Here is a 125,190-nt window from a genome sequence, read left to right as displayed (position 1 = left end):
ATTGCAGAACTAATGTGTCATGTTACTCGTAACAAAAAAGTAATCAGAGTACTCTAATGGATTACTTTGTAACAAGTTACCCCAACACTGCAGTTTAATGCCTAATGTTTGAGTAGCTTCACTTTTCTTGCTCTGTGCATTAGCGTGATATCCTCCTCTTCCATGTCTATTAAAAATCCATCTGCAGTCAAACCGAATCGGTTAATGCTGTCGTGAATCTCAACTGTGCGGTCACATCAGTGCAACAACATGAGATGTTTCCCAGTTCAGCTGTGATAAAGCAGATGATTGGCTTGTGGGGGGAAGGGGCCATCTCTGGCGTTACGGACGTTCCTATCAAAAATGCTTAAAGTGGATTGTCTCCTCTCTTATAACGTCTCTGGTACACCTACTTTGCATCAATAAATACGTTTTGTGGGAAATATAACACCGACTGAATTACAGTCCAGTACTTTCTATTTTCTCTCTCACTTCACTTTGAAATTCTTATTTTCTCCTCCTCTTATGGTGGTTATAGGAAAACAACACAATGGCACCTCCAGTACAACTGCAACCATCAGTGGATGAATTGATGGAACATTTCGACAAACATGGCCCATCACTCTGCTTGGTTCTGTCTCCTGCAATCATTTGCTTTGTGCTTCAGTATATCTGACCAAACAGTAGTTGTTGAAAATGATGATCCGTCTTTCTGTTTCTATTCTGTTAGAACCCTTTGCATACATGAACAGTCATCTCACAACAGAAACAGAGGATTGCAGCATGCAACACCTTATTTCTGAATAACTTCCTGTCATTATTACAGTAATACGCTTTTATCATGACAGTGAAAAGTTGACAGTCACACAACAGTGTTTCCAAAAAACTCAGTCTCCTCTGTTGGAAAACGCTGCCTTAGTGATGAGAATCCAAAACTGTGACTAAAAGATCCATTTTTAAATGTATCTGCATTAGTGTGGACATTTTGTACAGTAAGCTTGTCTTATTAGCATCTGTGTGAATAACGCTGGCAATGACGGAGGCAAGGAAGAAAAACAAGCCCACAGAATGTCAGAAAAATGTGACTGAAGAAGTGAAGACCTCATATTAAGGAAGAGAGAGAAGGAGAGAACGACTCGGCGAGGTCATGGGAGTGCACACGGTGAGGAGAAGATAAAAGGAGGCGCGGCTCTATGGGGACGGAGAGATAGAGAAAGAAAGAGAGGGACAAAGAGAGGAGGAGAGAGAATGAAAGAGAGGGAGCGAACGAGGTAGAGAGAGCTTGGCTGTGCATTGGGGGAGCTGATGTGCCATTTCTAATCCCTCCTGTTCGTGGCTTTGTGCCGTGGCCCAGCAGGAAGTGGGAGCTGGGCAGACAACAATTAACAAAAGAGCTGTGAAGAATACAATTAGCCATCAATGGCCAACCACAGGCCTTTGTGCCTGTCGCCATGGAGACGGCACAACACCAGTATACTGAGATTACAAAACCCTTTTCTATACTTCTCCTTTTTTTCCTCTCCATCTCCCCTTTTCTCTTCTTCCCTTTCCTTTTTTTCCACTTTTCTCTTTCTTCCGCTTTCAGACTAATGTCCCTTTTTTTCCCTTTAGTTCATCTTTTCAGTCTTTTTCTGTCTGACACACACAGACACACTTATATGTACTGCTATACATGCAAACACTTGGTACACACTCCTGTGAGGTTGCATTATGACTGAAAGCCTGGAGATTTAAGCCCTAAAGGAACCCCCCTGCACCCTCCATTAATATAAACTGACCCTTAACATCAGCAAGCGTTCCAGTTGATTTTCTTTAGACAGTCCTACACAGTGATCTTACATTAACTCGCAGTTAGGTAACACCTGTGGAGGTAAGTGCCTCTGCCACAGAAGTCCATAAAGACTGTTGGATGTCATTTTTATTCCAACCCTGCAGTTTATCCCCAGTGTTCACATCTACAGAAGGTGTTTTCTGACTTTCTGCTTTGTGTCAACAAGCTTATACAACTTATAGACTCACACTCAGTTACCCCCAGACTGTTTCCAGGTCATCAAATACTGGTGTTTTGTCACGCACCTCTGCATCTCATGCAGACACACAAGGTACTCTTCAGCTTTCGCATTTAGAGATGCACAGGGCTTTCAACCAGTGCATCATTACCTGTATCTGTTCAACAAACTGAATGATCTGTATGCATGCTCGCAATGGGTGGGCTATAAACAGGAAGTGAGTAGTGCTTAAACCGGATGTGGGCAGTAGCAACCAGAAACTGATATTTTAAAGGTGCACTCTGTAGTTTTGGGAATGAAATTTTAATCAGAAGAGAAAGATCACTGATTTTTCATGCCTAAACAAACAGACCTTAAAGGACAACACAACTTCATCCTGTTTTACTTTGTTTATATTTGCTGGACCCTGCCACCTTTCTAAGAGCAGCTTGTTTATTTAGCTATGGAAAAAAATATATATATTTTTGAGTTTGTATTATAACCTCATTAATATTGTAAATATTACAATTCTGAGTTTGAATTTCTTCTCAAAAACTACATAGCTCCCCTCTAAGCCTGAAATTGATATTGGTTGATCAGAAGTTGTTATATTTACTATTTATTCAAAACAGTAAAGCATTAACCCTTTTTACACTGGACAAAAAACCCACCAACACCCACTGCAGTATACAGTGATGGTATATCTGCTCCAGCTACAGTTGGCACTGGAGTTAAGGATGCTGGCTTGTTGATACTTTTTGTTCAGTCGGCGCTGAGTTTGACAGAAACTGAAGCAGAGGATATTTAAACATTACAGTGTCAGTGTCACTACATTGTCCTTGCCAGCTGCCTGATTGGCTTTGCATTTGTGTAACTCTCAACAGAGATGAGAAAGAAGCAAGATGTCTCACTCCTCAGCTTCTTCCCTTTTCAGCTCGAGAAAAACCATGTGTCTAACCCAGAATGTAAGTGATTAAGATATGATCTGCTGCTTTCTACTGTTCCCTGTTTCCATGTATATATATATATACATATATATATATATATATATATATATATATATATATATATATATATATATATATATATAGATAGATATATATATATACACATATGTATATGTAGGTCTTGTAGGTCATAAACATATTTCCAACCATACTGTGCAGTGTTTTTAACATTCTTCCCATAACAAATTTTGTGTGTGAATCTGTGACTGAAATGTTATCACAAGGCACTTTCATTGTGCTGATTGTGGCGACCCGAGTGAAACAAAAGATGATGATGGCGAAACAAAGTAAACTGATTTAGTGACGTATCACCAGACTGCAGAGCGACTTAATTCAGCTGTGAGACCTTCAGTTCATCTTCAGCTTCAGCATAAAAAAATTATTCTTACTTTATGACTTAATCAACCTGGTTAAGTCAGAATCTGACCCGGTAACACACATTATGAACGACTATAATAATTAAATAGAATAAATAGCCAATCTTCTTGCTGATGGTTATCTTATGTACAATATGTCATACAGAGTCATCAGTATTAAAACTGCTGTAAGTGTAAGTGCCCATTTTGCAGTCAGTGATCCCCTTCCTCCTGTCTACATCACCACACTTGCATGATTCCTTTCTTTTTGTTCATGCTAGCTCTATTTGCTCCTGTTCTTTGCGTGTTCACGAGCTCCCTCCCTTTATGGAGTTCTCTGTTCTGATTGGATAAAGTCGTCAGGCATACCAGAACATTTCTTTTCTCTTTTACTGCATGAGCAGGGGGAGGCATGGGTTTCAGTGATTACTGTTGAAATACAGAGCTATTTAACATTCATATGAAAGTAACGCTTGCAGCAGCTTTAAATTGAGTCTGACTTATAACCAGTTAGAAGTCCCTCGCAGTATGTTTAAGTTCCAGGATATAGCCAATCAGGACCATATGTAGTATATGGTCCTGAATCATGGCTACACAGTGTGACCTTCCATTAGTCTGTAAATGAAAATCTATGGTAGGATGTCAGTGATACACACGATAAAGAAAGGTAAACACACTTTCTAAAATGTTTTCTCTGAGTTTTGAAAATGCAGCATTTGTAGCAAGAATTTGCTGCTTTGCAAACTGAAACACTTCTTGTCTTGTTGTTCCTGTCACCTTTCCTCAAAACTGCGCTTTTTGTTTCCAACAAAGCATCCGAACAACAGAGACAAACTGTAGTATGTCAAAATATGGAAGAGGAGGGAGTAGGAGATGCAGCTGTGAGACATGGGGGACCACTGAAGGAGGCATTTCTATGCATATTCTCAACCGCTTACTGTATGATGTTCAACGTCAAGCTCAGCAGGTTCCCTCTGACTGTGAGCCAAGTGTCTTTACCTCTATGAACCGCCAAAAATATTTTTAAATGTCATTTTATTTCACTTCTTTCCGTTGTTTTCTGTTTCTGTTCTGGTCTTCAGTGAGGATTTTTTTGTTGTAGTTTCCACACACCATTATGCAATTTTGTTAATGGTATGAAGAGTTTCAGAACACAATAACATTTCAAGCAGGCATTTACTATTTTACAAACTGAACCACAGTCGTGTTGTTTGTGTCACCTATTCTAAAAAGCACACTCCATTGTTTCTGACAATGCATCTGAACAATAGAGAGAAACTGTATTTGCTGAATACTGAATGACTACCTTCAGCCCGCCAGCAGCGGCACAATGTTTTGATTATTATCTTTTATTATGTGTTTGAATCACATTGGCTTAAGTTCCATCTGCCAATTCTATAGAGCCGATGTTGTGCTCTGCTGTGCACTAGCTTGAGAGGCTTCCCTCTTGTTTAAAGGTCTTATGTGATGACATTTCATAGCAAAAATGAAATGTTTAGTTTAACTTAGACAAAATCTGCAGTCTTCATTCTGTGGCAAAAATGCATTGCTCATTTACAGGATTTAAGAGACTTTTAATACTTTTACTATATATATATATATATATATATATATATATATATATATATATATATATACATATATATATATATATATATATATATATATATATATATATATACATATATATATATATATATATGTATACTGACGATATAAACTTTTTCCGCTACACTGAAGTTAAATCTTTGTCATTTTTATGCCACAGCAATGTTTTCTGGTGCCGGATGGAAAAGGCCACACAACTGACTCCAGTCCACCAGATTCTGACATTTTAAGTCCATCACTGTTGGATTTGTATATCCTCTGTATTTTAATGGTAATTTGTGTTCTCTATGTGCATTAATATTACTGTGATGTTTGCGTTGTTCATATTAAAAATGTCTGAAATAGCTGAGCTGCTTTTATTAGAAAGGCACGTTAACTCTAGAAAAAATAAACAAAGGCAATAACAAAGTTGTACACGCCACACAATAGCATATTAATATTCACAGAACAACCAGTATTCATAAAAATGTGTCCATCCCACTGGTTTGCACATGCTGGTAGGTATGACAGCAGCATTTCATATAATGCTTTATGCACTCAGGATATGGCCTTTTGTGAAAGATAACAAAAGAAGATTTAGATCAAAAATCAAATCATCATACTCAAGAAAAACATCTTTTGGCACATGATACAGCCATGTGTTAGATAAACTGAAACCCTGTGGGCTCTGTGTCATGGCACCGTGCACCATGGTGCGACTTTGAGGCAGGAAAGTGACATTTTCATAACCGGGTTTATTATTCACTCGCGCCTGTTTGTTGTTTTGGTGACAGACAGTGGAGTAAACCGTGCCAGTGTGGGGGCAGAGGTGTAGTTCCAGCAACAATCAAGCTGTGAAGTGCAATTTTCGTGTCAGTTATTACCAGGATTTGCATTTGCTCACACTGCGTCGGAGCGCAGGGTGCAAAGCACAGGCAAACATGGATGAGGAGTTCCTATTCGAAGCTGAACTTGTGTTGGTCATCTGATGTCTCAAGCAAGAGAATAAAATGAGCAGCATTCTTCCTTTTAACTACACACACATGGCTGTGGTGTGAATGATCGTAATCCAAGAGCTGTCAGTTTTTGCACCATGATGCCGTGGGAACTGTGGAGGTGGACGCATCCATTAAAGATGTTTCCTACACTGGGAAAAGGATCTTGTAAGACTGGAGCAACACAGGAACCAATGTTTTTCAACACATTGTCACTCCCAACTTGTCAAATATGGCTGCTTGGTCAGTGACCTTAAGCTTTATGACTATGATGCTATATTGATATTTTTATATTTATATTATTTATATCTATATTTATATCTATGATGCTCTATCTACCCCTCTAGCATCAGTTTTGCATGTGAAGGGCTTGACTTAAAGAGATAGTTCGGATTTTTTGACATGAAGTTGTATGACATCCTCACCATCAGTGTCGTGCATCAGCAGTGACTTTTCCCCCACTGCGTCCTGTGAGCCGAGGTCTGTCCCGCTGTTGTTGCTGAAGAAAGTAGTTACGGCTAGTTTGCGGGGTCACGAAGATAAAGCGTTTTGCTTCAAAAAACAATATCCGTTCAAAGGAGTAAAACATTTGCATCACAAAATCGTTTACGACAAAAAAGTCAGACCTCACGATCACCTGGCACTACTTCCCCTCCCTTCGTATCACTGCGCGCTTCCGCCTGTTGACACACCGCACCGCTCCGTCAGCTGTTTCACGGTGTTTACATGCTCGGATGGTAAACGTAAATATGTCTGACTACGAAACGAGTGATGAAGACATTCCTTTTACCACAGAGCCAAAGGGATATCTTTATGAACCCGAATACACAGACACCGAGCTTCGTCAAATGGAGTTAGAACGGGCAGAGAGAGAGGAGAGAGACAGAGAAGCGGTCCAAGCTGAAGTTGGACCTGTACAGACAGTACATAGTTGCTGACAATAATAATAACAGTCATCATATAAAAAGGCACCATCTTTAGCTTGTAGATAGTTGTTCTTACCTGGGGTCTGGCACAGCAGCGCTCTTCAAAACATGTTTCTTCCTCTTTCCTGGGCGTGTAGGAACATAATCGTCCTTGCTGAAGTGTGCACTACACACACGAAGCTTTTTCACCCTTGGCAGTCTCGCTTCAATGTTCAAGCCTATGGCAAGAAGCCAAAGTTGCCTAATAGCAATGTCCGTGACAGGAAAGCGGTGAAATATATACGGCGACTTGGTGTGATCTTTGTTGTTGCAACCCGGATAATCGCAAATCTGCACCATTTTTATATATCCTCTTGTCTAATAATCTCGCTAGTACTCACGTTAGCTCTCACGTTAGCTCTCACGTTAGCTCTCTCGCACATCCGAGCATGTAAACACCGTGAAACAGCTGACGGAGCGGTGCCGTGTGTCAACAGGCGGAAGCGCGCAGTGATACGAAGGGAGGGGAAATAGTGCCAGGTGATCGTGAGGTCTGACTTTTTTGTCATAAACGATTTTGTGATGCAAATGTTTTACTCTTTTGAACGGATATTGTTTTTTGAAGCAAAACGCTTTATCTTCGTGGCCCCGCAAACTAGCCGTAACTACTTTCTTCAGCAACAACAGCGGGACAGACCTCGGCTCACAGGACGCAGTGGGGGAAAAGTCACTGCTGATGCACGACACTGATGGTGAGGATGTCATACAACTTCATGTCAAAAAATCCGAACTATCCCTTTAAGCATTAATAAATATGCAATGTATGGTTACCCTTTCAAAATAAAGCTTTTCAAGCAAACATTTCCCATATTTCGACATATCATTTTTACGTTGTCAGATGGCCACAGTTTGGTTAGGTTTAGGCACAAAACTACTTGGTTAGGTTCAAGAAATCATCCTGCTTTGTGTTATAAAATTACATTCTGAGTCATCACTTACATAACTACTAAAGTTAACTTACTTACGCAATATAACTTAAAAGCAAATAAATGTTGACTCCTGGACACACACAGGGCGCTTGCTCCTGGGAAGTCCTGCATATTGCCTACCCAACCACCCCACCTGGATTTTTCTCACTCTCTATACTGCACTGAAGGACGCTTCAAGAAATGACACTGGAGGGGTAACTGCAGCGTCAAACGCAGACATGCCAGGCTGCTGTATTTGATGTGTGGAGTGAGAACGGGACAGTTTATCCTTACAAGCAAACCAACTTTTAGTTCACGTATACGCTCGGTGGCCACTTTATCAGGAACACCTCTATAGTCTATTGTAATTCAATGCAACAGCTCTGCCATAAATTCCAACTATACAAAGTTTGTTCAAATGAAAATATGGAAAGTGTGCTATTGAAGTCATAGTTAAAAGTATATACTTCACTGCATTTTATTGAGAGGTGTTCCTAACTTTTTATCCTCTGTGTGCTTCATGAGGTCGGCAGAATATTAGAAACACTCACTCTAATGCAGTCTAATACAACCTCTAACTGTGACCTCAATCCTATAATTTAATGAACATCTCGATGAATGAGTAAAAAAACAACAGTTTTCTGGACTGCATTAGATTGTACAGGTGTACATAATAAAGTGTTTGCTGAGTGTATTTGCTCTCAGCGATTCTGCACCTACGACGTCAGTTTCCTCTCGGTTGGTTTTCTGTCAAGCTTGTTTTGGACTGTTCTCCCCCACATTGCAGCTATCAGGGCTCTATGGCACACAGGAATTTCATTAGTGGCAAATGACGCCAGACTTGCCACATCTACTGACAATGCATTCCTCCTCGTTGCCGGCTGCAGGTGTACTAAGTACCTCTGGCCTCAAAACCACCATAAGTCACTCACCTGTTTTCCAGCAGCACACAGAGCCTTACATGCTGTCATTTCTGCTGCTAGTGGAATGGCTTGGTCACGCTGCCATTTGTAACATCCAAATTTTGAACCAGAATAAATTCATTTTAATGAAACACACAGTTGTGGGTCTATCCAGCTCCGGAACCAATTTATTTTGTTCATTCATCAAATTCAACATATTAGTAATGAACTCAGCATAAAAAGCATAAAAGCATCATGTTGCTGATTAAAATTGGTGCCGATACTCTATTATGCACCATAACATGTAATACTTTGCTTTAAACTGGTGTTGCCATCATGGGGACTTTATAGCAATGTTTTTCTAAATGTCTTGTACTATATATGAAAAAACCTTTTGTCTTCTGCCTTGTCGCTCTTCCTGCCTTTTCCTTTTTCCAGTCGCCATTCCTCTCCCTCTTCCCTGTGATGTGGCGCTGCTATGAGGGCACTTTGCGGTCAAAAACCGTTTAGGCTCCTACAGTAACATTACAACAGCACTCAGCACACTCTTAAAGTAATCTCTAGCATGATTGTTTTGACCATGGATAACAGCTCTGGACTACCTCACAAATGAATTCACAGCATAACGGTAGCCAAAGTAGCTGTATGGGTAGTCGGTTCATCAAATGCCTAACGTTACGTGCAGCATTGGAGTAAAGTGACATAAAGTAAACAAACACGACTAAATGTAACATGAATAAAACTTTATAACATCGCCTTGTCCACGGATATGACTTTAGTGAAGCTGTGCGGCTGCAGCGCTGCATCATCTAGAGATTCAGCTTCTCGCCTTAGCAACAATACACAGTGAAAATGATTCATTCATAGTCATCATATGCAAGTGATTCACTACAGTTTCAGTGTCAATATCCGTAGAATATGTGACTAACACAAACCATGGCATCACTAAATATAAATCATTATCAAAGGCACGGTCAATGTGCGAGCGGCACGCAGGCTGTGTGTCCTGGACACTTTTATCTTCAGCATTAAAGTAATCCAGTGCAATAGCCTCCATCCATGGATACATTGCAAACAGGAACCACTAATAGCTCATTTGGCATATTTTTCATGGTGCCAAAAATTTAAACAAATCCAGGCTACAATGCAGGACTCATATTGCAGCTAACTAACTGACTCCTTAGCTGTTTACATCCCTCAAAACCTCAAAATGATGGCAACAGTGGTTCCAAAATCCAGAGCATGCTCATACCCTGCAAATGGAAGTAAGACAAAAGCGTTGTCAAAGCAAAAAGCAAAAGCTCCTAATGTTTCTGATCAAACCCAGTGATAATAGGGAACCTGATGACATTCATGAGGGAAACGGAGTTGGTTTCCTTTCTGATAAGTTAGAGGTGTACAGCCTGTAACCTGCAGCTCTGCATCGAGCAGCTCCTTCTTGTTCCATTACTCCAACAGACTGAATATCTTGTCAACAAATGCAGAAAATGACCATTGTTTTGCTCTGTGGACACATTTTTGATGAACAAGAGTGGTGCTAAACTTGCTGAACACATTGTATTTCCTGTGATTAGCCTACTTCAAAATAAAAAACAGCTTCAGCATTTAATGTTTGTATTGTGAAGCTGCAGCAGCAGGAAATGTTCATTAGCAGTAAATTAACACATTGCTCGACAAATAGTGAGCGTCTTTTCTTGAAAAAGCTGGTGTATCGTGTATTACTGGTATCGACACAGAGTTATTAGTCGGTAGGAAAATTACCAGTCACTTAAATAAGCCTAATGTTTTTCATCAAGATCCAGGCATTATTTCCTGAGAAGTTAATGTAAATGTTGCAAAACACCATACTTCAAAAGAAGTAAGTGAGAAAAATTCCTGGATCCACACCAACAGTTAATGAGGTCTATTCTTGGCAGAGACCCATCCTTCATCTAAATTTCCTGGAAATCCGTTCAGTAGCTAGTAGTGCCGACAAACCAACCAACAAACGAACACGTGAAAACATAAACTCCTTGGCAGAGGTCAGGAAGGCGTAACAACCAGTTGTGTCATTCAAGATCAAAAACAGATGATGGGAGCTCCGCTCCACATGTTCTTGCTCAAACTTGTCTGCACTGGAGGAACAACAACCAACGGTGCTTCTAGATGCCCAATGTGTAATTTTATTCATACAAAGCACACAGTTTTTGTTGAGTAGAAAGAATAGTGCCAGCTCTACAATCTCGTCGCTTTATTCTCCCTCCTGCTTTCAGGTCGTGTACCTTTGTCTGTGCTGATGAAGCCGGCCAAGCCTTGCTGAGCAGTGCCAGCCTGCTCTGTTTGTTCTGCCAGGCTGGGCTATGCTACAGCACCTTCAGCCACCATTAGCTGTAGGTTCTTGCGTAGCATTATATTACCATGCGCTGTGCTATACAGCCTCAACTTCTATTTGTACTCTTGCACACCAGAGTTTCCGTAGTAGTGTGCCAGGTTGTTTAGAAGATGAAACTTTAATGATTCCCGTGAGGATATTGAGCCATTGCAAATAATAGGATACAGAGAAAAGGAGAATATAAATAGGTACAGGGTAAACGACTATTGAACATACAGCAACCTACCAGCTTCATATGACCAGGTTTAGTAGACATGTAACAGTGAATCAGATGACTGTGTAATGTGACAAGTGTTGCTCCTTACATTGTTTCCAGCAGCTGCAGCAAACACGGTTTACACAGCCACACAACTTTTTTTTGGAATTGTATTAGAGTTTGTTACTGAAACAGAGCTGAATATTGGACTTATATGAGACTTACATTCAACAGGTTGCCAGAAACACGACTCCAAATGAAAGTTAATATTCCACAAGTGACTTCAGAAACAAGGTGCACAGAGCACTAATCAACAAAACAGGACTCACGTTTAAGGGAGGTTATTTCAGAGGCAGTGAGTCACTGCATCGCTTGATTCCAATGAAGACACACCTGGAGTCAAAACTATTAGTGTTAACATTGCCCTTCCTGTCATCACATGCTGTGTCATCTCTTCGCCAAAGTTTTAGTACTGTTTAAAGCTGCAGTGGCTGTCTTCAGTCCCAGTCCAGTGTCAGGCCATGTTCACTGGTGAGCGGCGAGCTTAGCCCCGCTTTCTGCGGTGACTCTACCTGTCATACGAGGTTGCTTTCCAGGCGGCTACCGTCAGCTAATAAGACCACTTAGCGCCACGGCTAACTGAGCTATTTTCTAATGGCAGCTAGTTGCTAAAGCCAAAGATAGCTACAGCAAACACAACTGAGCAGAGGTTAGCAGTTATGCTGCCTTTTGTAATGTTGGAGCTACCTTTGAATTCTGGCCATTTTTTTACATTACATTTTTTTCTTTAAGGATAAGATTGGTGTTAATTTACATATATTTCTCTTAATGTTGATAAAATCACCAGTTTGTGGGGATCTTTGTCGCCTAGCATGTCATTCTCCCTCTTTTCTGTCTGGTCTATACTGTTGTATCTGATAAAAATACATAAAATTCCCCCCAAAAATGATAATACACAAATAGCACAAACCAGCATAAGGAGCACATTTGTTTGATAGCATCTTTAGGGATGAATTAACACACAGTTGTTGGGAATGGCTCAAAATAAAGTACATTGTGTGTTCATTGTAATGGGGATCATGTCACTCAGGCCAACAGTGTACAACATATCACATAATACATGTTAGCTGGATCAGGTCACTGTCAGTTTGTGGTCTTTTCATGGGATTTGTTGACAAGAATAAAACATATATAACCAGGCTGAACCAGCAAAGGATTTATTTCCACTATTACTCATTAATACGACAAAAGTATTTCAGCTGGCAGGTTCTTGTTACGTGCATGAATCTGTGAGCAAAATGTTCCGTTCCCCTCAGGATATCCGTCAAATGTTAGATATGGAACAAATTACACATGATGCACCAACAAATTCAATTTGTCATCATCTGTTTCTCTTTAACATTGTTGCTCCTTCTGCTTAAAGTTTTATTCATGAAGCACCGATACAAATACTAAAAGTATAAATTGGTGACACATCCATCAGAAATTATACCTAGACACATGTAATGTTCTGATGTGAAAGGTAAGAGGTCATATGGAAACAACTAAACTTTACATGGTACAGCACTATCTAAAAAAAAACAACATTTTAAAGCAACAATATGTAGAAATTGACATTTTGCAAACAAAACTCATTACGTCATAACAATGCTATTTTTTTGAAAATGTATGTAACGCTGTGATCCTGTGCACAGATGAGTGCAGAAACAATGATAGGGGTGAAGAGTGGCTGAGACAGAGACACCATTCACCCTGTTACAAGACACTGTACCATCAAAATGACTTTGAAGCTGTTATTTTAAGGTAAAAAAGTTACATAATGTTGCCTTAACATGTGAAATGTGTAAAAACAGGTGTGCTTTCTTGAATGGAGAAACATAACCCGTGTATATGCTTTCAAGCAGGGCAACAGGACTCACTGAAGGTTTGATGAGTGCTAAAGTTATGTGAATCATACAGTACGGCCTTCACAGTCGCCAGATCTCTACCCAGTTGAACACCTATGGAAGATTTAGCTGTGAGACAGAGCCGTCCACCACCACCATCATTATAACAGCAAATGTATCTTTCAAAAGAACGCTGTTAATCGCTCTGGGTAAATCTATGACCAGGGACATTTAAGGTGAAATTTGTCTCCAATCTGTGTCTCAGTTGATTTAGAGATATGAATAGATATTTGCAATATATACAAATGGAAAAAAGTCACTAATGAGAGAATTTATGTACAGCAGGTTACACAAAATGGTTTCCATAATACATTACTGTAGAAAGGCATCTTAATACATAATTACACATGAGTAAAGTTAATGGCATCATTTTTCTTAACAACTCAGTTTAACTGTTTAATCATACAGTAAGTAACATTTATTATTATATTATAATCTGTTTGCAATGTCTCACAGTTGATCAGAAATGTCACTGTGGTATATGACAAATAACAGGAAATATGTTATGAGAGCAAATTATGAGTGGGTTTAAATATGCACACCAAAACAAGCCCCTGTGGCCATGTGGCAGTTGCTGGAGGCTTGTTGTAAATGAGCAGCCCAACGTAATCTACATGCAACATGTCATAACAACCCCGACCTCAACTGAAGTCAATTACCCACACTGTCTTCCTGTGTCCCACTTTGCCCCTCTTTTCTGGGGTTGTCAGATCCTGATGCTACAGATTGGAATCAGGTCACTCGACTGCTATCTCCACTCAGCCATTAGATAGATATCTGCTCTATCTGAGGGCTGCTGACTGCACAGCCTACCTGCCGCTTCAATCTGCTCCTCGCACACTCATGCACGCACGCTGAACGACTCAAACCAGGCATGTCCGGGATGATACCCCGCAGATATTTAAATATTAAATAGATGCTGAGACGACGGACTGCACCAACAATGAAGTTGAGACACCTGCAGTCGTACGTGGTTTCAGTCTGCATGACATTATGGAATCTGGGTTTGGGAGCTAGTTCAACATGTTGTGATGTTTGAATATAGAGTTTAAATGTACTTTGATCTCATCATTTAAGAAAAGGTCTCTCTCGTTTGGGCAGATGTGGATTTTTGCAACATCCCACATGAATGTTTTTTCATATTCATGTGTCCCCTCCACACAGACGGTTTTCAGCCATGTTTTCTGTCCATATTACCACTGCAGCAGCCCCTTTCACTGATTAACACTGATTAAACCAGAGTATTATTGTGTTATCCCCACAAAATGACCCTCATAAAGAGTTTGTTGTGTCACAGAACTGGTTCAGAGCACGGAAATAGATTATGAGGAACACTGGACGAGAGAGAGAGAAGTAGGCCTACAGCCACTGCTGTGGGAGGTTTTGGGTCAATGTTTCCAGCAGCAGTGGACACTCAAAATGGACTGGTACAGAACTTTTGTCAGATCAATATGTGATGAATTTACTCCAAAAATATACACCAGTTTGGAGCAGATGATAAGGGTTTGTGACAAAAAAAAGTGGTATGTTTGGGTTTGACCTTGTGCTTTTTGATGGTATTTTCCTTTGCTGCCTCCACACTGTGTTGATGATACAGGATAATCTGTATTTTTTGTAAAAGCAAAACATATTTATGTTGATGTTGTCCTTTTATATTTTTGTCCTATTATCCTAATTTACTGATTGTAGTTTTTCTTTTGTCAGCATTGTTTTTATTCTGCCTTTTCTTTTCTATTGTCCTGTGACCATGTCACGTAACTGTCAAGTGTCTGTCTGTGAAACAAAAAACATGGCAGATATTTCTTTAACTGTCAGTGGAAAATGTAATGTTTTAAGATTTCTTGCATTTAAATGCTGGTTGGACTCTCTATCACTGAAACAGCATAGCTGCATGTTTGAATCATTTGTTGTGTAGTTACCTGAGCTTTAATGTTATTTGTGTTATGTTACGTACCTGTTTGATTATTCTTTCATTCAAAAAAACAAGGGTTGGGGCTTAAATATATTGTTTTATTGTCTGTTATTATTGTACTTGATTTTATTGTAAAGTGTATTGAGACCATGTACCATGGTGATTTTGCACTTTAAATAAAAAATTGATTGATTGATTGATTAAATCAGCTGTAGGTTTAGTTTTTAGTCATTAACTAACAAACTAAAGATCATACACATTCACGGAATGAAGATAATGAAATTAAATGCACATTTCTTGCTAAACATATTATCAAAATGTGTTTTAAGGCACAAACTGCTGTAAGATATTGCATTGTCTACTGATAATTAAAGAAATGTCCACCATGTTTTTTTGTTCCACAGACCGAGACTTGACAGTCACGTAACATGGACGCAGGACAATAGAAAAGAATAGGCAGAATAAAAAGTAAGATTCTCATAATTTTAGGGCCATTATTCTGAAATTACTGCCTCTTGCACGGCAACCCAAGGTAGCTATTACACATTGTGATGCGAGACTGGGTTGGCAGTCAGCAATAGTTGGTAAATAACTAAATCAACACTTTTGGAGTTCAGCTTTATTGTATTTTAAGGACTAATTTAAAAGAAATGATAGGTATTGGTCTGTTCTTTTGTTTGTATTTATGCATAATTAATAGATTTTTCTAACATATTAGTTGCCTTTTCCACATTTTTGTATGTATTTAACTTTAACTGTCTTTTCTGTCATCTGAAAGACATAACATGCTGTCACTGTAAAATGTAGGATTTAAAAAACTGTTCCAAATTGTTTTCAAATAATAAATCAAAAACTGATTCAAGCTGAAGAGGATCAGTTCCAGAGAACTTTCGTTTCAAGATACGCATCAGACAAAGTCGTCACATGTTAAGTGTTTTCTCATAATGTTCCACAGCCTTTGTATCACTGAAGTTAAACAGAGTTTATCTGTCAGTGACTTATTTTGTGGTTTTTCAAAGAAAATACAAATCATCAACTCTCCATCACAATATGTGAAATGTAGAAACTTTTCCCAGACAGATTTCCCACCTGATTAACTCGCCTTCTGTTTTCACATGTAGTGATGGAGCGGTAATTATTTTCTTCTGGGAACTTCCCTTAAATGAGTGAGCACCATCACATGTAGTGAAAATGAGGATAATATGGTGGTAAGTCAGGTCACCAGGAGCAATTCTGATGCTGTGAATGCACAAATCAGAAGAAGCTAGTATAGTTTTTAAGTCCTATATTACAAACCAAACACCAGAATAACAATGAAGATAGATGATAAACAGTAACTTTGTACAGTTTCTGTGTTGAATACCATCAAATAATGTTAGATATAATAAAGTGTATAATTACAAGAATGGACGCATTGTTTCTCTCTAATGTGCAATAATTAAGACAAACAATTTGCAATAACCCATATTTCAACTGTAGCATTATTTATAACACTGTATATATGGATATATTCAAATAGAATGTACATTTCTCATATTTTTGTTCTGTTTTTGTTGTTCTTGCTTATATATAGTTTTTATTTTTCTGCATATTTCTGGGACTTTGAATGGGAGCAGCTGTAACGCAAGCAAATTCCCCTTTGGGATCAATAAAGTATTTCTGATTCTGATTCTGATTCTGAATGTTGCGTGAAATTGAAGTTACATATAACAAGAGCTCCATGAATGCATGAGCACTTACAGTGTGTACATATTTAGTCATCTTGCTTTAATGTTGAGATTCAGCCTTTAACCTCCAAGTTATTGTTGTAATTTAATAGCAGCCCTACCTGCAACAGCGTGACCCATGACATTCAGCCTACATACATAGTGTACCATGCACACCAGAGGGAGGGAGGGCCCCAGAAAGGCTGACAACCCTCTGAGATAAACACCAACAGTGGAAAAACCTCAAACGATTATTCTGCTTAGCTGACACATAATCCCAGCGATAGCACAGATCTGCTTAGCTGAGCATTTAGTTAGAACAAGGTGTCTTCACCAACATGCCAAAAAGGCAAAGTGACAAACAACACATATACACACATACGACACATAGCAAACCGCACTGCGGCGTCTGAATGAGGCTTGTCGAAACAAGCGTTTTTGTGAGCGTGTCAAAATGTTACAGATTCTCCCGTCCGATAAGCGAAGTTCGCATTATTTCTGAGAAGCAGGCACACCGCAACACCCTCTTTTCCGATGCCGCATCCGCTGAACGCAGCAAAACAACACAGCGGAAACATGTCAAGCTGGAGGCGAGAGTTTCTTTTTCGCAAATATTACCCTATAGAGATACAGAGACCACAATGACCTGATTGAGTCGATAGCGATGTTCACAATATTCTCCAGAAAGTCTCCGGAGGACCGATTCAGTGTCGGTCAGTGTCTGCAAACTCAAATGTGATCCTGAACATCACAGGTCAGCTGGACGGGGTCAGACACTCCTGCCAACCTACGCCGATCACCTTCAGCCTCCCGTTTATTCCCCTCGCCCTCCATCTTGCTGCAGCTCTGGCCCGGCTACACTTTGCCCTCTGCTGATGGAAAGCAAATAACAAGGCACATAAAAGGCCCGCTCCCTGTCCACGGACTCACACATACATGCACAAGTACACACAGGCGCACACAAGATAACAGGGCCTCTGCGGGGGCGAGGGTGCGAGGGGGGTGGATTCAGGGAGTTGAGGGTCGAGGAGGGGTGGGGGAGTATGGCACTGCCCCACACAAAGGCAGCCCTGAAATAGCCCCCTCGCACAATGAGACCTGCCACTCTGTCTATGAGATAATGTCTAATTGAAAACACTGCAGCCATTGTGCTCCTGTCACCGGCTCTATTGTCCAGATAGCCCTCTCCCCCCCACCTCTCTTTTTCCATTGACGCGGCGCGATTGTTCCTCGCCATTGTGGCAACCCTACTCTCTCTCTCTCTTTCTCTGTCTCTCTATCTCCCCCTCTCTCTGTATTGTTATAATTTCATTACTTATTTGTTTTTTGTTCCGCTTCTCCTTTCACTCCCCTGCAGACCTTTTGTTCACCATATTTAGGCACTTCATTGGGATCTGCTGCCAATGTGTGTGTGCGTCTGTGTGTGTGTGTGTGTGAGCAGGTGTCAGTTTCACGAGGAGATAAAAACAGGAAGCAAGATAAAATAGTTCTCTGAGATGAAATAAAGCCCTTGCAGGCATCACAGAGGGGGAGATGGGTTTTATCCATGTGCAGTTCTTGATTCTGGTAATATGAAACATGGCCCTCGTGTTTCGTCGTCCTCTGAGTCAAGCGGTTATGAGCACAACAGGCATTGTCCAGAGTGAATTACAGTGTGCAGGAACAACCTTTTGTTGACATTGTCACAGCCTGCCCGTGTCCAGAAACTATGGACAACCTATCACCTAATGACACAGATATCTGGCTGAGACAAGACGAACGTGGATCATGAATCATGGGACTGAGGGGAAGCAGAGCAATACACCAGAGACCTGCGGGACTGACTATGACAAAGCTGTCGCTGTATGTACTGTATCTCCTGCTAATCTTACTGCTACTTTGTATATGGTTCTTTTCAAAAGTAAATTTGTTCGCTTTAAGTATTCACAAAATATGCAAAAGCAATACAAAAGGTTGTTCACGTTAGTGTTACAATATACTGTATGTACAACAGCGCTGTTGCAATGGAAGGGGAGAGGGAGTGTCACATATAGTGGCTGAATGCAATCAGTAACACCTTTAAGAGTTAAGTCACATTGGAATGCTTTCAGAAGACAGTGATTAACTCAGTTTGTCTGAAGAACCACCCGCAGCAGTTCTAAGTGAATGTGTGTGAGCTACACGCTGGGCTACTTCTTCTGTTGTTTGGGCTGAATGAACAGACCCTTCCCTACTATTAAGAGGTATTGCTCTTAATACGGCCATTGTGTTCGGAAGCACACACGTCAGCTGTGGCAATTTGTCCAAACAGAGTGAGACATGTGAGGTTGACAGACAGAAGACAGATTGTTCCTGCAAGTATGGCAACTTATGTAGCCACTGTTGTGCACTAACAAGTCAGGCCACAGATGTCTCAGTGATTTAAAAACTTGCTCAGAACAATGATAATTATCTCCTGTACTGAACTTCTTTACTGTCAGCAAATCAACCAGCAGCCTTCAGAGTCACAGTGGATATGTGAGCCGGTCGAGTGACTAAAAGATGCTGGATCCTGACCATGACTGGATGTTGACAGACAGTATGAATAAAGCTGTAACAGTGGAATGAAGATTAACTGTAGACATGGCAGCACTTAACATGGCTCCTGATTTCTTTAATGGTTCACACTGTGTTTTTAAATGTGTCAGCAGTGGTAATTAAATGTGGGAATCTTTCCTGCTATTTGAACGGTTTTGTCTTTTAAGTTTCACATGAAGCTTTTTGAATAAGACTTTTGCTTGTTTGGTATTTAATAATTAAACATATTTGTTGAAACTGAATTATACAGGCTTGGAGGTTAATTATACACACTCTACTATAATACATAGTTAGGTGATGCTTTAGATTATAGACCACCAATCACTGTGTAATTATTTTGTGTCTACAGGATATGAATAAAATAGTTATTGGGTACCTAGAGCTTCATGTCAGTACAAGGGTAGAGAACAAAAGGTCAGGGAATAAGCGGTGGTAGGGAGTCACAACTTCTTTTTTAATTTCTCAGTACTTATTTGATAATTCGAGGGCACAGTAGTAGTATTAACACTTGGTATAGAACAATGGGGTAAAAGTATTTGTATTATAAAGATTAATACGTTAAATATGGAGTATTGTTATCATTAACATACTTTAGTTCAGGGTTAGTGTTGGAAGAAGGGTGTTCCTTCAAAAGTACAATTATAAAATACTTCATAGTTTTGTTGGTGATGTTAATGTTTTTTAAAATATTAAATGAATAATGGGTTCTAACATAAACGTACCACAACAATTACTGAGCCACGTGTTATGACACAGCTGTTGTCAAAGGACATAAGGCCAGGTCTGCTGGCACTCTGTTTACCTTGTTATTATTCAATATGTACTGGGTGATGATGTGCGAGCGGTTCATGTACGTCTTCACTTGTACTTACAGTTACCCAGTAAGTATTTCCTTTGTACCTCATATACAATGAAGTACCCCAAAGTCATATCTGATATCAAATATCATATATTAAAGTAAACAATAGTGTACTTACATATCAAAAGTAAAAGTAACAGTAAATTATACATTTTTACCTACTGTATAATACGGGTCAACCGTTTATCTGCCTGGCCGATGATCAGATCTGATATTCTGCATTTTTTTGATATATCAGAATTAGAATAAATCTCCAAGACAAGACAAGTTGCAGTATATTTGACTATTTGGTTTGTGACGATTTGATTTTGTTATCTGTGAATACAAACTTTAACACATTTGAAACAGAAATACATAAAAGAAGTTGACCCTTTCAGCTTCTCTTTGAGAGTGTACTCTACTGAATATGTGAATGGACAAAAAGACAGCAGTCTTGTCTGAGTGAATGTGACCATGCCTAAAACTTGAGATCTACTGTAGATATTCAGCAGATTGGCTGCTTCAACCTGTGAATGTGGCAAGTGGATTTTGTCTCCACTTTACATGAACACCAACCTGTTGTTGCATTGATGACTACTCTAACAGTAAGTTTAAAGGTGTCATTCATACACTCAAAATGAAGAATATTTTCTGTAACATAACTATATCTCCACAGCAGCTGCTTGACACAGGCACATATAGACCAGACATGTATCAGCAAATTGATACAGCTTGTGGACAGTCTATCAGTATATCTCTGACATTATCACCTCCACAGGCCGGAATCAGAAACATCTGGCAGATATGACAGCCTCACACATCATGCCATTATGCTTACATCGCAGGAACAGGAAGGGTTCTGATGTAAAGGTGAGAACTCTAGAACTAGGATAAAACACAAAATTGATACAGGTTGAGGTAAAGCAGGCATATGGTTAGACAACTCAACGAGAGTGTGATGAAAACATGTAGGAGAAATTACAACAAATAACGACTAATCAGAAGAGCTAAAGAACTGGAAATAAACACACTGTTCAATGAACTCTACATAATCTAGTTGTAAAGGTACAGCACATTTTCATCTTCTCACTGCTGACATAATGAAAGCACAATTGTGAACATGGAGAACTGCAGCAAATAAAAACCTTCAATAAAACAAAACTTAAGGTAAAGATAAGCTTTTATTGGAAATTTCGGGTGTAGCAACATAAAGACAGAAAAGAAAACACAGATTAGGGTTAGGGTTAGAAAAACGGATGGAAATAAATAAGTAAAATAACAAAAACAAGAGTGCAAATTATAGAGCTCAACAAAATGTCTGAATTTTAACCAGTCGCTCCTGAAGCTACACAGTGACATGCTGCAGTGATGACATCGTTCACAGTGAATAATAACATAGCAGCATGTTATGATGCCAGCCATGATGGTGATTTGACTATGATATGGAGACATGTTCACAACCGGAACCACTGTTTCCATAATATATCTCCAACTAATATCTTTCCTAAGAATTCTTTGTTCGGGTGGATTTTCCCTTTAACAGATGATGAGGCTGCTCTCTCATAATGCAAGGATGTACTTGAAGAGACGGAAAATGCAACAGAATAATGCAGTAGGAATAACGTTTCTTGTTGAAATTGCAATGAGTAATGTAATGGCTACAGGGTAATGACACTGTCAGTGTTCAGATTGGTTCCTCGCTTTCACTATGCTATTCTGTCTGCCACAAGGCATGAAATCTCCTGGAAAATGAAGGCTGACTGGACATCTGGTTGTCTGCCAACACTTTAACTGATCTTGCTTATTTTTTTAGAATTTTAGCCAAAATAAAAAAAAAAATTAAATATAAGGTATTTAATTACCTCTGCCAAGGACGTAATGTTTTCACCTGTGTCTATTTGTTGGTTGGTTTGTCAGTAGGATTACACAAAACTACTGAATGGATTTCAGTGAAACTCAGAATAGACCCCATTAACTTTAGGTATGGATCTGAATAAAGGGACAGATCCAGGAATTTTTCTCACTTTCTTTATGAAAAAATCACGCGTATTTAGGCGGCTGGTATCTATGAGTGAGTGAAATTTGATGCAGATCCTAATATTTTATTATTTTTCCACAACACAATGTAGATTAGGATTCCATCTACATTGTTTTGTTGTCTTTGTGTTGCTGTTTCAGCTCTGGTGACCTTTAATTATGAGTAAGCAGTTTGGAGTGGTTTGAAATTCAGAGTGATATATGGCTATTGAGTTTGATATTGGATTAGGCTTGACTAAATTAACGGGGACTGTTGGGCCTTGGTGGAGGTATGTGCTCTACTGAGTGCTGTTCTAGTTTACAATGGTATGACATTTAAAAAATCAAACAAATTATCATAGTTATGAAGCAGTAGCCTCTTAATGTTTGATATTTTTACTTAAAGCTATTCTTTTTTTTCCCTCTGCCATTATAGTCACTGTACTAGAAATCACATGGCATTCATTTGATGGCATGTTTGTGTCCTCCTGATGAGTTTAAGTCAAATATTATCTCTGTTTTGGTCTCCACCACATGCTAGATGCTGAATGCTCCACTATTTTCACTGTCACTGTCAGTGTGCCAAAAATGGCTTTTTGAGAACGTTATTGCAGAAAACTGCCACATGCTGCATCTTTAAGTCTGCATCCAAAACAGTGAAGTTACGTGACCGAAAAACCAAAACAAGGGACTTGGGGAAAAAAAAAATCCATAGAGTGAAGTTAAATGGCAGAATTGGTTGATAAATCTCCTTGAGTTTGTCACTGTGACTGACCACCTTTAGACGCCGCAGAGTCATTTCAGCCATTGTTTCTATCCACAATAAGTAGTCCAGCTCTAATAATTGACTAAAGTATTTAATTAATCATCAGAATTGCCATCTATTATCTCATAATGTATGCCGTTAGAAATGTTGTTAAATGAACAAAGAGTGGCTGTAAGGATCGTACTTTCATACACTGAACAATGTGTAAAAACTCGAGGAAGAGTCAAAATAATGTTTGGATTAGCATTTGATTAATATCTGAGAGCAGTGAGATGGTAGAGATATTGCTGGAGCTTTCCTCCTCCTCCTCCTCCTCCCCCCCTTCCTCCCCTCTCAGTGCCCCTGCTCAGTGACCCCTGCCACTTCTGGAGCAGTTTTGGCCAATGTGTTCGTCAGATCCCCAGTGTTACAGCCAAACAACCTCACAATGAAAAATGCCTCCACATTTCCTTGGTTTCACAAACACTGTTTGAAACAAAAAGCCCTTATCGGACCTGCGTATTATTCATCGTGTTAATTGGAGGGAAAATAAATGTATTGTGCATCTCAACGGTGCTGTTAAAACAAGATAAGAACCACATGAACAGGTCCGAGGCAGTGGCTATTGAATGAATTGTTTAGTAGAGAAAGTGTGAACAAGTTGGAAACTGTTTTTTTCCCCCTCTCTGCTGTGCTCAGGCCTGACATTGCTTACGTGACCAATCTGGTAATCCCCTGCTAGATGTCATTTATTGACTGTCACTTATTCTGGCATTACCCATTCAAGCAACAAAGGTTAGAGGCCAGACATGTTCAGACACATTGAAACTAAACACACACACAATCACCACTCAAAGCAAACTGGTTTGATAGCCCATTCACTAGACACATGGGATGTACATGTAAATTGGTATGGATTCTCTCTTAGGGCAAAAGCATTTGCATTTCCAAAATAACTCTGATCATTACAGTGAACTACTGCAGACATGGAGTGAAGTATACTGGTTAGATGAATCTGAATGAGGAGGAGGTTATATTTATTTTATTTACATAAAGAACTGTGTTACATTCTCACCAGCTATCAAGCTTTTCTCCACCCTAGGCCACAAAGGACCTCACCTCGCCATTCACTTTTGTTCCTGACAAGTACAGCCACCTTATATTTAGGAAGTGACAGCTTTGCATGAATTAAAGCTAGGATTGGTAAATTATTCTGAAGGCATTTTTGTTATATTAGTAGAAAATCTCCCTTAAAATCCCGAAAGCAATCAAATGTGCTGACAAATACAAGAAAGAAATCTTGTAACTGTGGCTGTTGCAGGCATCTAATGAGCTCATCCAATTGGCCGATCCAGCCTGTATGAAAAGATTGAATGGGCTTCCTGTCTTTCTACCTACGTACCTGCCTGCCTGTACGCACTCTGCACTTTGCACTCTGCACTCATCACGCATGATCGGAGTTTTCCACAAGGCTTGGCAGATGTATTGCTAAAGCAATTAGCACGCTAGTAGCACAAAAATGGCAGAGAAAGCCACAATTGTCCAATACTAATATACTAGCTTGACAGTGGTGAGTACCAACAATAGCCATGTTTGTTAAGTTCATTATGATAGTGTTAGGTGTTTTCTTACGTGTGAGTGAGACATGAGGTAGTTGAATATGGTTAGCAATTAGAACAATGTGCTATGCTCACAGTACACACCTGCTGAGCCTGGTATCCAGCAGCTAACTCAGTAGCACTAAGCACACAGCCCCTGAAAGAACAAGTGAGTGGCAGCAACAGTGACAGACTGTCATTCAACTGCTAACCAAGGAGCACAAAGCACACAGCCGTGACAGAAGCAACAGTCTTCTTAAGTGACCAACGTTAGCACAAAGCAAAAAGCCCCTGAGTCAAGTTAACCCAGTTAGCACAAGGCGCACATACGACAGCAGTAAGGACTAACTGTTATGCTGGGTAGCCTTTTTGCACTGAGATACATTTGTGACAGCTATATTGTTTTTGTTTTTATATGATTGTGGCATTTAACAGAGTTGTTTATTTATGTTTGTATTAGACTAAAAAAGCTAAGCTTAGCTAAGCTAAGCTTGTTGAATGTAACAAACTAGCTGCTAACACATCTCCCAGCTGGCCCATTCGGAGGAGTGGCTCTGAAGGGAGGCCTGAAGGGAGTAGGTGGGATTTTTTCAGTTGAATACTTTACTTTTTTAGCTTTTTCTTACTGGTTTCTACAATATTACCAACCCCAGCTTTAACCAAGTAGGAGTTTTACTTTTTGGCTTGATTTTCTGTGTTTCTTTCAGAAAGGTCCAATAAACCATATCAATTATAGCATTTTCATAAATAAAATACATTCTAACATGCATATCCACAAAATTGTGATTTCATGGTTAATAGATACATACTATGTGGAAATGTTTTGAGGGTAAACAGACTAAATACAGTACAAGCAAATATGGGCGTATGCTGTGAGGTGAGATGCCACAAACCATAACCTGGTTTTAAAGGATCCATCAACTGAAAAAAGGCAGTTAGTTGAAGTAGTACACTGAGAGATAATTATATCATGACTCACATTAGTAAAGTCCATATTTGGTGAAGTTCAGGCACATAAAATATAAACATGATTACACATGTTTTTATAATTGCTTTGCTTCCTACATCACAGAGCAATAACGACACTCCACCCTGTACTGAGGCGAGGTGATTGTCTACTTTAAGTATGCTTTTAGCTCATGATTGTCTGCTTTGAATGAAGGGATAAACATGTCAGTAATCATGCTTGTATTGTAAAGTCCTAACTGACTGCTATCACCTCCCTGAGTGATACCATCGACTGGAGGGAACAGCACCACAAATACTGACCTGTGTGTCACACTAAGCATGAATAGGTGCATGAGTTGGTAGAGGGTTCACATACAGGTTGAAACAACCTGCCTTCAAAATACTAACAAAACAACTTGCTCTAACTAAAAGTTGATTTAACAGTTTGTTCATATCATCCTATAGATATTTTATGGCAATATTCAATATCTTAACAAAGCCTGCACATGTACACACTTCATCATTAGCTGACCTGACCCAGAACGAGGCTGTCTTCCACATCACACCCTTGTTCACTCATTTACTCTTCCCTTCATGATATAAACTCAATAGTTTACTCTATAGGCTGGTGTTTCATCATTTGACACCTGTAGCACACAGCAAACATGCTGTACAGGCAGAAGAAGTTAAGTAGCTTTAGGGAGTGTTGGTCGCTGGATCTCAGCTAATGTAATAAAACTCTTTTTTTTGAAGAGTTGATGTGCTTTGAGGCTAAAAGGATGGTGACGTATCCTGATGAGTGACCTGTATCATTACCTTTTAGGGCTGCTGGTGTTCTTGTGGGATTAAAAATAAAATAAGGGATGCAGGAAATTTGACACGTCTGACACCAACAGTGTGCGTTGCCCTTCACGAATCATAATCATTTTGTGTCATCACTGGCAGGTACTGACTTGAATAACCCTAAATTACACATCTGACGTATGTAATTGTATGATTTAAAAGGGCATTCAGCAATTGTAACCCAGCACAATTTTTCTCCTCACCATCCACTAGCTGTATGTTATGCGTGTGATGGAAAAAAAGATCTGGGGTTCGTACACAGCCCTGGCTCTGTAAATGGAAACAAACAAAATGACTTGAACTGAGCCACACAACACTATTCCAGTCCAACAGCACCAGGGAAACCAGTTGCACTCCGACCTCTGACTCTTTCTCATTCTCTGCCGGCTGCTCTCCCTCTTCCACGTCCTCACCCACGAGGATGGAGCTACATCATGATAGTAATGTAATGTGAATAACATTGGAGATGTTAAAGGGGCACTATGTAATTTTGGAGAAGAAATTCAAACTCAGAATTTTAATATTTACAGTATTAATGAGGGAGTAATACAAACTCAGAAAAATATTTTTTTTCCATAACTGAATAAACTGAATTTTCTGGGGAAAATAAGGTCCCCAGAACACTGTCTGAAGCTAGGAAGGTGGCAGGGTCCGCCAAATATAAACAAAGTAAAACGGTATGAAACTGTGTTGTCCTTTAAGGTCAGTTTGTTTTTACAGTGGAAACGAGGAAAGTTTGGTTATTTTGTTTGTTTAGGCACAAAAAAATCTGTCAACAAAGATCTTTCGCTTCTGATTAAAATTTCTTCCTCAAAACTACATAGTGCACCTTTAATATTTGACAACTTGGTATAAACATATTTGACTTGCTATGACCAACCTGTCCTCATCATATAGGTTGATTGTGAAAGCACATTATTAAGAACAATAGCCTCTTAATGTTTCTTGTTAAGCGGCTGTAGTAATTATATTGGCAGTAAAGTAGAAGAGCAGGGGAAGTAGTATACAGAGTGAGAAAGGTAACACAGGGAGGAGGTCTGGGATGGACTGCTGTTCATGTCCAGTGCGAAACCAAAAAATATAAACGGTGAGTAATTTTAACTTACTAATGTAGTGAAGTTATGTCAGGTCCATAACATAACTGGAGTTATGTACATAAAGTAGGTACATTCATAACTGAAGTTACGTAGTTATTTTAACACAAATCATGATTTTAAATCAATAGTTTTAGTACCTAAACCTAACCAAGTAGATTTCTTGCCTAAACCTTACTGAACAGCAAGTGTACGATGGATGTAGCTGCAACAGTAGTGAAGCAGTAGTGAAGCAGCTACCAGCATACTGGCAGCTGCGACAGTAGTGATGTTCTTGGAACGGTGATCAGTGTCATTTTGGGAGTGACTGGCAATCGACCTATTCAGTCGTTTAGGTATGAGAATGTGCTGGCTACAGCAAACCTTTCATCCTTTCCCTTGGGATTAAATGTCTATGCCTGTGGAACGTTATTTATTGAGGCTAACATATTCCGTTTTGATCAGCTTGCCCAGTTGTTGGTGTTGTTGCCTCGGTACAGTGGTGTCGCACAAAATTCTGGATCCTATGCACAGATATTTTCTGTGGGATGCTCTCACCATCCACGGCTATTAATTTTAAGATCTTTCTGGGCCCTCCTCACATGTACACTCAGTTCCCCTATACCCCCAAGTGTTGTGCCTCTGGTTGGGAATGTGAGTCCATCAATTTGGGGTGCATAGCTTCTATCTGCAGGAGCACTGAAGGGAGGGGATTATTTGTTTGGCTGTTGAGTACAAATATCAATAATCTTTCTCCAGAATCCCTTACTCCAACTTTAAAGCAGAAATTAGTGTACATACTATCGCCACTGTCGGTGTGTCCAAAATCACTCCGTGTTTGCTGTATTTATTGTGAAATTGATGAGCTATATTGCTATATTGTCAAAAATGCTCACACTGCAATGAAAAAGCGGTGTCCATGAAATGTGCACTATTTTTTTTCACCAGCATTCACACATTGCAACTATATAGTATTATAATGCATAGATAAATAACAGTCATGCGACTCTACTGCTGTCACCAATGATGTAAGAAGTGTCTGAAATTTCAATGAACCAAGCAAGTGAGGAAGTAAAAAAGGATACAGCTGTCTTCTTTTATTCAATTACATTTAAAATCTGCTAAATAAAGTGACAAAACCAAAAATATCAAAAGTTTAAATTTGCTTGTGCTAAAACACAGTTTAACTGTAGCACATCCAGAGAGGAGTCACAAAGTGAACAAACTGACCTAATGTTGTACAGCAACATCCAGCCTAAGTTTTCTAACATCAGCAAACATCAGCTGCGGTCAAATACCATCGGACCATGCCAGCATTCAAAGCTGTGAACTGGAAATCAATTCATTTATTAAATGGAAATGCACAATTAGTGTGTTTGTTCTCGGAGGTACAGTAGCAAGCAATCACATTATCTAGGTTCCAGTACTTATTTTGTTTTTGAGCGTGTATTGTTAGCTGCAGGTGTGTCAAATGGACATGGCCAGAGTTGAGCTGAGTGTTGGCAACCGATATGAGCTGGAGAGTCATGACATCATCAGTAAATGTGAGAAAACAATGCAAACTGAGCAAAAATGTATCTGTCTGTGCTCTGAATGTGTGGGTAACAGTGACTCCCAGACAACACAGTGTTCCAGTTAAACTTGACAAAGTAACAACATTCATAGCCTTTAGCACATTGCAGCTTTAAATACAACCTTTCATCTACAGTAAGCATTATATATATATATATATATATATATATATATATATATATATATATATATATATATATATATATATATACATGTTCAAGTATACCGTTTCCCCAGAGACTTGTATTCCTGTATCTCATAAAAAGTTAAATGATAAATGTGTAATTAAACTGTAACTGTAAGAAAATCTTTTCGAAATAGGCCCATATGTGCTCAGACTTGCAGTCTAACTGGAACTGTGTTCCATGCACGCTATGAATATCCTGTCAGTCAGCAAGGCAGGAAACAGGCAGCCAGCGGGTTGTCTGGCTGGCTCTACCAGGCCTGCGGGGGTCAAGCCTGTCAGGTGGGGGTTAGGCAGGTGAGCTGTCAGTGAAACAAAGAGCCACTACCAGCAGCCCCTCCTCCTCTTTCCCCATCCCGTCTGCCTTCCCTTCCCTTTCAGAACAATAACCACCAACAGGAACAGGAAGTGATGTGGAGAGGAGGTTGATCTAACCAGGGCAATTCCTTTGGCCGGGTCAGATGAGGAAAGAGAAGGTAGGAAGGACAGGCGTGGAAACAAGAAGAGATAGAAAACACACTGCAAGTGGTGGCAGAGTATCCTGTTTGGGTGTGTGTCTGTGTGTGTGTGTGTGTGTATGTGTGTGTGTAACTTTCCTATTTATAGAATATTCCAATAGTGTCTCACAGTGTTGACTGTGGTGTTGAGTAGTGACTTAAAGTTAGAGGAAATAGTGTATTTAAACTTATATGATATAAGACCTGCACTATTCATCTATATTTACACAATATTCCTATTTTATCCTGCCAGGTTTTATCATTACGAACACGCTTCCCTGTCCTGGCAGAAATCAGAAGATGCCCATGTGACCTTGACTGTGAGTAAGGCCATGACAGCAGTGTGTGCATGTTAACACTAGCCTCCTCATTGTTATTTTGACTCCATGGCCTCCATGGAGGCCAGCTGGGGTGCAGCGTCTCCCTTCTCTCAGTCTTCCTTGAGAATGTGAGCAGGCGTGTGGCATTGAGAGTCAGCAGCCCATTCCTGCTCTCATAGCACAAAGACAAGCATGTGGCACTTGACAGCGATGCCCGATGAGCGACGCAGCCCTGCCTTTTAAGATGCAGCTGAGGGGTCCCTGCCCTGAAAGGTGACACCTCAGCCTGCGCCACCGAGGCTCCTTGCGTCTTTTCTTTCCCCCCACTTGCGGACTCCTGTCTGTCCTCGGCTGCTAATTTCCGTCACACTTTCTCTCCTGAGCCGGGGGGGCAAGCCTGTGTTGTATGTTATTAATACTATTGTTAACTGCACACTCAAGGCTGGCCTCCCAGACTCAACTCATCATGTTACAGGTATATTGTGCACAACAGAGAATTGGCCAATCCAGCTTTATATAATACCATCTATAAATATCAGAGGGAATGACTTGGCCAATTATGGTTAGATGCAAGCTGCCTTGATGGCAACAGACTTTAAGGATTTCTTCTTGGCCTAAAAGCAGGAGGTATGTTTTGACTGGGGTGTTATTTCTGAGATTTAAGATTAAGGGAGAGATTATTTTTGTAGAAGCTAAATCTAAAGATGAGCATATTATATGTAAGAGACAACTGTGGGATCAGGAGTCAATACAGATTTCCATTTGGTCCACAGAAACTGCAGTTCACTTTGCCAAGCAGTTCAGAAATTCTGTCAAAACTCTGGTTCAGTGACTGTTGTAAGGTTTGATGTGACACAGCACCCTCTAGAGGTGAATATCTGGGAATTGTTTTGGACCTGTAATTTACCACTGCAAACAGTGACATTTAAAAAATCCTTCATTCTTATTCCCACTTGCAAACTTATTAACTTATTAACTTAACGTATTATTACACTTATTTACTGGAGCTCCAGAGAATAAATCCTAAATGACTACAATTCAAACACACATGGATCATTCATTAGCTGGAGCTGATCTGCATCATTCAGAATATGGTAGATTTGACCTTTTTTGAATTTGATTTGAACATTTTATAATAATATAGCACCAATTTTGTTCCTTTTATTGCATTTATCGGTGGTGCAAACAACAAGAACTAAGATGGAATTGATTTTGTTTGTAAGCGACAGTTTAATTCATTGGTGGTACTAAAATCTCCCTCTGACTTCTCTGACGAATACATGCTGCTTAGTGTCTTCCTGCTTCAGTTGGTTTTTCTTTTTGTCTCCACTTCAGTCCATTTCTTATTATTTCACCCTCATTTATTCATCGATATTTATACTTTTTATTACGGTCATTTTACATGTTAGTGTAGATATAGGTTCCACACAAATAAAATTAAATATTCAATATCACATCACCGAGTGTAAGGTGTAAGGGTTTTTTTTTTTTTGAATGAACAGTGGGGCAGATGTAGGATAAATACATGATATTAACTATGTAATCACTTGAGAGCTATTCCTTGAGGTTTCTTCCACGTAAGTATGTAGCTTGGTAAAGGTTGGAATTGTTTGATATATACAAGCCCTAATTTCTTCAAACTCATGTGGGATATCAAGTCGTGATCATTGTTACAAATCATTGCCGTCCTGATGGGAGTCTTCGTAATATGTTTATGCTTATTTAGAGTCCGTGTTTTTTAAGTATATGGACAGCTGAACACTACACCGATAAGTGTCATCCACTTTTCGAGTTTCAAAAGTTTTCATTAGAGTTTCAATATTGGCTGCTCCCATTCAGCTATATAAACAAAACAACAACAACAACAACAAAACAGGTTCAAGTTTAAATGTGCTGTATTGGATTGGAGAAACCAGTGTTGTCCATGTACACAGATTATGTATAGCATGTTAAGCAGATTGGTGCCAGGCCATAAGAGCCCTGAAAGCCCAGTGGGTAAATGTCTTACTTATTCTATTTTATGTCCAGATGTAGATTATACCAAAACTTTAAAAGAACTCTAGGCCCAGAAAGAGTTGTATGGAGTGAACATTGCTGTTCATTGGTGGAGGCATCAGTGGGTGAGAGGGAGACCTTTTTTTCCCCCATGGGGCCCTCTGGTGGGTTGATCTGGCCATAGCCAAAACAATAAATTCAGGCAATTAAATGGGGGATAATGAACTCAATACATACAGTATATGTCATAACGGTAATAATAATATTTGATTGAATTTAAATTAACTGTTAACTTTTTTTAAATTCACTAATGTAAGGATGTCCCAGGGATAACACTGTTAAAACTAGTATTTATTGGAACCACCTCTCATGAGAATCCGGAAAGTTTACATAAATAGTGAATGTAACATTCTTTTGAATGATTTTGACAGTGCTAAGTCTCCCTCCACCAAACAAAGCATACAACTTAAAATGACTTTTTGCAATTAAAGGTGGACTGTGAAACAAAATTTCATTCCGTTCTTGCCACCTTTCTAGCGTCAAAAACTCGCCTGGACCTTATTTTCCTCTGAGAACAGCTGGTTTATTCATTTCATAGACAAATAGCCTAAATAATTCTGAGTTTGTATTATTACCTCATTAATGGCAGCAAAGAGAAATTGACATTTGCTATGTGTTTGATGTGTCAGCTGACAGTGAACAGCAGTTGGCACCCCCACACTGATTTTCAAAGATGATTTATGTTATTATCAGTGCACACTCGTGGACAGAACAGTTGTTTTACCTGTTTTTTAATGACATCTTGCCAAATTAAATGTGTACACTATGTTACATCTCAGGTACACACCTGTTCTGTTCTTTCCTGTGGAGCAACAAGTCACTGCAGTAACGGCCTCCTACCTGCGGCGGCGCTGTTTCACATCATCGGACCTCTTTATCACAACTGGTTCCGCACGCGGAAGGAAACCCGCCATTGAAGCAACCTCACAACGTGAGCGTTTCGTTAAAGTGCACTCTTGAAAAGGTGCTAATTTTTCTTCTTATACCTACCGCTGGTATTTTGTTGGAGCCATGGCGTACAGAGGACAAGGACAGAAGGTCCAGAAGGTTATGGTGCAGCCCATTGTATCCTTTTTAATGCAGTGAACGAAAGACGCGGTTTAATTGCTTGCTACATAACTTAGCGGCTAGGCTAACCTTTTCTAGTTAGCTCGCTAGTCATTCATTCTAACGAGTGTATGCGAGGTCAAACAGAGCTATTGTGTTACAATTACTTCTTACAAGCAGGGTGCTGTCTATTGATTTTAAATGTTTTTACAAACACTTCTGGTTCTATGAAGCGCGTGTGTAGACACAACTGCTGTAACGTTACCTGCGTGTAACGCGCTCAACCGCGTAACGTTACGACAAATCTGGTATTCTGTGTTACGGCTGCCTTTAGCGTTACATACAAGATTACACGTGCATTACTGGTTTTATTAGAGAAATGTCCAAATTAAAATGAGATTAGAGACTTTGTGTTATGTAATTAGAATTTTACATGGACATGTTCAGCGGAACGTTGCTTTTACAAACGCTTATTTCCTGTGTCAAAATGTCTGAAATGCCACCAGCCAACATGATCAGTCCATTACCCATTAATGTGCGGTAACCCTTTATGGGATATTTAGCTTGTATCGGTGTGTGTGTGTTTGCCTTTGAACACTAAATTTCCTTGACTCCATGTATCAGAACCTAATTTTCAGGTATCTACAGAATGTAAGTATTAAGTCAAATCTTTTTTTTTTTTTTTTTTTTTTACATTTTCTTGATTTGTTTTGTGTGATGTATGAATAAAGTGGAATAATCCCATGTCCTTCTCATCCCCAGCGCTCACGGATCCAGGTCTGGTTGTATGAACAGGTGAACATGCGGATAGAGGGCTGCATCATTGTAAGTTTTTGTTTGTTTGTTGTTTTGTTGTTGAAATGGAATAGAAAATGAGTAAAAGTTGTATTAATTTGATTTCATTTTATTTACATTTTTGCATAATTGACACTACAGGGCTATCATTGAATAATTGCAGTAAGTAGATTGGATCTGGAGTAGATTCTTAGACCATGTCCACACTAAAGCTGTTAAATGTGAGATTACTGGTTGCAACATGCACCTACAAAAAAGGGTTGGTTACTTCTTATGGTTTGACTCGAGTCCTAATTATTTTCAGTAATTACTACTGCGCTCTTATTCAATCACTGTTTTATAGTCTACACGTTTTTGGACTCCATAAATGTAAATGGAGATCAACGATGAGTAGTATTGTAATACCTGACCGATAAATTGGCTGGCAGATATTATCTACCGAATTTGTAAGAGATCTGTTCTTGGCATCTTGGATTCATCCACAAAGTAGGGCACTTCTGAAGTGCTCCATATTGGGACAGGGCTTATTTTTAGGAACGCTTGATAGCTAAATAAAATTTTTTTTTGACAAAACAATTAATTAATCTCTTTTTTGAAAATAAAATATGCTCTGTGTGTATGCAATGCAATGACAAGCTGATTTAATTAAAAGATAACTAAAGAATATTGACATATAGGATGCACATGGGACTTTAGAGGCTGCTAATTCTTGTAAGGAATTGCAGTTATTGTTGGGGTTTGATAGTATTTTATCCATTCTGAATCCACAAATCCACATACAAATTGTTGTGATGAATCGGCTCATTCAGTATAAATTCAGCCAAATCCCCCCCTTCATTTCTTCTTTTGAAGAAATGAAGGATATAAATAAAAACACCTCAAGAGATGCAGCTGAAATCTGTAGGATGAGAGGACAGACACAGGTTTGAGTGGCAGCATAATTAATGTTCACAATTTGTACCTACAACTTAAAAATGAGATAAGATTGAACATTTTAATGTTTAAAAGTAAAATGTTGATAGCAGGAGTAGGTAGACCCATTATCTGTCTGGCCGATTATCGGGGCCAATATTCAGCATGTTTCTGAGTATCTGTGTTTTTTGTGTCAGATTTCCTGCAGAATAAATACATTTAAAAATGCAGTACTTTGACTGTATTGCAGCAGTCCTCTCTCTGTAAGTGGTCCCCACTCTGCGCTCTGTGTCCACAACACTATCTGATGTCATGAGTCAATCAGCACTAAATCAGAATTTGCAAAGTAACTGGTAGCTAAAGTTATCAAGTAAATGTAGTGGAGTGAAAGTATTAAGTGGCAGTAAATTAAAATACTGAAGCAAAGAACCTCAAAATTGTACATGAGTACAGTACTTGAGTAAATTGGAGTTGGAAAATGGTGTCCTGATGCTTTTCAACTTTTAGATTCTACTAGTTCAGAATAGTCTTGCCCTGCTGAAAGCCTCAGTGGCTGAAATGGAGGCATGTCCTACTGTTAATTAATCAATAGATATTAAAGGCTTTCAACTCATCACTGTCTTAGGTGCCTCAGACTTCAATCTTGATTAAGTATATCTCTGGCACAATGAAATAATAATAGCCTTTTGACTTTTGCCTGCCTTATTTTTTTTTACAAGCAACTTTCTTAAAATACTAGAGTTTCTGATTCAGAAATATGGACCTGATGTGCTAAAAAAATATTTCTACAATACAAATCTATGAAGGTTTAACTGGAGGAGATGTTACTTAATAAAAGTGGCAACGGCTGAATGTCAGTATATGCAGGAAGAGGGAGCAGCATCATGTTAAGTGCACTAAATTGACACAATGCCCAGTGAATGACATGGCATGGTGTGCATGGCATTGTTCATGTGGGTGTGTGTGAGAATGATGTGACTCACACACATGTTCACATGCATCATCATGCACGTGGAGCCAGACTGGCTACCAAAACAAAGAACAGAGGAGCTCCGATTACAACACACAGTGTGTGTGTGTGTGTGATGTCATTCTGTTTCAGGACAACATTACTCCACTATATCTTTATACAGAAAATAGCTGTTTGCTATTTTAAGGCTCAAAATAAAATATTTACCTTTTTAAGTTGCATGTAAAGACAGTCGCCCTCAGGGTCATCGCAGTTCAGGGTAACATCCTCTGTTGTGGGTGACCTGTTCGCCTGTTCGGTAAAGACTCGTATAAGATCCATGGTTCAATTCTAGCTGGGGACCTTTGTTGCATGTCATACCTCTATCACTCTCCTTCTCTATGTCTCCTGTTGCTCTTTGCAAAATGCATAAGCCCCCGCATACAGTGTATCAGTACTAGAGGTGTGATGAGATCACGTACTACAAGATCTTGCGATATTAAAACATGACAATATTTCTCATGGAGGTGAAAAGCCTCAAAAATAGCATAGAAGATGCCCCCGCCACTTGTAAATCCTTTTCTGTGGCAGCATTTTTGGGTACTCAGTGGAAACAATAAACTGTGACAGACAAGACACAAACAGTATGTAAGCAATGTTAAAAAATAGTGCTGTACACCGCAGCTAACACGAGCACTATGCAAAGACACCTACAGAACCACCACAGCCCATATATGTTATGTTGTCTGTTGAAAGACCTGTGTAGACAGCAAATGGATTACCTGATTTAAAAACAAACAAAAAAGAGAATTGTGATCACAATTCTTAGGGAGAAAAATCATGATTTAAATTTTAACAGAAATCTTGGAGCCTGTGGTTGTGTGTGTGTGAGAGACATTTCTATAAATGAAACTTACAGCTCTGTTCCCTCTCTGTCTTAGGGTTTTGATGAGTACATGAACCTGGTTCTAGATGATGCTGAGGAGGTCCACATGAAGACCAAGAACAGAAAGCCGCTGGGTAAGAGCAAGATGCATTAGAACACCTGTTTTTTTGGGCCTTATCTCGGTTTTGCTTTGCTTAGCAGTGATTTGTACACATGCATGTCAGCACACTTGACACTTTCACTTGGACATTTACTGACCTATGATGCTGCACAAATCATTTCCAAAGCAGATACATCACATCTGAGCTGTGAGGGGTAACATGTTACTGATCCTTCACGTATCCTCTGTACCCAACTTGCTGGGTTCTCAATGCTTTGTCCAAAAGTGAACTGACACTATGTATCTCTTTCCATCTATCATCCTGCTATTCTGATCCACCTCCACTTGGGTTTCTCCCTCTTTCTTCTTCTGTCTCCCAGGGAGGATCATGTTGAAAGGAGACAACATTACCTTGCTGCAGAGTGTGTCCAACTAGGACATGAAGACACCTACACATTTTACCTTTCCTAGAAAGACACATTTTCCCCTCTTTTGTTTTTGTTAATGGTGTTGAGTATGTTTGTGTTTCTATAACATGAATATTGTTTCTTTCTATCACATGTTTTGAGAATAAAGTTTCTTTTCTTACAGTTGTCTGTATCTGAACTCTTACTAAATGTTTCTAACTAGTCGTTTGCATGAATATGTGGGTCATTGGGCTGAAGTGCCATCTAGTGGCAGACAACACTATTGCAATGCACGTATGTAGGTCAAACTTGCAGCTCCTAATACAGTTTACAGAAGCTGTAACCAGTCAAAGTACATCTACTTGAAAGATAAATACAATGAACCTGTTTGTGTATTTTCTACTGGAGTCATTTCCTATACTGTAAAATGTAGTGTTATATAACAGAAGGGGCATTGTACTTCTCAGCACAGTGTAATGCAAGTAAAAAGGTTAAAAAGATGATTACTGCATGAAACATGAAATCAGCTGAAATACAACAAAATGTGGATCACAATTGAAGCACATGTCCAGATTCTTCATTCTCTGTACAGGCTACCATGTGTTAAAAATATATATATATATGGGCAATTGTTTATATATACAATTGCCCAGTTTTGACAACTGATCCATTTTTGTGGATAATTATAGATAAATTATACATTTTAGAGTAATATTTCATCAAAGTGGATGGAACAAGTTTATTATTATGTTTAAATCAAATAGTGTAGTGTCTGTACTGCTGGAGGTGAGCTTCATTTTCAGAAGTTTAAATTCAGTTTTACATAGAGTACAATAAATCGTCTCTGTTGTCTAATATTGAAACCACAGACTAGCTTGTCTGTTTGGTTTTTGGTATTAGTTTGAGAAAAGTAGCCTGCTTGTAGTTGAATTGATTAACGTAATTACGTAGTTGTTCACTACGCACGCAACGTGTCCCTGTTCAGTTGACTGGGAAGCCCCTAGCGCGGAGCTGCCAACGCCCGGCGTAAAGACACAAACGGAGGATACGGTACGGAAAAAATCTGTTATTTTGTATTTTAGGGGTATAAGTAGTTGGTTAGAGTTTGAGTGTTATCAGTATCATTTATGCTGTACGCCTGTGGTACATGGGTTGTAATTTTCAAACTAGGTATCTCCTTCAGCAGCAGCATCCACTAAGGTTAGCTCACCCAGTTAGCTAACTAACTAGCAAGGGGAGGGTAGTATTTAGCAAAGCAAGCAGACAGGCAGTCTATAACATCGGACCGGCTTGTAAATAAACCACTTGGGGCCGTGTAGTAACCATATTCCACATCAAATATATTGTTGATTTCAGCGAAAATGTGATGTCTTTTCGTTTTCAAGCAAAGCCAGTCAATAGCAAAATACGTAACTTAACTAGTTACTAGCTAGCTGTTAGCTGTTTGACGGGCTGATTAAAGAGGCGTAACAAACGTCTGGTATGTTTTTATAATGTAAGAAGGGTCTCCGATTGCAGTTAAACTGTGAAGTGTTTGGGTGCGAGGATTGAGGTTCACATTGCTAGGTTGGGTCATAAAATGGACTGCTCAATTGGTACATTTGTCGTCAGTTTAAACAGCCGGCAGGAAATTAGGCCAGATTGAGGCCGGGGATGTGGCCGAAATAGCCAAGCAGCTAAGCTAACAGTAACGTTAGCTTTGAGTGGTAGCTATCTCTCAGGTATGATCTTGAAATGTATTTGATATGTAGGTTAGCTGTTATTACTCATACAGGCTCATAGTAACAAATTCGCTTACTGCTCGTGGCTGCATATTTAGACATGCCATACGTTGTAAGTACAGTAGTGCGATATAAAGTCATTGTTGGGACAACTCGTCACAGATTTTGTGTCGATGTCAAAAGAAAACGCTTGTGATTGATGTCTTTGACTGGAGGGCTGCCTGTGTCAAGTATCAAACGGCCAGATGTCCAAGGATTTTTCCTCACCATGTTTGTGCTTGACACATCAGTAAGACAGATGAACTTGAAGGGAAACTGTGACCAACCTTTAAAGATATGTTGCTAAATCCGATGTAATTTAAGTCGTGCAGCTGTGTGGATGCAGTGATGTTTGATTCTGTGGTTGGTTGATGTTTTCAATATAAGTGCTCACTTGCTCTGTGGTGACAAGAGTCTTGGTAGATATAGTGCCTAACATACTGTTATTTTTAAATTAGGTGCTTTATGTTTTGTGGAAATATCAAACTGAATTTTACCAGCTTTCACTACCAATCTTTAAGCTGGCCTGCCCTCAGAATGCTTGCTGGCCTACAAACACAAATGCGTGGATTAAGTCTGGCAGCATTATTGCAGCAGCAGCCACCCTCTGTTGCCCATGGTCATCAGCTTACTGCAGTGTTGAGCTTAGAGTTTGTCAAATATTTCAGAATTTCCCCCATTTCTTGGCCCTGCGGGGCATTATGCTACTTAAGTACATATGCTGTTGTGTGGATGTAATAGTGATCACCATGCAATGAAACTAACTGTCCGTTTACTGTCTAAAGTGCTGAAAGGATTCCTCCTGACAATGGCAGGGTTTTTCCTTGCTCAACAGTTGGGTTTGTTGGTGCCCAAGGCATAGCTTTCCTTCAATTTGAGTGTTGTTAAAGCACTCAAATGCTCAACCCAGTAATGGACTGTCTAAACTTGTGATCAAAACAATAATTAATGTGACTGCTTTAATGGTAGACATTTTGGGAAAACCCTGAATTATGAGAACAAATTACAAGCATGTTTCTAACACTTACGAAGTATACTCCATATGTGGAACACCAGGATATTAAACAGTCTATGTAAAAGAGTGACTACAGATAAGATGACACTGTGACGTGTAGGACAGCAACATTTAACCTGCAAACAGAACCCCACTAATGCAAAGGTGAAATAGAGCTGAGGCTTTCAATTTGTATTTTAAGCAACTAAAAGTCTGTTGATTGTTGAGATTAAATACTTATTTTGCCCATCACACATATGTTTAAGACGTCCTGTTAACAGACGCAACTAATCCAGTTTTGATTTTAATTTCTTAACAATATGCAACAGGAAAATGAAGATGAAGGTTTCTGTTGTATCACTGTTACTGTATTATGTAAGTGTTGGCTCATTTAAATGCCCCCTTTAGACACTACTTCTCTCTGTAAATCAGAGCGGGGTATCAGCACTGATGTTTCTGAATCAATATAATCCAATTTCCGATTCAATTCAATATCAATTCAGCTGGGGATATTTAAGTGACAGTATAAATTTTCCTTTGGTATGAAAGATTCTGAGAGAACTAATAAAGTACATTGTCTGACCTGGTGAATTATTTAAAAATATTAATGTTTACTTAGTTTAAATCTGCCTATGGAGAAATTAATTGGATATTGTTATGAATTAACCATCTAATGATTCAATTTCTTATTGTAAAAGACCAATGACAGATATAAACCTATGTATTTCAATAATGTAAAATAAGAACAAATAATGGGAACTGTCCCATTATTGTGGCCATTCGAGTATAGATTTTACGAGTTTATGAGGAGTACCAGTCCCCATGCTGATGTTTGTGAAGACAGAAACTTCATGCCTGTAAGTGACACCAAAATGCGGGAAAGCCAAAAGGAAAATCAACAAGTATTTGGAGGGTGTTTAAACCCTGACATCTGATGATCTCAGGATTCTATAAATCCGGTAGAATTATTTAAAAGACATACAGATTTTTTTTTTTAATCCAGCCCAACTGTAAAATTACTGGGAATTCACGTTCCTTGCCAAACCCCATTCATCAGATTTCCAGCCAAGTCACCCAAAATGTTCAACTTCCATTGATGGGAGTTACTCACATGATGCAGTCTGTGTAATTGCTTACTTCACCTGCCATTGAGAAGTTTATTGAGAGGTCCACATTATGCAACCCCTCTTCATTCAGGCACTGCAAAGGCCTCATTATCATCACACAGCAGCAATCACATCAGTCTGTCACTTTTGAACACAGTTGGTTATGGAAGTTGATCATAATGGCTTCATGTTTAGAAACAAAAAAGCCTTAAAAGATGTTTAATGAGCTTTAATGAGTTTATCATTTCTTTTAAACATGCAATGTAAAGGCCTGTCTAAAGTAATTGCAGCCTATTTTGCAAAGGGACTACTATGTTGAACAAATTGGTACCATTGTATTCCATGTGTATCGGCAGAACATCAACCTGTGTTCAGTTCATATTCACCATGTAACATTTGGTGCCTGCAGTTTTGTCCCTTCTGCCTCGCTCAATGACACCCCCACCCCCACACAGTGGTGCAGAGCTCTGCAGTGGCTCAGCGCATACTGTAACTTGTGGAGGAAAGACAGGGGAATACTGTGTTCCACATACTACACACAGTGTAGGGCTGTCAACGAAAATTCAAGTGTATAGTTGACATTTAATTGTGAAAGTTAATATTGGACTCAAATTCATTGATTGAAAATGAAATGTCAAGCTGAAATGAGCTAATAATCCAACAACAACAACAACAGTGTGGTAATGATGGCAGAGTTCACAATCGCACGCACCGATGCACGCACCAAAAGCTAACCCAGTTCCTGCCTGAACACCGCTGTCTGAGATCAGAGCTGCCACACAGTCAGAAATAAACCTTCTGATTGGCTGACAAGTCAGAAACACACCCTCCCTTCATCAACAGACTCAGTCCAAGGAATCATGGGAATGCCAGTGAACGACTAACAACCATGTTAACAATAACTGAATCCCACACGTAAAACTGGATAAATAATCACAGAAGACATTCAGTGCTGGATTTATCAGTTTGGATTCAAAAAGTCAGTCCAGTTCAAGGCTGGATTACAAAGCTGCCGAAAGGGATGCAATCTCACTGAAGCGCTCGTTTGTTAATAAAACAAAGCAGTTCTTTCAAATGCAGCTCTCCAGCAATATTTAATATTTGTAACATTATGTCATACTTCAACTGCAGAGTGAGCTTCTGGTGTTATAGTGTCCTGTATGTCAGATTTTTCTAATTAGTCCTTGTCAATGCTTGGTGGTGAGACGGACTCACACACGCAGCTCAGCTTTTAAAGCTCTGCTTAAGCAAGACAGCTAACATTTTTATTTTCAAATAATGTCACATTTGACATCACATTTATTTTTTATTTGTCCCATCATGAGGCATTTCTCATGCCTAAACACAGAGTGTGTTTATGTCAAGAAATAAATAGGCTATGCAAGGAGTGACGTCCCTTGTTGTTTTGGTTTTCCCTCTTATGTACATAAGGTGCAATAACTTTTTTTTTTAAAGAAATAATGGAGTGTCATTTTTGGGCAATCTTGTTAGCCTTAATACAGTTTGTTGTCTATAAATCCACAGTACATCAAGATGCACCACATTGCTACAGACATAGATTCAAGGTCAATGTTAATTGTTTCACTCAACATGTCACAGTAGAAAAAGCACAGGTATGAACATTACAATTAATGATTGTTTCAGGCTGCAACTAACTGAAAAATTGCTACAACCCAAGCTTGCATCTTAAGATTATCTGTTTCGTCCAACCAACAGTCCAGTTGCAGATTAATTATTTCCACTGAGTAATTGGAAAACAAGTGAACACATGCTGCCTTATTACACTGACATTGACTGCCCAGTATCTCTCACTGGCTAGCTAGTAGATGTGTTTTAGCAGCTAGTTCACTGCACTCAAAAAGCTTTCTTAGCTTCTTTTAGTCTAATTAATACATAAATGAACAACTCTGTTAAATGCCACAATCATATAAACAAATAGCAAAATAAATACTGCTCACTGCTGTGTGTACCTTGTGCTACTGAGTTAGCTGCTGAAGGACAGTCTGTCGCTGCTGCAATGCAGCGCCGGGCTGTGTACTGCGTACTAACCATATTCAACTACCTCATGTCTCACTCATGTGTAAGAAAACACCTAACAATATATTAATGATATATTAGGGGTGTCACGATTTCGATTTTGAATCTAAAATCGATTAAAATGAGCCTTCAATTTCGACAATCAAAATGCAGTATCCTGACCGAACTGCAAGTCATTTCTATTGATCAATAAATTGTAAGTGATGTTGACCACACAGTGAGGATATAGCTTGAGATCTTTTACAGTCCACAGATGCATGTGGTTTTAATGTGGCGTATTTTCCTGTCGTCGACATTGTGGCGATGTTAACTGCTAGAGAGAGTAGAGAGAGGGTGAGAATTTTCTGTCAGCTCCTAAAGTTGCAGATACATTATGTGTCTCATTTTCTCTAGTGCACAGTTCCTACAACTGCTTTAAATGTAGTTAGAAGAGTATATGTGAGACAGAAACAGAGTCCGCCGAGCGCCAAATGTGAGCATACTTTCCTCTGGGCAAGTAAATCTCGTTAGACTCCCTGCCGAACTGACAATTTGTACTGAAAGTCATTTAATAAAACACTCTGCTGAGCGTCTCTGCGGTGTTTTGGTGTCGGGTCATGCGCAATGAGTGCACGGCCAGCGTACACAGAGCTAGTCGAGTACGTAGGTAGTCAGGCAAGTGGGCTGACAGGATGGTCCTATTAGAGGCCTGCAGTTGTCGCATACATTGGACTTTTTCTTCTTTTGTTGTCAGAGCATTTGATTGATTGCTGTTGGGATTTTAAGGGATTTTCTATAAACACTGTATAACAAAAATGCCTCTAAAATAAGTTACCAAACCTAGCTTTAATCGTTTCAGCTCTAGTTGAATTTGATGCCACTGCTTGAGTTTCAGAGCAATTTTTCCCAGATTCCACTTAAAGAGAAATCACATGTTTGAATAGAATTGTTACTTCTCCAAATGCCATTACTGCTCTAAAACCAAAACCACACAGTCTAGAGATGTGGTTCTGCCTTCTGTGAATGGTTTGTTTGACTAGTGTGAGTGCTCCATACTGGTACTGGCACGGTTGGAAGAGGTGTGCTTCAGCACGGTATCGTTAAATAGATTTATTATATATTAAAAGGGTTAGGGTATAAGCAGCCTGTTTTTGAAACGTGTCCTGTAATGTCTGCGTTACAGAGGTAGAATGAGATGTACTGGCAGTAGCACTCGATTGGCCAGCAGACCCTCTCTGTGAAAAAAATGAATAGAAAATGTCATTATTAATTATTACTGTCATTGTTACTTAATACTAAGGGTGCAACCAACAGATCACAAAACTCACAATCTAGATCATATCACTTTTGTGAGAAACAGGTTGGATAATCTTTTAGATCAAAACAAAAAGGATTATTGTTAAATTAATTATGAATACTCTATTTTGGCTCTTATCTCTATCTAGACACTTGTTATATTCACCATTTTAGATTATTCTTTATATATAGTCTATTCTACAAATAATCCACAAGTATTATATATTTCTGATATTACTTATATATATTGGCTGTCTGTCTCTGTCTGCTTGCTCGTCTGTTGTCAATGGACTCGGTCAATCTGATTGGTCAAATGGCTGCTGAGCCACAGGTAGATGCTGCTCCGGTAAACGGAGCTGAGATGAAAGTCAGTCATCTCAGTCAGTTTGCATTCACTAACTCAGTCCACCCAGTACGTGTTTGTCTCAAATCCTCCTCACAGCAGCTCTGCATCAATATTTGGGGAATTATTAGGTCGACTTTAAAAAGTAAAATCTACAATTAATAAGCGGTTCAGATAACGTGCCAAATCACGGATCAACTTGGTTCAGTTATACCACTATCTGGTCAGTTTGCATTAGTGACAACAGCAAATTAGACAGAGAAAACTCGACATACACACATCATTCACCTGAGCTTAAGGTTAATTTACCTTGCATTCGCTGAACAGTTGAGGGCGATGGTTGCGCAAATAAGTAAGTAAATTGGATGTGTTGCCGCCCCTCGCAACAACTTTCTTCTTGCAGCTCCTGCAGATAGGGCTGCCATCCTCGACCAGCTGTCCCTGAGCATTCTCATAATAACCAAAATACGCCCAGACTTCAGATTTGGTTCTCTTTGAAGGTGGAAAAATGCCTTGAGGGCTGCTACTATCACGTCCTCCCTCCGCCATGTCTTCTTCACTACATAACAAGCGCACGTTGCACGCTGCGCCTGCGTAGGGAGACTTGGATAAAGTATCTCGCGAGTTTTCCACACCGTGGTTATCGACCGCGTCGGTTACCATGGTAATTAAAACTTAAACGGTAACCTTCACCGTCGGGAATTTTACCGTGGTTTACCGTGACACCGGTAACCGTTACATCCCTAGTTGTGGCACAATGGAGACCAACACAGAGAACATGACTGTACTGACTTTTTTGTGGCTTATTTTGTGTTGTTTTGGTCATAGACAATCCCCTCGCATTCCTGGGTTTCTTGATTATGCAAGGCGGCACAATTGCGCATTATAATACTTCATGTCCACGTTGGGCACCCGTGCATGAGCAATCATGCCGTGCCAACGCACACCTCTTCCAACGGTGCCAGGGCCAAGAAAGTGTACCATGCTTGAGCGCGGTATGGAGCGCTCACACTAGTCAAATGTGCTTGGGCACGGCACGGATAACCTAGTGTGAGTGCACCCTTAGTCAGTCTTTGTGCTGCTCTGTATAAATGAGCACAACTGACATTTGTTAATTTCATCTGTCATTGACAGTATGACAGTATTTGAGTTCCTTAACTAATTGTAAACCAAAACAAAAAAATATTAGTTTAAACTTATTTAAACTAATGTTGACATTAACACAACCTGTGTTTACATACCAATGCCACGTTCATGGTCAAACTGAAGGTTATCCTTAAATCGTTATCCTTAAATACATTTAAAACACATCTGTATGTTTTTTAACTCCTGTCTGAAAATGTACGCAGTTGAGAGGTCACCTGCTCATTTAACAGTTCTGGCTGTATTTGCAAATATTTCAGTGGTTGTTTTGGTATTGTTATTGGTCAGTGTTCTACTTTGTGTAGTCTGGCAGTCTGAACACTGCTCACTCTCACAATACTCCCAAAACAATCTGTCTTCACTTTTGTATCTTTCTTATGCTATGACCCCAAATGTTGTCTGCTATGGAGTAGTGCCACCATCTTTATTGATTTGTATTAAAGGGATGTTTTTATGGCTTCATTACAAGTCTTTTGAAGTAATTAGAAATAACAAATTGCGTTTGGTCCAATTCTGTTAGCTTGTTGAACTTAAAATACTTTTTTCAACTCTGCAGCATTGAACTGAGTGAGTGCATTGAACTGAGTGCCATTGGACAGGACTGTCACAACATGTTGTGAGCTCTTTGTCAATGCTTTATTTTTTGTCAATTTTAAACCCTGTTAAATACCTGTCGAAGAGCATATGATCTGTCATTCCATGAAACCTCTATGGTATCATACCAATTATGTAGTCAAATCCCTATCTGGTGTTTTTTTCCTTTGCTTGCACATTTGTCTCAATCCAAACATTTTGAATTCTCTCCTAGCACAGCCACAACATGTGCTCTGCCTTTGTGTGAAGCACATTTATACTGTCTCATTTGTTCCCCAAATTGGTGTCCAGCTGTGGGTCTGTACAATCCCTCAATCCCTTAAATTAGAAACCCTCATTTGAACATCTGGACACTTCCATTGACCCCGTGGTTGATTGGGGAGGTCCAGTTATTAATTGATGTCTGGACAGAGTTATTCCCTCTATGTCAAGTAGATAATGACATTTTTACTTGGGTCACGTTAATTTCCAGATTCAGGCCAGGCTCCAATTTACAGTTACAGTTCTTGAAAAGTGCTTTACCAACAGTTCATCATTGATAAGTAATGATAAAAACATCTGGTGTTGAGCTTTTTAAGGTCTCCCCCAGAGAATTGGTTTGTCAGATTCGAGGCTGTGACTGGTGGTGTCTAGTGGACCTTAGCAAGAGGCAAAAATGTATATGTAATTAATGATTTGTGTTTCATATTTGTTTATTTAGATACATTTGGAGAGATTTGTTTTCACTTTTACATTTGCAAAAATGGTAACTTTTGTTAAGCCAATAAACAGTGTCATCGACTAATGAAGTTTCTTTGCTGTTTGTTTGTCTGTTCCAGATCTTGAATGAGTAGCGAAGACTGTAAAACACAGCTATGCAGACCATCAAGTGTGTTGTAGTTGGGGACGGTGCTGTGGGTAAAACCTGCCTGCTCATCTCGTACACCACAAACAAGTTTCCCTCTGAATATGTACCTACGGTAAGTGTGTTGACACCTGTTAGTTATAGAAAGAGCTTCCACTTATATAAATGTAAATATGGTCTCTCTGTTCGTCACCACATGCTCACAGTCGACTGATTAATCCCCGACCAACCTAATATGTCCTGCCTTTGTAACTATGTGTGTAATTGTGATGAAGTAACTTCAGAGTTACAATTGACCAAGTATTTAGTTTCATTCTGACCAGTTCAGAAAAGGATATTAAGTTTGGGATGTGACTGGTTTTGGTTTCATACACCCTATGAACCAAATTATTACAGTCATGCAAGCCTAATTACAGGCCATGTCATTGTACATGTAGGCAATGTAGAAAATCTAAAGTCTGAGTGGCATTCTGAAGCCTTGGCCATGTGTTGGCCGATAAGTCAGGTTAGCTTAGCTCTTTTAGCTAGCATCACTGATGAGTGTGAACGTAATCAAGAAGATAGCGTTTGGAATGGAAATGGAAATCTAGAAATCTATCCTATTTTCTCCACTCGATTTGAAGTTTTCCAGAATCTGGTTGACAGTCAGTGTTGACCTCTAGACACATGATCAAAGTTTCTTTCTGAATGCAGCTACCTAAAACAGTCTGCAGCTGTATAAGCTAGAACCTGATACATGACGATCGTCAGCTTAAAAGATAATGATTAATAATGACACACAATAACTTTCTGCATCTAAAATCAAATTAAATGCATATTTTAATATCTGCACAATATTTGTCAAACTTAAGTAGTGGTAAAATGTATACAAAATTACTTTTTGAGCAAATTTTGGCTAACTATTGTTTCTGGTGTGTTTGTTGTAGGTGTTTGATAACTATGCTGTTACTGTAATGATTGGAGGAGAGCCCTACACTCTGGGCTTGTTTGATACAGCAGGTATGCTATATTCTTATTCTAACCTACACATGCTTACTTATGTAACTATTACCCATTAAGTCATTGTCATTACATACATTTTGTGTTTCTATGAAGTGTTTCTATGAAATCATGGGAAAAATGTGAGTTGTCTTCGCATTCCATCTACAGGCTAATTGTTGTGACCGTAGGATGTTGATGGGAGTTTTATTTTAGACTGATGTGTTCCTGTGGTTTTGTCGCTGTGTTTCATTCTGCCAACAGAGATATTCCACTTTGTCCAATGTATAAGTGCTGGGAACACGATGGCCAGACTGCACTTGTTAACCATGTTTGTGTTTTCTTTCTCCAGGTCAGGAAGATTACGACAGGTTACGACCTCTGAGTTATCCTCAGACAGATGTGTTCCTCGTCTGTTTCTCTGTCGTGTCCCCCTCCTCCTTTGAAAATGTCAAAGAAAAGGCAAGTGGAGCCCTTCCTTTTATTCTTGTCACTGGTGTTTTGCCTCACCGTTGGGAAATATGGATGCTGTGTTTTGTTGTTTTTGTAATTTGTAATATCTTTATATACTCATACTATATTTATTACTATACTACTATACTTATTATATCCTATATACATTGCAATGTGTATTCGAGTAGTCATCAAAATATCTCTTTCTTGTGTCATTAGTTACATTTTCTTCACACTTCAGGTGTCCTTGTGACGCAGTGTTGTGACAGTTGCTTTCCCCTGTGTTTGTGCATGCAGTGGGTTCCAGAGATCACCCACCACTGTCCAAAGACCCCCTTCCTGCTAGTTGGGACTCAGATTGACTTGCGGGATGACCCATCTACTATAGAGAAGCTGGCCAAGAACAAGCAAAAGCCCATCACTCCGGAGACAGCTGAGAAGCTGGCGAGAGACCTCAAGGCTGTGAAATATGTGGAGTGCTCAGCCCTCACACAGGTAATATACATATATGAATATAAATACAGTCACACATGATTCACATATGACACATGATTCACACCTCAATGGCAAGAGCTAAGAAAAAGGAGGAAAGAGGAACATGTCCGTATTCCCCCTGGCCTGTGCACGCTGTGGTTGATGAGTTTTGTTCTGCATGGTCGGTTTCAGTGAGTGTTCTTACTCATGAGCCTAGTGGTGTTGCTAATTGTAAATCATCAGATGTTTTTCAAATGGCTTAAGAACCCTGGTTCAGACAACAGTGTATCCTGGGTACAGGCCTTTTGCCTTTGGCTATAAAAGTGCTGGTGAAGACAGCAGTTCAGGCTGTGTAGCCTGTGCAGTGCAGAGTGGAGACATCTAAGTTTCTTGTAGCTGTGGTTCCCCCTAATTGGAAAGCGAATTTGAAGCAAATGTAGCAAAAACAGGGAAATAAGGAAAGCGTGTACGACTGTGCAACACAGCAGCACAACGAAAATACCATGGCACTCTTTGTCTGATTTAGAACGAATAAACTGACAGCTAATGTAAAAAAAGCTTCCGTTTATGAAGTTAGAGATTAATTTCTATATTTAGCATGGGGAGCTGTAGTTGTCAGAGGACCCTCTTCAATAGTGCGTCTGGCTTACTTTTTATTTTACTGTTAATGTTTAAATAGGACCAAAAGTAAACAGCATAAATTATCAATTCTTTTGTTTGTAGTATCTAGTACTCCTCTTGGATTGTCTTAATAAATCAATCAGTGCTTTTATGAGCTTAGCGGCTGATCAAGTCCTGAGTACTGTTGGCACCAGTGCATCACTGTTGGGAATTTGAGGGAGGGGACATGACTCAGGGTAGAACAGATGAGCTCGGCCTCACTCAGGCAGGGAACAATAGTGTTGATGGAGTTGAGGTGTAGCCCCCACCTCCCTGCTCTGCTCCTTCCTTCCTCTTCCCCCCTCTCTCCCTGGCACAACTGTTGCATAGCTGCTGACGTAATTTCCTGTTTCCTGTCAGGCATCTCAGCAGTCGGTCCACACCTCACTCTCAGCTCACTGCTCAGCGACAGCCCTCTCTTTGCTGTAGAGTCAGTCTCACCAGTCGCACTTCACTCTTCATCTTTGTGCCATGCATCTCCTTCACACAGTTGTCCTCCCACACCTTCTCTCTGTATTTCAGCCAAACATGTTCCTCCTTGTTCTGCCATGTTCCTCTTATTCTCCTCTCCCATCTATCTCTTTCTGTGTTTGCTGTGCTAATTGTGCTGTTGTTCTCTTCCCTCTCCTATCCTTGTAGCGAGGGCTGAAGAATGTATTTGACGAAGCTATCCTAGCTGCCCTAGAGCCACCTGAGACGCAGAGAAAGAGGAAATGCTGTATATTTTAAACTCTTTGCCACTGCGCTCATATCCTCCTCCTCTGATTTCCATTCTTCTCTGCATTATTATCATTCCTTTACCCCATCTCTTTCCTCTCCTCTCTATCTTTACATGTGCTGCTTTTGAAATCTAGACCAATCTCAATTTCAGCCATCTACCTAACCAATCCATCAGTCGGCCACCAGACTAACTCCCAACCCAAACTACTCATATTGAGAGTGCATTTACAACTAACTTTGTTTCATGGCCTGGTCACTGACTCGAGGCCTTCCTGCACTTCAGTGACTTGTTGCCTTTTCTAACTTGTTACTGCTGATATTTGGTTTGGTTGGTATGTTAATCTACTTTATATCTTCCTTCAGGAGAGGTTTATGTGAGCTTAGTTTTACATCACAAATGTAGCACTATACCACTGTATCATTCCTAGTCTTCCTACTGTGGCCCAGTGCTCATTAATGTGGTCCCTGGCCGACAGTAGAGCGGTATCTTACAGAGGATGTAGGACGTAATTTGGGATGTAGCCATTGTTATAGTTAGTCTTTCCCCTCTGTCCCGTCGCAGTAGTTAATGTGGGGAGGGTTTAGACCAAAGTGAGGGCGGTGGCTTCACATTGCTACACACTGAGATTGAACTCAACACTAAATAGATCTTCCATTTCGTATGCTAATGTATTTTTTGTACTATTGATGTCTGATTTAACAGAACTTGGAGTCTGACTATGGTAACATGTAGGGGGTTTAAGTACTAAAGTCATATATAGGGAGTGTTTGGCCTTTTTGACAACATAACCACTAGATACAGTGTTTGGTACCATGATGGTACCGTGTTATTGATGGGGTTTATAGGTAAGCTACACTTGATGTTTCATTAAGTTGTATGCTTCTGTAAAATGCTTTCTGACCTGTTTGGAGTACCTCTCCATGTATATGACTCTAATGTGCCATTGAAGGAAAACTTCACCCAAAATGAAAAGTGATTCATTAACTACTCACCACCATGTCAATGGAAAGTCAGTTGAAGTTTCGCAGTATACAAAACATTTCTGGAGCGTCATCTACTGAAGTAGATAAGCATTTGTTTTAAAAAAAAAACACAAACAACAACAACAACAAGAAAAATCATAAAATGGCTCCATACAGCTCGCTGGCATAACCCAAATCACTGGAAGCCCAGATATCCCAAATTGATCCAAAAAGACACCCTTATTTAAGCTGGACTCTTCACTGTAGCTGCGAAGCTAAAAGCGTTAGCGTGCACCCGGTCTAAAGTGGGTCAACGAGCCCGACTGCATGCCAAGGAAGTAAATAATGAATTTTCAAATCAATTTATTAACAAATGCTGCAACACTGTTTTGATGTGAAGATGAAGAAATGTTTTGTGGACTACAAAACTCTCTCTTGTGTTGACTTTCCATCGACATGAGGCTGAGTAGATAATTTTCCTATTTTGGGTGACCTTTTCTTAAACTGTGGTGCATATCATGCTATCCTGGAAGTCCAGATAATAAAGAGCTATAATTGTGTGAAATGACTTGTGAAATGAATTAATAAAGGACACATGAACTTGCTCTCCGTTCTGTGGCTCCCTTATTTTCCAGTGCTTTGTCGGAGAAGAATGTAGTGGGGTTAGTTGACTGAGTTAAGCAACACTGAGGGGCTTACTGCTTTACTGCATAGTACAGCACTGTGTCAGAGCAGCTCTGGTTACTTCACATGACCAAGCTTGTGGTGTAAGCAGCTCTGCTCAGGGGCAGACACAAAGAGAAAAGAAACACTCTGAGGCTGAGAAATAGACCTTATTTGTGGTGCTTATTATTTTTTTTTTAAATGTGTTTTCTATGTTGAATCTGGATGTCCTCTTGTAGTGAATTAGTCAGCACGTTTAATCTGAAGAGTAGGGCCAATGAAGAAAAAAGAAAATAGGCAGTGTGGAATGATAATGCTCAGATGCCTTTTGTGTCGTGGTGTCAGGGGTTATGCTCTATTTTTCCTCCACTTTCTTGTTTGACTTGCCTTTGATTTCAGCACCCACAGTTCAGCTGCACTTCACACTCAAACATGCATGTGATTTATGTTGTAGACACTTGATCCCTGATCTGTCTCACACAACTGACTGAAACAGCATTTATAGGAAAACAGAAAATTCTCCTTTGTTGTTTGTTTCAGATATGATTTGATCTCCTTTCATATAATTGTTAAATTGTTTTGTCCCCGACAGCACGCTCACATCTCCCAGTTTCTAATGACACTACTAAATGATAATCAATGCTGCTTTGTTATCACCCAGCTTAAATGTGTTTTCCCTCTCCCTTTTTTATTTGACCCGTGTGTGTTTCATTGAGCCTGTTTGTTTGTGTGTTTGTGTTCACAGAAAGGCCTAAAGAATGTGTTTGATGAGGCGATATTGGCTGCATTGGAGCCTCCAGAGCCCAAGAAGAAACGCAAATGTGTGCTGCTATGAGAGGCTCCTACCTTTACAAAGCACACACACAACACATACATACATGCAAACATCTTAAATACATACACAAAACACTCGCATTCACACACACAGACACACACCCCTTTCCCTTGCTCTGCTAAGGCTGGTTGACAGCATTGTCCTCCACAGGGAAGACTAGAGAGAAAACAGCCGACCAAGTTTCAAATTGTCTGCAATAATATGAAGCTTCACCCCTAAATCTGAGTTTGGGACGAAGATCAACCTAACCTGGCCAACAGGCTGCTGTGGGCTCCGGGCAGGGTGGCACGGCCTCGGACAGGAATCCAGACACCAAGCTTAGAACTCATTCTGTCGAGCTTTTGATAGATTGATTTTGATTCAGTGTTGTGGCCTAATCAACTTTTAGATGCCCAGCCATTTAGTCGTCCTCAGCCAATGTAAAGGTTTCAAGCCCCGCCCCAGCCTCTCCCAGCTGCCCGATTGGTGGCTGCTCATGCTGCTGGTCCCGTCCCCTCTGTTGACGAGCACACTCATTGCCCGATCCCTACCTTCTTTCACAGCACTACCAGAAGAGATTCTAACAGTGTTGTTTTGTTTTTGTTTGCCAACACCCCTTTTCTCCTCAAACACACAACAAGTCTGAGATATTTATTCCATGTTCCAGGTAGACGCGCTCTTAACCACTAAGGAGACTGTGTAGGTCTGACAGGACTCTGTAATTCAGGGCAGTGCAGCTGAAACTCCACACAGCTCTCCCATAGAAGAAATTGAATTGGTAAATATTGCCGTCTAGTATCCCGTCCTCTTAGAGTGGACTTCCACAGTGCGAGTCACAATCCATTTGGAGTGTGGTAATCACTTGAAGAGCTAAAGGCATCCAGTAGTAATGGGTCTGCTAGTCGACCGCAGGAATTGGCCTTTTAGATGCAGGGAACTTAAACAGTGTTAGCAGAACAAGCGGTGTGTTCTTTATGCGTTGCCAGGGACCAAGGGAGGGTAAAGCAGGACAGTGTTTTAACATTGTCGTCACCTCACACTTCGAATGGGTACAGCAGAGACATCTGTGTCAAACTAATGATCCGTGGCTGGCACCAGCAGCCAAATCTGGAGATCCATATTTAAACAGCTGATCAGTGAACATGAACTTCCACCAGAATTCTGTGCCAGGTCAGAATTTGGTGCCTTCCTGTAGCGTGTTTTATTCAGGCTGTATGTCTGAGGTGTGAAGCTGTCCAGTCTGTTGTACCCATTCAAACTGTATGGTGCTGCATGTAGCTGAGCCTTGGTCTCTGTTCTAAATGATAGGTTTAACAGATGTAATTATAATGTAAGCTGGCACACAATGTTGATGTAGGCTCCAGGTGTTTTTACCAAAACTTTTTTTTTTCTTCATTATTTCTGTTTGTGTTTTTTTTTATTTTATATATATAAATATATTAAAAAAAAAAGGTTACTTTCACTCCTTTTACATTTAGGGGTCGGAACTCATCTGAACTCTTACCTGCCAGTTTATAGCAAGAAAACCTCTGATTGGTTTAGTTCAATAAAAACCTCCAATGGCAGAGATACTGTTTGGTTAAAATTATTTGTGATTGGTTGGTTCTTGTTTTTCCTAACTGGTGGCTTAGAGTTGGGTTGATATCCAGTCCAAGTCAGTATAATTATTATAACCTGTTGTTGTTTTGGTGCAAAACCAAATGCTTTGTCTAAAGTCTTTGTTCTTTGTATATGCATTCTTTTCAAAAATATTAAACTTATACCTTAATTGCCTTTACCACTTTTCCCTTGCCATTATTTGTTTTAAAATTAACAACAGAATAACCTACTTCACCACTGAACAGACTCGTTTTTTTTAACTCGTGACTGTAGAAAGTTCTTTCTATGTGTTTTCTTACATATATTTTAATAGTGTCAGTGAATGAGTGAATCCTTTTTCATCCTCAACAAACTTGCTTTTAAGGTAATCTTCATATTGGTGGGCCAAATCAAAGTGGCTTACATGTCAAGTGTGTACATATATATTTATCAGGTAATATAAGTACAGTTGGCCTCATACTATTTCTTGGTGGCAGGAGGAGCGGGTTCAGCCAGCAGGAGGTGCTGTCCACCCAAATATCACCCCTGATGTCGCTGCCCCTCTCTGGGGTACAGTGAAGCTGATAAGTATGGAAGAAACTGATGTTGGTCACAATCCACTTATGCGAATTGATTCTTGCTGCATAGTTGGATTTTAACATTGGGATCGTATGAGCTGGTTGGATTAAGTGTGTACATGGCGTACAGTTGTGATGTAAGATGAAAATCACCCAATAAGAAAATATGTAAAAAAAAATAGCATAAACACGTAGAACTACATCAGAGGCAGAGTCATATGAACAGGTCTACAGAGTGAAGATGTGCTTGTCTGGTTATGTGTCATGGACTTCAAAGGATGTAGAAGTTGTGTGGAGGGGTGACTGAAACTACAGGGTTGCATTATGGGAATTTATAGAGCATCAATTATCCATCTAAATCATTTGGTCTGATAGCTAGTACTTTGCAGTGGTTCAACTTGGGAGTTTACCCAGAATGAGTTTGAAAATTAGAAGGTTCATGTGAATCTTCTATTATAATTTTAGTCGGGTCCGTCCAGCTAACCTATAAATTACAGCCATCAAGACAGATAGCCACCCATGTCCAAGGTTTTCTGCCTGTTGAAAGGCAGATTTTCCTCACCACTGCTGCCAAGAGCTTTCTCATGGAGGAATGTTGGATATCTGTCAATAATTTTATACATAGAGTACGGTCCAGACTTGCTCTATATGAAAACAATGTCATGTTGTGATTTGGCTCAATATAAATACATTCAATTTGAATAAAAATTGACTTGCAGAGATAAATAATAAACATGATGCAGTCATGAGTGTGATGCACAGAAATGGAAACAAAAACCTAGATAGTTGTTGAACCATCCTAATGCATCTGTCCTGAAGCCAGTTTGCTTTAATCTTTCTAATCTCTAATCTCTCCTATCAAGTCAATGAATATGGCTGCTGAGTGCTGACTGAAGTAATGCCATCATCAATAACAAATGAGGCTGCTGATTTTGACCAGAATTAAAATCAGTTCAAATCTGTTTCTTTTGAGTCTCCAGCTTTATGAAAGTGTGTGATCATAGTTTTTCACTGCTACATCTTGAAGACCGATAATAATCTTCGATTTTTAAAGGTGCACTTTGTAGTTTTGGGAAAGACATTTTAATAAACTGAATGACTAAAACAAACTGATTTTGCTTTGTTATTTTATTTTATAGGTATAATCACAACCTTTTCTAGCTTCAGTCAGTGTTCTGGGACCTTATTTTCCTCCGAGAACAGCTCGTTTATTCACTTATGTAATGTTTCCTAATTAATATTGTAAATATTAAAATTATGAGTTTGAATTTCTTCTCCAAAACTATATATCGCCCCTTTAATCAAATATATTTTAACTCTGAAAATGAATATCAGGAGCACAATATAAAACAATATAGTTTATGATAAAATCAAATTGTTTTTTACTCGATTTGTCTCTCAAGCTACACTAGTCCTGCCTTCTATCTCTAGCACACACACACACACACACACACACACACACACACACACACACACTCTAGTATATTGCTGTAATGTTGGTGTTGACAGATCAGTATCACTTTCACACAGCTCACACAGATGTCCAGGAATTCCTCAAATGGCAGCAAATGAGGGTGATGTCCCAGGTTTGGTGACCTGGATCATCTGCCACAGGCGGTTGGGAGGGATGTTGCACTGTACCCCCCCTCCCTCGGCTCCCTCCTCCACCCTCATCCACCCCTGTGAGGCGTTCACGCATTCCCTGCGTTTCTGGAGTGCTGTCTGTCAACGCCTTCTTCCACTAAAGAGACGCTGACAGCCATTAATTATCACACAGGCTGAACGAAGGGCATTCCTCTCTGCTGAAATATTGGTGTACACAGACACACACACGCACATGTGCTCCTCAGCCCTCTACTTCAACACACAAAAGCAGAGACACACCACCTGGCCTCCATTGGTCTTCATCATATTTGACAAATGAGTTGAAATGTTTTGTCCTCTGGGGTTGTCCAATCACCATCCAGCCTGGCTGAGTGTTCTCTGGGTGGGACGTACAGGCAGAGGTGGGGATGTAATGACCAGACAACCCATCCAGGACACTTAAGCAACCTGAAACACGCACACACAATGCTGGCGGAGAGCTGCCTGTGTGTGTCTGCTGCACCCAATTTTATGAGACGACTTTATGATGATCTGCACAGATACTGACTTTTGATGAAAAACACGCTGAGGATTTGAGCAGTTTATCAGAGCTCAGCAGTAAATCAGTGTTCAGACATCTCAGCTATACACTGTACAGTGCAGAGGCATGCCTGCTATGTGTGTGCTTGAATATAAATCTCCAATGCTGGCTAGAGATAGGACACAGTCTGCTTATCCAGGCCGGGACTGAACCTTTGACAGTCTCTGCTGTTCCAGTGTCCAAAGCTCCTGCCAACACATTGAACCCAATGTGGTTTTCATGTAGATGTTGGCCGTGATGTAGAGGGGCAGGTTTGGCTCAGTCCGCCTGGTCCAAATGCTCTCCAGCAGGTAGGATGAGGTGGTGGGGTGAGAGCAAAGGGGCCATCATTATTTTTAACTCAGCCATGTTGTAAATCATGTGTGGAAAATGATCTCTCCTGAAGGACGTCCTGTCCTCCTCTGTGTTCTGTCTTCTTTTCACAGTGTGTGTTCAAGTTATAGAAAATACCCATGCTATATGATGTATTGCTATAAAAACTGCTTGTATCACAGACATCAGCACAGACAGTACCGTTTTCAAGAGTTGGTTCATCCATTTTACTGAAAAATAAACCTGCAATAGTCTTGATTTTATGTGCCAAGGTTTAAGATGTCTGTCTTCACTGTAAGTGAACAGATTGTCATATGTGGTGCTCAAAATACTGTGACCTGTCTTTCCTGTAGTACACCCAGCGTTTAAATGGTAAATGGCTGCATTTATATAGCACTTCTATCCAAGGGGCTTAAAATTTGCCTCTGATTCACCTATTCACACACACACACACACACACACACACTAATGGGTGAGATATATTGCAAGGTGACCATCAGAAGCAACTAGGTGTTCAGTGTCTTGCCCAAGGAAACTTTGACATGTGGACAGTAAAAGCTGGGGATAAAACCACCAGCCATGTGATTAGAGGACGACCCTCCTAAACCAAAGCCTCACATCACGTTGAAACAGAAGTCAGGCTAATGTGCATCCCAGCTCACAGGGGCATTGAGGGTAATGGAAGACAGGCTCTGGAACAGGATTGTGGAGGTATCTTTCAGTAAAGTAGAAGCTAAAGCTGTAACAGCAGCAATATATGGCTGCATGGCAAAAGCATGGAAATAAAAGAGTCAAAGGATGTCATCTATACAAAACAAAGCAAAAAGTGGGAATGAAAGCAATATGGAAACCTCTAGAGAGTAACATGTTGATGAAGGTTCTCAGTCATCCATGTCATGGTCATTCTATGTGCTGTATCATAGGCAACTGGACTTATTTCAGTTTCTTGAAGATGTTTCACCTCTCATCCAAGAGGCTTCTTCAGTTCTAACTAACTGGAGGGGAGTTGCAGGCCTTTAAACTCTGTGTGGGAGTGTCCTTACAGAGTCGTTAAGGACACGTGAGAGCTCTGAGTTTCAGAGTGTTAGGGCCACTTGTGGGTCGTTGACCCAACCGGCCTTCACGTGGGTTGCTAGGGCTAGGTGAGCCCAGGTGTGAATGGTTGTTAAACTGTCTGACTGTCTGAGAGTAAACAATCATATCGAGACTGTGATTAGTACACACATGGTTAAATAACACAATGCACTTAGTGTGGAAACATCCATTTCATTAGGAGAGGAAATGTCAGGTGGGAGCATTGAATCTTAAGAATTTACTCAGTATTTAGGAAGAAAATGCAAAGCCTGGGTTAATGAAGACACTCTTAATGGAAATAGGAAACTCTGCCCACACTCCAGCATAGTAGGTGGCAGTAATGCACCTTAACCCGCCATTAAAGAAAAAGAAGCCTCACAGTCTGCTGTTGATTCTTACAATATGTCTTTGTATTTTTTTAATATATATATTTGTAAATTTGTTGAACTGATAATACACCTTTAAGCCAGTAATATTATTATGTACATCTATCTCTAGGCAGTATGGTTCATCTAAATGAACCATACTGCCTAGAGATAGATAATTGATATTTCATTAATAATATTGAGAAATATTGCATGCTCTGCCTATCCTCATCAAAAAAACAATGCAAAACTATGCAAGCAGCCTATTACAACCAATATGTACATTTATTGTTAGGCGGCAACCTCTAGAGGCTGTAGCTATTACTATAGCAGCAAAGGAGGAAGTCAGGTGAAGTGTTATAAAGAGCAATAAAGTCTTCATAGGAAGGAGGACAGTTAGGACAAACTCACTCTGCAGACGGCTGTTTGTGTCCTGTGAAACCAAAAGTCAATAGTGAGTTATTTTACCTTCCCAACATAGTTAACTTACATCACACACGACGTAGCTCAAGTTATGTGAAATACATGTGCACTTAATTTAAGTTACGTAATTAACATAGTAATTTCAACCCAACCATGATCTCTTGCTAATCGAAGTGGTTGAAGGTCCTGTACGCCTGTCACTGGTATGCTGCATTTTGCTGCGGTTTGGGAGTCACTAGCAGTACAGTCGCTTTGGTGTGAGGATGTGTTGGCATGTTCCCTGTGTCATGATTGACTGTCACAGAAACACATGGTTTTGGTGAGGTACATTTTAAATAAAGATCAGTATTCATCAGAGACCTGTGTTTGCTGAGAGCAAAGAACAATGTGCTGATTAATGTATGGACTAAACCTGTTTACCTTTAGGATAATACAATATGAATATGGTTCAGGGATGTTCCCAGTTGATAGGTGGTATGTTTAATGACAAAACGTTTCAGTGGTGGTGGTTACAACCAGCCAGTTTCTGGCACAAAGCCTTGAAGATGAGAAAAAAAGCCCCTCGTCACATTCGGTTTGTGCCTTGCAAACCCATATAGGAGTGTTAAACACTGACATGGCACAGAAATTAAAAGTATATTGTAGATCCAGGTTTACCTCTAATTCAATTTAGACTTTTGGGCACTGGGCAGCGTGTTCTTCCTCGATAGAAAATGATGAAGACAACCAGTCTGATGGGACGGCACCGGCGGTGGCCAATTAGAATCCAAGGGGCGCTCCATGAGATCTCCCATATATACTATATTTCATTCTGTTCTGTTCTATTTTCATGCTGCTGTCAAAAAATATATTTATCTTAAAAAAGGCCGATCCAAGTATTGCACTCATCATCATGCCTTTTTCCATTCTGAATGTATGTGTGTGCATGTGAGTGTGTGTTTTGTGTGAGTGGAGTACATGTCTGACAACCATACGACCATCAGGTGACGCTACCACTGGTCACTGAAAGGATTATTTTGACACGGCAGGTTGCAGTTGGCTAATAGATACATGTAACACACACGCTCCAGCCCCTTTCGCCCGCATACACACACCTGTTTAGTGTCCAGGTGTTAAGGGAAAGTTCTTTGCAGTTCAGCTGAAATCTCCTTGATGACAGACACATGGCTATAACCACCTGTAGAGAGAGGTGTGTGTTAGTGTGTGTGGCGAGGTAAGTTTACAGTGATCCTCCATACCAGCATCTAGAGATGAAGCTGCGGCAGCTCAAGCTCTCATCAGCAGTGTGTTGTCACTTTCACTCCTCCTGACTGCTCCTCCCTCTCTATCTGATCCGTCCTTATCTGATCTGTCTGTGCCGGGATAAAATGTAGCCCGAGTGGCCTCGAGATGAGTGCTTGGAATTCACTGCAGTCAAAAGCAGCCTCAGAGAGTTTGTATGGACAGATGTGGAAAACAGGCCTGGTTAAATTTCACTTTAAATGTCTGAAAATTGAAAATTAAAGGTCCGTCTGCCCAACGTTTAACCCTGAGCTGCCTTTGGTCTTTTCAAGTCCAACTGAGGTTTCAAGTGTTTTTGAGCAAATCTGAAGCGTTCATGAGTGATTGCAAGTATTTCAGCTTTCTGAACACTAACCATGCTAATGTCATGTTTGAGTCTTGCTCATGTTTGTAAAAAGCATTTACACAAGATGAAGGTGCTTCTCAGGCGTTCTGCGAATTAGGCCTCCTCCTGTTCTTGATGCAGCCCATGACACAGAAATCAATCAATAACATTCAAAGATAATCCAACAGCTCCTCCTGTCCTTTCAGCAAGTAACTCAAAACAGGATATATTTATGTTCAAGTGACAAAAGCCCTGTAGTGGTCAAAGTCAGTGTTGGGGGTAACTTCTTACAGAGTAATTCGTTAGAGTGCTTGGATTACTTTTTTGCTGTAACGAGTAACGTTAGTTCTGCAGTTCAATTCATCTGTTATTTAGTTAGTTTTTCATAAAAGTAATCCATTACTGGAAAAAAAAATTGCTGTCTTTTCCTTTTGTCACTACAAAAATAAAATCAAATCCCTGAGGCATTTGCTCTGTTTCTGTTTTCTGAGATTTCGAGAATATTGTCATGATATTACAAGGCTGAAGTCATCATTTTAAGGCTAGGGTTAGTCCCTATGTTTTTGAAGAGAAATATCAGAAGCGCTAAAATGAGGAAGGATTCAGTTAGTTGTAGTTGTGAAACTAATCTAAAATATCATTTACAAGATGCTCCGCGTTCATCATTGAGTGCATGCGGCTGGCTGCTCTCCTAATACTCTCCTCTAAAATAACAAAAAGACTAACTGTCGCTTGAAATTACGACTTTTTATCATAAAATTACAACTTTATTATTGTAATATTTATTTTGACTCTATGCCCCTGATATTACAACTTTTTTCTCAAAATATTACGACATAATTCTCTGTACTTAATACTGTATGCCTCTGCCCAGTTCGCTGTCAGATTGTTAGCAGAGTAAAGAGCTGTCAATGTTATATTGTGTCTGTCATTCCTGTTATTAGCCTGCAGAGTTAACGATTGTGAGTCGTAAAGAAGGCTACAACATGACGGTAAAGTCAGTACATTCAAAGGTACATGTACAGTTGGCTACCCCATGTCACAGAGGGGTTTGACTGTGCTTTTCGGTCACTCTAAAGTACTCCAACACTTTACTTTTCACGTTAGTTAATTTTAAAAGTATCGTTATCCAACACTGGTCACAGTAAGTATGACGGGAGCAAAAGTGGAAGTCAGGTGAAGTTGTTATAAGCCCCTTTTACACAGCCTGTTCAAGGCAGGACTGTTATGCTGGCTGTTCTGTATATAAGGTACAAAGGTGGAATGGGGGTCAATGCTTGAGCCAGCAGCAGAGGTGGGAGCAGTGCAGAATCGACATCACTGTAAGAAGAGCTAGCCGGCGAGCCTGCAGGATGGGGCAGGGAAGTGACCTGTTGACGACATGTTATGTGTGTGACCAACAAATCGTAGATTTAAAAAGCAGCTAGCAGCTGTTAGCAGCCAATTCAAAGGACAACAGCGACAGTAGTGTCTGTGAACTGGGGCGACAACGAGGACCAGAAGCTCCTTTTACCCTCCGAGCAGAGGACAAGATCAACCGGCATAAAACAGACACATGAAGGACTGTTATTGCCATGTTATATTTAGTGCTGCATGACATTAATGTAAAACATCACACCCAAAACACGTTTCACAATCTTTCTCTTAATGTGACCGAGTCGTTTGTGGCCCTTAACCTACCATAGCTTAGATCGATCATGTCCTTCTGTTGATTGATGTGTCAGATCAGAAAACACCTGGAGGACTTGAGCTTTGAGCGAGGAACCACAGGTATATCCGATGCTGAGTTTTTTTATTGGATGAACCTGTTCACTTCTTCACATCTGTCTCTTGCATCCATCGCTTGGAGGTGCTAAGAAGCAAGTAAGAGCTGCGGATGAGGGAAGTGAGGAGCCACATGAGCTAAATGGTAATTGTACCCACACATAACACAACTGGCACAGTTAACTAATGTTTATAAGACAAATAAATGATTTTCATGATGTGCTCATGTCACAAGGTTTCAGGCTACAGCTGCGTCTGTCTGTAGTTGATTGTCCGAGTCTCTGTCATGGCCTGCAGGGGTATACCAGTACAGAGTGAAGGAATGCAGTCACTAAGCTGTGGATCACCTCCATCACTCTTCAAAGTCATCCACCAACCCCCCATCATCCACCTCCCCTGTGGTTTGTGTCACCACTCTCTCCCCCACAATGACTTCAAACTAGTCAATGATCGACCATCTTTACCTTCTCTGCAAAATAATTCCTACATAACGCCTCGTCAGCCTGCTTTTACACCTGTATTTAATGTACATGAGTAAAGCTCTACGTCATGTAACAACAACCCTTCATCTCCTGTGAATTATGATCATATTTGCCTAATCAGTGTTTGTGAGTTACCTTTGCAGCTCCAGGAAATGGTTTCATTCATGTCCCAAAAACAGAAGTGACAGAGTTAGTGAGTGAACGTGTCTTAAGATTAATGGCTCAGACTATTTTCATACCTGTAAATTAAATTTGTACTGACAACACAGCATGAGAAGGCAGCTCATAGAATATAATGTTGTGTATTAACATATCAGGACATCAATGTAAAGATGAAATACAGTTAATAGAAAGTCCTCTGCGCCAGCATGTAGCCACGATGTGTCCATGTCTCGATGCCCACGAGCCCGACTCTCACGCCCGCTCGGCTCGTGTTGCACAACGTGGCCGTTTCAGGGCAAAAAACAGCGGAGACACCAGAGGAAAGCCGAGAGGGAAGAGGAGGGGCGGAGGACTGGAGGAGAAAGAATTGCAACTGTCATCACAAACAAGAACCATCTGTCTCATTTGTGTAACTTGTTTTCTTTTAATATGAGAAGTATGCTGAAGAGATCTGGGAGTTTGAGAGAGGCCTGGGAGGGCCGGGCCCTGGGCTAAAGCCAGCCTTCTCCTGGGTTGCATGAGCAAGGGGCATTATTATCCAGCCAACCTGCACTGTTAACCCTTCACACTCACACAACACACACTGACGGGGAGAGAGAGACAGCATCAGAAAACCTTTAACCTGAGGTATGCAGAGGTACCCGAGGTGTAATTTGAACTATTAGCCGCCTGTCTGGGAGAAGAATTGACTGGATGATTTATGTAGAAGGGTAAAATCACACCATCATTATCACATTACCTCTCATACCTTCAGGAAGTGTTTATTAGAGATAAATATTCTGCAGGTTGTGAGTCACACATGCAATTTAGACACACAGGTTAATGCACGGTGTGCCACAAGCAATCCATGCTTACACTGCTGTTATTACATCAATGTTGATATACTGCATAAAAGTTAATTCAATGTAATCTGCAGAATTTTTATTATGTCTGCCCAGGAGACGCCTGTCCAAAAGTCAATATGTAGATTTACAGTCATGCTAACAGTGTGGCTACAGAGAACTACGAACCCTGGAACAAACCCTACTTAACATTATGCTGCAGCACGCTTCATATGTTTAGATCAGATAGGTAATTTAAAAATAAAATCATATTGGTGTTTATTTAACAGTTCTGTTTTAGCATTCTTTGACAAAACCCATTTCGTGTTACCCTTAGACCATCACCAGTTAAAGCTCAGCCCGACAGAAGAGGTGAGTCTGTTTATCATGGGCGCATCGTCTGCTTACAAAGTCGTTATTTTCTTTGACCGAGACGTCATGACTTAGCCTCTCTATGGCTAACTGTGCTTTAATGGCTAGTCAGTAAGTGTGAGAGTCTTGTCATCTTATCAGAGTTTTATTACAGAGTATATTTATTACAGACAAGCTAATAATAGGCTAATATTGAATCAGTTTTGACAAGTTAAATGAAAAAAGGTTGGTTTGGGGGGAATTTGGGAGCCAACGATGCCTGTCACTGTGTGTATTTTACTGTTCTGTTGCAGTTCCCCTAAAAAAAAAGTTTAAATTCTCTTGTAATGATTTATAATCTCTCTTAATTTACATATTAATGAAGATTTTACCTTATTTTATTTTTTTTAAGTAAATGTGCTAATGTAGGGTACCTTCGTAAATCCAATCTGATGCTATAAGCTAAAATGTTCAAAGTAGTTGAGCATACGCTTTTGTGTGAATTAATGACAAAAATCAACTGGAACAAAAGACGAAAGAATATAATGTTAGGTACTCTATTGCAATATGTAGAACCTCTTGTGTAACAAGCTTGTAGTAAACAGTGAGGAGGATGACACTGTAAGAGATGATGAGTTATACTCTTAACAATTGGCCTATGAAAGTAAGTTTTAGAAATGCAGGCTAGCAGCTAGCTAATGTTATACAAACAGCTCGCTCTCTGCTCATGTGTGTGAATTTCCATTAATTCACCACAGTACACAGCTGCTACATGTAGCTCGGACCACTCAGCTGTTCATGAAACATTGACTGCTCTTGGTGCTCTGCTGTGCCGTCCCCAGGGTGGTGTTCTGAATAACTAAATGGTGTATTCCAACTGAGTTTACGAACGATCCAGTTTGTGCCAGAGCCCCCGTCACTTTCGATGGAGGCCAACGTGGCGAAGTGATGATTAGGTTAATGGTGGATAATGGAGGATAATGGTGAATGCTAAACCGTAGAACTTAACTGACTCAGAGATATCAGTAAAACAGTAATACCTTTCAAAAGTTTGGTAACATTAGCGAACAATAGTCAGCTGTGGCAGCAAAACCCCGGACTGTTAATCCATTGAGAACGTGTGTGTTTTATTGCTTATGAATTTAACTCTGTAGCCTACAGGAACAATATGTACAAATACAAAATAAGCCATTTTATTGCGAGTATTTCTAACTACTTGTACAAACATTTGTCTGTCTGAGTGGACTGAATACTGTTTGAGATGTATGTATATCAAAGGTGTGTGTATTTAACAGGTGGAAGGTGGACGTTTCATTCCACAAATATTTGTACCAGCCTACCCCAACCCAAATTTGTTGCATCATAATTTCGACGCACACTCCCACACACGCAAAAATACACTAAGTGGTAAAACCCCACTGTCAGCCTCTTGTCTCGTGTCTCGCCACAATTGCAGCAAAACCACAAAAGGCATTACAGCTCTCTGACTGACTGACGGACTGCCTTACTGTACATCTGGCTGTTTGGCAGACTGAGCACACACACACACACACACACACACAAGCCAACAGACATTCCCAATCAGCGTGGCCACCACCACCCACCTCATCTATGCCATCATAGTGGCTTAATGAAGGACAGATCCCCACCGTCGCAGACCAGGAGTGGTTAGGGTTACACTTTCCGCAAAGGGGGAGCGGATTGAAACCAGCCTAATTCAAAGATATTGCAGGAGAAAGAACTAGAAAAGCTGTAGGGGGGTAGTATGATATTGACAGAGACAGAAGTAGGGAAAAAGCTTGTGCCATGTGGTCTGCATTTCACTGTAATCCCTGTTCTAGCCCGGTGTTCCTGCCTCTGTTCCCTCTTCAGCCCAAACCCAATCAGGCGGTCGCTGAAACCCGAGCGGCTACTCCGGTTCTTCCCACAACCAGACTACCAGATTCCCAGCGCCGCGGGAAACACGTCCATTTATCGCTGGTTAATATACTGTATGCGGTGATATATGGCGCATAAATTATGTTTATAGGTGTCAGGGGTGCAGGGAAGGCCCTCGGGGTGTAATGTACCTCACACAAACAGCACGCACACACAAAACGCTGCACAGTGCACACTGTGGCCACATAATAATGCAGCTGAAAGACACGGGAAATGGACGATTTTATTGAAATATGTGTATGTCTGTCAGCGGGGCTGTGTGTGTGTGTGTGTGTGTGTGTGTGTGTGTCTCAGAGCTTGGTGGTGGAATAAGATCTGCTCCTTTTCACTTTCCATCCTTCTATCCTCTCATGTTCTTTCTTTTCCTTCTGGGCAACATAGTTTTTGTGGCATTCTTTCTCTCTCTATCACACACACACACACACACACACACACACACACACACACACATAATTCTTTTGAAAGAAGCGACAACAGTCATTTTTGACACAGCATATATTCCATATTAACATACATTCATAGGCAGTATAGTCTTCTTCAGTGTATAAGTCTTTACAGATCTACAGTATGTCTTTATAATGATAGCACGTTATTATAGGAAAGCTTGGCTTTATTGTGGTGGTACAAGACAACAATAGAGTCCTCACAGTGGCATGGGAAACTGTTTGTGTGTGTGTGTGTGTTTGTGTGCGTGTGTGTGTGTGTGTGTGTGTGTGTGTGTATGAGATGAACAGGGATAATTTCAATATGTGGTCAGATGTTTGTTTCTGTGGGGCGAGGGCTCTATGTGCGCTTGGAGAGAAAGTGCTTCAGTCATCATGCATGGTGAACATGCTCTGCAACCCTCTGGCGGACCCCTTTGTCGATGCGTGTGTTTACATTGTGTGTGTTTGCTGGTGCATGCATGTCTCTGTGTGTTTACTCGTGTGCGCATTAAGCCAACTTGCATTTGGCAGATGGAGATGTACGGGAGGAGCACAAGATCAACATCGATCCAGATGAGCATACACAACACGATGTTCTGAAATGGTAACAAATAAAATCTGATCTGGAAACTGTTTTTGTTATAAGGTTTCCCGTCGCAGGTAGCAGCTGTGGATACACAAATGTCGTTTTGGAGCAATGTTTGCTGGGTATGTGTGTGTTTTGTGTGTCTCATGCCCATCACCTGCCAGTGCTACGGGCCTACAGAAAAGACAGGAAGCAGCTGACAGTGGCTTTCACCTGTCCATCATCATCCTCCCTCTGACAGAAAGAGAGGGAGTGTGTGTGAGTGGAGCAGCATCAGGGCATTGCAGGGGGCAAAATAAATGACTCAGCCGCAACTGAACCTCAGCGCAGCGCAGCCATGTACACTCAGGAAGCCAATCACAGATAGTCCGTCTGCGATGCGTCCCTCTTTGTTGTTCAAGTCCGTCTTCTGACAGACTCTCCCTTTTTGACATCCAGCACTCAAAGTGAGTCCCCGAAGCAGCAGCAGCAGCAGCAGCAAGAACAGAGGGGAAACAACCCTCCTCTTGACCCCACCCACCCATCTGCCCACCCATGGGTCCAGTTTGTCCCTTATCATCGCCACTCATCTGTCCCCTCCTTCCAGGTTCACCCCCCGTCAATCTCCTCAGTCTCAACAAATAAGTTAAACATTACAAAAATAAGAAGCATCAATGACAAAGCAAATATGAGAGTGAGGGAGGGAGGCAGAAAGTGAAAAGACGCTTTCTACTTGAGAAGAAACAAACTGCCTCTGTAGCTTTGTAGGAAATCCCATGCATAATCTATTGATATCCATTACGGTGGCATTAAATGAATAGGATGACATTTGACCTCTCAGCCACTCAGTCTGTTTCCGTTGACCAGTAGTCGGAGGGTGGGGCGGTTTCAAGCAGGAGAAGATGGAGTTACACAAGTCGTCCTTGCTCCCTGGCCTTGGAGTAGGAGTGTGGGGCATTTGTTTAGTTCATCAGCAGTGCCCTCTGTGCAACCCACTCCCATCACCGGCAAGTGTGCATCTCTACCATTTTGCGGCACTGTTTGCATTTGACATAACAGCACCAGTGGAACTTACAGCTGCACCTGTCCACCACCTCCACCTCCTGTGTCTGGAAGCCGCGGCCACAGCACATTAGCTCGCAGCCGTCGATGGCCTTTGAGGTTCTGTTACACTGGCGGCCCACTGTGCCCAGCATACCCGGCGTGCGTGGGTCATAGTCGCAGAAATCTGGACTGGGGTCCAGGTAGACAAGATCTTCATCCGTGTGAGGTTTGAACTGGGAGTTCCGAGGCACCAGGACTTTGGTGGTTCCCACCTTGCGCTGCTCCACCTCAGTGGCGCCGTCAAACTTCTCCTTGATGACGTTGCCCACCTTGCGGAATGGCGGCATGGCTTTCCAGCAGGTCTTTACCTCACAGGAGCCTGACACACCATGACATTTGCACTCCACACGCATGTGTGACAGGATGGCCTGCAGGGATGCCAAAGAACCTTTGGTTAACAGACAGAACTCAAAATAATGTGATTACAATGCATATTATCCATAGAGACTAGCTGCTTTTGATATCAGCATCTCTCAGATATTGGCTGTTTTTGGTGACAGTAACAACTACAACAAGATTCTCAAAAGCATAACTGTATTTCAGGCCTTTGTTCGCGAAGTAGAAGTCGACTTGCACTTGTCCCAAATAACTTTACAATTGACCTGGACTTATGTTGAATGACTTGAGATTTAGCTTGAGTCTGTCTCAATTGACTTGAAATTTAAAAGCCTGGACTTATCTTGAAAGATTTGAATTTGAAAGAGACTTGAATTCTGCGTGTCCTGAATTACTTGAGACTTGCCTTACATAACTTGACACTTAACCTGGACTTATCTTGAACTGGACTTATCTTGAACTGGACTTGAGTGACTTCAGACCTAACTTGGAATAGTCTCATATGGCCTGAGACCTGACTTGGACTTAAATGATGTAATTAGACTAGAAAGTTTTAGTCTTGAACTTCAGTGACTTGAGACTTAAGTGGAGTTATCCTAAATGACTTGAGACATGAACTTCAACTTGTCTTGAATTATTTGAAACTTGCCTTGGGCTTATTTTAATGTCTTGAGACTTTTCTTGAAATGGACTTATCTTGAATGATTTCAGACCAAACTTGGACTTGTTTCGGTTGACTTGGGACTTCACTTTGACTTATCTAGAAAGATTTAAGACTTGACCCTGGCTTACCTTGAATAACTTGAGACTTGACTTAAACTACTTTCAAAAGACTTTTCTCAACTTTAGAAAAAGGACTTTCTTCTCTTAATTTTTTTTGTGTTATCTCATCATACTGTAAGTTTTGAGTTACCTCTGATTCAGAGAGAGGCTGAGTTATATGATAGGATGATTTAATACAAGTACAGGTTCAAATTCTGTCTGGCTAAATGATGATTTCTTGGTTACTATTAATAGGAGCAGAAATGCAGCCTGTCTGAGCAACAACCATATCCACAGCCACAGCTTCAACCAGCACAGCCTGCTGGTTGTGTAAAGTGTCACATCACCTTTCCTTTCTGTAGTATCTGCATATTTTTCTATTTCTCTAAACTTTAGACGCGGACCAACACACTAACTGTTCCTATGGATCTGGGGGAACGCAAAACTTATGGCGAGGGAGAACAAAAGTTCTATAAAAGGTCGTATTCACACAGTACAACAGGGCAGTGAGTTACCTTCCTCCCAGCCTCGTTGTTGTGCAGGTTCATGAGAGCCCGACTGGAGGACTGGCCTTTACTCCGCTCCCTCACATCCACAAAGGACTGAGAAAATGCTACTCCATAAGCAATGTTATCACTGCAGCCCGACCACTGGAACCCTATGAAAAGATATGAAGATAAGGAAAAGAGGCGGTCATGTTGATGGCACTGTCATTGTCTGGCCACACACACATGGAGATAAGACAGCACAATTAATATGCTACCTGTGATATCTGTCTGGCTCTTTCAATAAAACCATTATTTAAAATGTCACTGTTCAGTCTTTTTTACATTAAAATGTACTGGATCACCTTCTGTTTCTTTTGCATGTGTGTGTGTGTTTGTGAGAGAGAAAGAGAGAGAGAGACCTACCTTCTGGGCTGACTCCATGTACATTGTGGTCACAGCCACATTTTTCCAGCTCTCCGCTGCTGCAGGCTCTTGTGACCGCAAACGCCACACTGGCTGCTGAGATGGCATACACAAAGGCTGCCTCACGGGTGCCTAACACACACATCGCACATCACACACAAACACAGACACACACACGGACACAGACACAGTCATATTATTTTATTATGTAACTGAAAAGACAAGTTACTAAATGCCAAAAAACAGTGTGTGTATGAGGATAACGAGCATATTCAAGTCCAAGGAAGAAGGCCAGATGTCAGCATGCAGGAGCTGGTTAAACCACTAAAAATGGAAACAAGCTCAAAAATGTCAAAATATTTTAAAATGACGTGAAATAATCCAATATTCCATATTTAGGTCCCAATTTTCTAAAGAAATGCAGGTAGAAACGTTGACAGATGAGCTTGTTTTACTGTCAGTCAGCTGTAGTGCTGTCTGTGTCTCGTCTGTGTCCAGATGCTTGCAGGGAGATGTTCATTAACAGAGAAGTGTCCAAACTTACCCTGGGTAACCACCTTGCCAAACACAGGCATGGTCTCCAGAGTGGAGCAGTTCCATCGACGGTTGCGAAACTGGAACTGACACTCATCTATAGCCAGCTGGGCTCCCCGACGCACCGCATCCATCACCTCCACACTGCGCTTACAGATCTGAACCTGGAGCGGAAATACACAGGAACTACATCAGCCACAAACACAGTGCACATTACACTAAGAAAATACTATTCAATCCATCTCATAGATGTTGAGATATTTCACAGGACAGGTATAAATTTTGAATTCCTTGCGGCTTGGAAAAAGTAAGAGGATCACCAGAGTCATCAGGACTCCAATGACTTTGCAGATCTTTCCAATATTTGTTGAAATATTTCAGTCCGGACCAAACTGTTGGACTGATCGACCAATAGAATGAATTTGCCTTCCCTGGAGCCATGTTGTGCTGTTAGCATTCCCATACAGTACAAAAACGGTTCCTTAATTAATGAGATTATTCTATTTTTAGTTTTCACTGGAGAATATTAGCACATATAGTCTTTTCTTTTCTGTCATCCATATTGGACAGCCAGCCAGCTCAGGAGGAGAAAGTTGGGTGCAGATCCATTCTGGAAGAATAAACACCCAGAGTGACATCAGATTCTTCTCTCATCTGGAGCCATTTACTGACGGGAGGAGAACTCAGAAATGACTTCTTCACTTTCGGGATTAAAAAAAAGGATTATCTTCACTCCTGTTTATCAACCTGACCGCAGCAACTATCCACAGAAGTGACATCAATTGTCGTGTGTTGTGACTCCCAACTGGAGCTGGAGGGAAATGTACTTCACCTCACAGAAAAGAAAAAGGGATCAAACTCCCTTTGCTGGTGAGGAACACACTATGAAACAATCATCATTGCTGAAGAAAATCCATCTAATGCAACGTTTTATTCATGTTACGTTTAGTCTTTAGGCGACCAAATAAGACACTCTGTCAAATTGAGTAAAGTTGTGGATTTCTCTGAGTTTGAACACTGTTGGAAACGTTAGGGATAATGTATGTGCACGACTCTACAAAATATATATAATATATAACAAAGGTCTAGTCATTTTTAGACATTTTAACGAATAATAGTTCCATTGTTACATATTATATTTTCTCTCACAGAGGAGTCTGTTAACTCTGTAAGTGTAGTGCGTGTTTATAATGTATCAACTGTTATGGAGTTATAATATTTAAGTCATTGTTGTCAGTAGGTGTGTACCTGTCGCTGGATGAGGCCTCGTAACCTCTCACATGTCTCCTCATCTCTGATGCTTCCCACTGACGACAGCTTGGCCAGATACCTGACAGACAAAAACACAACACAACAGGACCTTTTAGTGCACAGTGAACATGGAGGTTGCAAAGGAACATCCAGAGAGGTAACTGGAGGTACCAGATCTGATATGTAATATCTGATGTAGAGGTTATGTATTATCTCCTCTATAACTTCACTTTGGGACAGCACAGTCACAGCTGATGTTCCCCTTTAAACCAGGGATGATTGAATTTGACGACATCATTCAGAAGAAACAGAGCTTGTGTACAGACGGTTGGTTCCCATGACGTTGTGGGAATGTTTGGGATAAATGTCTGGTTGTGAGGACACTGAGAGGAGGGAAAGTGGCTTATCATACACAACCACCTCCAGGCCAGACAGGTCAGGGAGATACCCCCCCCCCCCCCCCCCCCACACACACACACACACAGTCTAAGATGTGTGAGAAAATGGCATCAGTCTGGATGCCCTGACCCTCACACATCCACCTCACATCACTTCAGTCTCATATCTCCAGTCCCAGCTGCACCTTACAGAAATAGGTTTTCTCATAAGCTGGCAGTGAGTCTCACACAGATGGGGCAGCCCTGACCATGTCCTGTCTACACTACTCATTTAAACAAATGTTGCAATAGAAAGTTTAGTAGTTTTTGAGATGCAATAACTAATTTCTAGTGCAGTCACGTATTTGAAATATCTTCAAACATGGTAAAACAGATCACTTTTGAAACACTTGATTCAGAGAAACAGTTCCAACAAGCTGTTTTCACTGTAAAAAGTGAAAATTAGTGTGCCATTTTCTATTTTATTATTGTTAATTTTTAGATTTTTTTTATGCGGCATCAAACACATTCACACTGTTGTTGGTAGATGTCTCTTTTAGGATTGTACACACCTCTTAGAGCATGGCAGGTGTCAAGGGGGGAAAAAACACATTCTTGCTCACAAATGTGTAATTCTAATACCCTCATATTACTTATTCGTCCTATCGTCGTATAGTTCCACATTCTTTCTCACAATGAGATGAGAAAACTGATACTGCAGTCACGTTTGTGTGTCCAGTGATGGAGTCAGGAGCTAAGCGTAGCATAAAGGCTGGAAGCAGAAGGAAACAGTTAGCCTGATTCTGCCCAAAGTGAAAAAATGCCAACATAAACATAAAATATCTTGTTTTAGGAGGAGTGACATGCTGGCACTGGTGATCAACAGGTGGTTGATAAGGACTGCGAGCAGCTGTCTTGAAAGGGAGGTTACCAGGATTGGTGCCATTGTGCCTCTTCAGAGACCACAAACTGTGCAACCCAGGGTGCATGTAGGTAATTCATTTACATTACATTTAGGGCATTTAGCAGACGCTTTTGTCCAAATCTACTTACAGTAATTCATACATTCATACACTGATGGCGGTGGCTGCCATTCAAGGTGCCGACCAGCACATCAGGAGCACTATTTGGGGTTCAGTTTCTGCCCAAGGACACGTCGACATGCAGACCAGGGGAATCAAACCAGCGACCTTCTGATAACAAGACGCTGGCTCTACCCATGATCCACAGCCGCCCCACACATAACTCATCCCAAAACCCACAAGTTGTCCTTTTTACATTTCTGTGATGAAAAAAAACATTATTCCTTGTTTTAATACGTGAAATTTAGAGGTGTTGGTGGATCTCTTGTCTGCAAACTGATGTGGAATTTCCCAAACTCTTCTGTTCTTCTAACTCTTTCTCGCTGCCTTCAGCCTTTTCTGGTACAAAGTTTTCCTCCTTGCTGTGACAAACAGCTACATACTGAGAATCAAGAACGGCATCCCTTCAATATCCTGTGTTTGTGTCGCGTTAAAGATGATGTCACTGCAGTTACATGCAACGTCGCTATAGTGATCAGCTGAGAATTCTGCCTACTTTTAGGGAGTATTATCTGCAGTGGAAAACCCAATCAAGAGAAGTACCTGGTACCAAAAGCGAGTTGAGCTGAGCTGTACCATGCGGTGGAAATGAGGCTTTTGACTCCAGCTCCACGCTAAAACTAACTGACAATGACACGGACCTTCTCATCTCACTCTCAAAAACAAAGCAGATCAATGGACTTCCTAAAGTGTTCAACTATTCTGTTCAGGGATGGTAAATATGGCAAAATCCGAAGTATATTCAATTATTCACATCCAACATAAAAAAAATAAAAAAATACATGAAATCCAAGTTTCACGTCTACATTAGATTGTCCACGGCCTGAAATTTGACTCTAGGCTACAGAGTGGTACATGCTCACCTAATGAGAGGAACTAAAGCTGGCATCCATTGTGAAATGTTGCACCACAACTGCGTAAGAAGAGTCTTGAAGGCATGAGGGGAAATGTATGAATATGATAACTGAACTCTATACGCACAAATGAATTCAGTATTTACAGGCTCCTCCATGCAGTGGACAGAGTCTGAATATCAAAATGGCCCTTCAATAATAAAGTCAAGCGAATTCCAACCAAATTAACTTTCAGGCTACCATTCTGCACCAGCAGACATGTTTCTCCTTAAGGTTTCTCGAGCTTGTTTTATGAGTCTTGGGTTATGAGTTCCCAAGACCACACATACCTCTGTAAAGCCCTGTTAGCCCGTCTCAATCAAGCTGTGGCACACATCCAGACTGCACAGAACTCTGCTGTCAGATTATTGACAAAGCTATAATACACAACACAAAGTCCTGCTACCAACGTTTTACACCAGCTGACAGAATCGATGTGTACAAGACGGGTTTATGACATCCTGATTATTTATTTAATTGTCTATATATGAGCTGTTTGTTACATCTCGGGACGTAAAAGGGAGAGAAGTAGTCGTACTACATGTTTATCCTTATGTTTAGTACTATTTGTACATGTGGTTGTATAATTACTGTATCATCCTCTCAGAGGTCAAACAGCTCCTCCTCTCCATTCACCCTCTCATCTCCTCCTCTCAACAGTTCAGATAATCTTTCTCTCTCTGTCTCTTTGATGGCCTTCTTGTGCTCTTCCTCTCCAGACAGTGTCAGTATTTTGCACTCATCACTGTGATAACCTCCGCTCTCCTCCACTCCACCACATCTCAGCCACATCCGCTCACATCCACCCTCGGCGGTGACCTCACCCTCTCGTAAGAGTGACTCAATTTCCTATATTTTCGCATCATGGACCTTTTGTTGAAAGTTGCACTAATCAGTATTTCCTTATTAACAATGGATTAAGTGTGTGTAAGGGGTCGCACACAGACAATAAACAGCCAACTGTTACTGTCAGCTCCATGGAGTGTAAGTGTATCATTTGAACCAATTTGGGTTCTCTATTCTCAGTTCCTCAGAACCTAGTGATAAATGATCAGCTGTTCATTGTTTATCGGACAAACTGCAACTTTACTGTTTGTTTCACTCATTTTCGACCGCAGCGGGCAGCTGTTCACAAAGAAAAAACTGTGAAAACCAACTGTAGATTACCTGCACAACACCAAACAGCAGACAGACACAATTCGAAAACAGCTGGTGAACATAGTGGAGAACGTGGCAGCTAAAGAGCCAGAACTTGCAACTCACAACTCATTGAATACTGACGCTTTGGGTTGGTGGCTGGCCCGTCCTACCAATACAAAGAGTCAGTATTTGACAAGCTGGGAATGAGACTCAACTATCAACTATCTTATACATTGGACCTTTAACATTGTGAGATTTTTAGTCATTTTCATTCATTTCTCAGGGAATAAAGCATGGATAAAAAATCTGATGTATTTATGTGGCTGGTGTATACAGTATGAGTGAATGCAAGAGCAGACTGTTGGGTCTTAGCGGAGGTATGCACTCTACTGAGATCCATTCTAGAAGGAATGGAACAGGAGTGCCTCAACTAAGATATGAAAAGCATTTTCAAAGTAATTTTTCCATGAAGGACAGTGATATAAAAATGTGGAAAGACAACATTAAGAACAAGGCCCGCTAATACGATGTTCAAAGTCTCTGGATCACGTACATTTTTTGTGAATTGATTTGCAGTGAATCTGAACTGTTGGGCAAATCCTGAACCCCACTGTCTGTCTCTCTCCAGCTCTCTGTGAGGTTATGTCTCCTCTGAAATCTACAGGTCCTGACCCCCCTCCCTGTGTGGATCAGTCCAACTCAGCCCTGCTCTGATTTACTCCACTGCAGTTACGAGCTTTCATCAAAGCCATGTGCGGCGTTTGATCCCTCTTTGTTGTATAGCGTAGCCTACGGCGGGGTGCTGCGTTTGGGTTGAGGCGTCCTGCAGGGAGACCATCAGACAGCGATAAAAACAACCCAAGGAGAAAACACAAGATGATAGAAAGCTGCTGTCTGATGGGCAACACCGTGCTTACTGTGGCATCCCACTGCCCTGACAGTCACCCTGGAAACATTTAATAAACATTGGATAAGCTGTTATTCAGGTGATTTTCTGCGGTGTGTGTGTGTGTGTGTGTGTTTGTGTTTGTGTTTGTGTGTGTGTGTGTGTGTGTGTGTGTGTGTGTGTGTGTGTCTGTGTGTACATGTGGGAAAGGTTCAGCACAGGCCTTGGGCGAGTGTGAGTGAGTGCCCTGTCTCACTTTATCTGCTCACTCTGCTGTGTATACCCTTCGCTTCCCAGAGACGAGGTTAACAAAACACCTCGACAAGGAGACAGAGGAGTCAACCCGTACAAGGACACAGCGACACACACACACACACACACACACCATCGTCCCACGTCTCATCCTCATTCCTCTCCCTCTTTCCTCTAGCTCTCTCTGGCCTCTGGTGGTTGCGTGCTTAAATCCCAGGGGTCTAAGCCCGGTGGAGCCAGTGGTGTTGTGAAGGCTGCGATGTGTAATACAACACAAACACGCAGCGGCCTGCGAACGCACCACAGTCCAGGTGGAATGCTCCATACCTCCCACCCAGAGCCCCCCCACGGCCTCATGGGAGGCTGAAACTGAAAATAAGAGATAATTCTAAATAGAGGAGACGCAGGTGGTTATCTCCAGACAGGAAATAAAGGACAATGTCAGCATGGTGAATACCACACAAAAATCACATTTACTAAGTGAAAATGCAGTAATTCGTGAGTTATGCATTAAAGTGGTTATTTTTTATGCACTATTTAGGAATTACTGCATTTTCAGTTCGTAGCTGACATAAGTACTTTCTTGTAGTGCAACAGACATATATTAGTTGATTAGCATAAAATGTATCAAAAACAACCTTGATAATTGATCAATAGTTGATCCACAAGCTCAAACGTCCACTCACAAGCCTTCAGAGACTGAGGTGTGGTTGAACGTTCTGAAACATTGTAAGTGGGCCTTTGAGCTGCGATTATTTTGTTTCATAGTTTGTTACTAAAGGTCCAGAATGGTTCCAATGGTTAAATTAATAGTTTGATTTTTTTAGGAAGTACATTTATAGCTTCCTTGTGGAGTCAGATGTGATCGATACAACTCTTATCGTAAATAGATGGCGCATTATACTTTTGAAAGTCTGAAGATGGAGCTGAGAATGACATCATGCCTGAGTTGACCGCTTTCCAGTACAACAAGACAGAAAATAGTTCTGGTCAGGTTAGCCATCGTTAGCAATACCAGTTGATAACGATGCAGTGCGTGGTATTTTGTGCATACAAACACCTAAGTGGCGTGTCCAGAGATATAAGTTGGACAGTACTGTGTTTAAGACTGGTTTGATTGGATACAAATAAGATTTAAGTGCTAATAAACGGTATATTGTACAACTCTCACGACTGTTGATGCACAGAGCAGCCATCTTGGATTTTAAAGGTCAGTGTTGGGGAGGTGTGTCAGACTTTCCGGGTCAGAAAGTTCGGCTCCAGGGGACATTCCAGCAGGGAATTCAGAAATTCCGACTTCAAAGTTCAAATAGAACGCACCATGAGAGAAAGCTAGGAAGCAATTATCTTAGCTTAGCATAAAGACTGGTGACAGCTAGCCTAGCTCTGTTCAGGGGCAACAAAATTCTACACATGTACTTCTGAAGCTCACTTATTAAAATATTTCTACTTTGTTTAATCTATAAAAACTGAAGTGGAAAAATGACAAGTTGAATATTCACTGTCATACAAGTTGCCGGTTGTCTTGATCGGGATCACTGACTTCAGTGGTATCAATCTTCCCATCTAACTCTCAGTAGGATGCCAATAAGTGTATTTCCCAAAAATGAGTCAAACTATTCCCATTTCTCAAGCAAAAATTCCAGATAATTGCTGATTTCTGCTTTTTAAATGTGAGAATTACCTTTTTTGTGTGTGTTATTTTAAACGGACAATTTTAGGCTGTAGCAAGACAAAGAAAAGTAAGAACACAACACAACAGAAGTATTAAGGCAGCTGAGATGAGAGCCAATGGAAGGGGAATTAGGGAAAGCAGAGGGAGATGTTCAGGGCGGGAGGGGACAGAAGCTGGACACATCTGCATGACTGTCTTGCGCTCCGGTAAACGTCTCAGCGTTCATGCTCACACATACAAAATGACACAAATGCTCACAAACTGCAGCACGGTCTCTGTGCCTCCATCACCTCTAAAGTGTATTTATATGAAAATATCCTCATGTTTGCCTTTCCAGCACTGAGCACACAGCAGAGGTACACACTGACAGGTAAATATAGCATGGGATGGGAAGCGCAAGGAGGAGAGCTGCAAGAAAGAGTCTCAGAAACATCTTTTCTGCTGAAGCACTGTGTGCAGACCTGCAAACACCGCTGTAACAAGTTACTGTTGAGTTTCTGATGCATGGACAATGTTTTTCTTTAGCTTCAGGCCAGTAAAGTAAAGTGCACAGAAACTCTGAAACACTTAGTTCACTAGCAGAGAGCCAGCAGGTAGCGGAAATTTAAATTGCTCATAAAGACAAGTGTGACCTGAGCTAACCCTCCCTGTCACCTCTGTAGTGGACACCTACAGTATGTAAAACATATAGTGACCTGTAGAGGGCACTATTCTCTCAGTTTATCTTCAGCCACAAAACCACAGCGCAGCACTGAGCTCTTCTTCTTCCCTTCTGAAGCTTTTTGTGGCTCTCCTCGTGGCCTCAGATGATCACACTGCTCTGAACAACCACTGTTGTGTCACATAGAAACACCATTGTTGAATGCTTGATGGTTAAGTGGCTGAAATATGGAAAGATTGAAAAAGCCTGTGTATAGTTTCCACTTTCCTAAAAGTCATCTTCGCAGATCCAGAGAGTTCTTTCATAAGTTTGGATCTTTAGTGTGAAACCAGTGACACATTTTAACATCTATTAAGTATGAATTTGGAATAAGCATCTTAACACTAAAGATCTGCACATCTAGAAACCAGCATGCAGGTGAAACAGCTGAGCAATGTCAACAAGTCCATAAAATGCCTTCGTATGCCACCCGAGTGAGGGACTGTTGTACAAGTCACAGCCAAGAAAAGTTGACAGCAGACCTCAGTTATTTCCAGTGGAAGAAAAAAAGTTCAAAAGAAGTTTCACAGAAAAAATATTGAATTCTGACCGACTGTGACTTCATACTTTACCTCTGAGCCTGTTTGAAAGTGTTCAAGTCAATGTGACACGTGTCAACAATCCTCAACATTTAGGACATTTACCAAAATGTTGGTAATTTGGTAAATCTGCAAGAATCTACAGTATAAATCAAACATGGATGATAGATTGAGGCTCTTAAGCTAGTGCTGTCAAGATACTGGAATTTCTAACTTTGATACAACACAATACAAAATTATAACAATACAATAATATAACTTTTGAAAAAATATAAAAATTTTAGATTTTTATCAAAAGATAAATATAACAAGGCTGTCTTTAAGAAGAAGTGCGTTCACTTCTGACTCAAAAGACTGGAAGGATTTGGAACAATTCAGGCACTGCAGCAGTGTGTGTGTGTGTGTGTGTCAACTCGCAGCTGGTACTGGTGGATCGATCCTGCAGATAATGAGCACTGAAATGATTTTTCAAATATACAGAATCGATGTGCATCAATATGTTGATATTTTTGACAGCAGCTTCTCAAACACCAAAGTGAAGAGTGTGTGAGTGAGCTTCACCTGCACAGTCCACTATGTTTGATCTACACTGTAAAACAAGATTTCCACAGCATGGTTTTAAATAAGTGTATATGATTGGCCGGCAGGTTGACAGATATGTAATGGACCAAGGAAATTTTAGAGATTAACAGTAAACTTTATTGATAAAAATGACACAAATACTGATATACTGTATGTGACAGGCCAATATCAGCTGATGATTGGTCAGGCTCTAAAAAATGTATTGAGCTGTTAAACATTTTGAAGAGAGGAGTGAATATTCTTTAGAAAGATATGATTTGAAAACTAAACTGTGCTTTGAAATATTAGTGACAAATAAAATAACTGTAGGTTGGAGAAAGATACGATGGATGAGGGGGATAAGGAAGGAAACCTTTTTTCCATTCACCGTCTTGCTTTAAATTTTACAGTGAGACAGTGACGGAGCAGGAAAACTGAAGCAAAGCAAGGAGGAAAACAAAACAGAGCGATGAGAAGGCAAAGCGGTGAAAGTGAAAACTATCTGTTGAGTTCAATTAACACATTTACTGAGCAGCCAGAGGCTCACACTACGAGAGATTGTGTGTGTGTGTGTGTGTGTGTGTGTGTGTGTGTGTGTGTGTGAGGGTTGTGGTGTTGGCAGAGCATGTTATTTTTAGGGGGAAATGAGCTCTAGTGGAGCCAGCAGCATATAAATACACCCAGACACACGCGTGGGCACCCACACACACACATTCACAAACACACAGCTTACACAAAAACACACTTTCAAACACATTTGGGGAAAGAGGCAATAAAAGCCATGAAATTAACCTCCTGCCTGGTGTTAGTACCGTGGTCCCTAAAGGCGAGGAATCAATTAGTGTGTGTGTGTGTGTGTGTGTGTGTGTGTGTGTGTCAGTATAATGTTCATGCACACCAGTCTCATCCAACCATCTTTTTAAAATGTCACTGTCCCCTGATTGGTTGCTTCCTCGTCATGTTTCGGTCTCTAAAGGTCTTTCAGGTGATGTCACAAACACTCCGGCAGCGGAGGCCATGTCAGAGGTCTGTTGCTCTCAGGAAACAATAGCTGCGAACAGCTGATTGTTTCTAAATGCAGGACTTGGCAGGAGATGGTTCCTGTGCTGTGTACCTGTCACCATTTCTTCATTTAGGTAAAGTTAGCTTATTAGCTAGCTAACCATATGGCTAAAAAATGGTATAAATGTATCAGAACACCAAAGGTGGGTTTGGCAAAGATGACAGCCATGCATGGTCATAACAGCACAGTATTCTCTCTGTAGTTTCTTGTGACTTTCTTAAAGCTGAACCATATTTTCTCTTTTTTTCTGTTATAGGAGTATGATTTTGCATGCTAACATGCTCACAATGAGGTGACACTTCATAATAACCATCATTCATAAGCGATACATTTTTAGTAAATAGTTATTTGACTGTTAACAAACAATGAAACGATTAATATACCATTTAGAAGCAATTGTTTATTGTAAAGTTGCAGCTGATATTTATAATACTGTGTAGTTTATCTGTAATCATTATTTGGATGTCCTGACATTGATAAATTAACTAAAGTTTAATTAACTATTAATTAACCATTTATTAATGCTTGTTATTATAAAGTGTTACCCACCTTGAACATGCAGATGTTAAGCACTTACAATGTTTAGCATTGTAGCATGCAGCATTTGCACAGCAACAACACGAACAGCTGAGTCTGATGGAAATGTCATCAGTCCTGCAGGTATTTGGTCGATTGTTGGTCAGTTGGACAAATTGTAATTTTTGCCTCATGATAGAGGAAAAGTTAGAGGATCACCAAAGTGATTAGGAGTCATCCTCTGGGGACCATGAATGTCTATACAAAACCTCAGTCCATCCAGCCGTTGTTAAATTTTTTCAGTCCGGACCAGCAGGTACTCTGGCACTGCCATCCATAAAGCTACGCCACTAACACGGCTAAAATGAAAAACTTTGTATCCAACCAGCTTCCACAAGTGTTATCCAGATAAAGTGTAAAGGGTTCAGAAGCTAACTTGTGGTTCTGATATATAAGAAGATAAGCTTGCTTGTAAAACTGAATCATTCATAGGCAGAGGGCAGGTTTGGACATGCACCATTTACACTCCTGCTTACTATTTACACAGTTAACACACATGTATCAACTGTGTGTTGTACACAAGTCTGTGTTTATAAAGAACTCTCTGTGTACAGGCTTCTAATATTCAGCATGGTTCTCACCTATTGGCTACCTACTACTGAACAGAATACCTTTCTTTTATAAGTTTAAACCGCCTTAAATGTTTTATTTCAACTGAGATGACTTGTGTATCTCAAGTAACTGAAAGGGATAAAGTGGCAGTGAATGTTACCTTAAATATTATTTCAATTCTCGCTCACAAAGTGTGCACTTCCATTACTCCTGGACACGGACTTCATTAAGAGACCCCTAATCTTGCCAAATTTGTTAAGCCTCTATCTCTCTTCACTTGGCAAATTGGCATGATTTACAGTAGGCCAAATTAGCTACTAGCAGAGCCTGTTAATGAATGTACAGACAGCCATCACAGGACTTACTTACTTTGATACTGTAGAAAACTTCAGGATTCTCTGCAGAGTTTTGGGGTAATAAGGAGCCTCTTCTTTCTGAGATTTCTAAGTGGATTCATGGAGTTATATTCTCAGTGGGGGTCTGAGTTATCCTTATAAAGTGTAAGTCAAACTGAATCTGAAAATACGTGTATCGTTGCTGTGTGTTCAGATTTGAGCACAAATTATGGCAACTGGCTGCTAGGGGGTTTTCTAATGATCCCCTCCGATTGTGCATTAATGCATACACAAAAATTCTCTGATGATGTGTCTGACATGGTTTTTCCAGAAAGAAAATGAAATTTATCTGCTCCTTCTCCCTCATTAATTAATACCAACTAATTAATACCAGAATATATCAATATGCTTGTAGGCCCACCTCTTAAAATCACATTTTTAATGAGCTTAGAGAAAATTCACACTTTGAGCGATAAATGTGAGAACAGCCTTCTAGTGTCAGACTCTGCACGTACATCAGTATAAACAGTGAAGCTCAAACAATCAACTGTAAGAACTCATTTTTGATTGGAGGGGGGCTTTAAGTACTGTCACTGCCTCTGTGAGTTGAGTGTTACAGACACTGCCTCAGTTTGAACTGCTGACCATGTTGGTGAGCAGGACAAACTACAAGAACTAAAACCATTGTCTGCACCTGTCACTTTCATCTCAGCAGCATCTTCGCCTTTACTTCAGGTCAATGTGCATATGATCGAGACATTATCAGAGTTTTTATCTGCTGCTGCCTTGTTTGATTTCCTTACTCCCCCATGCATCTAACAGACGCTGCAGTATACATTCAAAAATGCAATCAGCTGTTCACAGCCATTGTTACCCAGGACCACAAGTCTACCAACATGGCCGCCAGAGTGTATGTTATGTCTCCTAAAAGCCTCGTGCACCTCTCTGTGGATCTGCCAGAGCTGTCTCTCGTCTTTCAGCAACCCAGGTGTTTCCTCGTCACCCCCGAGCTCTCCTGGCGGTAATCTGGTCATCCTAAGCGACTCCCCGTGGCTCCGAGTGTGTCACGATAATTGTACACACTCTGGTGACAAGAGGGCTCGAAATAACATGCCACAGCTTTACCACATTCATGTGTTTGTCTGTGTGTGAAAGAAGTGTTAGGCGCCAGCGTGTAGAGCAATGCCAAGGTCTCTGCTTTCTCTGGTTACCCATCAGCTGCCCTCTCTTTAGCACCTCACCATGGCTGGTCCAGGACGTATGCATGTACATTCACACACTTACACACACAAAGAATCTGAAAGACAAAGAAAGACACACTGGAGGAGACAGAAAGAAAGAGCAGTGTGTGTGCTTTTAATCCTGCAGTGAACAAACATATATCTGTGATATCTGTGCCACCAAGATGCTACTGACAAGATGCTGAACGTTATATAAGTTTAGAGGGAAAATCATTATAATTCTGCCTAAACCGGAACATTTCGTAATAATGTGAACTTTCAGCCATGTTGGTTTCCACAGTGCGGTTGCTCTAATGCCGTATCTTTTGCTTCATGTTGACAGTAGCAAACAGCATCCAAACTGAACGCACTGTTCTCTACTGAAAGTGAGTTGAGTGTTTAAAAAGCAAACACTCGACTCTTTCTAGGTTTTAAAGGGCATGAGCTTTCTTGAGCAAATAAATGAGGATTATAATCCTTTCTCCAGAGCAGATTCATGACAGTTTAACCAAACAAATAAATGAAACCAACGCCACTTTCATTTTTGGTCTTTTCTTTAGACACATGCCAGACGTAATCCTTCTTTTGCCATAGCGGTGGCGAGAGTAATTATTTACAACCACAAGGGTTTTTCTTTTCGTAGGTCAGTGTCAAAGGTTTCTTTACTTTGTAAGTAACCTTTGAAAAAACATCTGAGTCACATTTTATTAAGAATTAATATCAAAAATAGTCCTTGTAGTAATATGGTAGAATTGAGACATAGGGCTCTGTTTTCATATTGGCACAGCCTGTCTGCTCAGTGGATCACCAGAGTCAGTAGGATTCATCTCAAATCATGAATGTTTGTACCAAATTCTATCTAATAGGTGTTGGAATATTTTACAGGATATGGGAGAACTTTGACCCACAGGAAGATGAGAAGTCATCAAGGTTAATTAGTGCAATAGTCGTTGAGATATTTCCATCTGGATCAAAGTGGTGGATCAACCAACTGACCAACAGGGCCAATACCATCCCTTGAGCCATGCCGCCAACTTTTCCTGGAGACTGTCCTCCAAGAAAATCAACAGCATCAGTTGTTTCAACAACTGCATCAAAATTACATGTGTTAACATTGAACCAACAAAGTCCTGTAGCTGCCACCGGAGTTATGATTCTTGTCCGTCAGCAGCAGAGTAGGAAGTCAGGTGACATATTATGTTTGTCTAACCTTACTTAGTAGTACTTGAATCCAAACCACGATGTTTCCCTGAACCTAACCAAGTCTTTTTGTGCCTTTACCTAATCAAACTTTAACCACATTGTTGTTGTGTTTGGCTACTTAACACCATGGAGATGACTCCAAGATTTATATTGGGTTTATGTCCTTACTGGCAAATCAGAAGACATTACTGCTCAACTTCTTAAGGAAACTTAAGGAGCCAGGTTCTCGTCAGCGTTTACAGAGGAGTAACAGAAAGCATCCTGACTGGAAACATCACAAACTGGCATGGTTCATGCACGGCCCAGGACAGGATAGTTCTACAGTGGGTGATTAAAACTGCCCAGAACATCACTGGTACCATCTACAGGGCATCAGGGACATCAGTGAAGTGAGATGTCTTCACAGAGCCAAAAGGATACTAACAGATAACACCCACCCGGCCACAGTCTGTTCACCCTGCTGCCATCTGACAACAGATACAGACGTATCCGCTTCCGTACCACCAGACTACAAAGCAGCTTCTTTCTTCAGGCTGAGAGACTCCTGAACTCATCCTCAACACCTCAACATTTTTTTTCTGCTGACAATTTTCTCACTAGTCAGTACATTCCTTAATTCTTTGATTTTGATTTTATGCATACACACACACCGGACACACAACTTTCCCTGCCGCCCTTTTAGCTGTCCATGTCTTTCTGTGAGTTGGTTGGTGCACTGTAAGTTCTTCTCCGGTTACTGTGGTAATGTCTGCATGTGTGCCACTGTTGGGGAACGTGCCAGCTTACACGCTTCATCACAAACAAATCACACACTCACAGAAACTCAGAAGACACGCACACACACGGCAGACCTGGAGCAGCGTGCCGTGCAGGTGCAGCAGAACCAGTCGGAGCAGGGTAAGAGGAGGAAGAGGAGGAGGAGGAGGAGGAGGGTGATGACGGACAAATTAATGAAAAGTAGCATTCAAATCCCCATTCGGCAGCGGGACACCAAACATGACTCAGCAGCCACAGAGATTTGGCAAAGTGATCACATCCTGGCTCAGGGGCTAAAGGTGACAGGCACAGGCAGAGCCACAGGTGAGGTAAACAAACGGGCTGCGGTTTGATGTGACGTAAGAACAGCTGAGAGGTGTCAGAAACATTTGAGCTATTCTGACTCATAAGCGGTGAACACAGAGAAACGATCTGTCAACAATCCAGAACTGTGTCTTCAGCTAACAATTATGTCCATTATCTTCAGTGTACGTTCACGATTAATCAGTTCAGGATTTGATCCATGAAATGTCAGAAAATAGAGGAAACATGCCTCCCACAATTTCTCAGAAGAAGTATTCAAAGTGCTTCTTTTTTTGACGAACAGTCCAAACCCCTGAAGGTATTTAGATTACTGAAGAAGAAAGACGAGAAGACAGAGCCAGTTAATGTTAACAGTACAAAAAGCAAACATAACTGAAGACTGCAGCTGTGTAACACTTTTCATAATCACGTGTTTAGTGTAAATTCATAATCTTTCAAATACTGGCTATTTTTTCCAGCTGGGACCACACCGGTTTTAATATCAAATCAGATTTCTATTAATTGTGCATTAAATTTCATCTATTTTATCGAAAAGTTACAAGGAGCATAGAGCCCAACTGATTAATTTTTAATTCAGATATCCATATATCGGACAATATATACACATTTTTTGCAACGATCCCTCAAATGTGGTTATCAAACACTTGTGACAAAGATATGTAATATAGGCAGGAAATTTCTCAGTTAAACAATAAACTTCATGCACTGAAGCAGTACACTTCACCAGGAATTTAATGATTATAAATTACACCAAGCACCTGTGTCATAACCTCTACAAACAAAACTCTTCATATCCCTGCATATCAGGCAGCATATATACCAGTACTGACCAATAATATCAGCCAGCCGACATATCGGTCGGGCTCTGTAAATACAGTACATAAGAGAGTCTCTGCACTGATCGATTCACGCAGCCTGCTATACATTTCTCACAGTTGGGAACACACTTACACATCTATGAGGAGGTCATACGGACTGACAACAACACAACCATCACAGATATCAGATTAATATGTGCAAGATTATGTTCTGCATGAATGAGTTTACAACTAGAAGCAGCTCAACTAGCTGAGTTTGAGGTCGCAGCAGCAGCTTGATGTTTCTATGGTGAAAACTTCCAAGAGCTCAGATGCAAATGTATCACGATGATTAAGGTTAATACGCACAGTATGTACCTTCTTCACAATGATGACTAAAGCAAATGATAAGCTGATTTATCAAAATGACTATACACTTTTCACGGCTCATTGCAATACAATGTAAATGTCATTGTTAGACTATACTTTTCTACACAATAATAAGCCCATAGAATTGAAATCTTGACATGTGTGATAGTGTAACTATCTGGACTAAAGAGCTATTGTATTAACACACGTTTTGAGCAGCCACACTCACAACTACTGACGATATCATATTGTTATAAACACATAATAAAAAAACAAATATAGCGCCACTGTGTATATCAGTCAGTGTTTAGATGGAAGTTTCTCACTGTCTTTCAGCTCTGTCACTCCTTCATGCTGTGTGTTAGATGCAAAGTGATCACAAGCAGCAGATGCCATGGCACACTTCCAGTGAGAACAGGAAGTTAAAGCACTAAAAAACAAAGTTAAAGTCGGCCAACCTTTTGATGAGACACACAATGTCAGTTCCTTATTGCCACTATTATCAAAATGTAATGCAAGAGGCCTGATTACAAACAAACTGACCACAAACAGCCTGAGCCATGCATGGTTGGCCTTCTCTCCACCTCATGTCATTACGATATTTGATTTATGAATATATGATATGTGAGTCGTGGTGAACAGTTAGCTGACATGTGAGAGATGAAGAAAAACAAACAGCAGTGATACGTTGAGGTGTTCATTTGACTGTTGGACTGTTATAAACAGTCTTGGTATACACAGCAATAATATGTCTCCTAATTGCCTCCCATGCTGCGACCCTGAGTGTACCTGCTGCTGTGTGGAGGTGAAAGTGAAGCTGGAGGGATTGTCGAGGTGTTGAGGGCTGACATACAGCAGCCCCGCACACATTCTCCACAACAGTGCAGTCCCGTCGAGCAGACTGGCAGCTCGGCAGCCTGCCTGTACATGTCTGCAGAGCTGCTGTTGTCACCACGCCTTCAGCCCCAAACAGCACAATTAGCCTGCACTCAGTGACAGAGTTCAAGGTAGGCAGAGCTGTTTGTCAAGACTCTAATTTGATTTATTCTGACGAATCTGTCAGCGATATCAGTTAGGCCGCCTGCAGCTCTATCCAGATGTAAATACACAAGGCTGTGCTCATCCTATTATAAAATGTGTTAACACAGGGAAATAAATAAGTGAAAATACAAAACACACAGTCACTATTTGTTACAGCAGTCACTTTTTATGCACCTACAGAAAGCCTGGAATTGTGTCATGTCAGGCATTCACACCACCGGAGCGTCGACTCTCTGCAGAACAGAAAGGTCCTCCCTAAATGATGAGCGCTACTTGTACATTTGCAGAAGTTAAGAGGAATGAATGGCAGCAGAAAATGGAGCGGAGCCTGCGGAGGAATGCAGAAACCCACCTAACCACCTCCCACAGGCTGCCGGGAGAGCAGGCACACACATGCGACCCAACCGACCAGCCCTAGGAAGAGGTGGCACCGTGCTCTCCAGCTACAGAGTCACACTGTGCGTTACGCTCGGTCTGAAGGCTCGAACATCCCCCAATCACATCAATATAATAATGAAATATTCTGTTCTGTTATGGGCTGCCGTTGGTCTGTGAGCTTGTCGTGACCTGGTTGAACTTTTCACTTTTCCTCATCTCCTATATTTTTACTGTTACCTCCACATACACGCTTGGTGTCCGCCTGCAGAATTTAATGGGAAATATATCAATATTTTAGCGTTACTGTGATATTTGTGTGGTATTCAGGCGTTGGTAATATGTTGGGATATCTAAGGATTTAAGGATTTTATTTTTTTGAAGGATTTTAAAGTGATAAATTGTTCAGTTTGGGAATCTTTTCTCACCATTTTCAAGAAAATAAGCTGATTAAAGGTGCATTATGTAGTTTTGGGGGAGATGTTTTAACCAGAAGAGAAAAATCAGCATCAAATGATTAATTTAGTGTCTGAATAAACTGAAAAACCGACTGTACTCAAAGGACAACACAATATCATACTGTTTCACTTTGTTCATATTTGCAGGACCCGTCTAAGCTGCCACCTTTCTAGCTTGAAACACTGTTTTGGGGACCTTATTGCCCCCTGAGAACAGCTGGTTTATTCAGTCACGGAAATATATATTATTTTCCAGAACTACATCGTGCATCTTTAAGTTTTACAGACATCATTTCCAAACTTTTCTGGAGAAATGGGGTTGAGAGTTACCAAGGCAAAACTTTATATATATATATATATATATATATATATATATATATATATATATATATATATATATATATATATATATTATTGTCACATTTCCACTTGCCATTAAACATGTTATTTTCATACATAAACCTCTTTCACACATGCAAAATTTCATGTCATTTTCAATCAAGAATATGAGGTTTCACCTTTATGGAAACCTGCCCCTTTCCAAATACAACATGTGCTTTTTCACTTGTGGCTAACTCTTTTCGTAGGGGGGATGTAGCGCTGTTGGTAAGTTATTAAGTCAGGGGGAGAGTGTGTGTGTGTGTGTGTGTGTGTGTGTGTGTGTGTGTGTGTGTGTGTGTGTGTGTGTGTGTGTGTGTGTGTGTGTGATGGTTAACAATTAACCTGCGCGGCCATTGAGCTGGAGGGAAAGAGGACAGAAGATGAGCGGACATGTGAGGATGAGGAGGGATAGGAGGAGAAGGAGGTCAGGTGAACGATAAGAAGAAGTGAGGGATGAGGTCCACTCTCTGAATGGAGGATGAGAAAGTCCAACTTACAGCCAGTTACTCGCGTTGGCCGAGAGGAGCGCGCAGCAGAGCATCAGGACGCACCGCAAAACATATTCCTCGGTCATCTCGAGAGGGAGGGAGGGGAGGCCGGTGAGAGCTGAAATAATCCCGAGGTGGACAGGGGGTCGGCGGTGAAAAAAAGAAGCAGCTGCGGGGTCCGGGGAAGGCTGTTAATCCATCGTCCCGCATCCAGTGGCTCATCCACCGGGGAGGCGCGCAGCTTCACGGTCAGTCCGCCCGGTTCTCCCGTCCCTCCCTCTGTCACTCCGCGCTCAGAAGGGACGGGGAGAGAGGGGGAAAAGAGGGATGCTAAAAATACGATCAAAAACTCTGGAGCAGCTCGGGGCTGAATCGGAGCCTTCTTCTTAATCAACTTGTTTGCTTTCCTTCTCCAGCTGCGCGTTAACGCCAGCCGAGAGAGCGCGTGGAGAGGCAGTCCAATCAAAACCAAACGCACGAGCTGTGAGGAGCTTCTTCCTCCTCTCTGGAGGCTGATCACCCGCTGCCGGCTCCTGCTCTGCTGTCAGCGCGCCGCGGGCTCTCCAACTCTCCCCGGACACATGTACACACTCTGAGCGTAAATACGCACGGGTCCTCCTCACACAGCACCGTCTCTCGGTGAGTCTGGCTGAGGAGAGAGTGTGTGCTGACTTTAGCTGAGGGGCGGTGCGAGGATATAGAGGTATGGCAGCGAGATGGGAGTTTTTTGGAGATGAAGGAGGCGGGTTTTAGTGCGCTGCTAAGGTAGTGTGTGTGTGTGTGTGTGTGTGTGTGTGGAGACGGGACAATGTGTGTGTTTTAGAGGTCTCCTGGGAGGATGCAATAGCGCAGCCATTCACTAATGCCCTCCCCAGCCGCCCTCCTCTCCTCTCCAACACACACATAAACACGCTCTCTTCCACTCACACACACATACACTCTCTCTCTCCCACACACACACACACACACACACACACACACACACACACACACACACACACACACACACACACACACTTCTCAAACCGCACACACTTCTTGGCAGCACCTCACTCTCCCTGTCACACACTCAACCAAATATTCTGCGGTCAACAGGCTATTTAAAGCTTGGCTGCAAAATGTCTGCATTTGAAACCAGCAAATCCCCAATAATATGACAAATGTCAGCTACACACTATTGATTGATGAAAACGTTGTAGGAGGATAATAAGGTGAAGCAGCGCGCTGGGCTGTAACACCACCGAGGACTGTATATGACTCACCTGGTCCTGGCGAGGAGAGGAGAGGAGCGAGGTGGAGGACTGAATACTGAAAGATGAGATTTTATTTACATAACAAAAAAACCCTCATGTGTAGAGGAATCAAAGCTGCCGGGGCCATCACTACACATGACTGCTTCAAAACCCACAAGATTTCATGTTGAACTCCAGTGAGATCCCAAAGTTTCCAAATATACCAAATATGTCAGAGTGAATTATGTGGAAAAGGAAAGGTGTATAAAAAGATGCACAAACATGTGGAGTATTTTTGTTTAACATGTTGCTGCCATAAGAGACTCAGCAAAGGATTGAGTTTGAATGTTCAGCCAGTGTAAGCAACAGTGGTTTGAAGGAAATGATCCAACAAGCAGAACAGACAGGAGATATTTCTCAAAAACCAGTCTGAGAGGTGCATTCAAGAGAAGATAGAACATTAATTTCACCCCAAGGAAATGTGTGTGTGCTCAACATCCAGAGTGAAACAAATACTGTACCTGTACATACATACATACATGTAAACTAGAGCTAATACAATATATTTAGTTATCATGACATGAGACTACATCGTCTTAGATTTTAGATATCATTACATTGTGAAATGACATGTGTTGTCTTGTCCTGGTTTTAAAAGCTGCATTACAGTAAAGTGATGTCATCTTCTGAACTTACTAAACACATAACTGACGATTGTTTAATTAAATCAATCTCATTATGTTAATATTTTGAGAAAGTACCAGTAGTCATCCCTACAATATTTTTGCAATATCAATATTGAGGTATTTGGCCAAAAATATTGTGATGTGTGAGTTTTATCCCCCAGTCCTGATATAAATGTAAGATGTAGATTAGGAAGTAAATAAAACAATAAGAAATAAGAATATATATAAAAAAATATTTCAAAATTACAGGGCAAGATATATACTGTACATACAATACCCAGGACCAGTGTTAAACATAGAAATAGTGCACTGCCATAGTGATATAGTGGTGTGACAAGTGAGCAAAATGGACTAGAGAAGATATGTAGTGTAGTCTATATAAAGATCACATATGAGATTATATTATATTATATTATATTATATTATATTATATTATATTATATTATATTATTATTATTAGCACATTACACAAAAAGTATTACACAAAAATAATCTATGATAGGATAATTTAATGACATTATATTTATAAGTTCTATTACTGTATGTAACTATTTCTGTTTCAATGATATGATTTAGTACTATATGTTATATACATTATAGAATGCAATAAATATAATAAATATAATTTAAAAAAATTGGAAGTGCAGCCACTGCTTTGTACATGTCGACATAAAGCATGAGCACAGTATTAGCATCAGAAGGCTGTTGTAATAACTGATACAATCACCAGTTCTCACAATTAAAGTGAAGAAACAAATAAAGAAGGTGCAAAAAAACCACCATGAATTAAGAGAAACCAAACAGAGTACAACAAGACATATTAATGTCTGTTAACACCATTTATCCAGTGATGGATGAGTGAATACAAAACTTTTTTAAACCCACAAAATAAATTCTCGTGAAATCTAGAGGAGAAAAATGACCCATGATGCCAACAATGTCGGGCTGAATAAAACAAAATGGTTTTGAATATTTCACTCAATGTCAACATCATAGCTTCAATGAAGAGCTTCAACAAAATGATATAGAATATACAATATGTTACACTGCCAGATAATGTGAAACAAGATTTTTTTCAAAGTTAGTTCAGGAGGAAATAAAAAAGGAACATTTCATATGAAGTAGTTCAGAACAATGAACACGTATGTTAATGTGTGACAACAGAGGTTTTTTCAGTCACAACCTGCAGATGTGGAAACAGAAAAAAGTGAAGGACGGGAGACTTCAGCAGCAGCCTGTCGTCACACATGGCTCAGTCATGAGCTTGTGTGTGTGTGTTCATGTGTGGGTGGTGGTGGTGGTGGCGGTGGTAGCGGTTGAGGTTTGGGTGATGTGTGTGTCTGTGTGTGTGTAGTCTAATCTCATTTCACTTATTGGGTTTTAGGGAGCTAAGAATACACCCTGCTGGGACGAGACGCTGCAGCCGCGCCACCAGCTGTGTGCAGTGTGGCTCCTGGCTGCCAGACACACACACACACACACACACACACACACACACACACACACACACACACACACACACACACACACACACACACACGCACTGTAGCGTTGAGTAAGACAAGTCATCTGTCTGATTTTGGATACTTAAAGATAAGATAAATGTGTGTTGATCCCTGTGGGGAGATTTTGCTGCAGCAGCCAAACTAAATGAATTCAGCAGTGGAAAAAAGTCAAACATGAGCCCAAAAACAAGAGTATCAGCTAAACACTGAAAACACCAACTGACAGGGGATCTAAAGTTTTCTCCTCATCTGAGCGGAAAGTCTGCAGGTTCTTCAGAAAAAGCCACAGAGTCGAAGCTTCTGGACAGCAGAGCGTAGCTGGTGTGGGAACCTGCTGACCTACATTCTGGGCTGACAGCCTCTTCCAAACTTCTGCTCCCACTGAACCCGTTGCTGCTTCACAATCAGACAGATGGCACCTGCACCGAGCTCAGGGGAGGGTGGAAACCCCACCGCGCATTACAGAGCGAGTATACGAGAGCTGCTGCTGAGCAGTCTACTGCTGTGAAGGCTTCAGCGTCCGGCGCTGACATGAAATGAAGTGAACAACATCCCTGAGTGCATCAATGTCACTTCAAAGATGTCACCTGTATCAGCCCTGCTGCTGATTGGCCAACAGAGGGGGGAAGTGAGTAAAAGAGCTTGTTAATGAATCAACAACTCATTGAATGCTCTTACATAACTGAGATGTGCCTCGTTATCATATCACCTTCTTACTGTAAACAGCCATGGGTGAGAAATCTGTTTGAGTAAGAAATGTAGGAAAATGTGGAAACTTGTTATATTAAGCATAGTTGGAGGTTCATACCAAAATAAAGTCTGTTTTTTGGGAAAATTGAATCAACATGAATTAAAAAACAATTAAGTATTGGAAATATTTAACAACATTCTTCTTCTTAAACTGATTAAACTGACAGATTGTTGTAAAAGTGCACGCTCAACAATATTTTTTTCAAGTGAAATAGACAATGTTTAATGTCACATATCTCTTTATATGGACGAGCACAATGTGTAAAATGTGATAAATGGTATATCGTAGTGCTAAAGGCAACTTGACTTGCTTGAGTTTCTCCGTATTTCTCCATATAACACACAAAGACATTTAAATTAAATTAAAATGCTAAAGTTAGAGTCTATATATATTTGCACATATAAATAAACAAAAATAACAACAAAAATTCTACGATCTGTAACAGGAAACATGCTACAAGTGATTTCGCAGCTGCCTGAAAAGTTCTGATTTCTGAAAACCACAGTGCACCCTGGGAATTCATGCTTTAAACTACTAAAGTACTACAGATGGCTTGGTCAGGTTGACTTCAGTATAATTTTGTGCTGTACCATATGGCCGGGAGGACTCGCATATTGAAGGGTTAAGTTGTACGGCTTCCACATTCAAGCTTTCCCAGAGAAGAAAAAAGCCTTGATTAAAGGAAATCCCTTCAATGAATTGAGTTGCAGCAGAAACTCATATGAGACCTGCGATGTCAAAACCAAACTAAATGGCTTGTTAATGGAAACAACATGCACACAACATAAAAACAGCAGCAGCCAAACCAGAGTGAAATGAGGTGCAGCAGAGAGAGAGACAGCGCCCAGTGAGTAAACTGTTCTCAAATAATATATCTGCTTTTATGGACATTTTTACTCACAGTTGATTATCAACAATAGTGGAAGAAGTGTTTAGATTATTTAATTAAGCAAAATTAGCAATTAACGCAATTAAAATACAACATTATAAGTAAAAAATGTGCGCAGAAGTCTCATCTGAAGAAAGTATGTTTTCTCAACAGAATTCAATAGGCTAAGTAAATAAAAGTGTGCATGCAGCAGAATATGTTGTTTTATCTTCCTATTAGAAACACATATACTTGGATTATTATCTTTTAACATCAACACAATAGAAACTTTTAAATGTTGTAGAAGGTGCAGGTGGGACTAACATTCTCCTATCTAATACACCTTGACTCAGAAAAATGCTAAACCCTTCCCTCCAAAATAAAATAGTATGGCCACAAATGATATGTCATGTTTACCAAACACTAAGGCTACGTTATTACAGAAGCTAAATGCTACCCCACTGTTAAGCATTTGTTCTATGCATAAATCAATTTCTACATACAAAGCGATATACTGTATATATATATAAACGAAGCCTCAAGTGTCTCAGTTACAGTTATTATAAAGTGTGTTTAATGTAATATTGGACATATTAGCTACTTATTTGATTGTTATGGGGGAATAAAGCCTCAGTACAGTGAACAGTCTCTACTATGGTTGTGGTAAAGTTGTGGCTCCAAATAATTCCTTGTTGCTGTGGTTTATTAGTGTATTTTTTTTGTGTTGTATAATATTTTAGCGTGATGTATAATCTTGTAGGAAAGCAGAATTTTTTATAAAATAAATACACAAAAATAAAAATGTTTTTCTTACATCTTTACATATGCTGGTCTGGAAGCATTCATTAATCAAATCAAACATTTTACTTATGCATGTTTTCAAATAACACAGTTTGAAGTGTTTCTTGTCAAATATAATAATATTTAAAGTAATATTCCTATAATATATTAACACATTTTTTTAATACTTTTTCCAGCTAGTATTTTTTCTGCTGTAGCCATGACATGTGTTTATATCCATCAGTTACCTCTCTATGTAGCATTCCCACACTGGATTCAGATCCCATGCACATGTACAAAGGATTCAAGGGAACCTCTGCATGTTAAATGCTGCTGAAAGCCCATTTTCTGCCTCTGATGATTGATGAATGGGTCTTTTCTAATAGAACTATGTGACAGTATTAACAAAACCTTTTCAGTGTTACGACCAGTAACTGCAGGTGTAGCCAAATCAGCCAGGACTTAAATCTCTGAACACTAATTATCAACTTGGGAGGTATTATTTTCTCTAATATATTTATAATATGTGATTAACCTGCTGTATTTCAGAGTTTGTATATGTGAAGCAGTCACACAGCTGTCAGTGGACGTGTGGAGTTTTGACTGAATCCTCCGTCTGCAGCTGTGAACTGAACTCCTGCTGTGTCCTGAAGTATCCTCTGCTGCTCACAATCAGGATCAAATCTAATTTGCACAAAACACACAAGCATGCGAGCACTCGCGCCAGCACTCGGCAGTTTCAACCCACTGCTTCCTCTCCAGTGCTTTGTTTGTGTGTGTGTGTTTTGTAACTAACTTCCATTCAGTTTGTTGAAGTGAGATCCCTGTGAGCATGTGCCGCTGCTGAGGGAGACACAAGCTCACACACTCATGTTCATTCAAAATCTCTCTCTCTCTGTCACACACACACACACACATACACATACACACACACACATACACACACACACACACACATACACCATTGCCTGTGAAAGAAACCATTATCCCCCATGGAGCCCCAGACATCTGGGCTCGCTACACACACTGTGCAGGCAGCCCACACACACACACACACACACACACACACACACACATCTGCGCATGACTGTGTGTGACAGATAGAGACAGTGAGAGAGAGAGAGAGACGGACAGCATGGACGGTGTGTGTTCTCGCTGGACACATGAAACACACTGAAAAGGGGGTCATGAGAGAAAAGGTCCGAGTCAGGACGTGTTACCCCAACGACCCCCTCATCCCCATGGCAACAGGAGCTGGCACACACGCCCGGCACAAAGGCATTCTGGGAAAGCACAGGTTTTATATTGCCCCTGGCTTTACACTCCTGTGCCATCACCCCGGTAACACTAATGCCGCTCGGCCCTCTAACATTTACTCTCAGGCGACACACACAGTCGTGCACAAATGAACTGTTCACACTCACACACACACACAAAAAGAGTGTGTGTGTGACCCCTGGAAGAGTTATGACAATTCTGACAAGTCTCTTCCTCTCTCCTGGTTTCTCGAGATGGACCTCATACATCATGCTGCCTGAAGGGAGTTAGAGAGACGGGAGATGTTTGAAGAGGAGGGTGGGGAGGAGAACTGGTGTTGAGGTAAACCATACATGTGCAGTAGGACGCTGTTAAGATCAGGTTATGGCAGAATTGAGATTTGGTTTTGTCTTTGCATATTTAAGCACCATGACAAGCTTTCAGAAATCTACATAAGCGCTTATCCTGGATTTGAAAACCTGAAAATTACTAGTACTCGAGTACAAGGGTTGTACCAGAGTACCACCAGGGTAGTGTAGCATTAAAACCCTTCAGCCAGATTTCTGATAATTCTCTAACTTGTGAATGACTTTCATACCAGATGGAATGAAAGGGAAAGTCTCTGTTAATGAGAAGGATAAACTATTTGATTGTCCTGATCGATATGGAAAGTCACATCCAGCAGAGTGGTAAATAAAGACGTTAAGAAACCAAACTGGGCTCATCCTCATTTCTGTTGGGAGAAAATAAAATATGGGATTATATCTAATTCATTTGACGTGAAATTAAAACTGAACTGAAAGCGAACTTTGGTGCCAATTAAACAAGTGAATGGATCCTGTCTTAGTACGCTGGTCCGTTCCATCACACACTGGAGTGGTTTGTCTGTGGTATGAAAGCAAAGCAGACCAACACGCAGCCTATTATGATACGTGATTTTAGCATGAATCCAACAGCTGAACTATCATTAAATCTATCTCCTGTTTATGGCCTTTCAAGTGATCCGTGTGCCAGTAAATACAAGATCATCTGGTAACCATGGTAGCTTGCAAGCACATCAACACATTTGTGCAGGGACTTTTTCCTGATCAATCAGAAAGTGAAAGGAGTTGAAACAGAAGTGTGTCCAAGTCAGTGTGTTTTGGCAGTTCCTTAAGAAGAAGTGAATGAATGAGGCTGATGAAATAATTTCTTTGGGAGACAAAGAACACAATTAAACAAATCAGGTGCAGTAAAGTGCTGTGTGACCTTCTCTCAGTCAGGAAATTAATTTCTAGGACACACTGATGATGCAGATTTCAGGACCAAAACTGTCCAATCAGTGAGTAACTTTTCAGTCTACTGATTGAGTAAGTTGGAGCAGGACACTGGACCAGAACTGAAAGGCAAAAATCTATTTTCTTTTACTGTTAGAGGGTGTCCTGACTAAATGAACCAAACTACAGGTATGATAATGACCACAGGCATTCCTGCACTGCTGCAGATAATAAGAAAACTTCATAATGCTAGAATCATGTATACAAGGAGGTGAATGAGCAGGTCTGTCTGTAGCCTGTGTTAAGATTTATCCAGAAATGTACGTAAAAAAAATAAATAAATAAATAAATAAATAAAATAAAATAAAATAAACGTCTTAAAGCAGGTTAAAGGTCAACATGTTGTGTGCATTCCCTGCCTTCTGTCTTCAAACACAAGCTGGATCAATGCTGTTCAATATTGACTATAGAGATCAATGATGACATCATGTTGACTTTCTCTCTGCACTCTATCAGCCATTTATCACACTGATGAGTCCTGAAGTCTAATTTTCCTCCAATCAAGTGAAACATAATCAGCCAAAAATAATCTGATGATGGTTGTGAGTAATTACACAGAATAATAGCTTCATTTTTGTTTTGATTCACGACTTGATTCATAGCTAAGAGGAGGTAGGGATAAAATGACTTCTAACTTGTTGATTCAGTTTTCTTAATGTGATCTACTGCTGTATTATTACTTATTTGAAACATTCCCTTGGCCCAATTTATGTTTTTCTTCCTGATGGACCCAATTATTACTCTGCTTTAACCTCTGTAGGGACTCACTGATCTCAGAGGGAATCTGTTGTCTTTGTGTTTTATTGCCATGATTACAATATAACTATTATTGTTATTTTACTGCTTTTACAACACAGGTTCAATTCCCGTCACACAGATAAATCAGATTTCAGTGGACTGGATTTGTTTTGTGCTTCTCTTCTGTCTATTTGTGTGTCGTATCTAGCCCGTAGTTACTGATTAGCCTGGGTTGTTGCGTCCTCTGACCCCCCCCGTGCCCCAGCCACAACACAAATGTCAGAGGTCAAACGCCCTTTGGCCTCCTCCCTCCCCTCCTTCGCTTTGTTACCCTTCCTCCTCATCCTCCTTTTCGTTTCATCCTCTTCTCCTTTCTCCTTCTACTTAGCAGAAAGAGATTTTCACAGGGCTGATGTGGACTTGATTCCTGGTGATAGAAGTGGAGGGATGCAATGAAGTAGAAGAGGATGATGTTAGAGGTGTGTGTGTGTGTGTGTGTGTGTGAGAGAGAGAGAGAGAGAGAGAGAGAGAGAGAGTGTGTGTGTTAGGTGTCACGAGGGCTGTCTGGGGTTAGGCCAGTAAATGAACAGCTGAGAGTGGTGATTTAGTCTGTATAAAAGCAGCCCAACTGTCATAACAAAGACACTCTGACAGCAGGCCAACCGGAGACAAAGAGGAGTCACTGGCCCCCAGGAGGCCTCCAAAGACCCCTTTGGACACACACACATACATACACCTCACACACACACACACACACACACACACTTACACAGACAATGGGGACTCAACAGCGGGCTCCCAGAGGCCTTGCTAGGGTCCAGGGGCCAGACTGAGCTTGGTTGAGAAGACCTGAGAGGCGTCCATTACAAAGCCTGGCAGGCGTCATAGGACCATAGCAGTCAATGGGTCACCCATGGGCCCTGTCCCTGGCACCCTCAGTCTGTCTAACAGGGTGATGCTTTATCAGCAAAAATCTTAACCAACTAGTGCATAGTCCAGTGATGTTGAGGCTGCAGTGTGTATGGGACTGTTTTTGACTTAATCACTCAACAACGCTGATATAGCTGATTGAAAGGGTACACCACCAAGTTATTACTGCACTGCTATAACACTGTCAGACTCACTATGGACAGTTTAAAACAAAAAGGAATAAAATGAATGTAGAGGAAACAGAGATGTCTTTAATGTCTCACATTCTTCTTTCTTGTCAAAACCTGCCACTTACATTACCAGACTGCAACTTCACATTCGGAGAATAGTGTGTAATGCTAATAGCGGCTAACATAGTCACGAGATGCTCGTAGAGTAAGCAACTAGCTGAGCAGATAGATGAAGTTAGTGTCTAGCTGGAAGCACAGTAGACTAAAGACAAATATTTCCTCTGAGTAGTTGGTTAAGAACGACAACTAGAGGAGGATGAATAGTGTGCAGATTTAGCTTCTGCTAAATATGTCATTAGGCTAATATTTGCTAACCTGTTCACCCTAACAAATTTATAAGGTGGTAATATGTCAATGTTGGCTATTTCACAGACCCAAAGTGTACTCCTAGTTTTACCCAATCGCTATGGGTCATTTTAGAAGACAATAACAATCTTCTGCAATTTCTGTATGAGCTCTTTCTCTCACTTAATGAAATGAAAGCAGTGTGAATATATCCAGGCAGGAACTTTTTACCTTATATCATCAAGACAGTAATAACTCTCTCAATAATTACACTTGAAATGAATTAGAAGTTAGACAGGGCGGAGGATAGCCTAAACATTGTTCTTTGGGAGGTTATTAATCTTCAGTCTCATACTTAGAAGAAAAATATATACTTTTTGTTATTTGCCCTGTAGATGTAAGGTATTATTTTCCCAAATCCTCAGAAGTTTTTCTCCTCACTTTCTCGTCTGTCAGTCAGCCGGTGTCCTGCCGGCCTGTCCAGCATCAGTAAAAGGATGAGTGTGGCCCCTCCATCCTATTAGGCTCCGATTAATCAGCCCTTTCTTCAGAGTCGAGGAGCGTGATGAGGAGAGGCATTGAGCCCTCTGTAACCTCCCGCGCCCCTCCCTCCTCTCCTCCACCCTGCTACCCATCCACCTGCTGTGGCTTTGTCTGTGGCTTTGGAAGAGCTTTGGCTTTCAGCAAAAAGGCAACACTGACCACACACTTCAACCGACGTGCACACACTCAAGCTGGCATAAAGGCTGGAAAAATCTGCTGCCACAGAGTGCTCCTCTTGTGCCACCGGAACAGGGTTCTGACCATGAAGGGACACTGAAAGTCATACTGGTGAAATTTTCTGAGTTATGATTGCAGACAGGGCGAGGCGAGTTTCACTGCAGGTTTTATAGACTTCCCACACCACAGTGGAATGATGTCTCTGCTCAGACATCTCATACAAAAATAATCAAAACACAGTCCTGGACAGTTGGGTGGAATCTGATCAAATTATAATTAGACCTTGAAAATGGCTTTGTCTCCATGAGATTAACAAGCATGAAGGAAGTCTGGAGACAATCTCATCTGAAACAGTGATATAATGGGAACTTCAGTCTTTTTACTGCCTCTGAGTAGTGAAACAAGACTTTCCAATACGCCCTCTTAGCCTATAACATAAGCTAAGCTACTATGCTAACTTGTATGTACAGTTTTGCAAAATTAAGGCTCCAGTCTTCTCTCACTTTGATAATATTCAAAAAAAGCCTTGATAGATGTAGGCTAACAGCTATCTCTCTGACAAGACTAACACTCTACAGACATGCTAGCAGCTCTTTGAGGCTGAACTTAGGCACAGTGGAGATCTGAGCTAAATGCTACTGTCAGCATGCTAACATGCTCACAATAACATGCTAACATTCTGATGATTAACAGGTATAATGTTTACCATGTTCGAGGTTCTGGGTTTAAGGTTAGTTGGGACGGCCGGTCCATTCCGAAACACCTCCATTGTGACACCCCTCCATCCCGAAACACCGCTGTTCCAAATCCGACTTTCAAGTTCCAATTACTTCCCAATAGGGTTAGGGTTAGGGTTAGGATCAGGGGTTCCCCAATAGCCTTTTCGGAATAGCGGGGTCTTTAGAAAAAATGGCAAACCACACCATTACGAAGAATGGAAGTCTATTTTCGGAACAGCGGGGTTTCAGAAAGGCGGGGTGTAACCAGGTTAGTTTACACTCAGTCTGAGGAAAGAAGCTGCTCTGTAGTCTGGTGGTATGGCAGCAGATACTTCTGTACCTCTTGCCAGATGGCAGCAGGGTGAACAGACTGTGGCTGGGTGGGTGTTATCATTTAGTATCTTTGGGCTCTGTGCAGACAGCTCACTTCACTGTTATCACTGATGCTCGGTAAATGTGTACCAGTGATGTTCTGGGCAGTTTTAATCAACCGCTGCAGAAGCTTCCTGTTCTGGGCCGACACGAACCAGTCAGAATACTTTCTGTTACTCCTCTGTAAAAGTTGACGAGAACTTAACACCAGAATTTAATCTTCTTAAGTTTCTTAAAGAAATAGAATCTTTTCGGTTCTTTTTTTTTTGTTACCAGGGTAAAAAAATGTAGATTTGCATTTAAACCTGATGAGAATGTCATTAATTTTGCAGGAATTTGATCAAACCTAAAGTTTGATCAGATAATGGCTGTAGATGAAAACCAGGGGAACACCAAAGTTATGACAAACCATTCAAAAGAAGCCATGAATTATCTGTACCAAATTTCAGTACAATCCATCCAATAGGATCCTCTTGATTTGCAAAGATTTTCAGGGTCATTAAAATACCTCCTCTGGGAACCATGAATGTCTTTACAAAATGTGCTAATGCATCATTAGATGTTGAGATATTACACAAGATAAGTGAAAACATTGATGTGCTGGTGACATGAGAGGAAAAGTTTGGGAGTCACCATAAGGATTCATCATCTGGGCACCACGAATATTTACACTAACACTTGGTAGACTTACCAACTGACTGACTTACCGATGGTCTGACATTGCCATCCCTACAGCCATGTTGCTTGCATTACTAAAAACTTACAACCTCTCTTAAAGGGTCGTGTCTAGATGGTAACCCCAGACCTGCAAAAGATCTCACGAGAGTTTACCTAACCCTTGTTTACCTAAACCCAACCAGACCTTAACCACAGTGTTTCCACATCATAAAACACAATTAGTTTGTACAATGTGCACAATCAACAAACAACATAAAAATCTTGTACGAGTTACGCAAATCTACGGTCACTATCTAGCATTGACCCCCATATAGTACCCCTTCACTTCTATCCTACCTAGGTTACACACACTGGTTATTCCACACTAAGGGAAAAAGTTGGAGAGAGAAGGTCGAGGTCATTGACTACATAGGTGCTGGCTCTGGGGTTGGCTGGCCCTCTCTCTCCCCACATTTACTGGCTGTGACTTCCTCCGTTTCTGGTGACAGAAGCCACAACTATGTATGTGTTTATTCCTCTGCGTCACTCAGCAGTGAACAGTTTCCTCACGAGTGGAAGGAAAGTGAGGAAAAACTGTGTGTTTGTGTTGAAAGTACCAATTTCCCATGTGCATGTTGACAGGACTGTTCTATACCATGGTTGAGGCGATAAGCAGCATATTGCTCTGTAAGTGTGTGTGTCAACTTGTTGAGAGGTCCAGGTCCTCGGGGTACGCTCTCCTACCTTATCAGAGGCGTTTGTGCAGCACACAGGAAATCAGATAGTTGCCTTCAGCTGTAGAAGGTTTGTCCAAGTATTCTAGGCATTAACCACAGTGCTGGTGTGAAAACAACAACAGCCGACAGCTCCAGCCTGCCGGGCCTCGCTCTCACCACGGGTTTCCCTTCCCGGTCCAGCCCAGTGTCATTTTGGCCCACACATAAACACACACACACTCACACACACACTTGCAGCTGAATTTAATTTAGTTCATTCCCCTGTTTTCTGAGGGTGCTGAACCACATCACCTCTCACTGTCACCACGACTCAGCCATCAGGGATTTACCACAAGCGTGCTCCTCTTTGGCTGCCCAGGCAACATCGTGCACGCACATACACACTCATACAATTCATATGTACATACATACAAAGCTATGTGTGTGTAACAGCAGTATTTACTCTCTTTCCCACGTGCTCCGTGACCTTTCAAAGATCTTGAGACATATTCAAGAACTTCAAGATCTCAGAAGGACCCTTGTTGCAATAAGAAATAAGAATAGAGCATAAAAGTTATGAGCATCTTTTTCATTTTAGAAATAGGGAGGACACAGCAAAGTCTGGGATGCTTCAACAAGGCAAGGCAATGATAAAACTACTGTATGTAGATGCTCTTTATGTATACACATTCAGATTAACCTGGAAATAACTCATATTCTCTAATTGAATCAGGCAAGTATGCTGTAATGCTGTAGGTCTTGGGTGCTTGGACTGTGTGGGCGTCTCCATGCACACCTGCTCTTTTGGTTCACATACTCTATGTGCAGCAGGGCAAAGTGCAAACGAGCTGGTATGAAGAGGTGAACTGATTGGAGGGTGGGGTGATTAATATGTACAGTACACTCTCAGAAGTCACATCTCATTGCTCTGAAACAACTGAGCCAATCACAGTGATCAGTCCATCAAATGAAGAAACAGCTTCTACTGGTGTCTTGATGGAGCAGAGCAGCACGATGCAAGGCAAATGGTGTGTGGTTTTTAAAGGTCCTATCTGTAATAAAAGTTGATTTTCAAATACTGACACTTTGGTCGTCCTAAAGAGTTGGAAATTAGACTCAAAAATCAACTTTTCTATTGAAAAGTACCTTTAAATAAGAAAATACTTAAGTAATACCTTGAAGCATTTTTTATGATTACATCAATCTGATGCTATTCTGCTGTTCACATTGTAAATGGTTATATCATATCTTGTTTATATAAATGCTTGCTTCATAATGCAAGATAAATGTAAAGGAGACTCGATGAGTCAACTGTAATCCAACATCTCCTGCAGTTGTAACAGACCAGCCTCATGAGTGGAGAGGTTGTTTTTAAAGCAGCCTGGTGTCATTTGTTTGTGATGTCATCAAGGTAAACCCAGTGGACTGTTGTGTGTCATGACGCAACATGCAGAAGATTTACCAACATATCATCAGTACATTTTTTACCATAATAATTTTCATTTTTTAATACCAATTTAAACACATTCACTGACTAGGGAGTGCTTAATTAAATTACTTTATGTACCTCATATGCATTATTCTGATATTTATGCACATTTGCTGAAAATATTTACCAAAGTGAAGTGTTGTCTATTCTCAGCAAGACACACTTTCCGGCAAACTACCAAGAACTGCCTCATTTAAATGGAACGCCGACATGTTTGTTCCTCCCCTGCCACCTGCGCTGGGCACCAAAATACCACACAGACGGCAAAACCAATTTCAAGGTCAGGAAAATACCAAACTGAGAACTGCTTGTGCTGCTCATTGCCCTGCCCCAAAATGACATTGGTCTTTGTGCCTTCTATAAGTCTAAATAATTTCAACGTATTTATGCCTTATCAGAAGGAAAATAATAGTTTTCAATCTTACAGAAGAAAAAACTTCAATGATGAAGACTAAGTCGTTGGTGTAGAAAGTCTTCCCTGAGCTTTTACTACGGGTGCCATCCAGGTCTCATCTGCTGCATGGGAGCACTCTAGAGCTTTTCCACAGTGCCATATCGAACACCTCTCTGTGACTTCCTTGGATTTTTTGCAACATATTTTACACTCTTGAAGATACATCTGTATAATAAAGCGTTCTGTCATTTGAACATATGGTGAACATTTATGTAATGTTGACCCTGATTACCGGCCGCTCATCAGCTGTGCCCCTACATCCCCAACTGTCCACCGGTCTTTGTGGTTTTCCTCTGTACACCTCAGCGTGTCTCTGTGTTGGACTATCAGATGGCAGACAGGGATTTAGGGTCGGGGATCTTTTCTGTGTGAGGTCAAAGCTCTGGTATTTCCAGTCGGAATCACAGTTCCACGGAAAAACCACAGCGCGAACCCCACGATCCCCAATTACCAGCACACGCACGCACGGGAAGGGACAGCACATGTGAGAGGCACACACAGATTTGGTATGTTCACTCTACTGACCTGTTGTGGCTAAACTCAGAGGTACAGTATATCTCTCAGTACAGAAAAAGCCAGGGGATTCTGTTCTTGGGTTCAGAGGTGAGGGGTAGTAATACAGATCATATAAAGAATCTGTAGTTGTACCATCAGAAATCAGCCATAGCTGAAGAGGAGAGGAACTTCATGATGCTGCTGATGTGTCAGGCCATGCTCACTCATTTCCTGTCATTTCCATGATTTTATGGATGAATACCCTGAATCTTGATCCTAAAATATGAAGAAAAAGAAAATGTTGTTGGGTTTTGGATGTAAGTCGATCTCAAAACGCTATCAGATGTTTAAGTAAAAAATAGACATGTTAAGTATACAGTATAATAGTATGATGAAGTTGACTTACAGTATCAAATCTCGAGAGGTGTCTGTTGTGTTGTCAGTCAGCCTGTCCCCATCAAGTGTCCAAAGAAGGTGAAAACTCCCTCAAAAACTAATCCCGACATATAAAAAACATGCTAATCCACCCAATCCTGGGACAGCTGTGGCTCAGGAGGTAGAGCGGTTTCCACCAATGGGAGGGTCAGTAGTTCAACAAGATACTGAACCCCAGTTTGCTCCCAGTGGGCTCTTCCTTCGGTGTGTGAGTGTGTATAAATGTTTATTGCTCCTGATGAGCAGCTGGCACCTTGTATGGGATCCTCTGCCAACAGTGTGTGAATGTGTGTGAATGGGTGAATGATAACTCCGAGTAGTCGGTAAGACTACTCTAATCAAGTAAAAACAACCTAACCAGTAGATACCAGAGCTGTGTGCAATACTGTGTGCTCTGCAGTCTGTATTTCAGTCCACCACTTTGGTGAAAAGTGACTGCAATGGCTCAACAACAGATCAGATGGGTTTCCCAAAAAAACCTATTTAATGGGGTGCCATGAAATTCCATCCACATTTTCATGTCCCTGTCAGGATGAAGTGTGATAACTTTAGAGATCCCTAATTAGGTTTCCAAATTAAAAATTAATCATTAATTTGTCCTGTACTGTGCTTTATGAAATACCTGCAAAACTAAAGACATTCCCATCAGCCTCAGCTGTATTTTGTCATGAGTGCAAATTAGTAAATATTAGCATGCTAACACATTTAACTAAGATGGTGAACATGGTAAATATTACACCTACTAAGCATCAGCATGTTAGCATTGTCATTGTAGGCATGTTAGTATGCTGATATCAACCTTAAAGCATCAAGGTGCCTGGATACAGGTGCTGCAGGCATGGATGTAGACTGTCAGTTTAAAGGAATTCTGATTCTTCTTTTTTCCACATGTGCAGCCAATGAAGGCAGGTGTTGGAAGTACTACTCTCCAGATGAAGCGGTGCAATATATTATTATTAGCCGTGATGTCAGTGTCAGTTGGGGCTGAAGACACCAAGTTTGAAAAGGGAAGAGATCTTGGGGGTGTTGAGTCAGACTGGACCTCTGTAGTTGCTCCCCATCTCTGCTTGAGGCTTCAAGCTATGTTATCGATATTATTCTCTTTCTCACAGGTGGTGGTGGCTCCTTCACCGACGCTGGTTCCATCTAGGCTATTTACATTCGCTCTAACATTAGCCTCCTAGCTACTGTTGGCAGACTGGGGGCAGCTTTCTGAGTTGACTAAAAATTGTTGGTCATTACATTATTATTCGGGTCTAAAGCCCATGCAGTCTGCAAGCAGCAGTCAGAATACTATTTTCAAGAGATGGTGTTTCATTATGATACCGGCCACTTTTAAATTTTGGTTCAAAATAAAATTTGGTTTTCATTACTTATATTAGGATGAACAGGAATGTCACTGCCCTCCATCAGCCTCCTTGCAGCCGGACCCCCAGCATTTCCCTTTAACCCCCCTTTATTGGCGGCCTTGCATGGATAATAAAGACAATCTCTCTGAATCTGCTGCATTGATTTTAATACTTGAAAAAAAATCTATTTTGAGTCCAAGAATGTCATGAATGCAATGTTAAATCAGTGATGAACTCTTTGAGATGTGGTTGTGCACCTTTTAGTTGTGCTCGTGGTTCTGTTAACAATCAGTGAGTTTGAGTTTGTCAGAGCTGATCAGCAGATTCTTGTGATGTACACGATTTCCTTGTGTGATTTGAAATAAAGATGATGTTTGTTCAGTAAAGGGGGAGACTGGCATTGAAGTCATCTCTGTCACGATAAGTATACTACTAATGGCCCATATAAATATGAGGAACTGATTTGCCGAAGGGGCGTCGCTACTTTGCTAATACATTTCATGATAAACTATAATTGATAACTTAGCCTGCCAAAAGCACAATCCATCACTTCATCAGTATGCATTTATGGGCTTAAACGCATACAGTGACACTTGTAACCCAGCATCTTTCTTCATGAACACAAACACACACACACACACACACACACACGCCTGACTTCAAACCATAACACCCTTTCCCCCTTCCCTTTACCCATCTTCACACTATGATTGATAAATAAAGGATGAGAAATAAAGACAACAAACAACTTTCCTGGTACATGCCTTCTAGTACACTCACACATAACTGCACGGATACACACACACGCATACACACGTGCAAGCATAACACACAGAGGAGCGTGCTCAGCCATAAAACCACTGGGCTCCAGAGACAAAAGCCTTGTCATGCTCTGGTGGGGTCCTGTCACTAATCCACACAGCTTTAGGGGCTGCAGACAGCAGACACACACACACAGTGTAGATCTATCTGAAAGAGAAATTCGACACACACACTGCCTGGATTTGCGGACACATACTTACACACACTGGCTCTCTCTCACACACGGACACAGACAGTGGTGTTGTATAGCCGGCTGGCTGGGTGTTAAGGCCAAGAAGAGCTACTGGCGACAGGTTGGAGAGAGGAGATGGCTCACTAAGCCTAATCACACAGGGGAATGCTGTCTGGGGCACCTGACCGTCAGACCTCTCACTGTGTGACAGTGTGTGTGTGTGTTTGTGTATACGCTTACTTACATGTAGTTTTGCATGTGTGTGTGTGAACTCTGGACGAGGGCAGTCATAATTGGGGCTTATCGCCCTGAACGGGGCAGAAGGAGAGGTGCCAGGGCTGGATTGCGGGCGTCTGACCGGAGCTGGAGCTGAATGGGAGGGCGGGGGGATGTAATGAGTCATCCAGATTCTTACGGGCAAAGCCACACACAGCCGGAGAACATATTCCATACACTGAACTCAGTCCATCCCATAAAACTCAGCATCAATTACTTTAATCCACAGATCAAAGATAGCACAAAATGTTTGATGTTCATCTGCTGATATTCTCTGGAACCTGCTCAGACAGACTGACATGTCCGGTTTGCTTTTACTATATCAAATTGCCAACACATTGGAATGATAGTAGATTTTACTACCCAACGAAATACTGGCCGACCTGAAACGTCTTGTAAATTTAAAGTCAGTACAACTAAGTGACTGATCCATCGAGCCCCAAGTTGATTTGTTGTCACATTGTGATCTAGATGAATAGGCACACAAGGGACAAAACAATATATCATAGCATGATATTTCATGTGAGAAATATTTACTTAAGTAAACTTAAGTATCAGTTTGAAGGCTTCGCACTAGTAGTTATCCAGTTGCCCTAGATTCAGACAACATATTGTTCCTCTTGGAAACAGTTTAACGGGGAAAAAAAGAATCTTAGTTGAAGACATTCAGTGTGATTTATGTGCATTGTGTTGCAGTGATATCCACTGAAGTTAGCATGCTAACCAGCTAGCCCTGGCCCGTTATGCTCCAGAGTCCCTGTGCTAGCAATGTGAACACTAACACTCCAAGCTCCAAGTCTTAACTGCTAGCTGTACTGCTAACTGAGCTAACTAGCAGAGGGCAGCTACATTTAGCAGCAGTAAGTGGTTACCCCAGTGATATGCTGCCCCCTATTGGTTTGGAGTATTAATTTGACATGTGGCTGATTCTTACATATTGCACCTTTAACAGAACATAACATCAAATAATATATAAAATCTTAAACAAAGTTAAATTTTTTTCCTCCTGTATTACATCAGTGGATAGGATCTACCAAGTCAACATGTTCTCATTTGCAACTTGTCACCTACAGCAGTTTAGTTTATACACTAAACTAGTATTTGAGGGTGGGACATGTCCCATTCACTCTTTAAAATGATTAGTTCAGACTAAAACTAATCATAAAAGCATCAACCCTCCTCACAGTAGGTTACTGTTGGCGATTAATTGTGTCACATTAATTTAAATATTTCATTAGATCTTTTGGTTTTACTGTATGTGTTGGATTTGTTATTTGTAATGTTATATATATGGTTTTACCCAAAGCGGTCATCAAATCAATTTCTGTACTTTCTGTAGATTTTTAATATCTTTAATAACTTCAAATATGTGATCTGGGGCCTCACACTTCCTCTGGATAAAATTTCAAAACGTACACACAATTTCACATTTCTCATGCTTGCATACCCGGATAAATATACCATCTGTGAGAAGGCACCAGAACACAGGAAATGACTTCTAGGCCATTCTGTTTAAAGTTTCCACGTTTATATGTGCAAGATTTTTACAGTTGTACATAAAAATTAGAGCGGAAAAGCACAAAATTTTGAGAAAAAAAGTGCAAAAAAAGATTTTATGCTTGGCTGAGGTGGAAAAGTTGTTGAAGAAAGGTTCAGGACACTATTGTGATCCTCAGATTAATGATACAACTCACTGTGTCCTCTTCTATAATGGTTTAATGGCACCTGTTACTAGCACCACCAAATGTTTATCTTGATGAACCAACTCTTAATATTTGCTAACAGCAGTGGGTGAAAATGCATTTTTATTAAGATTTTCTGGAAATTCAGTAAAAAATTGCCCAACATTTGAAATAAAACCTGACGAGTGTCTGGTTCAGCAGCTGACTATGTAACAAGCCAAGTGTGCCTGGTAATTGCTTGTAGCATATTTTGTTAAACTACTAACTTTGTTAGTTTGTATCTCTGTCCACATGAAGTTATCTCTTAGATTTGACCTGAAGTGAAGAAGTTTGTAGTGGTTTGTTATTGGAGGTCCCAGTGGGATAGAGGGTGAGAGGTTTTGGAAGAGCATTTGCAGCTCACACTCCATCCGTTTAGTGAATTCCTTTGAACATATGCTGGTGTTGTTGTGAGCAGAGGTGGAGGCTGAAGGCAAAGAAGAAGTAGATGGAGTTTTGTCTGGTGTCCAGCATCTGGAGAGACTCACTCAAATCACAAGAGACTTTTATTGATTTTCTGTTTTAAACATTTTGCCTTTCAACAGTTCCTCTCCCTCTCTGCCACGTTACGAGAGGATTGTCACGGAGTGAACTCGAGAGGAATTTAGAGATTAAAGCACGAGAGACATTTTGGTGAGGGTGATGGAAGCTGTTGGAGGTGTCTCTGTAAGAAGTTGAGTTAGAGAGGTGAACTGGATTGAGCTGCATTTTTCGTTCATTATGAGGGAAAAGCTGATTGAATGGAGGCGTTCTGTAGGGACAGATGTTTCCTGATGTGGTCGTAAGGGAATTCATGTAAAACATTTGCATTCTTCTGCCCCTCCTTGTTTTAACAAGTGATGGATTTTGAAATGCTTCTGCAGTCACTGGCCTGTAGACAACAGAATATATGGCTGCACGACACAGTACACTTCACAGAGAACATATATATGAGAACATTCACTCTTAGGCCCATGCATTGTACACCTGCAGGCATGTGCCACTAGAATAATCAACATTTGTTTCAGTTTTTCCTTTTTGTTTTGACCAACAAATTAATGCTCTACTGTTGCAATTCTCTCAGATGTATTGTCCTGTTCACAATCTATAAGCCTGAAGGTAACAAACTGGATACATAGAACCTGTTATGGTACATTGATGATTGACTTTTTAGGCACTTTTGCCAATAACTTTGTCTCAGAGAGCTGATTGTATGTTGACAATCTCTCTTCATATGCCATTAAAGTAAAGGTATTAATCTAAATATTTAGTCAGCAAGATTCAGTCCAGTTTTCACAGACAACTACAACAAGATCTTCTCTGGGCTCTGCTGTTATCAGCTGCTCCAAAAATAGAAGAAAAGAAAGTAAAGAGAAAGCCACAAGCTTCTGCCCCATGAAACAAATTTCACTCGTAATTAATCTCCTTTAAATTCTCATGTTTCAATCTCATTCTGATTGATAGTCAACAAAAGACCAGCTGGGGTTCACTAAGGCTAAGAAGGCCAAATGATGAGCTGCTCTTGCTAGCTTGATGCTCCATTTGTTGGCTGAAATTCCACTTTTACAGTATAATGTGTTTGTCGTTTTTATTAAAATAATGTGTTTCTTCTGGTTACAGTCCAAGAAATCATAAGCCAGGGAATAAATCAGCAATCTGTAACAGAACTATGTGCTTTCACAATGCAATAGCCAGAGTAACTCATTTGACTGGTGGTGTGTGTGTGTGTGTGTGTGTGTGTGTGTGTGTGCTTGCATGTGTTTGCTGCATAACTAGTAACTATTGTGCTGTTCAGGGAAAATGTGCACGTTCTTTGCCTGTTGTGTCAGTCAGCCTGCTTGTAGTCTGTCATGTGTCAGCGCTGAAGAAAGGCTGCACCAAATATCATTCTGGCAGAGGGAAAAAAAATGATCTGGCTTGTTTAACCCAACCATCCATCTCCGACCTCCTCCCTGTACAGACTTTTCACTCCTCACACTGCTGCTCCTCACTTCCTCCCTTGCAGTCGAAATAATCACTACTGCCACGAGAGGTCGCTGCCTAACAACAAACCTAAATATGGGTCGTAATAAGCTGCTCTCATTTTCGACCTAAATGGTAATTCTTGTGACGAGGACGGGCTTGTTGACCATCCACATATCCACTGAATTTCTCTTGTCACCCACATGTACAAGCGTTGAGCATGAAACTTGTTTTGATGGCTTTCCAGAGAAAGAACAAGTCAGGCATTGAAATTTAGAAGTCAAATATTCTGAGACAGCCCCACAGTCAGACCTGAAACCTCAGGCTCAGGTGATCTGTATCACTCCTACCGCAAAATGATTTGCTTACGCTAACGTGAAACAGAGCATTGCACTTATTCACCTTAACTTCTCGGTTACAGTTCAGGTCTTACCCTTTAACATTTTATCCAGGCTTCACATTCACCTTTTGGCTTCATCCCCTCCATCTAACAGTATTATTGACACCCCGGACCCAAAGGAGCAGCCATTATCATTCTGCCTTGTGGTCCAACACTGTCGTTGCCTCATCCTACTTCCAATATGGTTATGATTAATCACTCTACCAGTAATCGGAGTGCCCTTCTTCCCTTCCATTCCCTCCCTCTTCTTCCATGGGATCCAGATGACTGTCTGATGTCGGGGCATGAGACAATGGGATCCAGATGCGTGATCGATGGAGGACGGACAATGTTCATAAGCAGCGAGGCATTGTGGTTTAGAGTTACAGACATACGGTCCCATCCGCCGGCCTGGCCTGCCTCATGGCTGCATGGGTGATTAATGGGACTTTACTGGCAACAAGAGGGACCTGTTTCCGCTCTGACACAGATATAGAACAATACGTTTTCTACACCACACGCAGACTTTGAGTTGTTAATACATGAATTCATTTGTGCACACATGCAGGCGCACATGTGTGCTCCTGGGGTCGGCAGAGATTGGATGCGAGGGGCTATAGGAGGGGAAACGCTGCCAGGACATAAGAACGATGACACGAAGGATGCTGAGTGGGTATGTATTTCTGGTTAGAACACCACAAAGCGTCTTGTAAGTCACGTGATCGGTAGGCAGTGAGATATCGTCATGTAGACCATCATCTGGAAGAGATCACGGAAGCACACGTTCATGCTTAAGCAATGCACTTGCAAGACAAATTCACCACAAATCAATAACTGATAACTGTCTCAGGACTGTCATTTCTCCACTTCTTCTCCATTTACCATCGCTTCAGTCTCATCCTTCATGTCTTGTGTTTCTCCCTCACCCTGACTCATTTTTCTCCATAAAAGCGCCTCAGAGCAGAGCCCTGCTGTCTCTGGAGTGCTGGCCTGGCTGCCGCACCGTACTGTATGGCATGGCTGCAGGGTCATATGCTGAGCAGATGTGGTTCGTGTGGAATCTCTGGGTGGCTCCGCATGCTATCTGATGATAAGCGGTGGATCAGATCCGATCGCAGCTGATTGCAGACTTTTGTTTCCATTTGCAATGAATCTGTCTGATTTGTCTTGTAACTGGTGTTTTTCATATAAACTGCACACAAACACAGTCCATATGAAAAACATGTACTGTAATAAGCAGCATGTTGTGGATTAACCATGAGAGAGATTGGAGATAAACATCTAGTCTGATAGCTGCTCCAAAACTGTACAGCACTTTCATGTAAATGTTTATTTCTGCTCTCAAAGTACAAAGGTTACAGTTTTCCGTACATTTTCATATTGCGTATGATTTCATTACTGCTCTACTGCTGTTTTTCACGCCCCTTAAAGTGCTTTAACACACTTTAGTTTATGACTTTCCTTGTAATTTGCATTTTATTGTTATTCTATCACATTTGTTCTTTGAGGCTACAGTGATTCAGCCCCCTGAAGAGCATAATCTTTCCTCCTACAATAGTTTGTAACATGTACCAAAGTTAAGATGGTGTTAACATATCTGCTTATATTGCTCCGTCTCTCTTTCACAAAGTCAAACGCACTGCCAAGAAAAACAGTTTGCACACGAATGCAGTCAGACACAGCACCACAGCTTACCAGAGGCATCATTCTAAGTGTCAGGGATTGAAAATACAATAGCTTGAATCAACACAGAGTGATTAAAATCTCGCTGTGAGGGAGGCAGAGGTTTATAACCACTGACACTCCCCAAGGTTAGAGCTCTCCACCAGGGTCTCTCTGTCTCTATTAAGTGGCTCCCTACTGTCAATATTTTCAAGCAGCATTTTGCCAAATGTAGACCGACAGAGGACAGAGGAGATGGTCTCACCCAGACTTTTTGAGTTTTGCAATGATACAATATCATTGTTGTGGATGCCTGCTTGCCAGTTTTAGATTTTTGTAGAGCAGATCAAAATGAGTTGAATCAACTCTGAGTATGTTCACCCTGAGTGGCAACATAGTATGTTAAAGCTGTAATTTGTAGGAAATGGTCAGATTTTGAAGGTAGCTCTAAGAGTATGGGGGCAGCATAGCCGCTAACTGCTGCTCAGTATGTTGGATTTGATACCCTTTGCCGTAGCTATGTTTGGTTGTAGTGACCAGCCGCCATGCTAGCTGCAGTTAGCAAGTAGCTCAGTTGGCTATCTGTGGCCCTATTAGCTGACTAGAGTCCGCTCGCACTGCAAACTTCGATGACGGGGGCTCAGCTCAACCAGCCTCCCAGTGAACATGACAGAAACGGCCTCTGAGACAGACAGATGCCAGTTTGAAGACAGGGGAAACGGTATGGAAGTGATTTACAGCAGCTCCCATCAGGACTATGACTATGATTCTGTGAATTGGGGAATTATTTCGACCAAACCTGTTTTGTTTTTTTCCCACAATATGGCACCTACCAAGACTCTTGACGCTGACGAAATCGGTTACCACGCCACTCCAATGGTGTTATACTGTTGGCTGTAAAACCTTATTAAAACTATTAATTCACAATGATAATATAATGTTTTAAAGAAAAAGAGATACTATTACTCTGCACCTTTTCTACAAGCTCAGTAGATGTATTATTTTTTTAATTTTTAATTTTATTTATTAATTTGTCTACGTAGAAAAATTGTCAATATGACTCATTTCATCTCGTATCAATCAAACATAGAAGACCTCATATACATGAATTTTAAGTTGAAAAGGTGTCTAGGTTGAAACAATCATCAGACTCCTCGTATTTTTTTTTCAACAGTCCTAATATATCCTATTAACTTTTCTATTTCCCATGTCAAACTATTGAATTCAATTAGCCTAGACTAAGACACTTTTTCAATTCTCTGGCAGCCAAAATTTAATTAGACTTAAAATCAACAAGCATCCTCAATCAGAAATACTTACATAACCTTCTAGATATGACATGGTAGGAAATTTGACCGATTATATCCTAAGTATGAGATGATCACTGAATAATAAAATATTCACTGATCAGTATATAATGTGTATACAGCATCACACAAATAGTTTGATTTAAATACCTGTGGGATATCTGTGTCAGTGCAGGGGTAAACAATGTGCACAGCATGCAGTTGATCAACTATAAAGTCCAAAACATCCCTCCCCTCTTCATATTCCCAACATTCTCACCAGCTGTTTCATATCACAAATGTATTACAAATGTTTCCATGCATTGAAGTTGTTTGTTGATTAGAACTTGAGTAATGAATCTGTGTTCATGAAACCTCATCAAGATGTTGACTCAAAACAAAAAGTGTATTCGACAAACAGCCTGGCTGTGTAAACAAATTAAATCCAATTGTTACTAATTATAGCACATTAGCTCATGTACAGAACAGAAACATGGCGATAAGATAAACCACAGATGTTCTTAATGACCTGTCTGTCACTGTCAGGCAAAGAACGCTCATAATCATTTCCACATTTCCTAAACCCTGATTTTATGAATTTTTTCAAGAAATTCAGAAAATTCCATAGTCCTTTATTCACAAGCAAAATAACTATTCAAGTTGCACTATTTGTATGAATTCAGACACACATTAAACATCCAGGCTATAATGGATAATCACTTAAACCTAATTGTAATTCAGACCTCTGTTCTATCAGGTCCTGTTCTGTCAGTCGTGTGATCTAGTATTGACACCTTGGACATCTTTCAAACACTTCAAACAGCTGGGATTCAAACTTTATACATTTGGTTTGATTGTTTTCAAAGCCATATTCCAAAATGTAGTGTTTCATCATGAATTATTCAGTAGTATTCAGTTGCTTATATGATTGTGGTCTTTCTTTGTTTCCACAGATGCCATGGTCACTCCCCTCGTCCCAATGTTCAAAGTTAGAATTTTTTGTATTTACTTTAATTTTAAATAAGAATTTAGCTAAAAGAATCACAATTTAAATTTTTATGAATATTTAACTGAATTTCAAAGTTTTTGAAATGGCAATTTCAAAAGGGCGAATTTAAAACACATGAAATGAGACAGGCAGATTTTAAAGCATAATATTCCAATGCAATAAATCCACAGGTATATCATTTTGGGTATTCAATAGCAAAGAAATTTCACAGTTAGTTGAATACAGTAACTAATTTGCTTCCCTGCATACAAAAATTCTTTACAAAAATTAAGCTGTTGCTTAAAGAAATAAATCATCTAAAATAAAAACAATATCTATCTGTAATAGTGTCTTGTATATTTAGTGTGTAATATTAGTCTGGTCTCTACATCAATATTTTTGTGACTGTGTGCACCATCCTCCTCAAACTGAGCCAAGAGAAGGAGAAGTAGCGGGCCTATGACTCAGACAACTTCATTGTTAGGCACAACTAACAGAATTGTGTCTGTTTACATGGCTCAAGCCTCGTCCACATGTACACATTTTTGGAAACTGGGTTTAAGAATAAAAAACTCTGTGTCCAGACAGGCGTTTTAGCACGGTCTCAGAAATAATCTCTGTCCATACAACACACTTGCAAATGCATATCACAATGACATTCAGGTACGCTGTGCATATGCATGCCGTTGTAAACAGGAAACAGATTATATATTTCAGTCGGTTGCTTAGCTAGAGAAAATACTATGAACAAAGCAGGGAAACAGGATTGCTCTTCACAGAATCCCCCTGGATACTTTGTCAGCAAAACATTGTAAGCAATCGTTTTTGTCTCTTTTCTATCATTGTATTATCAGTTTCCATTTGTGTCTTTGTAAATGTAACATCAAACAACATAACATCCATTCTGTCATCATACAAACTCAAATATCATAACGCTGAGTTCACATTTGACAATGGCGCTACAGTGATGAACGTGTGTTTCAGTGATGCAAAACAGAAAAGGCAAGCTTTGTTTTAAGAAATACCTGTGTGTGTGTGTGTGCGTGTGTGTGTGTGTGTGTGTGTGTGTGTGTGTGTGTGTGTGTGGACGGGGCTCTGTTTGAGCATTGTCAGCTTGTGTGTGTGTGTGTCGCAGGGCTGAGCCGGTGTCTGTGTCTGTGTGTGGCTTGGCTGAGTGTGTGTTTTGGATTGTGTGCGGCCTCAGGCAGGGGGTGGTCAGTATGTGTTTTGGGGTCACTCTCAGGGTCTCGGATGGAATTACCACCCTCTATAGCACACACACCAACATATGCGTTCAACAATACACACACACTGGGTTTGTACTGGTTCCAGTTGAATGTGATTACCACTCCATTGCTTCTGGTATGAGTTTAATCTATCACTCTATTCTGACACTGCACTTCCATCACCAGCCCGATGGTGAGTCAGTGTGTATGTGTGTGTGAATCTTGCCACCCAGGATGGAGACTGTGGTCTAAAGAATCTGCCTCAGGCCTACTCTGCATGTGTGTGTGTGTGTGTGTGTGTGTGTGTGTGTGTGTGTGTGTGCGTTTAGGTCCTGGTCACAGCACCCTATCTCTTTTTGTTAACACCTCCCAACTCCTCTCTCTCATCCCCCACTATCCAGATGTGGAGCTACGCTGGTGAAGGTACGTGTGTGTGTGTATGTGTGTGTGTGTGTGTGTGTGTGTGTGTGTGTGTGTGTGTGTGTGTGTGTGTGTGTGTGTGTGTGTGTGTGTTCAGTGTTGTGATGTTTCTACGGTGTCTGTGTTAAGATGTGCGATTTTATCTGTGCAGTTGTGTGTGACTGGTGGTGGTGGTGGTGGTGGTGGTGTGTGTGTGTATGTGTGTGTGTGTTTTGGGGCTGCGGGGCAGCTTTAGCATGACTGATGTGTTGTGAGCGGTGCTGAGGGACACCTGAGACAGCAGGAGGATCAGATGGACATCACTCCATCAGTAACGTGTCGGTAAGTCGCACACACTCGCACACACACACACACACACCAGTCAGAGAGAAGAACAGGAAGCAATGAGATGAGACGGCGAGGGAGGGATAAAGACAGACAGACAGAGGGAGGGCTGAATGTGTGTGTCAAGTCGGAATGTGTGTGTTCGGCAGGTGAAAAATGAGGAAGCTGTTTTGTAGACAGAACGAGCGTAATTAGTACCACACACACGCAGACACATACTCACACACCTTCTGAGAGGGCTGTGCATATGTTTGACAGTTTGTTGTGTTCATGAGTGTGAGAGATTATCAGCAAAGCTGACAATTTATTTTTCATGCAGTTTGTAGTCGAGGACAGTTCATAATGTACTCAAGTGCAAGTTTGAGGAACTTGTCCTTTAGTACTACTGTTTTATTACTTTTATTACTTTTATCACTGCTCCACTATATTTCGGAGGAAAATATTGCACTCAACAAAAGTAACTAGTTACTTTGAAGATTAAGATTTTAGACATAAAACACACGCTAAGTTAGATCAAACTACCAAATAGTATCGAAAAAAGTTACAATTATCTCCAATTCAACCAGCTGCAGCATCAAAATGCTGCTTACTTAAGTCAAATATTGAATGCCAAAATGTTATTTGTAATGTGAAGATTTTGGTTTGATTTCCTTTACTTAAACAGAAACCAAAGTACTGGATGAATTGAAATTGCCGACTAATGGTGGTGCAAAATGAACCAAAGTCAATACTGTTCATCCACTGATATATAAATGCCAGTGTCATGGAAATCCATCCAACAGTTATTTTCAGTCTGGACCAAAGTGGCGGCTAAAAATATTAAATCTGGGTTAATTAATTTATTTGCCAGTTGGGGGCAGCAGAACGGGCTGAAAACAATATAATGACATATTATCATTTCAATAATGAGGTATGTTAAACATTTGCCTGTCCACATATCTAGCAGATGTGAGCAGTAGCAGTAATACTCAGTCTCTTTTTAGCTGTTTCTGGTGTCCAGCCTCTCCTGAGGGAAATGTCTGGCTCTTTAGCTGTTAAATAATGCATTATATTATCATTTGGATTTCACTGCAACACCACACTGATCACTACAAGCACCCCCTATCACAATGTAATCTGATCCATTGTTCATACAAAATATTGAAGTTTTAAATCTGAATCCTCCTTCCACCACCATTTATGAGTGTGTGTGGGTGTGAGTGTGTGGGTGGTTTTGGTGTGTGTTGGACTGTTGTATTGTGACAACAGTCCTGAGGCATAAAGATGTCAGACAGACTGAATGAGAGCGGCAGAAAGAGGAGGATGGAGGGTTACAAATTCTCTACAAATTGGCTCCCGTTCAGGACACAGAAGCCTGCTGATGACAGACGTTCAGCCTCGCAGGCCAACAGGTAGAAGCTGACATTTAATGCCGTTTTCTTTCCCACATCTCCTTCAGTTTTCAGTGTTTCTCGCCTTTGTTTGCTTGCTGCTGCTCCGTCACACTCATAAACACATTCCTGTTGTCAGGTTTGCTGCAGCTCTTTCCCTCCCACCTCCCTGCGTCCCGGCCCGGTCGCGGTGATACCGCAGTGACACAGGCTCATTCACAGGCAGACACCTGACACTGAGCCGCTGCTCTCACACACGGATTAACACTGGCATTCCTCCATCCGTCCCTCCATCTCTCACATGTGATTCCTCCCTTCTTTTTCACCACATTTCCTACCTTTCCTCCTGTCTTTTTTGTTGCCAAATTGCAATCCTTCATATTAAATCTTCATTTACCTTCTTCATTATCTCCTCATTCACATTCTTTCTTTACACAATTTCTTGTTTCTTATCCACGCTTTCTTCATTTATTATATCCATCCTTGTCTCAGTCTTCATTCCCTTCATTTGCTTTCCTTCCTATGCTCATTCTCTTCCCAATTTATCCCCTTCATTTCCTCCTGAGTCCCTTTCCTCTTTCTTGCCAACTTCTCCTCCCTTGCCCTTTCCTCACTTCCTTTTCCTTTTCCCTGACTTTCCAATTGATTTTCCCCTAACGGTGTCTCCTTTCCTCCATTCCTTTCCTCCTTTCCCATGGATGGATTAACCTCCTAGGTGGGCCACGGGCAAAAATTTCTTATCAGACCCCTATTGACCCGCATTACATATGCCAGTTTCCTTATGAAATAATTGCGGTTGCAGCCTTGCAGTACTATGGTGGAGGTTTTCCGTGTGTTATTTACATGACACACAGCAAAAATGGAAGCAATATGTATGCACGATACATTAACGACCACAATATAAACTAACATTTAGGGTATTAGAACTAAAACTAAAATGTCACTTTTCATGACAGTGGTGCTGTCACCCCCCTCCTACCTTTCAGCCAATCACAGGCTGAATTAAATAGACAAAATGGGACTCGGGACAACGGGAAATCCAAGACTGTTGTTCCCACATCTTTACAGAGACCTGTCTCCACCACATCATCCTGGATCAAGCTTTTGCAGTTGACGTGTGGATCGTGTTGTGAGTCAACAGCGCACAGGACTTGGGTAAGCGAGGGGAGGTGTTTGATTTTAGAAGTTCTTATCTTACAGTGTAATTTCTTTAGCAGGAAACATCTCTGTGCATACATAGGAGTGCCCTATTGGTTTGGAAACGAGTATATTAGTAACGGACGTTTATTAAATTTGGAACATTCATGGACAGGAACGTTTGCATGCATTGTGCTGCCTGACATATTGATTTTAGAAGTTATCCAACACTGAATTTATTTGACAGGAAACGTCGCCACTGGCACTACTCTATTGGTTTTGGAAGTTAGCATGTTATTTTGGGAAGTTAATTGAATTTGATGTTTTTAAATTTTACAGTCACACTTCCAGGTCTTTCGCCTTTGAAATTGTTATGCTGACTTCCAAAAACAAAGCCTTTACTTACATAATCAGTATAGGAATTCTGCATTCATTTTGCTGTTTGATATAATGATTTTAGAAGTTATTATCTCACAGTGTAGTTTCTTTGCAGGGAAATAAATGGGAGGACCCTGTTGGTTTGGAAACTGGTATGTTACTTTGGGAAGTTAACTGAATTTGATGCTTTTGAAAGTCAAACTTTGAGGTCCTTCACCTTCCCAAATTAGCATGCCGACTTCCTTAAACAATACTTTTATTTCCATAATCAACATGGTTGTTCTGAATTCATTTTGCTGCTTGATTTAATTATTTTGAAAGTTATCTAACAGTGTCATTTATTTGAAAGGAAACATCTCTACCCTATTGGTTTTGGAAGTTGGAATATCATTTTTGGAAGTTACGAAAAGTAAAAAGATTTTGGAAGTCACACTTTCAGGTCTTTCCCCTTCCCAGATTACCATGCAGACTTAGAAAAACAATACTTTTACTTCCTCTTTTTGCTCCTTTGCTAAATATTTTCCTTATTTTATTCCCTTTTCTTCTCTCTTCTCTTTAACTACCCTGTTCCCTTCCTCCATCCCAGTTCCCTCCCTCCATACTCACTTGATTTGTGTGCTCTACATGTTATGGTGGAAATGAGTCGGTTTATGAGGAGAGTTAAGTTTCATAACCCACCATCTCCCTGACCCTGGTCATATGAACTACAACAGCCCCGCTGGACATTATGCACACACACACAGACACATGCAACTACGTACACACACTCTAGTGGGTCCAATAAGAGTGGGAAGTGTGCTTGGATGCAGTTCAACAGCAAACCCACCTTAATTCTTCCCCTGTGCATCCTATAATATGTTATATCTCACATCTACTCTGCCTGTGTGGAAAACCATTACACCAATTCACACATCCGCTTTTCTCATCTGCACGCAAATGTTGGCTGGAATCTCTGAGAACAATGAGAATCAGAACAAAAATATATAAACACACAAAATGTGTCCCTTCTCTCAACTTTCATTGCTGTGTATAAAATGAAGGTCGGACAATGTTGGAATTGAGCACCGAATGCACACATTTAATGTCAACAGCTGAGAAAATGAAATCGCACTTTAACCTCACAGGTGCTTGTAAACAATGACGATCCTGCAGAGGAAACTTCAACAGTAGTTTCTAAGAGCAGCTCTAGGACAGCAGGTATACACATTGAATGACTGGATCGACAGAAAAACCAGATCATTTTATGGTTCTCAAAGGCTCTGTGGAACTTCTGAGTTGTGCTTGTTGTGTTAGCAGACTCCATTTCTAAACTAACGTTAGCTACTGTTGCTCTCTGTTAGCAGACCGGTGTGAGGTGCTCGAGAACGTAGTCTCCTTTGGACTGTCGCTAAAAATCTGACACAAATGCTTTACAAACAAACCTACGATCCAACAGTATAGACTTGTATAGGCGGTTAAGAGAGAGAGCGGGAAGGAAAGCCGTGTTAATATGTAATTGTTCCTCCAGAAAAATGTGTGATTGACTCAAAAATGAAGGACACTTTGGACCTTAAAATATAGAACATCACCAGACTTAAACGCTGAGTTTGATAACGTTTTATACCTCCAATTTCATGAGTGAAGTCATAGACACACCGGTGTTACAGAAATAAAATAACCTAGAAAGCTGTCAGGAAGTGGAAGTGGGTAAGTGGGAGCGCACCTGACAGATTCAGCTCCTGGAAATGAAGGAACATGACTGAGGATTGTCTCTCTCAGTCTCATCACCTCTCTGTGTGTCTGTCAGCACCCGAGCCGTCTGCTGCGATCTTATCTCTCAATTACTGCACCCAGCACATTCCTGTTAACCACACACATGCATGCATGTACGCACGCACCTGCGTGTTCAATGCAAAACATCTCAATATGAAGCGCTGCAAGCTGGGTCTCATAACTGCCCTTACATTATTCCCAGCCATCGCTTAACGGGTCACATTTTTCTTGCTGAAAGCACAAATAACATTTCTCTCACAAGTAAAATCACAAGCACCGAAACAACTTTGCAGCCAGAACTCGTCAACTTTGTCAGATGATGAGAAATTGCTTTTGTTGTGTTCCATATTTCATACATTTCATTTAAATCATTAAGACACAGAGCCATCACATTCACACACTCGTTTCTCACACCCACTCAAAACAGCGTGAGTTCTCAAGAACAAATGAATCTCACTCATAAAAAGTTTTGAAATTCTTACTCGCTGACTCATGTTAGTCTAAGAAATGTCACAGAGCATGAGGTCCACACACACACACACACACACACACACACACAAACACAGACACACACACACGTCGAAAACACATGTGTGCACCCAGGGGTCATTTTGACAAGTGTGAGCCCTCCAAACTGTAATAACACTCAGCTACTCCCTATGAATCATTAGAATATTCAGAAACAGACAGCGTGTGTGTGTGAGAGCGCATGTGTGTGCGTGCCTGCAGTGTGTGCTGTGAGCCCTGTGCATGCCACACACTGTGTATCAATCATAAAAGGGGCTGACAAGGATTTCGTGGG

The 125,190-nt window shown here is 40.7% G+C and overlaps 3 protein-coding genes across 3 annotated transcripts; 2 read left to right on the top strand and 1 right to left on the bottom strand.

The window, feature by feature from the left end:
* Positions 1 to 32,960: 32,960 nt before the first annotated feature.
* Positions 32,961 to 37,342, top strand: snrpe (small nuclear ribonucleoprotein polypeptide E). The gene is made up of 5 exons (XM_073468485.1): positions 32,961 to 33,128; positions 33,735 to 33,761; positions 33,873 to 33,935; positions 36,708 to 36,786; positions 37,133 to 37,342. The coding sequence occupies exons 1-5, from the start codon at positions 33,075 to 33,077 to the stop codon at positions 37,186 to 37,188; spliced, it is 279 nt and encodes a 92-aa protein (XP_073324586.1). The 5' UTR covers positions 32,961 to 33,074; the 3' UTR covers positions 37,189 to 37,342.
* Positions 37,343 to 38,130: 788 nt separating this feature from the next.
* On the top strand, positions 38,131 to 54,757 carry cdc42 (cell division cycle 42). The gene is made up of 6 exons (XM_073467828.1): positions 38,131 to 38,209; positions 47,230 to 47,370; positions 48,182 to 48,254; positions 48,586 to 48,695; positions 48,984 to 49,181; positions 52,912 to 54,757. The coding sequence occupies exons 2-6, from the start codon at positions 47,266 to 47,268 to the stop codon at positions 52,999 to 53,001; spliced, it is 576 nt and encodes a 191-aa protein (XP_073323929.1). The 5' UTR covers positions 38,131 to 38,209; positions 47,230 to 47,265; the 3' UTR covers positions 53,002 to 54,757.
* Positions 54,758 to 68,610: 13,853 nt separating this feature from the next.
* Positions 68,611 to 90,636, bottom strand: wnt4 (wingless-type MMTV integration site family, member 4). The gene is made up of 6 exons (XM_073468136.1): positions 90,560 to 90,636; positions 72,505 to 72,586; positions 71,267 to 71,420; positions 70,723 to 70,854; positions 70,327 to 70,469; positions 68,611 to 69,081 (listed from the first exon to the last, which is right to left on the bottom strand). Exons 1-6 carry the CDS (start codon positions 90,634 to 90,636, stop codon positions 68,611 to 68,613), a joined length of 1,059 nt encoding a protein of 352 aa, XP_073324237.1.
* Positions 90,637 to 125,190: the final 34,554 nt, after the last annotated feature.

Source organism: Pagrus major, chromosome 6 (assembly GCF_040436345.1).
Source record: "Pagrus major chromosome 6, Pma_NU_1.0".
NCBI lineage: Eukaryota > Metazoa > Chordata > Actinopteri > Spariformes > Sparidae > Pagrus > Pagrus major.
The sequence above is the reverse complement of the archived record's forward strand: the minus strand, read 5'-3'. Positions and strand labels throughout refer to the sequence as shown.

Excerpts from the sequence above, each read along its gene's own strand:
- snrpe (XM_073468485.1), top strand. The coding sequence starts at position 33,075 with ATGGCGTACAGAGGACAAGGACAGAAGGTCCAGAAGGTTATGGTGCAG. Across the intron at positions 33,129-33,734 it reads AGGTTATGGTGCAGCCCATT|AACCTAATTTTCAGGTATCT; the intron begins GTATCCTTTTTA and ends TCCATGTATCAG. Across the intron at positions 36,787-37,132 it reads CAAGAACAGAAAGCCGCTGG|GGAGGATCATGTTGAAAGGA; the intron begins GTAAGAGCAAGA and ends TCTGTCTCCCAG.
- wnt4 (XM_073468136.1), bottom strand. The coding sequence starts at position 90,636 with ATGACCGAGGAATATGTTTTGCGGTGCGTCCTGATGCTCTGCTGCGCG. Across the intron at positions 70,855-71,266 it reads TGGCAAGGTGGTTACCCAGG|GCACCCGTGAGGCAGCCTTT; the intron begins GTAAGTTTGGAC and ends TGTGTGTGTTAG. Across the intron at positions 70,470-70,722 it reads ACATGGAGTCAGCCCAGAAG|GGTTCCAGTGGTCGGGCTGC; the intron begins GTAGGTCTCTCT and ends ATCTTTTCATAG.
- cdc42 (XM_073467828.1), top strand. The coding sequence starts at position 47,266 with ATGCAGACCATCAAGTGTGTTGTAGTTGGGGACGGTGCTGTGGGTAAA. Across the intron at positions 48,696-48,983 it reads TTGAAAATGTCAAAGAAAAG|TGGGTTCCAGAGATCACCCA; the intron begins GCAAGTGGAGCC and ends TTGTGCATGCAG. Across the intron at positions 49,182-52,911 it reads AGTGCTCAGCCCTCACACAG|AAAGGCCTAAAGAATGTGTT; the intron begins GTAATATACATA and ends TTGTGTTCACAG.